The sequence below is a fragment of the Monodon monoceros genome, unplaced genomic scaffold, assembly GCF_005190385.1.
Source record: "Monodon monoceros isolate NGI ecotype Baffin Bay Population unplaced genomic scaffold, NGI_Narwhal_1 Super_Scaffold_3, whole genome shotgun sequence".
NCBI classification, from domain to species: Eukaryota; Metazoa; Chordata; class Mammalia; order Artiodactyla; family Monodontidae; genus Monodon; species Monodon monoceros.
This window is the reverse complement of record NW_021703780.1, coordinates 16,867,674-17,011,852: the sequence shown is the minus strand read 5'-3', so window position 1 is coordinate 17,011,852 and position 144,179 is coordinate 16,867,674. Positions and strand designations below refer to the sequence as shown.

At 40.5% G+C, this 144,179-nt stretch overlaps 2 protein-coding genes across 6 annotated transcripts in view; both read right to left on the bottom strand.

Annotated features, from left to right (window-relative positions):
- Positions 1-28,725, bottom strand: part of CDKAL1 (CDK5 regulatory subunit associated protein 1 like 1) — a 649,567-nt gene extending 620,842 nt beyond the window's left edge. For 2 of the 5 annotated variants that reach the window (XM_029243200.1, XM_029243201.1), the window contains exons 1-4: positions 28,643-28,725; positions 27,764-27,807; positions 15,828-16,002; positions 14,230-14,342 (exon numbers count right to left, since the gene is read on the bottom strand). In XM_029243200.1, the coding sequence (XP_029099033.1) occupies positions 14,230-14,342; positions 15,828-16,002; positions 27,764-27,807; positions 28,643-28,695 (385 nt within the window). In that variant the 5' untranslated portion in view covers positions 28,696-28,725. Of the gene's footprint in view, positions 1-14,229; positions 14,343-15,827; positions 16,003-20,536; positions 22,459-22,641; positions 23,996-27,763; positions 27,822-28,642 lie in introns of those variants that run through there. The other 3 variants (XM_029243202.1, XM_029243203.1, XM_029243204.1) reach the window with 3 other exon arrangements.
- A 36,651-nt stretch (positions 28,726-65,376) lies between these two features.
- On the bottom strand, positions 65,377-143,695 carry E2F3 (E2F transcription factor 3). The gene is made up of 7 exons (XM_029243909.1): positions 143,649-143,695; positions 77,586-77,697; positions 76,136-76,355; positions 74,658-74,816; positions 71,476-71,590; positions 70,027-70,162; positions 65,377-68,858 (listed from the first exon to the last, which is right to left on the bottom strand). Exons 1-7 carry the CDS (start codon positions 143,664-143,666, stop codon positions 68,596-68,598), a joined length of 1,023 nt encoding a protein of 340 aa, XP_029099742.1. The 5' UTR covers positions 143,667-143,695; the 3' UTR covers positions 65,377-68,595.
- Positions 143,696-144,179: the final 484 nt, after the last annotated feature.

The window sequence follows — 144,179 nt, the reverse complement described above, 5'->3', positions numbered from 1 at the left end:
GATAATAAATTTCAGTTCTCCAGACTAAAGGCATAAAGCCCAAGACACTAGAGCTGACTCAAACCAAAGAGATTCCCCCCACCCCCGCCGCCCAAAAAAATTACATCTGACCTTCAACATATACAACAGTGTAACTACACCCAAAAAGCTCAAATACGTTTTTTTAAATTACTTTCCAACGTCAGGGATAAATCTTTTCCATTTATACCTGGCACACCTAAACTTAAACAAGATCATTCTCTTTCATTTCTCTCACTCCTAAGTCACCCAATTATTTCCACTAACAGATAACTCACTTCTTCATTTTAATAACCTTTTTAACGTATATAAACTATCGTCTTTACAAGTTGTTCTTTTTTCCCAAAAAAATACTGATCCATTTTGTATATAAGTAAGCAGACAGGGTCCCCAAATTTGTAATTAATCATTTCAAACTGCTTCATTTACTCATTATCCACCCAATTACTAGATAAGGGAAGAACGGGAAAAAGACAGGGGAAACAGAAGTCTTCTTACAAGGATGAGCCCGTATCTGCCTTGCTCACTGATGAATACACAGCACCACAGGCACACGATGAGTATCTAATGAATGAATGAATTTATAAAGAACCAGAGAGCACTGGAGTTCACCTCACTCATTTGAGATATAAGTAAACTGAAGGATTAAATGGCTTGGCTAAGATCACAAGGTAAGTTGGTCAGCTTTGCACAGAGTCTAACTCAACAGATGCTGCTTTAACGTTGAGTTTTTCTCGTTCTTTCTCACACCTTTAGCACTTATTCTTTAAGCTCAACACAACTCTTTCTAGACACTTATTACGTTTCCCTTTCGAGAAATATAGGTGGAAAGCAGTGCCTCCCCAATCAAGGGGCTAATAGTTCTAAGGATTTCCATAGCAGGAGAATATATTTGAGGGAATCTAAGATCTAATTGGAAGATAGAACAGGGAGACCAAAGGTAGAAAAAGAACCCATGGAAGCCCCTATCAATATCTGTAAATTTTACTACAGTCTAATAAAGACATTGCACCTTCTACAGTTTCATTCAAATGTGAGTAAACTTCTTTTGGCTTGCAGCAGATAAAATGCATTCTAAGAATGTGTCCAAACATTTGTAAGTCCAATAGATTCCTTTCTTACTGCAAAGGATTCCTATTTTGGGGGGTCCCAGGGGCCTTCCAGCACAGATCTCAGCTGCCTCCCAGCTCTCAGATACAAGATGATAAGCACTAGTGCCCCGAAGTATCCCTCTCTTCCAGGATGAAAGGTTAAAACCTCTACTTACGATCTATGAGCCATTCTTCTTCCTTTTTAATTGCCAACCCTCAATTCGTCTTTTCTAAATTATCTTAAAAAGCGGCGACTTAAATATACCTAAGGAAAAAATTCTAACAATCCTGAAAGATTATGTAAAAGTAAATATAATACAGTCTACTAGAAATTCACACAAAATAAAATCATACTGGGACTGGGGGAAAAGTCTTCAAATTTGGTGCCTAGTTTCATATTCAGATAAAGGATTTTTCCATCCTCCATAACACCTGTAGGTTTAAAAGGCAGAACACCAGAATTAAGCATTCTAGTGGCAGCCAGTCAATGCTAATTAGTATGACACGCTTAGACTTATCAGGTGGTCCATGACCTACCCCATAATGAAATCTAACTCACTCCAAACGTTCTTGACCAAAGTAAAAGCATTTCTTTGGCAGGTGGCAGAAGGAATGATGAGTCAGGAAGAAATACTCAACACAGGCCAGATGCCTTAAGGTATCACCAGTAGAAACAGGAAAATTACAAGAACCAATTGAGGAAACTAACAAAGAACAATGTGCCTATTCTGTTCAGTCACTTCAAGCAGGAAATCTGTACTTAAGGTGCCCACGAATCACAACATTTGTAAAGCACCTGACAAGGCCACTTACTATGGTCAGGCTCATAAAAGGGTCTCAAAAACTTATAAAAGACTACTTGATCTAGAAAAATGCTAAATTTAATTCTTTCAGGTGGTAAGAAATCATCGTTGGTTTACACCTAATAGTAAAGGCAACACAAATGAGAAACCGCCTCTGTACTCCATGGAATCACTCAGTAAATTTTACCTGTTTCTCATGAATGACATGAACATTGATATAAATTCATTCAATGAACACGAACCAAGTGCTTATTACAGGCCAAATATGGTAATAGGTACTAAGAATACAAGAAAAAAGGGCTCTCTCTGTACTCAAGTTCAGTCTTACAGGAGAGAAAGTTATGTAAACAAATAATTCCAGTAGAGTCTAATGAGTGCTACAAGCAGAGATAAAGATAATCTTGGTCGTAATAGTATGTTAAGGAAAAGCCTGCTTTGGAGGTGTGCTGGGGGAGATGGGATAAGGAGGAATGGAATGAGAAATGTTGGAGAAGGATTTCACACCTGATATTTCTTAACCTAATGCTGTACCTCTTTCAGAGTGAGAGAAAGGTGAAAAAACATGACCTGCCCACCCAACCCTCATATTTCTGCAACAGTCAAATGGGTTATTTCACAGGCAAGAATTAAAAAGTCAAAAAAAGATTTATGTATAACGGAATCACTTTGCTGTACATGTGAAACTAACACAATATTGTAAATCAACTCTAGTCCAATATAAAATATATTTTTTTAAAAAAGGAGAAAAGAAGCCAAAAAAGAGATAAGTAAGTTCACTAACAATCCATGTCACCTTTAAAGCAAGACCTCCAATCTTCCAACTTCTAATCCCTTATTCCTTCTATGAAATCACTCCATTCTGCCTCACTGGTTCCCCCCACCGGGGAGTATTATACATTACTTCAATATCCCATCCTCATTTCCTAATTAACAGTCACCATCAAGAAAAAGATGTGCAAGAGAGACATACATAAAACTAAAAGACATTTAAATAGATTAAAATAAATAAAACACATATTTAAATTAAATTTCATTAAGTTACCATTCATTTCAGAGACTCAAATTTAAAACATACATAATGGTGACTTTTCTTTATTAATACTTAATATAATAATAGCTAACATTTATCAACCATTTATTAATTTTCACAACAACCCTGTAACCCATTTTACAGACGAGGAATCACAGGCTCAGAGAGGTTTGAGAAATACTTACTCAGTTATGCCAAGTATGCTAATTTAAAAATTACCCCACGTTTTTCAAGCATTTGAGTTGATCAGTGTCTTTTAGATCAAGATAAGAACCAAAAATGGGGGACAACAATTTCAAGGCAAAGCTAAAGGGACATTACACTTTCAGATAAAGGGCTAAATATCAGAAGGAAAAAAAATCCCTCCAAGTATACTTTTTATAGAAAGAATAAAAATAAATTATGTCTATTTTGTAATTTCCTCCATTACTAATGCATGCTTAAAGAAACTGATTCTGAGATAAATTTTTCTTGTTCTTTTCCAGTCCTTGACATAGACGGGTGGGTGGTACTGTGGACTAACAAGCATATTCAACCAACACAGATGACTAAAATTTAAAAGCTATAACATATTAACATATCTAGGCCACACAGAAGGGTCATAAAGGTAAGATCACCAGCATAAATTAGCACATTATTATAAGGCGTCTAAACGAGCCAGACAAAATCTGCATGATAGATCTTCTTTTATACGAATATATAATGCTGATTGATTGGATTTTTTTTAATCCTAAGTATTTTAGGAAAATAATATTGCTTGTATAATATCACATTTTACTACTTCAGGTCCTACCCTGAGAAGCACATTTGCCATTATGGGGAGCCTGGGGAGGAGCAGGGGGTGGGGACCTGTTGAAAGCATTTTGGGGGCACTTAGCTGTCTTTCTCAGTTTCATGCTTTTTAAAAAAGTTATTCTGAGTGCATTTTTGCACTTTCTAATTTCCTTACAAAAATCCCTAAACACAAAGTCATTTAGGAAAATAATCTTTGTTATTTACCAAATCCCTAGAATTTTACATCTAGAAAAAGCCTAGGTTAAAAAACAGATCTGTTTCTTGCTAAATAATTAAAACACTCTATTAATCTCTACAATAAGAATATCCTAAGAGTATGGGCTCTGAAGTACTGTAGTGTCACAATGCTTTGCTTCAATTTTTCATACTATTCATAGCTCACAGAACAATTGTCAAATATTGGAAGAAAATGTCTAAGTGATAGTCTTTAGCTACTGAAACAGGTGCTGAATAATCAAATCCTCCTTTAATTATGCATTTTTAAGCAATTCAGACAAACCACATATGTATTATTATTGCTAACATCAACAAAAGCAGCAGTAAGAGTGAACATTTAAATATAAGCACATACACTCTCATGAACATAAAAGAACCCCTCTAACTGCCAATTGTGTCTTCACTTCCCCCAAACTACATACATTTAGTAACTGAGACAGTCACCTCAGAGTTATAAGGATGAGTTTTTAATGGAGGAAGACGTTAACTCTTTATTTCTAAGGATTAGTACCTTAAAAAGAGATACTTCAGAAAAAAATAACAAAAACTGAAATGTACAAGTTATGCTGACTTCAAACATTTTCTGCTTTTAAATAAAGGAAACAGTGGAAGCACACCTGAAATTATCTCAGATTTTTTTAATCTTACACCCAAAACAAGAGTCAAGCATTTTATATTAGTAACAGAAGCATTTTGTGCTGTTCTACATCCAGTAAAAATCACTGACAAATTCTGTTTATATTAAAAAACAACTACAGATAGCTTTTATTGGACATAAAAATATACTAATTGTATTATCTTCTGGGGTCATAAACTACGTTGGATGTAATATGCTCCATGAAAAAACAATCAGGGAGGTTTTCACCTAACTGTATGGGAAATGTATGCACCACATCCTTTATATAAATAATCCTCACTTCAAGTCAAATTCGTATTATCTAATTTTTGCATTCTTCACCTAGAGAAGCTATTCATAGAACCTAGATTCTCCTTTCATCTCACTACTGCCGGTAGGAAATTCAAGCAATGAAAGATTTTTTCTAAATTTTCAAAGGTACTTTTACCATAAAGTAACATTCCAGAATGGATAAACCTACGTGGTATGACCTAAAAGCCACACAAATCATTTATTTATGGCTGTTATGTTTTAATCACTGGATAGTTTTTAGAGGCTTAAAAAAATTAATGGGTTTTGCTATACAAAAGCAACTATGTTTTCCATGAAACATTAGCTGTCACATTAATACAAGGTTTTACCATTAATTATATTGGATTATACAGGAGTCTATGTCTACACGATGATTGTTAAATATCTGAATTTCCAAACCATTTCCAAAAAAAATGTAACCTGGTCCTAGTAAACCTTACATGAATTAAAAATCCATTTACAAAACAGAAAATTAAACATTAAAAAATATAACCTCAATTTAATAATACATTTGCAGATAAAACATGCAACACATTTTTCATCAAAAAGCAAAATATTATATATACGTAAACAGTGCCACCTTTTGGTACATTTAGGAAATGAGCTTCTAAATTGTACAAAAATATCTTTAAATGTGATGAGAGAGCAAAGCAAGAAATTAAAAAAACATCAGTTTACAATTTAATAAGATTAAGGTGTAATAAATGAGTTACTCATTTTAAAACATAAATATTTTCAAAAACTAAAACGTTACCTCATGTTTATATGTTTTCATTTCATTTTCATGAGGTTGGCAGAGCACCATTTCATTTCAAAGAAAACTGAGGCTCAGAAAATGTTAATGCCTGACTCAAATATCCCTCAGTTAAGAATGGTTGAATCATCAGTATCTTGAAATTGTTAGTTTTTAAATTTCAACATTAATTCTTCAATAAGATTTTACAAAATTTTATTTGTATAATGTTTTTTGTATATACTTGCAAGGAAAAGATATTTATGTTTAAATTACTACATGAAGAACATACAAACACTGACTACACTCTCACAGTTGTTTACATTTCACGAACACAAAAACTCTTCATCTAATACAGTATTCTTCCTACCTCTATGCTAAAAGAAAAAGCCTTCACTGAAAACTGCAAAGCCTTCTCTCATTTTTTTCCTCAGGAAAAAACAGCCCTTGTTTATGGCTTGCACGCAATTTGCAACTTACCTAAGACACAGATAAAAAGCTGCTACAAATGAGATGGAAATGATAAGCTTCAAATATTCTCCCTAAAGCTTCTTTGCCTTAATTTGATCTCCTATTTAGATGTCTGTATAGCATTTTCAATGTCTTCTACTTTTACCTCTTTCACTGATTTCCTGAATAGTTTTTATGAGACCATAACATAGTTATTCTAGAACACCCTCACAGCTCCCTTATTTTTGTAAGCTAGCTAATAACTCAGCTCTCACATGGAAAAAAGAAAATATTCTCAATGATTTTTGATTTATTTGTTACTATGGATTTTACTCAAAGTGCAGTCATCAAGTAGTTTTTCATGGAGCAGACTTCAAAATCAGTTAATATGTAATGAACCCATCCTAAATTACTGCACACTGCTACTCAATTAAAAAGAAAGAAAGAAGACAACAGCTGATAAGATGGTAGCTAAAATGGTTACTGAAAACACTGAAAGAGTAAAAGCAAAGAGCAAGCCAGAGGGATGGGCCAGGAGTACTACATCTTCTGTGAAACAGAACTCCACGATCAAACGCAATAATTAGACATTAACTCAGAAATGTTCATTAATTAGCCTCACCTCTTGTTCATAACATATTCAAGAAAAAGCACAGTACAAGACATAAAATTGGTAAACCTAGCCATTTCTAAAAATGATTCAGTGGGAAAGACTGAATATAAACATGCTAAGCATACATTTTTAAAGGATTCCCTTTCACCCCACAGCTCTTTTTTCATCACTGGGAGCGCTGGATGCACCCCCCTCAAGAGTAAACAACATTCTGGATCTTCTCTAGAGACTCCTGATTTCCCTCCCCTATTTCCGAATGGATGAAAATCCCACTTTGAAAGCCCTTAGTTTTAATTCTCTCTGCTTTTCTCCCTGAGCAGAAAGGGAAAAAAGAAGGAGGAAGTGCCACCCTCGTTGCCACCCTGTACTATGCCCCACCCTGTACTATGCCCCCTTACCAATCACTGCAAATAACTCATCTGAATACAAGCAATGCTCCAAGATCACTTCTCTCTCTGCAAATGCACAGGCATACACACAAATACATGGAAATATATATAACAGAATTTTATTATGTTTGAAGGAACATCAAAATTTCTAATACTGAATTCAATCCCATTAAATTGAAAGCAATTACTGCTTCCAATTTAATAAGAATGGATTAAATTAGATTTCTGATTCAATATAATTTGTAGTGTCCATGTCAGGTAAAGTGATAGTACGAGGATCTTATCTGAGACATGTCAGGACCGTGAAGACTGCACTTGACAGCCACTAAATAGGATTCTACTGAAAAACTCAAGGGACTCACACACATACCACATACCACATTTATTTAAACTTTAGAGTATACTTTAACTTGTATTCTTCTATAAAGAAAGAATAAAACGACTTCAATACATTATAGTCAAAATATTGTTTTTACTGGTTCACTAATGCACATGCAAAAAACACCTGAATTCCTATCGTGCGACAGGTACTGAGTTTGATGATGAAGATGGTAATACCAGGCACACATGGAACACGTTTGTACATAGTAATATTTAATCTTTAGAAAGGACTGCTGTAGTCATCTTCATTAAATAAATAAGGATACTGAAGCACAGAGGTATTGTCATTTGCCCAAAGTCATAAAGCTAATACATGGCAGTAGCTGGCTTTACAGTCTGGCTCAATATTAACAGCTGGCTACAGTCTGCTCTTAATCACTAAGCAACAGTGTCTCTGAGACGCCAAAGGTAAAGATGATTAAGAGAGAAGGAACTCACACACCATGGGAGAGAACATGTAAAAAGAAGATAAATTACCCTAAGACAGGAAGTAGCTGAGGTACCACCCTCTCCGTCTCTAAGCAGAGGAAGTAAGCTGAATGGCGGCAGTGCAACTGGAGATACAGCTGTACAAGCAGTTACAGCTAATGATCAGATTAGGTGATCAGAGGTATAGTCACAACACACATGCATACGCAAAAAGCCCTTAAATCACCCATATATATGACATACACGAATTTGTGTATATAACACAGTACAAGAATTCTTAGAAACTGTTAAATTTGAGAAGCACCAAGCTACAATGAAGGAATAACCAAAAGGAAAGTCTCTGCAGATGCCTGGACATTCAAATCATCCTGAATTAACCATCAAACATGTGTTTGATGCTGGTAAAGTGGGAATGAGTGGGAAATTTTAAAGTGCTGTAATTTACTCCATTCTCCTTTAATATGAAACCTCTTTAACCTTAATATATGTTCATAGATTTGGGGATTACTCAAGATGCACCTTATGTGAAGGTTAGTTTTTAGTTAAGTGTGAAAGCAATCTAATGGTAAAGGTATCAAATGTTTGTCCTCAGATTCAAAAACTCCCACTTTAGCATATGCTCTTCTGGGCAAAAGGACAATGACCGCATTCTACAACAAGCACAGTCAGGGCAACAGAGCAACGACGATGTCAAGCAGCAAGCAATGAGCGAATCATTTCACACGCAGTCTCCAGCATACGTGTGGTGGGCGGGTATCTGAGCCGGGTCATGCTGCCTCTGAAAAGGTCAATTTGTCTGACTCTTGTATAAGTACTACTAAAAAGTTTAAAGAGCAATGAATCAGAATAAAATAAAGTGTTAACTAATTTAATGACTTCTAATAATTTTATTAGAATACTATTTGTAACACAAAATTCACTTTTCATATTAAAGGCACAGATGCAGTTATCATGTAATGTAATACTGCCATCTACTGTCCAAGAGCTAAAAATACATCATGTCTTTAATCCAAACCAACTAGAATTTTAACAGCCAAAAAGAGCCAACATTATTTTACATGTTCCAGTGTCAACATCTGAAAAAAAGTTTTTTTCCTCAAAATCAGGGACAACAATGCAGAAAAACAGATTTTTAAGTGAAGCTTTCATGGTAATTACTCATCTGCCCATTTTCTTAAAAAATAAAATAAAGTTTAAACACAGGCTATTTCTAAATGAATTATCAAAAATAACTTTTACAAAATCTCAAAGGGCAATATGAATCATTAAGCAATTAAGCAAAAGTGAAGTATATGAAAATCCGTTAGTCTCTGTAAATTTGTCACTCATAAAAATTCTAAAATATTTTGAAGGGTGTACTTTAGGCAGAAAGATTCCAGATAAAGGTCTGAGGTGCAAGATGGAATGAAGAGTAAAGACAGGGACAAATATGTGGATGTGTTGAATTAAACACTGACCATATAAAATATTAGTAAGTCCTAGAAAAAAAAAATTCTAAAATATTTTTAAGTTGTTCAGTATCAGAATGCCAGCAATTTTGAAAAGACTGGTCATCTTAATACAACTGAGCACTCCAGAGCATTTATTCACAAAAATTACTGCAACTAATGTGAGTTGAAGTACTACCACTTACATGCTACAAGAAACGCAAACAAGAAGTTTAAGTGACCTGAAAAGGTCAGGCCAAAAGTGGAACAGGATGAAAAATGATCGAAAGTTCCTAGAGAAAAACGATTAAAAAAGATGAAGTTTTCCCGCATCTACCAGTGAGAAAATTGAGCTTAAAACTTTTATCAAAATAATGTGATTATCATGCAAGTTATTAACTATGACTGGGCATTCACTTTGACATAATACCAAGTTTAAAAAGTCAGGACCTGGAGCCAAAGTATTTTAGAATTCACAAGAGTGAACTAGATTTTCTCTTTATCTCTGTAAAAGGTGAAGAATCTAACGAACCATGCAAGTTCACTCTCAAACATAAGGAAAACATTGCTCAGGATTTAAGAACAAAATTAACACTACTTAATTTGTATGGATAACACACAATTTAGTACAGAATCAAAACTAGTGCCACTTAGTAGGCAGATGGTTGAAACACAGTTTTATGCTTCCTATCACAAGAGGAGATGCCTGTTGAGATGAAAAGACGAGATAAAAAAAAAAAAACAACTAAATGCTTCCATGCTCTATTTAAAGAAGAAAAAGAAAACTAGAATGTAGAGATCAGAAAAATCAGCATGTATCCTATTTTATGTCACAGTAATGAAGAGTCCCAACATATGAGTATCATACCACAATACTTGTTCATCAGATTTGGCCTCAAACGACCTGTGACCATTCAAACACTAAATATATTCTCAAGATATAAAGATCTGCCACCAATGAGGACAATGAAAATAACTGACCAACATTCAAAAAGAAATAATCCAAAAACAATAACCAAGGCAGCATTATTTGTGGGGGAGGGGGTTAGTCTATAAAAATTGCTCACTTGAAGAACACACTCATGAAATGTTTGTGTTCAAATCATACTTCTGTAAAAAGCCACTGTACCTACCAGGACAGTTTAACTGCTTTCCATAATACTAATTTAATTCTCTCATGCAAACAGGTATCTGAGTTTTAGAGAATGACATCATTTTTCCTCAGCAGGTTTCATTCTTTGAAATGAGAAGCAAGCAGGCATTATCTTATAAGTTATAAACCACCCTTTTCCTCAAAATAAAAAGGCTTTGAAAGAGGCAACGAACAAGCATTTACTTCTCTAAGTCTCTGTGAGGTCTTACTATGGAGTAATTATATTCCTAGATTCACACAGTTGGAAAAATAGCAATTTCAAGTATATATCTAATCTCTCTTCCCCAAATAGTAAAAATATCTACCATTGGTAACTGAGATTTCTGAATTTCTCTGTATACTGTTTTCAGTAACCTCTGTGTACATTATACATAATCTATTATATATCTCATTCTTATCAATTACAGAGTTAAACGAAAATATTTTTGGTCGACATGTGATTAATGAAATATTATAAACTATTAAGCAATAATAATTTTTATAAATTCCCATTATTCCACAATAACAAAAGAGACCACTGGCATAGGTATCCAGAAATCATTCATGTATCTAACCTAAATGAAAGACCTGTAGAGATTTCCTTATTAAATATTTTAACGAAGCTAATGTTTATATTTTCTGGGCCTATGGCATCTAGACAAGTAAGAAAGTGGTCCTATAGTCTACTGCATGCAAGCCAGACTAGAATTAAAACTGCTAAATTTCTGAAGTGGGTAAAATCACAGTATGTAAAATTAATACAAATACATATAAGTAATACAGGCATATAAAAGAAATAAACTACATTAACAAGAAAAATAAATTTCACATTCAAGTGATTAAGGAACCAATTTCCCTTTTTACTATTCCCAAATAAGAAATGAAAATTAGGTCTGCATAACAAAGTTTAATATTCTTGTATAAACACATCAAGACTTATTTTACATAGAAGAGTACTGTTATAATACTAAAAACCTGCTAATAGGCTAAAATGAATTAACATGTGTTAGATATTAAATATCACCTAGGATAAGTCAAGCTCTGAATTTTTTTAATATTTAGGAAGTTATCTTAAAGGCTATTTTCTTAATTTTCAAACTGTACCATCAGAATGTATTACGTACAGGCTAAATTATACAAAAATTACTAATGAACACAGAGAAGTAATTCTAAAAGCAGATTGAGTGTTTTTACCTGTTTTAAGACTGATTTTGCTGTCTAAAGAATGAGTTATCAGGACTTCCCTGGTGGCGCAGTGGTTAAGAATCCACCTGCCAATGCATGGGACACGGGTTTGAGCCCTGGTCCAGGAAGATCCCACATGCCATGGAGCAACTAAGCCCGTGCGCCACAACTACTGAGCCGGTGCTCTAGAGCCCACGAACCACAACTACCGAGCCCGCGTGCCACAACTACTGAAGCCCACGTGCCTAGAGCCCATGCTCCACAACAAAAGAAGCCACCGAAATAAGAAGCCTGCGCACCGCAAGGAAGAGCAGCCCCCGCTCACCTCAACTAGAGAAAGCCCGAGCGCAGCAACGACACCCCAATGCAACCCAAAATAAATAAATAAATAAAAATAAATTTTTTAAAAAAAGAATGAGTTATCAAAAACAGAGTTAATGACATACAATTATTTACTTATTGAAGGAAACAATGCTATGAAAGGAATAACTTTCCAATCTACCCTTCTCCTCACATCCATCTTGAAGCTAGGACGGGCCAACTACACATGCAAAGGCAATGTGCTATGTGACATAGACTAGTGGTCAAGAGCAATGTTTTGGAGCAACAGACTTTACCGCCCATGTGATTTAAAGTAAGAAACAACCTCTCCATTCTCACCTACATGAATGGATGCTAATATGTCCTTTTATCACAAGGACTAAGCATGATAACACATATAAAGCACTGGGCCATTCACTGCCTCTCACAAAGCATTCAAATTATGTTCCCATTTAATGTACATACAACAGAAACAGATACAGATGTATGTGCCAGTTCATATACATATATATTTCCTAACTCTGTCCACTGAGAGAACCTCGAAGCACTGATACTTCACAGTAGCAATAAGCACAACTAGTGCCCAGATCTCTGGTCTGGTTCTAAACACTATTCTCCTAATGAAAGGGGTCAGGATTCCTTGGAAAAGTGGTTGCTTCCAAGGCTGGGGAAGGGAAAATACAACACTAGAATATCTTGTGGTGCCAGAAAATAAGGAAGTGCTCAAGAAGGAATGGGGGCATGTTTGAAGGACACAGGAGCCAGTCTAAACAAGGTCCTATGGACAAAGTTGGAACAATACAAGAAACAAAATAAATAGGGCTTCCCTACTGGCGTAGTGGGTGAGAGTCCGCCTGCCGATGCAGGGGACATGGGTTCATGCCCTGGTCCGGGAAGATCCCACATGCCGCGGAGCAGCTGGGCCCGTGAGCCATGGCCGCTGAGCCTGCGCGTCCGGAGCCTGTGCTCCGCAACGGGAGAGGCCACAACAGTGAGAGGCCCGCGTACCGCAAAAAATAAATAAATAAGTAAATAATAAAATAAAATAAATAATGATAGCTCTGAACTATAACCTATAGAATAAAATAAGTGTCCATGAGTTCATACTGATATCAACAAATAAAATGGGGAGGAAAGGACAGCCCTTCCTTACAGAAGACTCTGATTAATAAATGTGGAAGAAAAGAAGAAAATAGAAAATCATCACTAGGCAAATATCACAGTAATAACTTGCAGACAAGATCCACCAACAGATACTAAAATTACCGAATACTAAAATTACCAGGCAAGAGGCTGAGGAGACACAGGATATTCATCAGTTACAATGAGAAAAATAGTAACTTTACTGTGGAGAAATCTGACAGACAAGGGGTAGTGTACTAACATCATGAAGCCCCCTGCCCGATGTGATGCACTGAGAAGGATATAATATCACTTCTGTGCTCGTCTTGCCAAAAATGCATAATTCCCTTACTCTAATCTAAGGTAATCATAATTACCTTACTCTATCAGACAAACCCAAGGTGAGGGACATTCTACAAAATAATCGATTTTCTTTCAGAAGTGTCAAAGTCATAAAAGATGAGAAAAAACTGAGCAATGTCACAGATTGGAGGAGACTAAGGAGACATTACAAATAAACATTAGGTGAGATCCTACATTGGATCCTGGAACATAAAAATGATGTAAATAGGAAACCTGACAAAATTCAAACAAGATTTGTAGTTTAGATAATAGTATTGTGCTAACACTAATTTCCCAATTTATTAATTATTCTACAATTATGTTAGATATTTAGATTAGGGGAACCTGGATAAAGGACATATACAAACTCTCAATTTTACTACTTTCCTGTAAGTCCGAACTTATTTCAAAATAAAATTTTTTTTTTAATATTATACATACACACACAGAGTCATCCCTAAGTATGTTCAGGGGATTGGTTCCAGGACCTGCGGCAGAGACCAAAATCCACATATCCTCAAGTGCCATAGCCAGCCCTCCATATCCGAGGGTTCCACATCCTAGGATTCAACCAACCACGGACTGTAAACATAACAGTGTATGGATTGAAAAAGGTCCCCGGATAAGTGGACCCACACAGCTCAAAGCTGTGTTGTTCAAGGGTCAGCTGTAGTTATCTAGACAACATATATTAGGTATCATTTTGTTTTCCCTTAAAATCATCAAATTATGCTAAAATGTCCTTTAGTTGCTGAAGTTAGAAAAGATATCTCTAAAAAACTTATCTCTGAAAAATTTAATCAATACATTACAGATCTCATTACCTGTAATTTTATATCCATAAGCAGCTAGTTGTCCAGCCATATATTCTCCATCTGAATTATTATGAGAACAACCCCAAGTCCGTATCCAAATTTTCTGTATGCCTGGAATAGTGCTGTTAATGAATTAAAAAAAAAAGTCTCATTAAGGGATTTTTTAAATAAAAAGCACTAGGTAATTTCTGGGCCCATTATGCAAAACTACTCACTCACTGCAATCCATTCACAGGCTATTGATTAAATGCACCAACTTAATACATAATCTGCTGTTACACCAAAAATCTAAATACAAGATAAAATGACAGCACAGGATTCTAAGTTAAGACCCTACAAAAAATATCTTTTCTCTGAGTTGTATTTTAAATTCAATACTACTAAATATTACCACTAAGTTCGACTCCTGGAAAGGTACAAACAAATAACAATAGCACAGAAAATGGTTCTAGCAGCAATGGCAAATAAAGTTTAATACATCTAAAGACTACTATATACTAGTTACAATCTTTATTTTATAACTTACAGATATAAATAACTGAATCAAAATGAAAATCTGTCACCCTACAGCACTATTCAAAGCATTCCATATATAAAAATACAGTTCTGAAAAATGTAATATTTTTACAAAGGAAATAAAAGGACTTTCAACTTGGATTGCCCTAATAATTAATAATTAAATAGACATTACCTTAACGACATGTTTAGGACAAACTTAATAAACTTCATTCATTAAAATATAAGCAAATTTTAAATTCATACATCTTATGAATCTGTTCCAAACAAAATAATCAAGTGTATTAAAACTCTCAACAATTTACTAGGTAAACAAATATAAGCATATTAAAACTATATAACTGCATATTCCTTTCTGGCTATGTTGTATTAGAATTTCACTAGAGACCTAATATAACAGTGTAAACAGCACAATAATTTGTGCCCAATGCCTTTAGATGATCCACAAGTATTTGTAAATTTGCTAAGAAAAACCAAATGCCCAAACCACCACTATCTCATAAGAATCACAAATTCCAATAAAATTTTTAATGTGGGAGTAACAATTACACACCAACTACTGTAACAGCAAAGACATCCAGCCAGGGGAGGGTGCAGGGGGGGAGCTATCTTTGTGCCAAATACTGCCCTAGGCCCTGCCTTTAAGAAACTTGCAATTTGACATCTTTTTCTTCTTTAGTCAATGACTTTGATAAATTTAAAACCATTCAAAAAACAAAACAAAACAGAAAAACACTACACATTTCCTTTCAAAATTTCAAAGTTGTTTTTGTTTTGTTTTGTTTTGTTTTTTTGTGGTACGCGGGCCTCTCACTGCTGTGGCCTCTCCCGTTGCGGAGCACAAGCTCCGGACACGCAGGCTCAGCGGCCATGGCTCACGGGCCAGCTGCTCTGCGGCATGTGGGATCCTCCCAGACCGGGGCACGAACCAGCGTCCCCTGCATCGGCAGGCGGACTCTCAACCACTGGGCCACCAGGGAAGTCCCTCAAAGGTTTTTTTAAAAGAGACATTACGTACATCATATACAGTAGTGCCAGCCTCTCCCCTGGTATGATACTGAATATAATTTCAAAAGAAAAGAAAAGCTTACCTATCACTTGGTGGACTGTTTTCATCTTGCAAATATTTTTGGGTATTTCGCCTTCGCACCTTTGGAACAACGTGCTTTCTCGCAAAATGCCTATCTTGGGGCTTTGAATCTTCTTGTGACACAATATCTTCTATGTCATCCAGGAGTGTATCACAGGATGCAGAAGGCATCTTCTCTATCACATAAAAAAGTTATAAACGATTCAAGCATGAGTCCCTCAGAAAATCTGTTCAACATAACATCACCCATGAAATATTCTCGCCAAACTTGAATCTAATAAAGCCTTTAGATTTTAACTTCAAGTTTACAGAAAATACAGGAGATACAGTAAAAGAAACACCAGATAAATCTTACTGATAGTGGGACATTCCAGGGTTCAACTGGAACTATTTCTTCAACAAATCAGTGTCATGGAGAAAAAAGCAGGAAAGAAACTGTTCAAGATTAAAGGATACTTAGAAGATAATATGAACACACTTCATGCTCTTGATCAGGTCTTACTTTGTCCAAACAACTGTAAGACATTTTGGGAACAATTAGGGAAATCAGAATATGAACTGGGTATTAGATAGTATTTGGATATTGCTAAAAATCATTAGATATAAAGTACTGTCTTTATGTTTAAAATCTTATTTTTTAGAGATGCATACTGAATATGTGGAGGTAAATATTACGTCTATAATTTATTTTACAACTCTTAAATCTAGGAAATAGACATGTTGGTGTTTATTATCCAATTCTACTTTCCTGAATGTTCAAATTTTTTATAATTAAGAAAAGAAAATGTGGACACTGCTTCCAGGAAGATGAAATAAACATATTTTCCCTATCCCTCCCACTAAGTACAACTAGAACTCCAGACATATATGTAAAGTAAACATAAGAACACTTTGAAAGATGGAGAGAAGGCAGACCGGCTAGGGACCTTGCAATCCAAGTTACACCACCATGGTGAGCTCCTTGGGTTTTGCTTTGCCTCCTATATCCCAGACTTGGAGCTGAAGAAGCCAGCAACCCAGAAATGCCAACAGGTGCAGACAATAAAAGCCCTAAACAAAACAAAAGCCTGTTCTGTTGCCAAAGAACCAGAAAAGTGGCAGCCTAACAAGACAGAAAACTTTTAGACAATAACCATTCCACTCCACACAAACACCACAAAAACACAAAACTGCAAAACACAATTCAGTGGAGGAAAGATAGCCTTTTCAATAATTTCTGCTCAAGCAACTGGACATTTATAGACAAATAAATGAACAACCACCTAAGTCTCACACCTTATACAAAACTTAATTCAAATAGATCCTGGACTAAAATGTAAAACAAAACTATAACCTTATAGAAAAAAATCGTAAGAGAAAGTCTTCTGGATCTAGAACTAAGTGAGTTGTTTTTAGACTTGACACCAAAAGCACCATCCATAAAAAGAAAAATTAACAAGCCCAGACATCACCAAAATTAAAGACTTTTACTCTGCAAAAGACCCTTTTGAGAGATGAGACGTCAAGCTGTAGACTGAGAAAAACATATTTGCAAACTACATATCTGACAAAGGACTAGTATCTAGAACTCAAAACAGAATAGTAAAAAAAAGGAAAAAGAAAGAAAAGAAAAAAATTCAGTTAGAAAATAGACAAAAGACAAAGAGATATTTCACCTAAGAGGATATCCAGAGGGAAAAATAAGCACCTGAAAAGAGACTCAACATGACCAGCCATCAGAGAAACATAAACTAAAACCACAATGAGATAGCACTGCATAGCTATCACACTAAATGCTGGCAAGGATGTGGAGAAACTGGATCACTCGTACAGCCCTGGTGGGAATATAAAATGGTACAGCTGCTCCGGAAAACAGTTTGGCATTTTCTTAAACTAATCATGAAACTACAATGCAACCCAGCAACTGTACCTCTAAGTGTTTATCCAGGAGAAATATTAAGACAGTCACATAAAAACCTAAAATAAATATTTACAGCAGCTTTCTAAGAGCTGAAACCTGAAAACAACCCAGATGCCCTTCAACGGTTGAATGGTTAAGTAAACTGAGGCACATCCAATACCATGGAATACTACTCAGCAACAGAAAGGAATGAACTATTGACACATGTAACAACCTCGATGAATCGCCAGAGAATTCTGTTCAGTGAATAGAGCCAAGTGCAAAAGGTTACCTACTGTATGATTACATTTATATAACATACTTGAGAGGTCAGTGTGCACGATCCTTGTGGTGACGGAAATGTTCTGCATCCTGACCACATCATGTCGATATCCAGGTTGTGATACGGTACATATTACAGTTTTGCAAGATGCTACCTTTGGGGGAGACCTGGGTAAAGTGTACAGCATCTCCACATAACTTTTATAGCTAAGTAAATCTACAATTATGTTAAAATAAAATACTTAAGAAAAAAAGCTACCTGAAAAATGAAACGTGCAGGCATAACTCAAAGATAACTGCAGGTTCAGCTCCAGACCACCACAATAAGGCGAATGTCATAATAAAGGGAGTCACATGAATTTTTTGATTTTCCAGTGCACATAAAAGTTATGTTTACACTATACTGTAGTCTATTAAGTGTGAAATAGCATTATATCTAAAAAATCTATGTATATGCCTTAATTTTAAAATACTTTGTTGCTAAAAAAAAGTTAACCACCATCTGAGCCTTCAGAGAATTATAATCTTTTTGCTGGTGGAGGGTCTTGCCTCCATGTTGATGGCTACTGACTGGTCAGGGTGGTGGCTGCTGAAGGGGGGTGGCTGTGGGAATTTCTTAAAATAAGAGAACAGTGACGTCTGCCTCATCAATTGACTCTTCCTTTCATGAACTGTTTCTCTATAAGCATGCAATGCTGTTTGACAGCATTTTACCCACAGTAGAGCTTCTTTTGAAATTAAAGTCGATTCTCTCAAACCTTGCCTCTGCTTTATTAACTAAGTTTACATAATATTCTAAATCCTTTGTTGTCATTTCAACAATCTTCACAGCATCTTCACCAGGAGTAGATTCCATCTCAAGAGATCACTTTCCTTGCTCATCCATAAGAAGCAACTCCTCATCCATCCACGTTTTACCATGAGATCGCAGCAATTCAGTCACATTTTCAGACTCCACTTCTAATTCTAGTTCTCTTGCTAATTCCACCACATCCGCAGTTATCTCCTCCACGAAACCTTGAACCCCTCAAAGTCATCCATGAAAGTTGGAATCGACTTGTTCCAAACTCCTGTTAATGTTGAAATTTTGACCTCCTCCTATGAATCACAAATGTCCTCAAGAGCACCTTGAATGGTGAATCCTTTCCAAAAGGTTTTCAATTTACTTTGCCCAGATCCATCAGAGGAATCACTACCTAGCAGCTTAGCCTTATGAAATACATTTCTTCAATAGTAACACTTGAAAGTCAAAATTACTACTTGACCCATGGGCTGCGGAATTAATCTCCTTGTATATCTCCATCAGAGCTCTTGGGTGACCAGGTGTACTGTCAATGAGCAGTTAATATTTTCAAAGGAATGTTTTTTCTAGGCAGTAGGTCTCAATAGTGGGCTTAAAGTATTCAGTAAACCATGTCATAAACAGGTGTGCTGTCATCCAGGCTCTGTTGTTCCATTTATAGAGCACAGGCAGGGAAGATTTAGTATAATTCTTAAGGGCCCTAGGATTTCCGGAACGGTAAATGAGCACTGGCTTCAACTTATCATTATCAGCTGTATTAGCCCCTGACAAGAGAGTCAGTCTGTGCTTTGAAGTTTTGAAATCAGGCACTGAGCCACTGTAATTATCTTAGCTGATCTTCTGGACCTTCTGGGTAACTTGCTGCAGCTTCTACATCAGCACTTGCTTCTTCACCTTGCACTTCTACGTATGGAGACGGCTTCTTTCCTTAAATCTCATGAACCAACCTCTGCTAGCTTCAAACGTTTCTTCTGTAGCTTCCTCACCTCTATCAGCCTGCACCGAATCGAACAGAGTCAGGGCCTTGCTCAGGATTAGGCTTTGGCTTAAGGGAACGTTGCAGCTGGTTTGATCTTCTATCCACACCACTCAAACTTTCTCCATATCAGCAATAAGGCTGTTTTGCTTTTTTATCATCCATGTGTTCACTGGAGGATCTGTTTTAATATCCCTCAAGAACTCTTCCTTTACATTCACAATTTGGCTAACTGGCACAAGAAGCCTAGCTTTCAGGCTATCTCGGCTTCCTCATTAAGCTTAATCACTTCTAGTTTATTTAAACTGAGAGACACACAATTCTTCCTTTCACTTGGACACTTAGAGGCCACTGCCAGGTTATTAACTGGCCTAATTTCAGTATTGGTGAGTCTCAGGGAATAAGGAGGCACGAGGAAAGGGGGAGAGATGGGGGAAGGGCCAGTTGGTTTAAGTAGGAGCACACATTTACCAATAAAGTTCGCTATCTCATACAGGCGTAGTTCAAGGCGCCCCAAAACAATTACAAGAGTAACAAAGATAAATGATTACAGATCACCATAACAAATATAACAATAATGAAAGAGTTTGAAATACTGCGAGAATTACCAAAATGTGGCACAGAGACACAGAGTAAATGCTGTTGGAAAAATGGCACCAACAGACACGCTGGATGCCAGGTTGCCACAAAGCTTCAATGTGTAAAAACAAAAAAAGGCAACATCTGCGAAGCACAGGAAAATGAGGTCTGCCGACACTTGAGGACACTTACCAGCAGACCTCCACCAATACTGTGTCCAGACAGGAAGCAAGGGCTTCACAGCATCATCTCATTAACCATTCACAACAACTCCAGGAGGTAGGTGGTGGTGTTATGCTCACTTTAAAGAGTAATCCAGGGAATTCCCTGGCTGTCCAGCGGTTAGGACTCCGCACTCTCACTGCCGAGGGCCTGGGTTCCATCCCTGGTCGGGGAACTAACATCCCATAAGCCGTGTGGCACAGCCAAATAAAAAAAAAAAATGAAGAGTGATCTAAAACACAGAGAAGCTAACTTACCCAAAGCAGCTCAAAGACTCCACGGCAGATGAGCCTGAGCCCACGTGCTGTGCGAGACTCTACGGCCTACTTAATTACCCGGAACGACCGCTTTTCATCCGGGTTGCCTAAACCAGTGTTAAGGGTCCTACACTCTCCTCTGGTCTCGAGTCTTTCTGATGAATTTTCCCTCTCTTCATTTGTCAGATACCCATCTTTCCATTAACAGAGCATTTCCAGCCAGGCTCATTTTGTGCCCTTGGCTGTAATGCACTCTTTACAAGTATGACAAACTAGGCCCTGTAAATCAGACAAATCTGTGTTCAAATCTCAGCTAGCTTTACATTGCTTAGAAGAACAAAAGATCAGAAATAGCCCAGATGGCAATCAGTCAAGAACTGTTTAAATGATAGTGAACACCCGTACCACGTGGTCAGGGTAGGACTGTCAGTCACAGGCCTCCTCCTTCCCCAGATGCAGCCATGGCACATGAGACCCATGTGCCAGAGTAATTCACCCTCTGGGCCACAACGATTGGTGCAGGTTTGGACGTGACAAGCCGAGCCAATGAGAATCATCATGAGAACTTCTATGCCAGGGCTAACAGGAGAGCTGGCTTCTCTTTCACTGAAGTGACTAAGTTAGGAGGCTCTCAACTTGAGGATACTGGGGGCCATCTTGCCTGCCACAAAGCAGAAACCTACCCAAAGCAGGAAAGCCTTCTAAGAGCTGGAGAGACAACGAGCAATACTGACATTATTTGAGCAACTGGGTCCAACCAATGCCTGCAGCCAGATGCAGCCCTGCCCTGCCCAGTCACGTGAGCTAATAAATTCCCTCTGTGGCTCAAATTCATTTGAGTTCGGGCTTCTGTTCTTGCGAACGAGAGCCCTGGCCGACTCAGCAAACTATAGGTAAGGTGAAATGAACTAGGTTAGTCTTTCCCAAATTCGTTCTATTTATTGACTATCAGTGAAGACACAGTTCTGTGGTCAAATAAATTTGGGACAGTCTGCGTCTTACAGGCTCCCAGTATGCATTAGTAGAGCAAAGACTGGGAAGCGCTGCGGTGAAGAAACTTAAACTCGCTGATCTTAGGAGTTTTCTGAAAATTAATTTCTCACAGATCTCCTCTTCATGAGGCTGCAGACGGTACTGAAAACAGAAGGCCTGAATGAAGCCAACCCTCAGATCCCCTCCCACATTCTGTACACATGGATGACTTCATTCTCTTACTGGGAAATGGGTCTTTGCCCACATATCAATCTGTTACAGTGAATGAACTGCCCACCCCCCTTAGAGCAATCCCTCTACTCTGACCTGCTCCAGCACAGAATTCCAGCCATGCTTCCTCTTCTTGCATCATCACTAATTGTCTCTTTACTGAATCATTACTATCTGGGTATAAACATACTGTTATTTCTCCCATTAGAAAAACAAAAACCTTATCCGGACCCCACTTCCTCTACCTACTAACTCCACCACATTTCTCTCCTTTAAAAGAAAACTCCTGGGCTTCCCTGGTGGTGCAGTGGTTGAGAGTCCGCCTGCTGGTGCAGGGGACACGCGTTCGTGCCCCGGTCTGGGAGGATCCCACATGCCGCGCGGAGCGGCTGGTCCCGTGAGCCATGGCCGCTGAGCCTGCGCGTCCGGAGCCTGTGTTCTTCAATGGGAGAGGCCACAACAGTGAGAGGCCCACGTACCACAAAAAAAAAAAAAAAGAAAGAAAGAAAAGTCCTTGAAAGAACTGTCTCCAATTTCCCCCTCCCATTCTCTACTAAACCGGGCTTTCACCCCGACCACTCCACCAAAACTGCTGTCCTGATTTCAGTGACTCACAACAGTGTACACGGTGGTCAATTCTCAGCCATCTCGCCTGACCCGGTCTGCAGCATCTGACACTACGGTCCATGCTTTCCCTCCTAAAGCGATCTTCTTCACTGGCTCCTGGAATCCCACACTCTGAGTTCTCCTCCTACCACGTCAACCACTCCCCAAGTCTCCTTTGCTGGTTCCTCCTCAACTCTCCCAACTTCTCAATGTCGGAATGCCCCCAGGGCTCCGTTACAGGACTTCTCTTCTCTAGTTACAGACACACCCTAGGTGATCTCATCCAGTCCCAAGGCCTTGCAATACCAACTGTATGCTTATGTAACCAGCCCCAGTGCTCCCCTGAACTTCAGGCTCAGATGTCCAACTGCCTATTCAACACCCCTGCTTGAATGTCTAATAGTTATTTCAGAATTAAAAGGTCAAAAACAAAACTCTTGATCCTCTCCCCACCTTACCCCACCTGCAACCAACAACATCACACCAGATCCTCCCAGAACTTTCCCCATCTCGCTTAAAGGCAATCCCAACCTTCCACCCACTCAGGCCAAAAATCCTGGATCCATCCCTGACTCGTCTCTTTCCTTCACCCTAAATCCAACCCACCAACAAAAGCCTGCTGGCTTGACCTTCCAAATATATTCAGAATCTACTTCTGACCGTACCCACTGTTACATTCTTGGTCCAAACCAACAGTAACTCTTGCCTGGTTTACTGTAATAGTCACCCTGCTTCTACCCTTAATTCCCAAAAGACACTTGCAGCACGTAAGCCAGGGATCCCTTTAAAACCTAAATTCTTCTCAGGCTTCTGATCAAAACCTTCCCTTGGTATTCCATCTCAGAGTAAAAAGCCCCAGAGTAAAAACTGCTACAGAGTTCTACTAGAACATAATCAGCTTCCTGTTACCTCTGGGACCCCACTTCCTACCGCTCTCCCCTCTCACTCCACTCGGCCACACTGGCATCCTGGCTAGTTCACACCCACCAGGCACACACTCATCTCAAGGTCTTCGTCTTGCCTGGAATGCCTTCAAGCCCTTTGGGACTTTGTTCAAATGTCACCAGTGAGGCCTTCCTGAGCAACTCCCACCTCACCACGTACACATGCCTCCTATCCGCCTTCCCTGCCTTGTTTCCTTACCACAGCAGTTCACCACCTGCTTAGATATTACAGGGGAGCAAACTTGCCACCCCAAAATGTCTGCTTGCCATGCAGATTATTTTGAGCTGAAAACAATCAAGGACTAAAAGATTCAGGAAGAAACTGACCTTCCCCGTAAATGCCTAAAAGAATGTAAACAGAGCACCTGTTCCAGGAAGGGAGTAATCACCACAGATAACTAGAGTATGAACTACGTGTGCAGGCAGGGAGGAACCTAGCAAAGTCTGTTTGTTAAAATTCCTCTGTTACCAAACATTTGCTTTTCCATGGCATGGCAACTGCCTTCCTCCCCTCTGAGGTCCCAAACCACTACCCACAAGATCCTCTTTTGTCTTTAGCTGAAGACAGAAGGGTTTAAGGCAACGGTTTCAACCACTTGGGAGAGTTACTGTTTGCCTGGGTCTCCCATGTATACGTTATTAAACTTTCGTTTGATTAGCCTCCTGTTAATCCGTCAGTTTAATTCTTAGACCAGCCAGAAGAACCTAGAAGGGTAGAGGAAAATTTCTTCCTCCATGAAAATATCTTCATTATTTTGTTACTATCTCTTTCTACTAGGATATATACTCTCAGGGGGAGGGGGGGGGAAGGGGGAGGTAAAGGCTTTTGGGTGCTTTGTTCACTGCTTTATCCCAGGTGGTGCCTAGAACTGTCTAGCACACTGCAGCTTCTCAATAAATACTTTTTACTGTACACTACCCAGTCTAACAAAATATGCCCCCTCTGCTACCTCCCACTCTGCCCCAACTGTAATAATCTTTCAGACATTCTCTGAGCAGGCCAAACTAGCTTCTGACTCAGGGCCTTCACACTTGCTATTCCTCTGCCTTGAATATCATCCCCAGATATTCGTATGCCTTGCTGCCTACTTCTCTACTCAAATGACACCTTGGAGAGGCCTTTTCCTAATCACCCTATCTCAAATAAGCACACACTGACTAGGCATCCCACACATTCTCACCGGCCTCTAACCCACTTTACGCTTCATTTTTCTTCATAACACTTACCTACCTGACTCCAGGTAGGTATATAAGTGCATCTGTCTTTCTCACTACAGTGTAAGCGCCATAAGAACAAGGGTGTCATCTCTTTTTCACCACTGTATCTACAACACCTGTAACAATGCCTAGCACACAGCAGGCGCAGAATATCTGTTGAATGGATGGATAAATAAACACTTGCTTAAGTTGAATTTAGCTAGCCTTTCTATAACATAGGAGGAAATTCTTACAGTAGGTGGGAAGGTGAAATAAATACCTAACCCCTACGGCTTCTTCTATAAACTATGACTCTATGAAATAACAAAGTTAAGTGAGAAAGGCTAAGACCAGGTAGTGCCTTTCAATGTTACTAAAGAACTACTGAAGGATTATAAATTGAATGACATATTTTAATTTTTTTTAATTACACAATATTTACATCCCATACACAATTGCTTATGGATCCACTGAAGGGAAACAGTATGGAAGAAGAGAGATGAGAGGGGTGCGTCCACTGCAGTAGACATACAATATCAGAGTTAGGGAAGCAAGGAACACTGCTAAGCCTCTTATTTTACAGAACTGAAGTCCAGAGGAGCTAAAAGATTTGTCCACTGATAGAGCTAAAATTAGAACCTAGGCCCTCTCTCAACACCAAGCTCTCCCCACATGGCTCTGCCTCATTGGCAAAGCACAAATAATACAAGAGTCTAAGGCAACCCTAAGAAAGAAAAACATTCCAGAAAAAAATGGGCAAAGGCAAAACCGGCAACACACTTAAGAAATGTAAATAGCCGTTAAGCATAGGAAAGAATGCTCAAACACACTAAGGGCATGTGTTTAAACAAGGAGTTATTTTCCATCTACCCCACTGATAACAAAGACTGACAAACACCCAACTGTTAGCAGAAAGCATGGTAAAACTGACATGCCCTTTCTGAAGGGCAATCTGGCAATACATATCAAACTTTAAAACATATATCCTTTTGCCCAGCAATTCCATTTCCACAAATTCACTCTAGGGAGACAAGAGAGACAAATATATAATGCAGAGGTTCCTAAACCTGGCTGCATATAATAAGCACCTGAACAAACTCACCCATCACTATTAATCAGCTTAAGCTCTTACTGCCAACAAACTGGTAACTGGAATTGTTAGCCTTCAGAAATTATTAAATAAGTGAATAATAATGAAAGTTTGAGAATAAAAGGAAAACAAGATAGTAGTTAAATGGAACAACAGGATCGTATAAAGTTTTTTCTCAAAGGTAGAGGAAATCAAGTTTAATAAAGGAAATAAAAACAGTAAGTGAAAAAAGGAGATATTGAAAATGATGAAGAGAGAATAATATAGAGTACTGGTTACTTACAGAGGTGATTTATTAGGAGACCTTTAGAACAGCAAATACCCAGGCCCCGTTCTCCAGAGTGGAATTTAAGGATGGGAAGGTAAAACCTGCCCAGGTGATTCCACTATACACCTCTGATTGAGAACCACTGTTCTCCTACAGCAAAGGTTCTCAGTCTTGAGCGTTCATTATGGTCACCTGAGGAGCTATGGAAAATTACCGACAACTGAGCCCTGCGCTAGTTGAATCAATCGCTAGAACGGAGCCTGGACATCAATATTTTTTAAAACTTTCCAGTAATTCTCATATGTGTTGCCACAGTTGTGAACCAAAGTCCTACACCAGTAGTTTTCACAGTGCGGTTCCCACACCAGCACAATTAGGGTCACTGGGGAACTTGTTAGAAATGAGAAGTCTGGGGTCCCACCCAAAATCTACTGCACCAGATACTCTGAGTAAAGCTCAGCCATCTTTAACACGCCCTCCAGGTGACTGTGATGTGCACTACAGTTTGAGAATCACTGTCCTAGAGTTATTCTTTCATAAAAATCATCCAGAATGCTTGTCAAAAATGTATTACCTGGTCAGCTGATTTTCAACAAGGGTGCCAAGAAAATTCAATGGGGAGAAGAGTAGTGTTTTCAACAAATGGTGCTGGGACAACTGGATAGCCACATGCAAAGAATGAAGTCGGATTCCTACTTCACATCACATACAAAAATTAACTCAAATTGATTGCAGACCTAAATTTAAGAACTAATGCTATAAAACTCTTAGAAGATAAGATAGGTGTAAATGTTCATAACATTAGATTAAGCACTGGTTTCTTAGTTATGACACCAAAAGAATAAGCAACAAAAGAAAAAACAGACTGGACTTACATGTAAGACTTTCATATTTAAGACTTTCATGCTTCAAAGGACACCATCAAGAAAGTGAAAAGAGACCTCATACAATTGGAGAAAATATTTGCAAATCAAATGTCTGATAAAGATCTGGTATCAGAATACATATAGAACACTTACAACTCAACAACAGAAAAATAACCCAATGAAAAAAGGATTTGAACAGACATTTCTCCAAAGAAGATATACAAATGACCAATAACATGATGAGATGTCAACATCATTAGCTATCAAGAAAATACAAATCAAAATCACAATGAGACACCACTTCACACACACTAGGATGGCTAGAATAAAAAAGACAGAGAACAACAATGTTGATGAGGTTGTGCATTAGCTCACGCAGAGAAAGAGAACAGAATTTCTTCTAATTGGAAAGAGGACAGGACCAAGCCTTAAGGAACTCCATGTTTACCTGCCATACAGAAGAGAACCAGCCTATAATGGAGATCAAGAAGAAGCCACTAGAGAAGAAGAAAATCAGTGGGTCACATAAGGAAAAGGAAGCGAGCATGTGAAAGAGGTGGACACGGTGAGCGCTGCTCAATGCAGGTAATGCAAAGTTAAGTAAAATGAATGAAAACATTTCTTGGATTTAGTGATAGGGAGATCTTGGCGTTTCCAGATAATGATGGTGGCAAAATCACTAAGAAATTAAAATTAGGTTACCTTTCTGCACGTTATAATATGTAACACGTCACTCCAACATAAAAGGCTTAAAATAAATGAGTACCTTGATTATTCGCAATTAGTCTCAAATCTTCTTGAAAGATGAGTCTGGAAAATGAAAACTGATTAGAAAAAGCAAGCTCGCAACAACTTCACAAAACCACGGTAAGGGCTCTTTAAAACTACCTAAAAGGGATTAAACTCCATAAAAGGCTACTTTATACATCAGGGTTAATGATGTTCCATATTACTCCCAATTTCTTTCTGATTAGGCCAGGTGTGTTAACATCTGCCACATTTGCTATGACTGAGATCCAGCGTCTGGCCGTAGTTAATAAATACTATCCAGCACTACAACACGTCTGCGTGATTCAAGTAATACCAAGAACTACAAAACAGAAATATGGCAATTAAGTAAGTATCCACATCACCTGACACACGAAAGACACGTATCGTCCCGAGATTCAGAAAGAGGTTTTATCAGTAAACAAGAAAGAAAAGTGAAAAATTAAGACACCTAATCTTCAGACCAACTTCAGTTTAAATTTCTGAGATACAGCTCTGTGAAAGCTAGGTAACTGTGAGAGCCTTGTACCGTCCCATAAACTCATTAACGCAGAAAGTGGTAAAACGAATGAAGTTAGATTTGACAATACGCAACGAGATCCCTTAAATACTCCTTACAACCCTGCAGCACATAAGGCCAAAGACCCGTCCTCACTTCTGGCAGCGCTACCTGCCTCCCAATTCCCCCAGCTCAGCTGGTTAAGTTCCCTTTCAACTGCGAAACAAACCAGCAAACCTCCCGAGAAAGACTAAAACTGGGGAAACAAGGCTCCGCCGTAAAAGGAACTCTGGCCAAACTCTGCCCCACACTGATCCACCCGCCACCCTTACCCAGCAGTCACGAAATAACAAGTCAGCCAAAAGTAAGAGAACCTACACGCCACTCTCCGGAAACTGCAGCGACTTTAGATGGAGCTCGCCATGACACATACGTCCCGCCACGCTTTTTTACGCATGCTCGCAGACGGTGGCCCAGAGAGATCAAATTACTGGAAGTGCGCGTTCAGGTTCAACTTGGTTTAGTAATGATTTCATTTAACGATTCTTTTGGTTGCCAGAACGAAAATAATACCTTCAAGACCTCGAGTTCTTAGAATCGTTTAATAGCTAACTTCTCCTGAGCTCTTACTACGTGTCGAGTACTGTGTTCAGAGCTTTCCATAAACATTATCTCCTCATTTATTATTATACTTATTTTACAAAAGAGGAAACTGGGAGTTTGATTACGTGCCCAAAGTGATTCTGGTAGTAGTGACTGTCCTCTGTGCTAAACCCAACTCTGCCGGACTCCCAGAGAATCTGCTCTTTTCATTACATTTTACCAGCTTCCTCGACCTTTTGTGAAAAGAGGTCATATTAAAGAAAATGGAGAAGGGTAAAAAGATAACGGTTGGCTTAAACTTAATATAGATCATTTAACACCAAGCAAGGTTTTTTGTTGTTTTTTCTTTGTTGGTTGGTTGGTTTTAATGCTTAGAAGACAGTCTAGGAGCAGCAGTTTAGCAGAGAAAGACAACTTTCATGGAGTATATACAGATTCTGACCTGGTTACCTTACATGAGTTATCTCACCTTATTATTCTTTACCCCAGACACTGACCTTGTTTACCAGAAAAGCATTTCCACTTTAGAAAGTGAAGACAATAGCCATGAAAGGAAGTCGAAATTATGCGTGACTCTGGGTTTCACAGTGATTTGGGGCAATTGACTTATTTTGTAAATGACTTTCCTAGTGCATTTCCCTCTAGCTAAAATGGCACGCTTTGCTCATCCAAAAAAAAAAATCTGAACTGTGACCTAAGGTCCACAGCAGTCTTCACGCAGCTGAATTAGAATTGTGTGTTTATGTTGCCCCATCTCTTTCACTAGACCAAAAGTAGGCCCTGGGTCACCTTCTTCTTGGTGGTCATCCCACTGCCTAGCTCATAATCTTGCACTTAATAGCCTCTCAATAAACATTTTGAATCAATGAATGATTGTACCCCTTCTCCCCAAGATCTGGTTAAGTTCAAACAAATTTCATTGAGTGCATACCATATGATATGCACTTGCTGGATGCTGGAGCTAGAAAAGAAGAAAGACACTCCCTACCACCCTTTCAGGCTACTGCAAGGATATAGCTTCAGTAGAGAATAGCAATCCCTATGGAAGATGAACGCAAGAGGCCTGTGGAGCACAACAGAGAGATCAGGACTTCCCCCAGGGGTGAAGTGAGGGAAATGGACAAAGGTATTCCACGCTGGGGAGACAGTGAGGGCCAATGCATGGGGGCCTGAAACTATAAACTATTGTACATTATAAAAGCAAAAAAGAGTAAAGTTGGATGATAGCAGAGAAGGCTGGAAAGGAAAGTGCAGGGATCAGATTAAGGTGAGCCTTGTTTGCTAAAATAAAGACATTAGACCTAATCCTGGATGTATTGGGTAGCATGAAAATGTCTGAGCAGAATATTCTCTCAGGAGGATGGGTTTGAGGACAACATTTCACACATGAAAAAAATAGTGAAAAGCCTAAATCAAGTTGTTGGCTGTGAGCAATGGGAAAATGAAAAGGGAGGACAGAAGAGACTGAGGAGGTAAAATCAGCAGGAGTTAGAGATTGATAGGTGTAGATGAGGATACAAGGAAGTTTCCAAGTTTGGGGATAAAGCAACTGACACCAGTACTTCTTTGGTGAAATCTGTCTCTTTAGGCAGTTTTAATCTGAATTATTTGAAAAGCCAGTGACACTACCTCTAGGAATTTAACTTATGGAAATGCTCACAGTTATACAAAATGACATATGTGCCAGATTATTCTTTGAAAGATTGCTTGCAATAGCAAAAGACTGAAAACTCTCTCTGGCTTCTCAGTAGGGAATTGGTTAAATATCTTTATGGTGCCTACAGCTCCTGAAAAAGAAAAAGGTTGCATTTAATGCACTATCTATTCTTAAGTGGAAAAAGAAATTTGCAACATAGTGCATAGAGTGTATGACTATAGTTATAACTACAGTTTTAGACATGTATAAAATCTGTGGCAGAATATATAAATAATTGGTAATGGAGTCATGTCTCTGGGAAAAGGAACTGAGTGGCTAAAGGAAGATTTGCTTTTCCCTGTATATCATTTTGTACCTTTTATTTTTGGACCATGAAGATGTATTATTTATTCAAAAAATAAGTGGATGCATTTTATAAATAAAATGACATTTGATAATTTATAATTTAGTGGTTTATCTGTTACACTGTAATATTTTATTTCATATGAATATTTAAATTTTAAATCTTTTTATTATAAGATATACATAACATAAAATTTACCATTTTAACCGTTTTTAAGTGTACAGTTCAGTAGCACTGAGTACATTCACATTTTTGTGCAGCCATCCATCTCCAGAACATTTTCATCTCCCCAAACTTAAACCCTCAACCTGTTAAACAGTAAGTCCCTAATCCCCCTTTTCCCCAGCCCCTGATGACCACCATTCTACTTTCTGTCTGTATGAATCTGACTACTATAGGTTCCTCATATAAGGGGAATCATACAGTATTTGTCCTTTTGTTACTGGCTTAATTCACTTAGTATAATGTCTTTGAGGTTCATCCGTGTTGTAGCATGTCAAATATCCTTTCTTTTTAAGGCTAAATGATATTCCATGGTATGTATATACCAAATTTTGTTTACAAATTTTAAATATTTATGCCTTGTTTCTCAAATTAGATTGTAAACTTCATAAGAATAGACGCTCCATATTGTTATTGTTTTTTCAGCCAACAATATAATATTAAATGCTTTATAAATGTTGGTGGTAGACAAACCAATTCGTGTATACAAAGACATGCTAAAAATGCAAGTGAGTCTATAAAATAATAGTAAAACCTAACATTTTTTGAGAACTTATATGTGTGTGCCAGTGACCATCCTAAGCCCTCCATGTGAATTATCAAATGTTTTCATCACAGTGACTCTGTAAGTAACCCTATAAATTAGGAGTATTATTATTACCCTCATTATCCCCTTTTTACAGAGGAGAAAACTGAAGCTCAAACAGTCTGACTTCAGGGACTTTTTTTTTTTTTTACTCTATACTTCAGAAGAAAGAAACGGTATACTTTCATTAAAAATGTGAAATTTCAAATAAAGAAAAACATTGGAGAGAAAAAAGAAAAGAATGATAAGGGAAATGTGCAATAAAATCTATAAACCTTCAGAGTAATTAACTCAATCTTTTAATATTCTTTACAGTGAAAATCGAAGAGAAAATGTGGGCAGTAATGAAGTTAGAGAATTCTTACCATCTCAGCCACTAATCAAGAAAGAATAAAATAAAGTTATAAAAATTTAGGAGCACAGGGACTTCCCTGGTGGCGCAGTGGTTAAGAATCCGCCTGCCAGTGCAGGGGACACAGGTTCGAGCCCCGGTCCGGGAAGATCCCACATGCCACAGAGCAACTAAACCTGTGCTCCACAACTACTGAGCCTTTGTGCCACAACTACTGAAGCCCGTGTGCCCTAGAGCCTGTGCTCTGCAACAAGAGAAGCCACCACAATGAGAAGCCTGCGCACCGCAACAAAGAACAGCCCCTGCTCGCCGCAACTAGAGAAAGCCTGCACGCAGCAATGAAGAACCAACGCAAAAATAAAAACCAAAAAATAAATTAATTAATTTTTAAAAAATTTAAGAGTACATATCTTATTTTTGTTTTTTTTTTGTTTTTAGGAGCACATATTTTAGATTTAGCTTATGATTTGAGTAATTAGCTAATGTACTTATAAATTTGTTCCAATCAGTACCTTTTTATGATAAATAAATCATGCATTTAATTCACTCTTGAAAAATGATAGTTAAGTGTATATGAAATTTTCTGTGTAGAATATTAGATAAGTTTAGTAGAATGAACTTTAAAATGGATTAATCTATTATATATGAGATAAGAAAAGTATGTGTTCTCAATTTTTAAAGTTCAGCAGGTCAACATGTATTATGCAAATATATTATTTATGTTAGCTTCCCACAGCATGTGGTGGAAAGCTAACTGGAATTTCTTAGTTACAAAAGGATGAGGGGACACATGAAAATTAATGCTAGACCCAGGGATTTTTATTGGATCTGATAAATTGTCAGAATAAATTCCCCAGCTGGACACCATACAACTAAAGCAGTTTTTAAGCAAGGCTTTTCAGGTGTTTGTTTTCATAAAGGATTAAAAATAAGGAAATAAGTTTGGAGATTATCACAGTGGTCTAAATATGAAACCAAGAAGAAAGATGGTGATTGTAGACATAGAGAAAAAAGAAAGGATACAAGAACGGTCAAAAGAAAATTTGCCCCAAAGAGGTGAATGCTTCAATGTAGAGGATAAAAGGGAAGGACACTGATGTTCTTAAATAAACTGAGAAAAGATTATATAAAACATGATGTGAAATAAATTAACCTGCTGTTGTCTTTGGGCTAATGCTGAATTTTCTCCATGTAATCTAACCACTAGAGGTCAGAGTGCTATACTTCTAATGTCAACTATTCTATCAATTTACACAAATTGGTTTGGCTCATTTCTGTAATTAATTGTATCTTTTCCTTCTCCCACTCTCACTATGGGTGGTTTGGGGGCTGTTTCTGTGGCCCAGGCCAAAGCCACGAGATCACCACATTCCCTTGCCTCAGGACAGGTAACCCATGCCAAGCCAGAGTGAATTCTGGGCTCTCAGTCAAGTGGGAGAATCTGTGGTTGGAGCTTCCAGGACCACCACGTGGAGAACACCTGCCTGAGACCCAGGCTATTTCGGAGGAAAGTAGAGCTGAGCGATGTAGGGAGAAATCAATAAGTTCTGAGGACAGCTGTAAGCCTCCTACATCCACATGCCTGGAGCTAGATTTACTTCTGAGCTCTTCAGTTCTGTGAACAAGTAAATCCCCCCTTTTTATCCCTGAAGCTAATTTGAGTGGGTTTCTTTCACTTACAACCAAGAGTCCTGGCTCATCTTATTTTTACATATTCTCTTAACTTTTAAACAATTTATAACAGTTGTCTAACTCCCTGATTGGGAAAGAGACATATGATGTTTTCTCTGTCCTTCAGTAATATATGACTCAAATAACAAACTTACTGAGTTATATAATAATGTATTTATTGAGTATATACAGTGCACCAAGGACGGTTTTAACACTCGGGGAAAAAAAAAAAAAAAAACAGACCAAGATCTCAGCCCTCTTAACAGTTCATATGACAGCAGGTAGAGATAGATAATACATAATAAATATGATATAAATAAAAATTATATATTGTGTTCAGAGGTGATAAAATGGCCAAAAATTTGCTGCAGATTAAGGAGAACCAAGAGTGAGGATTGCAATTTTTAAGATGGACTTGAAATTTTTAAGCCTACATTGGTAGGCTCATTGAGAAAAAGACCTTTAGGCAAAAGCTTGAAAAAGATGAGAAGGTTAGCAAAGGAATGTGTGGGGAAAGAGCATTCAAGTAAAAGGCACCAGCCAGTGGAAAGCCTCTAAGGGAAGAGCACACCTGCCATGTTCAAGAGATGGCAGGGTCCATCAACAGATGAATGGATAAAGATGTGATATATATATATATATGATGGAATACAACTCAGCCATAAAAAAGAATGAAATTTTGCCATTTGCAACAACATGGATGGACCTGGAGAGTATTATTATGCTTAGTGAAATAAGTCAGACAGAGAAAGACAAATACTCTATATGATACCACTTATACGTGGACTCTAAAAAATAAAACTAGTTAATATAACAAAAAAGAAACAGACTCAGGTATTAGAGAACAAACTAGTGGTTACCAGTGGGGAGAGGGAAGTGGGGGAGGGGCAAGACAAGGGCAGGGGATTAAGAGGAACAAACTACTCTGTATAAAATAAATAAGCTATGAGGATATATCATACAACACAGGGAATACAGCCCATATTTTATAACTATAAGTGGAGTATAACCTTTAAAAATTGTGAATCAAAATTCTTGTATGTTGTACACCTGAAACTTACATAGTATTGTAAATCAACTATACCACAAGAAAAATAAATACATAAATAATTTTTTTAAAAAGAGAGAGAGAGAGCAGGAAGGTCAGAGTGGTTGGAATGGAGTAAGAAATAGGAAAAGATGTCACAGAGTGAACAAAACCAGATCATGTGTGGCCTCATGGGCCACAGTCAGAACTCTGGCTTTTACTCTGGAAGAAATGGGAGGCTTCAGAAGGTTTTGAGAGGAGGGGTGGATCGAGGATGTCAGTTAGAAAGCTGTTGCAATAATCCAGGCAGGTACCGACGGCATCCTGGACTAGGGAGGCAAGAGGAGGAAGTGATAAGAAGTGGTTAGATTCTGGACATATTTGAGGACGCAACCCATAGAATTTCCTGTAGACTGGATTTAGGGTATAAGAGAAAAAAAGAGAAATAAAGGATGCTGACTTCCAAGTTTTGGGCCTGGACTATAAGAAGAATGAAATTGCTATCAATGGAGATGGAATAGATTGCAGAAGGGGAAAATCAGGTTTCAGTATATTCTTAATTTGTTTGCCTTTTATTATTTTTTTCTTTTGAAATAACTTTAGATTTTTTTAAGTTGCAAAATTATTACAATTAATTCATGTATAACCTTCGCCCAGCTTCCCCAGATGATAACATTTTACATAACCAAAGAATAATTATCAACACCAGGAAATTAACATTGATATGATACTATTAACATTGATATGATACCCAATCTAGGACAGTTCTTCATTCTTCCTTTGTCTTTCCTGACTTTGACACTTTTGAAGAATACAGATCAGTTATTTTGTAAAATGTCCCTCAAGTTGAGTTGGTCTGATGTTTGCTGATGACTAAATTCAGGTTACGAATTTTTGGCAATACTACTACAGAAGTGATGCTGTGCCCCTCTCAGCCCATCATATCAGGGAGGTACATGATGTTTATAGGTCTCATTTACCAGTGATGTACTTTGAACATGGCCTCTGCAATGTAACGTTACTATTTTTCCCATTATTATTAGTAAGTGTCTCGTGGGAAGATACTTTGAGAGTATATAAGTATCCTGTTTCCCAGAGTGTATTTGCCCACCATTTTAGCATCCCTTAATGATTCTGGTAGACAAGAATTATTACTGTGCTATTTGACAAATGGTAATTTTCCATTTCCATTACTCCTTCTACTTTTATTATTAAGTGAGCTTGGCCAAACCATTGGCCTTCAGGTTAGCATCTGTGTTCTTTTGACATGTCTGCTTTTTTGTTTTTTGGCTGCACCATGCGGCTTGTGGGATGTTAGTTCCCCGACCAGGGATTGAACCTGGGCCCTTGGCAGTGAGAGTGCGGAGTCCTAACCACTGGACTGCCAGGGAATTCCTGCTTTTTTTTTTTTGCAATTCTTTATTTTCTGGCTCCACAAGATGCCCTAGGCTCATTTTGCACTTTCTCTGCCCTACCCCTGGAATCAGCCAGCTCTCCAAGGAGTAGTTGGTTCCTTTTAGTGGGAAATGGTATTTAGGAACTGGACATGAGCTCATTGCTGTTGGGTGGCATTACTTCAGGAGCTCAGTTTTAAACCTATTAAACTTGAGATAACTATGAGGCATCGAACTGGACAGTTAACTTGGCAGTTATAATTATGATTCTGAAGTTTAGGTGAGAAAGTTAGGCTGAAGATATAAATTTGGGAGTTACTGGCATATAGATGATATATAAAGCCAAAACACTAAATGAGATTAGAATTGATATAAAAAGTGAAGAGGATCAAAGACTGAGACCTGGGGGCACTCCAATACTAAGATAAGGGAGAAGGAGAATCAGCAAAGAAAACTGAGAAGGAACAACTAGTGAGGTAGGAAGAAAACTAAGAGTGTTGTATCCCAGAAGCCAAATGATAAAAGTATGTCACGGAGGAAGGAATGATCAACTGTCAAATTATGATGATAGGTCAAGTAAGATGAAGACTGAGAATAAATCACTGAATGGAGCAACCTGGAAGGGTAGTTTTGGTGGAGCGGAATGAGTAAAAGTTGAATAAGTGGATTCAAGGGGGAGGAAGGGAAGAGAACTGGAGATAGGACTTACAAACAATTTTAAAGATTTACTGCAGAGCGGAGTGAAAATATAGGACTGTAGCAGTGGAGAAAATGGGTTCAAAAGGAAGGAAAAAATGCTTTTAGGATAGGAAAAACAAGAGCACGATGATATGCTAAATGTGAACAATCCCTTGGAGATGGGGAAATCCACGGTATTGTACAGAGAGGGGGAAACTGCTGAAGTCATATTCCTGAGAAAGGACAGTGACTATTTTCTAAGCATTATATCATAGTAACTGAGATATAAATATTTGGAAAATAAATAAAGGCTGTTCACCTAGTTTAAAAAAATCAAATACATTTGGCTGATGTTATTTTAAAAAACACATTTAAAGAAATGTGACTTTTGGGCTTCCCTGCTGGTGCAGTGGTTGAGAGTCCGCCTGCCGATGCAGGGGACACAGGTTCGTGCCCCGGTCCGGGAAGATCCCACATGCCTCGGAGAGGCTGGGCCCCGTGAGCCATGGCCGCTGAGCCTACGCGTCCGGAGCCTGTGCTCCGCGATGGGAGAGGCCACAGCAGTGAGAGGCCCGCGTACCACAAAAAAAAAAGAAATGTGACTTTTTAAAAACTAGAGCTTTCTAATAAGACATTAGTAGTGACCAAGAGTCAACTAAAATATTATACTGGAGATATATTTCACTGGCAAGCATCAGAATGTTGTCACTGCCAGGAAAATGTGGAAACAGAAAATCCTTTTCTTTTTTTTTCTTTTTAACCATAGATACTCATGGCTTTTGTTTTTTAAAATGCATTCATTAAATGCTCTCTATTAGTCATATCTCTCACTGGCTTCTTTCCAAATACTTTCTTACAAGTGATAAATCTGTAGAGGAAATTCAGAGACTTGTAATTCCACGGAGAGAAAATCTCTTTGAGAGTGAGCGATGGGAATAATAAAGGCCACGGAGGGCTTTACTAGTCAGAAACTCTCTGCCAGAGAACAGAACAACTCTTGCGGTAGCTGATTTCATGAGAATATACTCCCTGAAGCTACAGAGAAACCAGGTTTAAACTGCAACAGCTAGGAGGGGAGGAAGAAGACGGAGTGTCCAGTTTTGGATTATTTGGTTATTCTAAATTTCTCAAAGACCCCCTTGGGGTTGTTGTCCATTCAGTTGGAGAGTAATAGCAGAGATCAAAAGGAAAAGCAAGCCAGGAAAAAAATAAGGGAAACAAGACTTTTTGTCTTCTTTGTTGTGTTCTTATACTTAACCTTTAATTTCTCAATAAATGATTTGTAAGGAGGCAGAAAAAAATGTTTAGAAAAAAGGCACTCACTGAATAATTACAGCATTTATTTTCAAAGCATATATTTAATTATGTTATACGTAAACATGGGCAGAATTCATATCCTAAATGAATTTGCTCAGAACAAAACTGTATTCCCTGAAGTTGGCTTGTTTTGACAAACTAGTTTATTTAGTTGATTGCTGATTATCTCGGCTAATGGAGGGAAACAATGGTGTGGCTAATCCAAAATAATCTAAAGTCATTTATATTTGACTTTGAAAAAAAATTGATATTTGGCAATGAATGTGGATGTTTTTAACATTCTAAGATTTTTTTTTTATAGATTTATTTATGGCTGCTTTGGGTCTTTGTTGCTGCGCGCGGGCTTTCTCTAGTTGTGGTGAGTGGGGGCTACTCTTCGTACGGTGCGCCGTCTTCTCATTGGTTGCGGCGCGCCGTCTTCTCATTGCAGTGGCTTCTCTTGCTGCAGAGCACAGGCTCTAGGCGCGCGGGCTTCAGTAGTTGCAGCACGCGGGCTCTAGAACGCAGGCTCAGTAGTTGTGGCACACGGGCTTAGTTGCTCCACGGCATGTGGGATCTTCCCGGACCAGGGCTCGAAAAGGTGTCCCCTGCATTGGCCGGAGGATTCTTAACCACTGTGCCACCAGGGAAGCCCAGTAAGATTTTTTTTTAACTTCAAATAAAGCAACGAAAACATACTGAGTAAAAACTTACTCAGATCATAGCCTAGCCCTGCATATGTTAAACTTTCAGTAAATAGATGCACCAGGAAGTTTCTCAGCTTCCTTATCTATCATTTAGCAACTATATCAGATAGTCATTGTTTTTCTCTATCCAGAAGAACCTACTCTAATTCTATGTGGTTCAGGTGGCCATGGACTACTTCAGCCTCTACTAATGGGAAAGTGACCAAGACCAGTTCAATCAGAATCTAGTATTCCTCTGACCACAATACGTACTGGATTCTACGAGTACATATAACTTGGGCGAGCTCCGTCACCATATCCTAATTCTGGCCGTAAATTCATGGATGAGCACATGGTAACAACTATCCCATGGTAACAACAGTCCCCAGCTGCCATTTTTATAAAACATTACCATGCCCTCTGTCCCTAATTGATCACTCTAGAGTTGACCTCTGACAAAAATTGGTCCAATCAGAGGTCTTTCCCTATGAATTCAAAATTGAGACTAAGAGAGTCCAATATCAGTTTTGACATCTAACAGAAGAGTTGTTTATAAGGGAGCTTCCATGTAACTGTGGAGAAGAGAAAGCTGTTCCAAAGAGAGAGAATAAGAGAAGAAAGAACTGTTGGGCAGAGAGAAACAGAGATGAAAATGAAGAGAGAAGTCCTGGAGTGGGTACAAATGTTAATTTGTTAATTCATGTTAATTTCCTTCCTTGAAGCTAGCTCCAGTTGGTTTCTCATTGTCAATCAAGAATCTTTACTGATTCTGCAGCCCCTGAAAGTAGCTGAATGAATGTCTTGACAGAGAAGGCAGATGAATGTATTGACCCAGGGTTGGGAATCTGTAGGACAGATATAATAGAAGGACAGGAAGGGAAAGAAATTGAAGGTACCAGTGAGAACAAAGTTGAAGTGGCTGAAAATGAGGGTCAAATTGGATTGAGAAGAATGAGAATCCAAAATGGGAAAAATCCAACTGGAAGAAGGAAAAGAGCTGAGAGACTACAAAGCATGGTTAGATGAGTTTGTTGCTTTGTGGGAGCCTGGAATCAAGGGGAAGGATGTGGTCTGAGAGTGAGATGTCAAAGGTAGAGGAGCCCCAAACTGTAACAAGATCCAGGATGTGGCCAGGAGGGTGGTCTGTTGAAAGGAAGTAAGAGTTGGAGTAGAGATTAAGGAACGCTGACACTAAGAAATAGAATGTATAATTTACCTGGAAAAGTGGCAGAAATTAGGTAGAGAAAGTGAACCAAGTGTCAAAGCCCTGGTGTATATGCATTTGTTAGAAATACAGGCAATTGACAGAATCAAAATTATACTGGAGATTTTAATTCTCCATTGTCAATACGAGAGACTGAGTGGATGAAGTATTGTATAAAAGGTCCTGACATCTTCAAATACAGAATTAATTGATGTTTGTAATAAATTAAATGAGGTGCAGGAATTCTATTTATAGTGCATACATAATGTTCTCCAGGCCATCAGTTGTGATAAGAACAGAAATTAATAACAAAAATATAAAACCAAAAAACCCTAATTACATGAAAAAATTTAATTCTCCTAAACAATAGACTTATCAAGGAGATAAGTAAGAATGCAATAAAAATCTATTTTAAAAAATAATAAAGTACTTCTCAAAAACTGTGAAATGCAGGTAAACTCTTCTTAGAAGAAAATATATGCTGGGAATTCTCTGGCAGTCCAGTGGTTAGGACTCCACGCTCCCACTACAGGGAGAGGGGGTTGGGGGGTGTCCAGGTTTAATCTCTGGTTGGGGAACTAAGATCCTGCAAGCTGTGCAGTGTGGCACAAAAAAAAAAGTTAAAAGAAAAAGAAAATATATGCTTTAAAATTATTTTATTACTAAAAAAATTTTTTATTACTAATAGTTAATTAAATAAACATTAAATTTAAGGTCTTAGAAATTTTTTAAGCACTGGGTGAAAAAATATTAAAAGCATAGTAAAGAAAATTAGAAATTAAAAACACACGACAGGGGCTTCCCTGGTGGTGCAGTGGTTGAGAATCCACCTGCTAGTGCAGGGGACAAGGGTTCAAGCCCTGGTCCGGGAAGTTCCCACATGCCGCGGGCGGAGCAACGAAGCCCACGCGCCACAACTACTGAGCCTGCACTCTAGAGCCCTCAAACCATAACTACAGAAGCCCGCGTGCCTAGAGCCCATGCTCCACAACAAGAAAAGCCACTGCAATGAGAAGCCCATGCACCGCAACGAAGAGTAGACCCCGATCGCCGCAACTAGAGAAAGCACGCATGCAGCAAGGAAGACCCAACGCAGCCAAAAGTAAATAAATTAAATAAATAAATAAAATTTTAAAAATCATATTTAAAAAAACACACAAGTAAAATCAACAGCTGATTTTTTAAAAAGACTACTATAACAAATGACAGATATAACACAATAAAGAGAAAAAACAATAACTAGAAACAAGAACACAGACATGGCAAGCAAATAAAAAGGAACATAAAATTATAAAGGAAAGAAATTAGTATCATAAAAGAATTTTTGTAGAAATCAGGAAATGTGTATAAAATTCATTTTTTTAAATACCAGAAAACCCAATGTCTTTCAAGTAGTAAACAGTTGAACTTTGGTACATACATTTAATGGAATATTATTCAGCAAGAAAAATGAATGAACTCCTCAACATACACACAAATATGCTGCATGAAAAAAGACATAAATGGCTACATACTACATGATTCTATTTGTATGACATTCTGGAAAAGGTTAAACTATAGAAACAGAAAACAGATCATCAACCGACAGGAACTGGGGGTAAAGGAAGGGCTGACTATAAACGGGCATGAGGGAACATTTTAAGGTGTTAAAAATGTTCAATATCTTAACAGTGGTTGTTGTTATACGGTTTTGTGCATTTGTCAAAATTCTTAGAATTGTACACACTAAAAATGGTGAATTTTATTGTACGCATATTATACCTCAATAAACCTGGATTTAAAAATTTTTAATGGACAAAATATTAAAGAATAATGCTAAAAAGAACTGGTGAAAAGTGTCCTTATAAAAGAATATTCCATAGACTAAAATTAAAATGATATGTTAATAGTATGAAAACAGAAATCTAGATCAAAAGAAAAAAATTAAAGAAACCAGACATAGACTTAAATATAGGTGGTAGTTTACAACTATCTCTTCCTTTTCCTCTTTTCCTTCCCTTCCCTTGTCTTCCTCCCTTGCCCTGCCCTTCTTGAACAATGTGGTGAAAAAGCCATTAGACTATGAGAATGGAAAGTGGTAGAGCCACTCTGGAAAAGAGTTTGGTGGTTTCTTAAAAAACTAAACATGCTCTTACACAACGATTGCATTCCTAGGCATTTATTCCAGAGAAACGAAGACCTATGTTAACACAAAAACATGTCCACAACTGTTCACAGCAGCTTTATTTGTAATACCCCACAGTGGAAATAACTACCATGTCCTTCAATAGGTAAATGGCTAAACAAACAATGGTACATCCATACTGTGGATACTATCCAGCAGGGGGGACCCAACTTAGGATGTCAGAGTTGGAGTTGGGTGAAGAGGATATCCGTATAGGACAGCACCGGTACCAGCCTGGCACAAAGTATCAGAGCCCTGGCAGCGTAAGAGTAGTGTCTGCCAAGGCTGGGGGTGGGGTGTCGGATTCCAAGTGGAGTGAGGAGGGTGTCTATGACAGGGGAAGAGGCATGGTGGCCACAGTGGGAGATTGGTGACATATAAGAGCATCAAGCAAATAATATATTGAGGACAGTGGGAGCCAAGTTTCTCGCTAACAAGAGAATTAGAAATAGGAAAACAGAGAAAATAAGGAAGAACGCTGTGGTACTGGATTTGAATTAGAGATGTCAGTGTGAACTCATTTTTAATATATAGCAGTAGATATAGAAGAAAATAGAAATGGAACAGCATGTGTATATACATGTGTATATACATAATACATGTGTGGGCGTGATGTGTGTGTGTATACACACTATCTAGATTTTCTTAAGTAAAACAGAATGTTTAAATCTTAGGATGGTTCATGCTTCAGGCAAAAATGGATTTAGAGCCTCAAATAATTTCACCCAGGACCAATTTCTCCCTCCACATCTTGACTCTGTCATTCATCTTGACCTCATTTTCATTCTCAGACTCTATCATTAGTTTCCAGGCCAATTTCCAGATTCAAATCCAGAAGAAAAGAAAAATTACTTTTCACTCAACAATCTCAAAAAAAAAAAAAAAGTCTCATTGCATATCATTGGCTCTGACTGGGTCCTGTGCCTCTCCTTAGAATCCCTCTGGCAGGGGGAATGCAGTGCACTGGTCGAGCCACACCCACCCCTGGAGGCAAGGGTGGAATAAGTTCTCTCTAAAGCACCTGGACTGGTGTGGGACAGGGTGGTCCCATAGAGGAAAACTGGAATGATGAATGGGTGCTGGGTAGAAAAACAGATTTTCACTACTCAGTTCACTCCTTTCAGCAGCTCAACATTCCCACACACCCTTCTTTCCATACATATAGCTTAAAACGTGCCCACACTTCTATACAGGAATATCATATGCAGTCAAAATACAGCCACTCCATCCTTAAAATAAGACAACTCAAAGTCCTGTCTAGTTGCTCCATTGAAATACATGTCTAAGTTCTCTGGGTGACTCCATATAATCTAGCAAAGCCCAACTAAAATGATAAAAATAACACAAGCACACACACACACACACACACACACACACACACACACACCAACATACCCAATATATAATAGTATTCACGGTAATGAGAGAACCAAACTGCCAGGATAGTCAAATCAACCGGTCATCACCCTGTGGCAGCCATGGAAGAGCAACCAGCAGGTCTGCTCTCAAGAAAGTACCTGCTGCTCAGCTGGGACGAGTGCAATTAGCTACCAGCTTCCTCAGCAGCACCTTCAGAACCCACCCCAGCTTCTCAGCTGAGGGGAGGCTCTTTCTTAGCAACTCCCCCAGGCAATAATTAAGCATGACAGGCTTATTCATATGTAGCCATTTCAGTCCAGCGCAGACGACTCTAACTGCAGTTTTTGCTACAGAGCTGTCCATGGCACCGACCCAGATTTTGCATGATGGGTGTTGTCAACTGAAGGCTTTCACTACCCAGCTTGCTCTCCCTTCATCTTTTACAGACATTAGTCTGATAAACTAGAACCAACACAACACTCTATACCCAGGACCAAAGTACCTGGAGAAGAGGATCAGAAATAAAAGTGAAGTCATGATCTGTCAGTCATCTTCTGTCTTGGTGACCAAGCTTCCACCAACCTTTCTTTGGAAAAGGGAATAGCAGGAAAAAACCGCCCAGTGGTCTCCAGTCCATTTACATCATACACTACTGGACAGGAACAGCTAGGTCTCGGTCTCCAATCCTGGCAATGGAGTGAAATTCTTAATAGGCCAAAATGGTCCCTTTTCCTCCATGGCCACATTTGAGGTGGACATTGGGGAGGATTTCCCTTCCTGAGGTCACATCTCTTTAGCAACTAAGAGTGTGGCAAGAGATTTAGACGTGAAATAGTCACTAGTTTTTGTTTGCCAGACTTGGAGTTTAGTTAGCTTTTGCTTCCATGCAATTCTCTGGGCTAATAAAAAGCCAGGCAGCTAGTTGAGTCTAGAACTGGATCTATGGACTTCTGTTCCTTAGCAGCAGATTCCAGTGCTCTGTTGTTCTTCTACAGGCCTTAGCTTAGGGGTCTTCCTCTCCAAATGTCTTGAAGAGTTCAAAACGATGTTCTGGGGTAGGTAGGTGAGGCTATTCTGCTCCAGGCCTACATTCCAGCCACTTTTTTTGTAAATGGCTAATTGCCCACTTTCTCAGGCAGAAGAAGTACATTAAGGGAGGTGGTTGGATAGAATCTGTGGGGTCAGGAGTGTTTTAAAAACATTGATGCTGGCTCTTCGATTTCACATGAACCATTTTCAACCTAAGCCCTCCTTTTTGGAGCATAAGAACATAGGCCACAAGAAATAGCCAACACACTCTAAAATTCTGACATTGTTCTGCTGTGTTCTCTAATGTTCCATCCTTTGTCAATAAACAGTCTGAGTCCCAAGATAAAATACACGACAGTCATTCAACCAGCTGTTTCCTACTTCACATGAAAGGTTAAGAGCTACCAACTTTCCAGCCCAGGAAAGAGGATCCTTCACTCTTCTTGAAACTACCCTTAACCTAGACGTTTCTACAGTTTAGTGTCCTTTACACCCCAATTCTGGTATAAAATTCTTCATCATTTAGAACTTCTTTTTAATTGCAAATAATAGAAAGCATAATCCAGATTGGCTTACATAAAGAAAGATAAGTTATTGGCTTATGTTAGTGAAGTCTTGATTAAGATATCGCTTCAGTCAAGGCTGGACTGGGAGGAAGGTTAAACAAAATGTCATCAGGAAAAGCCATTTCAATTTCTTGTCTCAAAAAGGTTGGGCTTATTCTCTGGCTCCATGGGGGTAACAAGATGGCTGCCTGTAGAAACATCTTCCCATATTCAATTCAAATAAAATAAAAAAAAAGATTTAAAGGTGTGCCTTTCAACGATCCCAGCAAAAGTCTCATTTCTTTTTATTAGCTTGATTAGATTATGTAACTGTCCCTGAACAAATTCACGGTAGCCAGGAGAATGTAATACTCTAATTAGCCAGACTAAGTCGCATGAATTCTATCTTTTAAATTACAGCTTTACTGAGAAAAAATTCACATGCCATAAAGTCCATCCCACATGAACTCTCTGGAAGTAGGACATGGAATGAATGCCTCCTGCAGCATCTGGACTGAAGGCTGGGGAGACAGGAATAAAACGAGCACTCTAAAAAGAAGGGTAAATGGATGCTGTCCATCAAAAGCTGAGTTTAGGGGGTACGAACTGATTTTCTAAGGCTCTCACCTGATATATTGACACTCTGTCCAGTTAACAATTATCCTCTGGGTTGCCCCCAAGATGAAACACTCTGTGAGACTTGCCCTAAAACAACTCAATCATTGCTTTTCTACAAATGTTGAAAAGGTCTTAGTCCTGGTTTATATTCACAGCCCCATCTGGCTCTGTGTTTTGCACAAAACTGACACAAGAGAAAAGTTTTCTGAATTTCCTTATTTAAAACACTTTATTTGTTTGAGTTGTAGTGTTAATTCTGTAATTCTCCAGCAACATCCTGGGAAGGCAGTGGGACTGATTGAGACACAACTCTCTCAGTGCTTCCCAGCTAGGGCCTGACAACACAGCATGGTTCACAGGTGCACAAAATGTAAGGCAGAGATCAAGAGCCCAGACAAGGAACCAGACAGCCCTAACTTCAAATCCTGGTTATTCCACTTCCTAACTCAGTGAATTTGGGAAAGTCGCCTAAAGTCCCTGAACTTCAATTTCCTAATTGGAAAATTGAGATAATAATATCCCAAATGACAGCCATGGGGATTGTAAATGAGATGACCTACGTATAAGGAGAGAGAGGAGATGACATTCCCTTGAATTTCTCTTATGATCTAGTACATGAGTTTGGAAGAAATATTTTGATGACTAAGATCCCATGAGTCATGCTCTGCCAACAAAACATACTGCCTTCTAGGGAGGGTGAATCCTACGGACGGGAGGCCCTTTGTCTTTCTGAATGTTGAAGAGGGTTTGGATACACAATGTTTGATGGTTAGGAGCTGAGAGATGGGGTAAATCTGTGAGGAAGAAGAAAAAAATCAATGTGGTTGGTACTGATGGGGTATTAGCGTGCTGGAGCTGGCTCCTATTGGCTCCCAAGGGCTGATTGTTGGCATTTATTCCTAACTGCGTGTTCAGTGACATCATGTTCATAGTGTAAAAGCAACCATGGTGGGAATATTTACATCACAGCAGTTGGCAACTCTACAGATAAGTCCTTCCCACCCCCGAAAGATCTGGCTGGTAAAAACACAACATTGGATAAAATATATCAGTTGCTTTGGAACAGAGATATCTAAGAGAGATTTATTTGCAGATTGTTTTCTTCTCATTCTTCCCTTGACATCTTCAATAAAGTCACTTTTATTCACTCTTTTTTTAATGAATTCTTGAAGGAGATGGGGACAAGGGTACAACTGCTCTCTAAGTACTGACAAATGGTAGCAATAATTGTCTTTATCATCCTTCATAATAACAAGAAAAATAGCGCCTTTTCTTCCCCATGTGGGTGCTAATGGAGCTACCTTCCTCATGCAGAGTAGATTTCTTTTCAACTGCTTCATGGCAGGATGTGGTTCAGGGCCGCCAGTTATGAGAGGCCATTTCTCCGTCTGAATCCCACATGAGCAGGAAAGTTCTCTCTGTGGTAGTGACGTGTAAACTGAAGCCTAGAGTAAGAAGTCAGAGGAGAGGGAGAGTGTGAGGAAGCACGGGAAAGAATTCTAGGCAGAGAGAGCTGCAAATTCAAAGGCTCCAAGGTGGGGAAAAGGGCCAGTGAAACTGGAATGTATGAATGGGAAGAGAGTGGCCTGAGAGGAGGTGGGCAGAGATCAGCTATGCTAGCCCTTCTATACCGTTAGCCACCAAGAGAGGTTCATTGGCCTCAAGGAACCTGTCAGCGATTACAGTGTCAAATTTCCTGATGCTCAACATTGACTAAAGCTTGGTTGACAGATTCAATATTAATAAAGGATTGCCTTAAGGGTATGGAGTGCATGCTTGTCTCTAAAAATCTATCTGTGGGTTAAGTCAGATGAGCTGAGAGCGGAATTGCACTGCTGAAAGGTACGATGACATAATGCCACAAGGCCAGGTTAAGAACATATGGCAGCCAGTGTCCAAGATGACCCCCATGAGGCTCAGCTTTATATATTTCCCCCTCACATTGAAGCCAGCTGATCTGTATAACCACTAGGATATTAAGGAAATGACTGTGTGTGATTTCTAAGGCTTGGACATATAAAAACAGTGTAGCTTCCATCTTTTTCTTTCTTGCATCATTCACCCTGGGGAGGTCAGTGGCCATGTGATAAGGACACTCAAGCAAACCTATGAAGAGGTTCACATGGGAAGGACTGAGGCCTCCTGCCAAAAGCCAGCACCAACATACTGACCATGAGTGACCTAACTTGAGGTGAATCTTCTGGTCTCAGTCCAGCCTTCAGACGACTGCCGCCCTGGCTGACATCTTTACTGCAGCCTCATGAGACCCCTGAAGCCAGATCCACCTAACAAAGTTGCTCCCCACTTCCTGATCCACAGAAACTGTATGAGATAATAAATGTTTATTGTTGTTTTCAGCCAATAGGTTTTGGTATTTGGTTATGTGGCAATAGATTAAAGCAGACATTAAAAGAAACAACCCTAATAAACTAGTTGCTACAATAACAGTAACACTGTTTATTAAGGGTATTCTCTGTGAGTTTTGGCAAGTTACTTAATCTTCCTACCCCTCAGTTTCCTCATCTGTCAAAGGGGACTAATTAATAGTGTCCACCTTTCAGACTGTCTGTAGCATTAACTCTAATAATAGATGTAGATATTTTAAAGAATAAAATGGAATCATAGAGACATAGTAGAAACTCATTAAATGTCATCCATCTTTATTATTATTTGCTGTTATTGTTATGACTATTATTTTTTAAATTTTACTTTTAACCAAATCTGTTTCTCCTGTTTTTTCTGAATCAGTTAGTAACATAATGATCCAGACAGTCAAAATACCAGAAAACTGGATATTACCCTTGACTGATTTTATTCTTACTCTTTATCCAGTCAGTCATTATGTTCGAATGATTATATATATTAAGTACTTTCAGACAATTTTCTTTTATTTTTACTCCCACTGCCTTAGTTCAGGCTTCCATCAACTCCCATCTGGACTATTAACAAGTTTCCTGCCTCTAATCTTATTCCTCTCTAACCTGTTTTTCACACGGCAGCCCGTGACCTGTCTACAACAAGAACATGAGAAGCCCTTCCCTGGTGAAACTTCCACTGGCCCCCTGACAGCTACATAGAGTCCAGTGTCCTTAGCATGACCAGCACGGCCTGTCAGGATCTGGCTGTCGCCTGTCTCTCCTCTAATGAACACAGTGTAACCTAGTGTTAATTCCCTTATTTGTTGCCTTTGGTGCCTGTCTTTCAAAGTGTTGATTTTCCTCAGATGTTTGGTGGTTCTTGCTTTGTTTTACTTTTTTCTTTCCTGTTAATATTTGCTGTGTGGACCTAGGTTAAACATCTTATGTCCACGCCCAAATAACAGTCTCTGGTTACCTATCAGTGGGTTCAAGTTTTGATCACAGAAAACTATTTTTGATGATGGCAGGTGAGAGCTGGGTCATGTGGCAAAAGGAGCATTCACACTCTGACACTTGGGCATAAAAGACTCTGCACAAACGTAAATTATTAAAGAAAATACAGGTGCCTTTCCCACTCGGGCTGGCACTCAGTCCTGGCCCAGCAACGTCTGCACCTCTAAACATCGGCTGTCATGCTAACACTGTTCAAGCCCCAGAAAAACACCTTTCCTCGTGTCCGTGACCTTGAAAAAAAGGGCAATCCTGTCCAAATGTCCTGAATGTTTGTGAGTTGTGCCCTACCGATTTTGGAAATGGGTATTGTTTCAGCAGGGAGAATTTCAGAGGCAGAAACACTGAAGAAAGAGAAGATACAAATTAGTAATTGTGACAAATCCTTCCTCTCAAGATGAATGCAGTAGATTCTTGCATAATGAAGGATTATTCTCTACGAGGGCTCAGCATCCATTTTCTTGCTTGCCTTTGTGAATCTGAATGTTCTCTTAAATTAGCTCAACATTTGAAACAATTGTACACGACAGGTGAATAAAATTTCCCAATATTAAATAATTCATATTACTCTTAAATTTGCATATACACGCATGTTTAGGCATGTTGCATGATGCTGATTCTTTCTATTGGCAACCAGATGGACCGTGAAAACTAAATATGTGACTAGCTTTCAGTGTATTTTATTTTAAAACTAATAACATTAAATAAATTTTAAAAATTATATTTAAATTTCAGCTTTAAAAATAATTTGATTTTAAAATTCAATATTCATTAACTTTAATTTGTAGTTTGTCATTTAATTTTAATAATTTAAAACATTTTAGAAAAAAATAACATTTGGGCTTCCCTGGTGGCACAGTGGTTAAGAATCTGCCTGCCAATGCAGGGGACACGGGTTCGAGCCCTGGTCTGGGAAGATCCCACATGCCGCGGGGCAACTAAGCCCGTGCGCCACAGCTAGTGATCCTGTGCTCTAGAACCCATTAGGCACAACTACTGAGCCCGCGCGTCACAACTACTGCAGCCCGTGCGCCTAGAGCCTGTGTTCCACAGCAAGAGAAGCCACCACAATGAGAAGCCCACGTAGAGCAACGAAGAGCAGCCCCCGCTCACCGCGACTAGAAGAAAGCCCACGTGCAGCAATGAAGACCCAACACAGCCAAAAAGAAATTTTAAAACTAATAAAAAAAGAAGAAAAAATAACATTTGAAACCTTATATAAAAATTAATTTTCATATTTACTTTAATTTACACACTTTCATTAAAATAATTGAAATTTTGTACATTTCAAATATAATTATATTTTATTTTTAACCCCTCAGATAATAACTGTCAATAGAACAAAAATTATGTGAAAATATTGATTATAATCTGAAATGGTCAAGAAAAAGAAATGTTATGGGATAAATACATAATCATTTATGAATTACAGATTTTTTTACACATTTAAGCATGATTGGTCCATCAACTGAGTATCCAGACAGATGCAATACTATTAAAGTCAGACACCTTTGATATTTTGCAAAACCATGGCTTTGCATACTTTAAAAAGTTTTGTTATGAAGGAGTATTTGTCGTTTAGAAAGATAATACATACATAATATATATGCACGTATGTATGTATTTGTTTATATACAAAGAGAGAGAGAGAGAGAGATTGAGGGTGACTTGTGGTTTTGGAGATACCTTCCTCTTACCTGGTGCCTTCTACCTATCTTTTGAAATACAATTCTCTCTTTAGAGAGCCGTGCTCATGACCTTAATTTGGAATCTTTCACCCTCTATAGTCTTGGCCAAAGTCTAGAGTTACCTCTGGCGCCTTCTTGCTTTGCTCTCTGACCCAAATAGCATGATAATTCTAACTCTAACCCTAACCCTTCCTTGCCATGCTTTGAGAAAAACATTCTCAGGCCTTTATTCTGGGAACAAACTTTGCTAGAATATAGGGAGGGGAGGGAGATCCAACAGATACTGCTGTCCCAAGTCAGATCTTTCAGTAATTGTCATTATGATGTGTCCAGGCTCTATTTTTCTATTTATGGACAACAAACTTGGGGTTTCCCTAGGAAAATCCATTCTCACCCTTGAAATGTCCCTGAAGTGACTTTCTCCTCTTTGTGTTTTGGCTACGGCTTCTCCATTTTGTTGCTTTGCTAATGTGATGCTATAAATGTTCTGTTTTCCAGGAATTCCTCAACTCTTTTATCTGCTGCCTACAGCCCTTCTACATTTCTAGTGTCATTATGAATTACTGTTTTTAAAATATCTTTCCTGACATTCCAATAGGCGTATGCATGGGATGGAAAATCATCGTGTTAGTGTACCATCTGAATCCCTAAACATTTCCTGACATTTTAAATCTCACTGCCTGTACTGGTGAGCCCTGGTGATGCCAAAATGCTTGAGTTCCCTTCTCGTACACTGCTGTGTCATGCTTCTGTGCCTTTAGTCCTCTTGTTTTTCTTTTTCACTCAAATACTCTTCCTGCCTTTCTTCCCCTGGTGAACTCCTACATATCCTTCCAAACTCAACCCAAGCATTCTTTCTCCAGAAAAAAACTAACCAGGTAGGTAAATAAGTAAATAAAACAAGATTTCTGAGACACCCTAGTTTGGGTTAAGCGCCCCCCTTCTCTAACATCTGTCTACGGTCTACCTCTGAGGTTGCCGGATAAAATATCTGGGAAACACTTACACTAAAATGTGTTCATTGTTTATCTGAAGTTCAAATTTCACCAGGCATTCCTGCTTTTGTTTTTGTTTTCTAAATCTGGTAACACAAAGTATCTCCTCACTTACTATACCGTGTAGACTTTATCTGCTTACGTGTGTACCTCTCCCCTGGGTACTGGAGGTTCCATGCAGGAAGGGACTTGTTTTTTGGTGGGGAGTTGTGCAGTGGTGGGATGAGAACCATACCATTTTTTTTTTTTTTAAATCTCTATATCCCTAGTGGCTGACAAACTGTCTGACATGCTAGGTTACTATATTAGTTAAGATCTTCTGGTTGCAAGTAATACAAACAAACTGAAGCCCAATTAAGCAATGAAGAATTTATTACAAGGAGAATTTCAGGGCCAGAGTGCTGCTGGCTTCAGGAAGCATGTGGAACTCACTGCTCTCTGTCTCTTATCTTCGTTTCTCTTAACACTTGGAGTTCCTTTTTCTTTAATTGCCATGGCTTCCTCTGCTACTCAATTCATGTAGAAGATGGCTACACAACACTTCTGAGTGGTTACATCTCTTCCATTCAAGAAATAAACATGAATTCCTCTTAACCCCAATTCCAATTCCTGGAGAAGAGACTGCATTCAGCCAGCTGAGTCTAGCAAATGAGGGGTCACGTACTAATAATCACAGGACCCACCTGTGACCCTATGGTTTGATATTGGAGGAAGCACAGACATGATTTCTACTACACAGATGCTACGTTAGTCGAGTTCTCCAGAAAACAGAACCCATAGGACGTGTATATGTATATATATACACAGACCACTCTTTTATAAAAGTCATCGTATGATCTGATTCCCACATCTCGTCCATTCCGGCCTTCCTGTTTACAGTTTCAAAAGAAACTCAGCACTTATCATCAATCTCTTACCACTCACAGCATAACGAAAGCCAAGTGCTCAACACTGCAATGTGTTGTCAAAACACCTCCAGGCATTTTTTTTTTAACCAGCTTAAACTGCTCTTCTCCAATCATTTTAAAATGTAGACTGTCTCAGATCTACAAATATGTTGATTTCTAGAAGAAGCCCTTTGTTTAGTGGTGCTAGAGCTAAAAAGTGAGGTAAAAGTAAGAGAGTTGCTGAGATCGAGAACCAAGAGAAGGGAATTATAGCTGAAGCTGTTCAATAACCATGGCTGATGTTAGAATTTTCCTGAACCATCTGGAAAGTCTCCTTAATTACACCGCTATATAATTAAGTTTGGGAGGTTACATTGAAACCACTATATTTTTGATAACTGAAGCAATAGGAACTTTATTATGTCCTTAATGCTAAGAGTTGAGGCTTTCTTTCTTTTTAAAATTTTTTGTTGTGAACCATTTTTTTAAAGTCTTTACTGAATTTGTTACAATATTGCTTCTGTTTTATGTTTTGGTTTTTTTGGCTGCAAAGCATGTGGGGCCTTAGCTCCCCAACCAGGGATCGAACCTTCACCCCCCTGCACTGGAAGGTGCGGGGATCGAACCTTCACCCCACCCCCCACCCCACACTGGAAGGTGAAGTCTTAACCACTGGACCGCCAGGGAAGTCCCAAGAGTTGAGGCTTTCTATGTGATGTTCATTCAGTATCCCTCAAGCAGTCCTGAGCATGGCAGCTCTAAGTGGTACAGACCACTTAGAAGAGGGAAGAGGCCAGAGTGGTCTCCATTTCCTTTTCTATTGTCATGTCACCTTCTTGCCCTGGTAAGACAAACAGTCATCCTAAAACAAAAGCTTTCATAAATGACATAGCGTTAGTACTATCTATTTCAGTTATGTCAAATAATCGCCAAAAGAAATATAAGAAGACAAAACTGGTGATTTCACCAGGAAGAGAATACCTTTGTAATTTTTTGAAGCTAAACAGCTGGGGCATTGAAGGAGCCTGGCGAGTCTGGGTTTCAAGCCAGAGCTGAACTTTCCCCATCCTTGTTCCCAGGCCGTGGGGCGCTGCAAAGGGCGGGGAGTCAGCTCAGCGGAAACCTGGATTTCACTTAAGAGCCGCGGGGTTGAGAAAGGGCGACCGGAAGTGATCTTGGGATGACCGGAAGCAAGGCCTGGAGGGGAGCAGGAGAACGGACCCGGGAAGGAGGGGGCTTCCAGCAGAAGGGGGCAGGGAAAGGTGCGAAAGCGGCCTGGGAGCGCCGCGTAGGCGGCGGGTCGCTGCCCTGGTCTGTTTGGAAAGCAGCGAGTGACCACCACGATGTCAAGCGGGGAGCCCAGCGAGTGGGATATGCGGGGAGCCCGGAGGGCTTCCGGGCGGTCGGGAAGACTTAAGCCAAAGGGGCGTCGCGCGGCTGCGGAGAACTGGGGAGACGGATTTTGGAAGTCAGGGCAGCCAAGAGCAAGGACCCAAGGGTGCAGGCAGTGAGGGTCGGCCTCGGGGTGGCTGGCTGGTGGGTACTGCGTGGGAGATCTTGGTTTACAGTTTTCTAGTCTTGGTCCCATTGGGTAGAATCACAGTACTTGCCTTTGTACAAGAAACGCTGTCTCGGGGGTATGGAAGGAGCCAGGATGGCCTGGGCTCTGCAGCTGCCTCTGGTGAATGAGGTGACTGAATACGGCCGGTGCAGGACTTTGATGCTCTTCTGCCCTGGGTTCATCAGTAGCTGGTGCTGGTACGTATAGCATGAGGTGAGTGAGATTTTACGAGGCCCTGTGCTTTCTGAATAATAAAGGCAGGGTACAGGATAAGCGGGGGCGAGGGCTAGGATGGAATAGAGTTAAAGAAGCTGTTTCGTCTGAGGTTAGGGAAAAGTAACTTGTTTCTTTTGTTGTTTTGAGCAGTGAGTATTGTGGGAGAAGTGGAAAAAGAGATAGTAGGCAGTGTTAAGAAGAATGGCCCTTGATTAGCAACGAGATGAATGTTGAGAGGGTGTTGTGCATTGTGGCTGACTTGGAGACTTGGTGTGTGTGTTATGTGTGGATTGGTTGCACTGGACTTGTGTGTATAAGGGGCCACATTGAACATGTGAGAGATGGCTAGGGAATTGGGGCTTAATGATGAATATTGGTTGACTGCTTGGGAGGAAATGTGAGACCTTAGTGAAGAAATCCACACACCTGTATCTTAACCTGCTTTAAGGCTTTACTCAATTATAGTAGGGTTTCTGATTTTTGAAAGGTAATCACTGAAATGAAAAGTCAAAAATAACTTTTGGTTTCTTCTAGACCTTCATGTATCAAGCCAAATGTTGATAATAAATAAAAATCTCTTTTGAAAGCAAAAAAACAAAAAAAGCTAAACAAAGGATGAAAAGAGTATGTATAGATTATGTAGCATTTCCCCCAAAGTACAATAAATGGGGAAAAAAGAAAAGAGGAGAGGCCCAAAGAAGATTGTAAACTGAGTTGAATGGTTATTTCCAGAAAATAATGAATACAATATTGTTTGATTGTCTCTGCTCTTCCACTAATGCATGCTGTGATAGCCAGAATTGGAATAGTAAGGTCTAAGATGCCAAATACAAGCCCTAGGTGGCAGGAGGGGATTTGGGCTTAGGGGTAGGAGGTCAATGCTGGGCAGGTGCATCGAAGTCAAGTTCACACTGATTGTGATGGCCTGACAAACAGCGGGCCCGAGGGAGGAAAGAAGTAAGAGAAAGCAAAGATGATACGATAGAAGCTGTGGAATTTGGAGGTGAGAAAGGCAAGAAAGAATAAATCAGCAAGAGTGGCTCAGAGGGCCTTTCTTACTCTGTTTTTTTGCCTACTGTTTTCATGAAATTACTATGAAAGGGGTGGGCACACAACACAGTATCAGTGGTGCTTCCTGCCCCTCAGCTCTGCCTGCTCTCACCGGCCTCTACCTGTGCTCACCGGCCTCTACCCTGTTGGCACCTATCCACAAGCAAGTTGTGGCTGGGGCCTTTGAGAAGGTAACTGAACTCAGCTGGACAAGGGGCCTGGAGGAAAAGCAGTTTCTATAAAGGGCAGTTCCTGGCACTCTGTACACATCAGCACTTTAAAGAAGGGCTAAGCAAAGCACGCCATAGTCCTGCTGAGGTAAAATTCTAGTTTTTTCTGTCTCCTTGCTTCTCTTCTAAATATTCTGTTTCTGATTTAACTCTTGGCTTTTTAAAAAAAAATAATGAATTGTAAAGCGTTGCCTTTCTCTTAATTCTGCCCAATTCCCTATTTGTATGTAACTGTCAGAAGGCTTTATTGCAGTGCACAGCACAGAAATAAAAGATGAGCTCAATCTATGGTGTGTCAGCTATATGTCAGGTAATGATCTATCACATTTGGTACTCTAAAGACCAGTTGGTTGTCACAGTTGCCAATCCCTTACCTTTATCCTTCTGACATTTTGAGGCCCAACCTCAAAATTAAAAAAAAAATTGTGTAATAATTTTACATACAAAAATATTATGTGCATGGACTTCCCTCGTGGTGCAGTAGTTAAGAATCTGCCAGCCAATGCAGGGGACACGGGTTCGAGCCCTGGTCTGGGAAGATCCCACCATGCCATGGAGCAACTAAGCTTGTGCGCCACAACTACTGAGCCTTTGCTCTGGAGCCTGCGAGACACAACTATTGAGCCCGTGTGCCACAACTACTGAAGCTCATGCGCCTAGAGCCTGTGCTCTGCAACAAGAGAAGCCACTGCTCTGAGAAGCCCGCACACCACAATAAAGAGTAGCCCCCACTCACTGCAACTAGAGAAAGCCTGTGTGCAGCAACAAAGACCCAATGCAGAAATAAATAAATAACTAAATAAATAAAGTCATTTTAAAAAAAATTATGTGCAGCATGAATGTAAGTTTTGATGCTTAATAATAAAATGAGTACCTGTGAATTCACTACATAATTTTAAGAATAAGGCACCAGTACCATTATATCAAACTGTGTCCAACTTATCAATATTGTTTTCACAGATCACGCTTTTGGTGTCGTATCTCAAAGTCATCACCAAACCAAAGGGGACCTAGATTTTCTTCTCTTCTATCTTGCAGAAGTTTTATGGATTTGTGTTTTACATTTAGACCTATAATTAATTTGGAGTTAATTTTTGTGAGAGAGGTAAAGGCTGTGTCTAGATTCTTTTTTTTTTTGCATGTGGACGTCCAATTGTCCTAGCACCATTTGTTGAAAAGACTATCCTTTCTCCATCGAATTGTCTTTGTTACTTTCTCAACGATCAGTTGACTATATTTTTGTGGGTCTATTTCTGGACTCTCTTTTCTGTTCCACAGGTCAATTTGTCTATTCTTTTACCAGTGTCATACTGACTTGGTCACTATAGCTTTGTAGTAAGTCTTCAAGTTGGGTAGTGTCTTCCAACTTTGTTCTTCAGTTTTATGTTGGCTGTGCTGGGGATTTTTCCTTTCCATATAAAATTTACAACCTCTTTGTTGATATCCACAAAATAACTTGCTGGGATTTTAATTAGGACTGGGTTGAATCTGTAGGTCAAATTGGAGAGAACTGATATCTTAACAATTTTTAGTCTTCCTATCTATGGACATGAAATAGCTTTCCATTTATACAGATCTTTGATTTCTTTCATCAGAGCTTCATAGTTTTCCTCATGTAGATCTCACACATATTTTATTAGGTTTATGCCTAAGTGTTTGCTTTTTTTAGCACTAATGCAAATGGTATTGCTCTGTCTGAAATTAATATAGCGACTCCACTTTGTTTTGGTTAGTATTTGCATGGTATATCTCCATTCCTTTACTTTTTCTCTAGCTGTCTTTATATTTAAAGTGGATTTCTTATAAATAACACAGTTGGCTCCTATTTTTTATTTCACTCTGACAGTTTCTGCCTTCAACTGGTATATTTACACCATTGATATTTAAAGTGATTATTGAAAACAGTTGGATCAATATCTACCGTATTTGTTACTGTTGTCTATTTGTTGCCCCCCTTTTTTTGTCTTCCACTTTTTTTCTCTCTTCTCTGGTTTTAAGTGAGTATTCTGTAAGATTCTATTTTTCTCCTCTCTTACATATCAATTATACTTTATAAAAAATTCTTAGTTGTTGCCATAGAATTTTCAGTAATCTGAGTCCATTTTCAAGTAGCACTATTCTGCTTCACATGTAGTACAGGTATCTCCTAACAGTATCTCAATTCCTCTCTTCCATGCCTTATAACATTTCTGTCATTCATTTCACTTATCCATAAGCTATGATCATCTAACATATTGTTGCCATTGTTATTTTGAATAAACAACATATTTTCTGTTAGCTCAGTTATGAGTAAGAAAAATAAAATATTTTATTTTACCTTCATTTGTTACTTCTCTAACAAATCCCCTTTCTTTAGGTAGATCTGAGTTTCTGACCTCTGTCATGTTCCATCTCTCTGAATAACTTGTTTTAACATATCTTGCAAGGCAGGTCTGCTGGAAACAAATCCCCTTAATGTTTATTTTTTCTGAGAAAGTTTTTATTTCTCTTTGATTTTTGAAGGATAATTTCTCTGGATATAGAATTATAGATTGGTCTTTTTTTTTTCTTTTAGCACTTTAAATATTTCACTCCACTCTCATCTTGCTTACGTGGTTTTTCTGAGAAGTCCAATGTAATCCTTATCCTTGCTCCTTTATAGATAAGGTGTCCTCCCCACCCCTAGCTTCTTTCAAGGTTTCTTCTTTGTCTTTGACTTTCTGCAGTTTGAATATGATATGCCTAGTTCTAGACCTTTTATCCTCCTTGGTTTCTGGTGAGCTTCCTGGATCTGTGTTTTGGTGTTTGTCATTACTTTTGGAAAATTCTCAGCCATTATTATGTAAATGTTTTTTTTCTGTTTCATTCTTTCTTTCTTCTCCTTCTGGTATTCCCATTAAGTGCATATTACACCTTTTGTAATTTCCCCACTGTTCTAGGATAGTCTGTTATTTTTTTCATTCTCTTTTCTCTTTGTTTTTCAGTTTAGGAAGTTTCTAGTGACATATCTTCAAGCTTATTGATTCTTTCCTTGGCCATGTCCAATCTACTAATGAGTCCATCAAAGATGGTCTTCATTTCTGTTTCTGTGTTTTTAAGTTCTAGTATTTTCCTTTTGATTCTCTCTTAGAGTGTTCCACCTGTCTGCCTACGTTGCCCATCTATTCTTGCAGGAAGTCAACTTTTTCCATTAGAGCCCTTAGTATCTTCATCACAGTTATTTTAAATTCTCAGTCTCATAGTTCTCAAACCTCTACCATACCTGAGTCCGGTTCTGTTGCTTGCTTTGTCTCCTCACTTTGTTTTTGCCTTTTAGTGTGCCTTGTAATTTCTTTCTTTCTTTCTTTCTTTTCTTTGGCTGCACCTCGCAGCACTCAGGACCTTAGTTCCCCAACCAGGGATCAAACCCAGGCCCCCACAGCAAAAGTGCCAAGTCCTAACCACTGGACCGCCAGGGAATTCCCAGCTTTGTAATTTCTGGCTAGAATTCAGACATTATATATTGGGTAAAAGGAGCTATGGTAGATAGCCCTTTAGTGTGAGGTTTAAGTTTATCTGGCTAGGAGGTAGGCTGTGTGTACTATTTGCTATAGCTGTTGTGTCAGTGGCTAAAATTTTCTCTAGCGTCATTGTTTTGCCTTTCCTGTTGTCTTTGGGTTTTACTAGAAACTCCTTTTTATTTTATTTATTATTATTATTTTTTTTGCGGTACGCGGGCCCCTCACTGTTGCGGCCTCCCCCGTTGGGGAGCACAGGCTCCAGACACACAGGCTCAGCGGCCACGGCTCACGGGCCCAGCCACTCCGCGGCACATGGGATCTTCCCAGACTGGGGCACGAACCCGTATCCCCTGCACCGGCAGGCGGACTCTCAACCACTGTGCCACCAGGGAAGCTCTAGAAACTTCTTTTTAAAAAGAGTCTGAGGCTTGCATTTCTTTCCACTGTAGTCCCCTATGATTATACACAGCCCTATTAATGTGGTGGTAAGGTGTGGACAATGGTAAGCGTTCTGTAATCCCATGATTAGATCTCAGTCTTTTATTGCCTCTGGCTGTGACCTTCACAAGCTTCTCAGCTTTTTTTTCCCCCCTTAGATGGGACAGGAAGGCTAGAAAGGGCTGGAATTGGGTATTTCCTTTCCCCCACATCAGGAAGACTCTGGCAAAATCCACATGGGGTAGGCTCTGGCAAAATGGTTTTCCTTGAAGACAGGCCTTTATTAAGGAGAACAGAATGGTCTGAGCATATTTCAGAATAGTTACTTGCCCCTCCCCCTACCAGAAACATGAGGGAGATTTTCTCAGATCTTCACCCTGAGGTCCTTCTCCTGATGGCCCACAATGCCTAAAACATTTATTATCTGGCTCTTTACAGAAAAAAAAAAAAAAATCCAATCGTTGCTCCCCATCTCTGTTTCCCTATTTCCCACCTGGAGGGAGAACTAGTGAAGGTGTGAGGAATCCTAAGAATGGGTCCTCCGGAGATTCCATTTCTCAAGCTAGTCTACACCCAGACCCCAATAACTAGTCAGATACCCTTGAGGATTTCATACCAGTTGCTGGTTCCAGTGGCCGTTTCTGCTCTGGGTAGCTCTGGTTCTCTGGATTTGCCGTTTCTCCAGTTTTCAGGGTGGTAGTTTGTCCTGGACCTCAATTCTCTCATAGATCTAAGGAGAGTTGTTGATTTTCACATTGTTCAGCTTTTTTCTTTGTTGTGAGGACAGGCGTGACAACTTCCACCCTCCACATGTTGGACCAGAAACTGCTCACCACCTCTTTTTGTACCACCTGTGAGCTAAAGAACAATTTTTACTCTTAAAATGGTTGGGGAAAGTCAAAAGAAGAATATTATTTCATGACAAGTGAAAATTACATGAAAAACAAATTTTAGCATCCATAATTTTTATTGGAACACAGACACGCTCATTTATTTGCTGAGTGGTTATGGCTGCTTTCACACTACAGAGGCAGAGTTAAGTATATAGTTTTGACAGAGACCTTATGGCCACAATGCCTAAAATATTTATTATCTGGATTTTTTACAGAAAAAAATTATTTTTTCAGTCCCTGCTCCCTCTTTCTTAAAATTTATTTGTATTTTCCATCTCCTTTTCTTTCTGTGCTACATTCTGTGTAATTTTGTCAGATTTACCACACCAGTTTATTATGATCTTTTTAGCTGTATCTAATCTGCTGGTTTAGCCATCATTTTTTTCTTTTCTTCAACAATTTTATTTTTAATTTCTAACATTTTATTTTATTCTGTTTCTAATCTGTGCAGCAGGTTTTGATCATCTCTTCTTGACCACTCGTTTTGTGTTACCATCTTTTATTTCTTTAAGCATTTCATACGTATTTATTTTATATACTGTATCTGATAGTTCCATTATTTGAATTCTTTGAGGTCTAAATCTGATGTTTCCTGCTTCTGCTATTAATGCTGGTTTGTTTCTTTATATATTTGTTGATCTGTGACTGTGATCTTGTATTTGGTAGTTACAGTCTGTGGTCCTACGTTAAGGAGGTCTTGTCCAGAAAGGATATGTGTTTGCTCTGCTGAACGCCAGATGACTCTGACCTGGAGCACTAGCACCGTCTTCCAGTTTCTCTGGTTTAATCTGAGTCTTAGGTTCAGTACTTCATTCTTTCTTTTTTGGCCTAAGACTTTTTTTTCTCAATTCCGGTAACAGTATTAGAAATGAAATTGGTTTCAACCTAAGGTTTACCTGTGTTTCCCATTTACAGGCTCTTCAACCTTTCTTTTCAGCTCGGTTTTCTTTTTTATTCTTCTGGCCCTCAGGAATTCCCTTTAATCTCAGCAATACAATAAAGATTAAAAAGTTTTTTTTTCCTCTGTGCAATCTAGGTTTTTTGTAACAAGAGGGTTTCCTGGCCATCTAATCAGCCGTATTGCCAGAGCTGGAGTCTTATCTAATTCTTTCTTCTTCACTTATAACTAATTTTTCCCCCCAGTTGCTGGTTTATCTCCTTCCCAGGACCAGGTAAGGGAATTATTTCCACACTTTCTATTGTCTCCTTTCCTTCATTACACCCCTATGCCTGCCCCTGTCTTTAGCACCCACTTTATTCCCTTGATAGATAACCAAACTTTGAATCAATGGTGATGGTACCTTCTCTTTGATGAAAGGAACAGTCGTTCTTTGGTTTCTTGCCAAGGATAGGATTTAGCTGTGGCTCTTTTCAAGCATCTTGGGTCTTGTTCTGTCTCCTCCCATTTCTAAGCACATACAACCTCTATTCCCATCTCTAACCCATTTAAACATGCTCTCTTTATTGACATGGTTTAATTTTTATTTACTGATGTCATTATTTCAGGTCTCTCCTGTAGAATTTCAGTGTTCTTTCTTGCTCCTTGGTCTCCAGAGTATGGCTTAAAGCTAAATGCTTTTCATCCTTTGTTTATATCACTGCCCACATACTGTTTGTCATTTTTCAATTGATTAGCTACTTCTGCAGCTGTTGCCATCAGTTACAGATGGCTTTAGATGCAGAGGCAAGACAAACAAAAATACTTTGTAAACTGTAAAGCCTTGTACAATGCTAAGGGCTGTTCAAGGATGAGAGAGAGACAGTATAGTTTAGGCTTCAGCTGAGGCAACTGCCCCTGAATTTGATGATGCAGAAAAACTGTCTTTAAAGGCTTCTAAAGCTGAAAAGTAGCCTGTACAGGAAGAGAAGTCTGAGTCTTTCAAGGCAGAGACGGAACATCCTATTTATGAGCTGTTGCCAATTTGATTCTTCCTCTGTTTAAACAGAGCAAATCCATTTTTATCAAAGACTGAGGACAAAAGAACCACTGAGAAGTCCTCCAACTTGGCCTTCCAATGGTTTCCATCTCTCCCAATTTGTTACTGTGCACAGAGACACAGAGAATAATGATAGCATCCACCCATGAAACATGGGGATGAGTAGAAATACCACTGCAATGAGAAGTCCACGCACCGCAATGGTATTTCTTTTAACTTCTGATTGACTCCTAGCTGATCAATTCTAAGTAGCCAGGGCAGGGATTCTCATTCTTATCCCAAGGCATGACCTACCATTTAATCTCGTCATTTTCCTTCACGGTATCCGGGTTGTAGTCGAGATTGGATTGAGGCTCTCCAGCTCCCTAGATCCTAGAAAATGATTGGCTTATTCACGTTTGAGTTGTGCCTACCTGGGCAGTCTTCTGCAAAAGCCCTCCTGCATCCTGGATCAGAAGCTTTCCTGCTTTGTAAAGCTCTCCAGCAGAAAGTCTACACCTTCATTTCCATTTCTGCCTCTAACCATCTATCCTTCCAAGTCTTCCAAATGTGGCTTTGGAAGGAAAAATCACTTAAGACCTGGCCCTCAGAACTTACTTCTCCTAGCTAAAACTCATTCCTCTCCCCACTAGACTATAAGCTTCCTCTTGCTAATAGGATCTATGTCTTTTTCCATTTGCGCTCCAGCACCTACAACAGTGTCTGGCATATAGTAATCACTTTATGCTCATTCAAAGAGTGACCGAATAAATGAATAACTATTGATATTTCTCTTAATGGACATTAAATGAGTGAATACAATTAACTTTTTAATAATGGTTTTATTTTCTATTTCAATATTACAGACTGATTTCTAAATTCTCCCCAGAGTAGAGTGAGCCCATTTTAAAACAATACTCAGGTAAGTTTCTGAATTATAAACTGTTTACACATCCTAGTCATATATTCACCTTTTGAAAAGATGCAGCTCTACACAATTGATTCAAATTCATCTTCTCTACATTTTTCAACTGTGTATGGACAATTCTTGTTTTATTTGCTAGCTCCTACCCCCACCCCCCCCACCTTCAGTAGTCTACCCGGAAGAAGGGATCCATTTTTGTATCACTTTGTTCAACTTCCATCACTGGCTTGACTATAGAATACCTGCTGACCAAAGGTGCACACCCCTGGATATGACAGCGGCTATGCTGGATGACAGAAGTCAGGTGCTCCAACTCTGGGAAAACAGGACTCCAAGCAGAACTAAAAATAAAACGCAAAAATGTGAAAAAAAAAAGTCCCGTATAAGGTACAAAATGAGGTGAGAAAGCCTTTGAGCTCATTATATCACTGTGTTGCCTTTTAATTAACATTCTTAAACCTCAGACTCATCTGCTAAATACAAATAATTCATTTAGATATGTATTAGGTGCTTATTATGTGCCAGGCACTATTTTAGGGACTGGGGGCACAACAGTGAGTAATACAAAGTACCTCTCCTCATTGAGCTCACATTCTAGAAGAGGAGCGATAACGTATATAGGATTAGCTAGTGATGGGTGCCGTGAAAAACCACAGAGCACTCACATGAAGCACTTAAAATAGTACCTGGCGTTCCAGTAGCCAAAAAGTGGAAACAACCCAAATGTCTATCAGCTGATGGACAGATAATGGAAATGTGGTATATCCATGCAACGGGATATTATTCAGGCATAAAAAGGAAGGAGGTACTGATACGTGCTTCCACATGAATGAACCTTGAGGACATAATGCTAAGTGAAAAAAAAGCAGAAAGGTCACATATTGTATGATTCCATTTATAGGAAATAACCAAAACAGGCAAATCCATAGGGACAGAAAACGGATTAGTGGTTGTCAGGGGCTGGGACTAGAAGAGGATGGGGGGGTGGCTGCTTAATGGGCGTGCGGTTTCCTTTTTGGATGATGAAAATGTTCTGGAACCAGAGCGGTGATCATTGCACAACATGGTGCATGTATTAAATGTCACTAATGGTAAATTTTATGCTATGTGTATTTTACCATATAAAAAAAAAAATAGTACCTGGCATAATATAAGCATTCAATAAAACATATTTTCTATTTCAAAAATATCTTCAAACAGGAAATTAGGTAAATAAATTATTAAATAAAATTTTAATCACTGGAACGCTATGCAGCCTTTGAAGGGAATGAACATAATCTCTAAGTACAAACATGGAAAGATGTCCAAGATGCTATTTAGTGGGGAAAAAAAAAAGCTAAACATCAACATATATGTATTAAGTACGATTTATGTTAAAAACTATATAAACACGTGTTTATATATGCCTAGAAAACACCTAGACCAGAAGGATACACACAGGAAAAAGGAAAATAGTGGTTACCTCTGGGGTGAATAGACGGGGGCGGGGGGGCGGCAGGGGATGTTTCTTTTTTGTACATTAACTCTTGTGTATTGATTGTGTGTCTGTGTGTGTATACGATATACATTTTGAAGCTTTTACATGATGAGCTCTGAGTTAGGAGTGACATAGCAGTCAAAAAAAATCCGAAGTTGTTCACAGGTGGCATTATAAGAAATACAGAATCTAGAACGAGGAAGGTAATTACCAATCTTGAGAAATAGAATCTACTGGCTTCATACTCCTTATGAGGAATAAGACTTGACTTGTCACTTTCTCAGTGTAAAAATCCTCCATACCTGGTAGTGGTTTCTGCCAAGTGATCAGAGACGTGGCAAGTTCTTCTGCTTCCCAGAGTGGCAAGCATAACACAGGTGCTCAAAAAATTTTTTGCTTAATGTTCCCCAAATCCCAACTAAATGGTAAGACATACGATGTTTTGAGTTTTTGTTCAAACGTTCCCCTTAACTTGCTAAGCGTGTCTTTAAAAATAAAATTAATGTAGGAGCATAAGACAATAGTAAGAAAATCCATCCACAAGTCTAAGCTCTTTAAAAAAAAATCATTTTATTGATCCTTTACCATACAAAATTTATTCAAATTACACCCATTTGAAGTGGTAAGATCACAGCTAGAGAACAGGTTACCCTGTAACAAATCTATTTACAAAATCCATCATAAAAGCTTTTTTTTTTACATTATATTACATATTTTCTCCTTTTAACTATAGCTACAACACAAAGCTAAACTGATTAGTAGTTTGCCTGCTCCCAATTTTGGGAGAAATACTTACTTTTGACAAAATCACGTACCCCATAGGAAAAGAAATTCCCACAATCTGACAGTTGCCACCCGACTCACTCTGCAAGGCATCTTCCTTCAAATCCCTCCTCTTGTACACACGAGTTGTCATGCACACGCTGAGTTCTTACTTTTCTTTGTCCTGAAAGCTGAAGCTTTAAATACTGCAATTGTATTTACAGATCTACACTTACAACAGAAATGAACACAAGAACGCAACAACAACAACAAAAACAAAACAACACTCTTAAAAAATTACAAACCAGCTAGAAAATATTCTGGCAGTGTTTACAAATTAATTGCTATTTTTGTACAAAATTGCTAGATAATGAAAATATGAGTAGGCTGCGTATCAACTTAAATAAAACGATTGCTACGCACAGATCTGTACATATAAACACACACCTAACACTGTTTGACAGCTCATGTGTTGCTCTTTATACAGTTTACTTTCTAAGGCTCACGCAGTCATAATACGCACACGTGTAACTTTTAGCCATTTCATGTGTGAGCTTTAATAGCAGCAACTCAATGGTACCAGGAAACCTGCATACTCAGTACTTAAAGTAACGCAAATACTGTAGTACTAACCCACTTTGTGTGCCAGATACTATGTAAAAAATAAAATGACTAATAATGCAAACAGAATACAGTATGGACGTCTAATTAACGTACACCAGTTAAGCCCATTAACTGGGAAAACCTTATGCATGAAGGAACTTGCAAGACTTATTAGGATTCCTTTCATTTTTAAAACAATAAATACGGCATCACGTTACGAAAAGGTTTAACGAGAAATTCAACCAGACACACAAACACCTAGTCAGGTGAGCTCAGTCTTTAGACTTTGGGAAAAAATCAGCTTTTGTGCAGCTGGCAAAGAGAATTACACAAAGCTGGAAGCGGAGGCAGCTAACCAGATGAGATAAATATGGGAAATGGGGAAAAGCTTGGCATAAATGGTTTCCCATACAGGAAAACACCCCACAGTGCATTTCCAGTAGGCACTTGACACAAAGCTCCCCCTTCCCCCCCCACCCCCCCAATGCTTCATCTCGGACCAAGTCCAGTGTGTGTATGAGGGGACGACGGGGGTGGGGATGGAGGCAGAAGAAAAGGGAGGATGATCTGCACCTTTGTTTTTCTTCTCAAACATACACCCATGCATACCTACACAAATAGTTTAAAGTGCTGGTGTCATTGTTTTGACCCGACCACCACTTTGCATATTGTGGAAATCTACCTAGACTAACCCGGCTAGGGCTTTCGCGGTTTTGTTTTGTGTTTTTCCTAAGGGATATATTTGCCATTCAATTGAACACGTGAATCGAGTGCCTTACTATGTGCCTACCGCTGTGTTGGGCACATAGCATTTCAATTTAACTGTTCTTTGTGTTGAGGTTTGTTTTTTAGATGACTCCCTCATTCCCACAGTCTTTAGCATCCAAGGAATGGATGTGAGGTACTCTGCCACATTCCCAGCGGGAGAGGGCCATCTCCCCCTGGCCAATGGGAAAGCCATTCTTGGACAGAACTGGTAGGATTTGCAGCTGTCACGAAGCCTCCAACTTGGGACACCATTCCTGAAGAGTTAAGGGGAAGATGCCCTGGCATCCCGTCCTGCTTTTTCTACATCCCTGACTTCCCTTGGTCCAGCTCACTCCTTCGTAGCGGGAGGGGAATGGGAGCTGTTCTCACCAGCGGAAGTAAATGCCACTGATAGAACCCTACTCACAACGGGGGATGTCTTTCTCCCCAGAGGCCTCTCCATCTGACCCCATCCTGAGAAGTGGTCTCCCTGAGTGCAGTATAAGAGAGCCCTTTCCCCGGTCACGGGGGCCCGGGAAGCCCAAGGACGGAGGGATCCACACCTGCTGCTCCTTGGGGCTGCTGTGTCATCTGATCTGGTTCTCCTTCCAGATGGGCCGCCCCTGTCAGCGAGCTCCACTGGCTCCAAGCGCCCCCTCCTGGGAAAGGAAGCAAGATGGGGCAAAGCTTCTTGCAGAGGCTGTTAAACCTTAGATCACACACGTTTAGATGCTCTGATCAATAGAGGTTCTCTACCTCTGCTTAAATAATTTGAATTAGCAAAAACTGCTTCAAAGTAAACAATTAAATTGAAATGGTGATGGGTGCCACAGGAATGCTTAAATGGCAGCTTAAAAAAAAAAATCTAAAATAATCCACAAAGAACTCCAAAGTAGGCATTTGCTACAAATCAACTTCAAACTTACGAATACATTGGGGGCAGGGGAGTGGAAGTGGTTTATGGAGACAGGAAAAATCCACAACAGCTCAGAGGGGCAGAACTCAACTATTCTTCTGTATCTGCGACAAATACTTGAAAACAGTTTCTTCATCTGAAAGGCTGTGGAGGATCTCTTGACCTCCTAGTGGGACATGCGGTCCATAGTTTAAACTGAATTATGACAGTAATTTAAATATTCCTAAGAAGAGCTGAAGAAATCCATTTCATACTTTCGCATGACTTCAAGTTTACAGTTCCTGCAGTTCCATTCCAAATTAGCAGACCCCAAAGACATGCATTCTGCGAAGAAGGCACGGCTTGAAATGCTATTAAGGAAGATTGCTGTTTGCGAGTGGGCCAGGTGGCCAGACCCCAGTCTACAGCCCATCCGTCAGGCACAGCAAGCCAGTCCAGGAGGGAGGGAGGAAAAGGACGGGTGAGAGACACCTGATTGCACATTTTCTCACTTGCTGACTCATCCAGGAGATTTTGGAGCCTGGGGCGAGGCAGGGCTTTCCCAAGGGCGCCTGCAACTGTGCGTTTAGACATTTTTTTTCTTTTTTTTTAATTCATTAAAATGTCAGCTTTGTTCTGAAGTTTGTAGTTTACTTCATGATACTATCTTGGAGGAAGAAGGTAGGAAGGGACAACACTGCATGACAGATGTTCGGTTTCATAATAAAAAAATATGGGTTTATAAGGGAAGTCCACACAAAGCATAATCAGCTACACATGAAGTCTTCCACCAGCGGGAGCTTTTCCAGATCGTAAGCATCAAAGAGATCGCTGATGCCTTCCTCCTCCCCAAGGCTTAGGAGATAGTCTTCTTGGAGCAGGGGGGGCAGTAAGTTCACAAATGGTCCTTCTAGGTTGGAAGGAATTTGGTCCTCAGTCTGCTGTAAAAGGTTGGCTGGGGAGGCCAAAGGAGAAAGGTTTGCCATAGAAATCGAGCAATCACTATGTCCTGAGTTGGTTGAAGCCAAGTCTGAAAGGAAAAAGTTGGAGGAAACAAGAAAATAAGTTAGGCAACAATCAAATTAATTTTGGGGAAGCATGTACGTGTTGCTGTTATAAAAGCCTGTACACTCTTTGCTAAGGACAATTAGATGACATTACAGTATAGATCACCTCATGCTAACAGGCTCTGTGAGCAGTGACTCTGGTAAGCCTTTCTGTGTTCTTGTCTACTCACTCATCTTTTAAAATACCTACAGTTAGCAAACAAGAATACACGTAGCTTCAAAGATTAGAGGCTAACAAGCTAAAAAATGTCCTGCTATCAGTTAGTCATTCTGTAAAGAAAAACAAAAGAAAACAAAACCTACAGGCTGAAAAGTTGGCTCCTTAGTAGAGATCACCGATTTTAACTTAGTCTTTTTTTGAACAACTAGCTTATTAAAGATACTTCTAAAAATACAAATAAAAAGACACATCCACTTTGAAGTTCTAGGGTGGAAAAAAAAAAGTGGTCTTTTGTTTTACCATTTGAGGTAGCATTTTTTTCTCCCCCTCAATATTAAGTCAGACCTGATCACTTAAATCATTCCTATTCTTGCTCCTATATTGGGAGGTAGTAGAAGAAAATTAAATGCATATCTCCAATCTGAAAAAAAATAAAAAGACTGCAAAAAGCTTCCCTTGCTGTGTGGACAGTGGAGGGATGCATTAGATTTATTTTCCTGGGGTTTCCCTCCCTTATTCTCTCCCCATCACATTGCGGGGGAAATTAGGATAAAACTTCTTTGGCAAAAGGCTCTTCTCTCCTAACTTTTTTCAGTTCCCTCTCCAATGATCTCTGCGGTATCACTCAGAGGTGTGCGTCCAAGTATAGCTGGTGATTCACCCAGACAGCTTACAGCTTCACTCCTCACTTCCGCTGGTTTTCCAAAACACTGTAAAGAAATGGTTTCTGCTGATGGCAAAAGCCTGTAGGGGCTGCATTAAGTGGGTGGAGGAGCCATTTGCCCTGAAGAAGATCATTACTTTCTTCTGCAAACTATTCAGAATGACTTTTTTTTAAAAAAAATGTTACCTTAATAACATTAATAACAGAAATTTTTGTTTCTTGCCTAGACTTGTGATTCTGATACAGGATCCTTCTAGCCACATTCATTTTTAACATAGTTTCCAGATGACAAAAGTGGAATTTTTACCTTTGGAAGTGGGTTTAGAGATATTCCCATTGTGGTCTTGGTTGTTTGTTTTCATTGGACTGTGTGTTTCAGTCTCTTCTGGACACAAATAAACCTCAATGGGTCCTTGGGTACTTGCCAAATGTATTTGTAGGCTCTATGAACAGAAGAAGTGAGATAAGTTCAAACAGAAGGTTCTTTTGGAAATGAGAGCTATAGTAATCTTCATCAAAAAATGGAAAGTAAGGGTGATTTTCATTGTTCCTTTTGTTTCTCTACTGGTAGTCCACCTCAATCAATGACTGTCATCCTCTAGAGCAGGGGTCCGCAAACTGCAGCCCAAGGGTCAATCCTGTCCACTAACTGGCTTTGCAAATAAAGTTTTATTGGCAGAGTCACGCCCATTCCCATTGTTTGTGTGTAGCCTCTGGCTGATATTTGGTTTTTTTTTTTTTTTTCTTTTCTTTTTTTTCATGCTATGATGGCAGAGCTGGGCAGTTGAATAGTCCCAACAGACTGTAGGGCTCACACAGCCGAAAACATTTACTGTCTGGCTCTTTAAAGAAAAAGTTTGCTGACCCTTGCCAAGAGGAGGTGAATTTAAAAAATATATATATATTCCTTTTATGCAAACTGTTAGAAGGTCTTTTAAGTGTTCCAAATACAGTATTCCCATGTTATTATTCCTTAACAGTAGGGTTTTTTTTATGTTGAACTTTAATAGCCACTGGAGGAATAGTACTCTTAAGTGCTAGGAACTGAGTTTAATGAAAGAATGCAGTACACTAATATTTAAAATTCTTCTTTATCTAGGTCATAGAGCTATTATTATCATTTAAGGTGAGAACTCTACCCTAGATGGGAGCTTGCAAATTTCATTCTCTTTTTATTTTCTACACATTCTTTTACTACATTTCTGTATCTTTTATAGTCTAGGCCTATGTTATCAAAGTATATCTGAAAGCAATCACAAAGCTATGCTCCTTATTTTCTTACAATATTCTAGTCTATCAATTAACCCGAAGTCCCATTTGATTTCTTAAAAGTCCATGTTCTATAAATGATAAATTCTTAAAATGTCCTAAGATAAGTTAGGGAACTACTTTAAAACATTTATATCTCTGTCCATGGTGGGGACCACATCCAGGGTAATCAACGTAAAATTCCCCACCGGTTCAAATGGATCAGAACTACCATATAACAAATTATGAAAAAGAGAAAATACAAGAGGGACAGGGCCCCATATACCACTTTGAGTTGAATGCCCTGCTATGTTAAAATTAGAATTTTTGGACACTCAATACATATCAAGCTGTTGAAATGTTTTTAAAGTTAGGATTAAGTAAAACAGATGGGGAAGAACTATCAAGCTTTTAGGAGAATACAGACTTTAACCAGGAGTCAATGATTCTTTAACACCAGGCATTCCAAAAAGATCTCTACAGATGAACAAAGACGTTATCTCCTTACCTCTATTGGGTCAGGCACTTCAAGTCTTGTTTCTGGAGGGGCTTTCACAACTATAACAGTTTGGTCTTTAAGGCCACTAATTTTTCGAATATCTTGATATGTAACATAAGCTAACGTAATGAGTGTTAAGGAAATCTTCCAACTAATCGTCTCGGATGTAACCATTATGAAGATAACAAAATAGATGCATGGAAAAATTTTTTAAGTATTTTATTTCTTAGAAGAATATATCTGTCTCTCCTCCTAGATCTTTAAATATATGGGATCTTCCATGAATCTTCTTTTCTGGTTGTTATTCTAAACAACAAAAGAAGTGTCTAGCTTTTTTCTTTCCATTTCTAAGTTCATGGCTACTTAAGATATTAACATAAACACAGAAACAGAATAGTTAAAATAAACTCTTAAAAGAAAACTGAAACCCAATTTCGTCAGGGATTTTCAAACCAGGTTCCTCTGGAGCACAGGTATTGCATGAACTCCAATGAAGTACTCTGTCACTCAAATTGAATGATGGCAGATCCCAATTCACAGAAAAAATTTAAGCCCTATTAACCCTAATTTTGTTGAAACACCGGTAACTTCTATCTGCTACTTGATTATTAAAAAGTGTCAGCAGCCACCCAAATGAATGAATGAAATCTATGTATCAGTGGAAGAACTCCGAGTACTGCTCAGGCAGAGAGCTTGTTTTCTTAAGTGTACCTGGGCTGGTTGTGATTATATATTGCCTACTCATAAGAGTGTCATTACTTCTCTGTTAGAAAGATTACCCTTTGTATGATATTATTAACTACAATATTTCAGTGTTCACAAGGAGGAAAGCAGCTTCCAGATGATCTGCAACCTAAATGATTTAGGAAAAGAGAGTAAAATAATATTTCAGTACTCTTGGTAGTTACTTCCGAGCACTGAACAATTCTTTAAAGTGCCCTGACAGTTAAACCTAAGAGAATATTACGAAAGAACATGGTACTTATTTTATGATAAAGTATTCATGCTAGCTTGCTTAGAGAGACAGGCTTTGACTTGGTACTACAAGAGAATAGGTTGCATAGCTTTCTTTTATAAGGGGCATGGAGTACCATAATTAACATACAATGTCTTTAGCCAGTTGCTTTTCATATTAACTTACAAAAAATGCCTAGGGTAAAACAGCAAATCACAACCCAACAAAGGCATTTCCGGAGGTAATATAATGTAGTGAATAGAGTCTGTGATCTAACATGTTAAATACAGAAATAGGACTTAGAAAGCCTAGAGGAAATGATGTCCCTTAGATTAGTAGCTTTTTATTAGAAACTGAAGGAAGCTATGAACCTGCTGTCCAGAAAAAAGCACATTCACCCAAAATCTGCATGTACGTTTAGGGCCGTCTATCACAGACTATCATCTTGAAGTCTCAGTAGTTCAGACAACAGCTATTTCAGTGTTGACCTTGACAGGACAGCTCACGCAGGATTCTGGGTTTTAGGTCATCATCTGTTTCATCAAGGAAGCCAATTGCTGTCTTTACAGAAGACCTGACAGTTACAGATTTTTACTGAGAACAGTGGGGAAACTGATAACTAGGTACTTACTCCACAGCCCACTGTCAAAAAGCTATTCGACAACCATTTATTAAAATAAAACCTCATCTACAATTACCCAACATGCCGCAGGAAGGAAAATTTCAACACATTTGTGGGCAAGCTGTACCAAATTCGGAACTGGATGGCAAATGGAAATAAATTGTGCAAACGTATTCTCTAATGTCACAAACTTAAAAGTGCTTCCATTGGGGCTCCCTCCTTCTTGGGTTAGCAGCCCCCTGCAAGGAAGCTTTCGTTTTCTGCAACAAAGGCACCAGAGAAAGCTAATGTAGGTGACAAGGCTGTAAGCTGCCCATCACATGGAACAGCCACGTCTCCTCCCCGAAGGGGCTCCCGAGTAAACAATGTAGGAAGCAGCCCAACTAGAGCTACTCTCATTTCTTCCAGTGTAAGCCCACTCTGGCCACCACGGGGAGGGGGGAGGGGGCGGTGTCCAATCAGCACGCCTCTTCCCCAGCTCACTAAGCGTCAGCTGACAAGGTTAATCCTTTGGCCAACAGGAAATGAACAATCAGAGTTTCAAAAAAGACTGCTTAAATTGGAAAATAAATGTCCCCATAACTCCAAGGGAAAGCCTACTAGAGATGAGACACTAGAAGAAACCGGGCAGGTCACATTTTATTTTCTGTCTAACGAAGATAAATGGGGAACTAAAATCAGAGATGGGATTATTTAAAATACTGGTTTTGTTTCCTACTAATAAGTGAGAAAATTGCAAAATCTTCTCGTCAGCATGATGAAGTAATCTCTCTCCTCTATGGTCTGAAGTGAGGTGATGAACAGTAAGTTCTCCTCAGGTGGTCAGCAGATTGTCAGCCAGTTAAGAACAAGAGTTGGCTTTTTATATTTTTACTTCCAAGGACTAATGTTTGTGGATGAATGGATAAGCTGAGATTTCTTAGGCCTTGAGGTGTTTCTGAAATCAGTTTTTGGTGCTGTGATTCAGCATAACGTGCTTTAAAAATTATAGAACGATTCTTCTATACTCTTTCAATTCCTTCAACTAGAGTTCAATTACAGATTCAACAAATTCCAATTGCCCCCAATATCTGATGAAAAGAAAACAGAATATGAGAACCCCAACAGTGACAGCTAACACCCACCTAAAACCTGGGAAGCCCAAGATGAATCTGCTGTTATCATTAATATGAATACTGACACCTTACATATCTCATTAATAGTGTTGCCTGGGCTTCCCTGGTGGCGCAGTGGTTGAGAGTCCGCCTGCCGATGCAGGGGACACGGGTTCGTGCCCCGGTCCGGGAAGATCCCACATGCCGCGGAGCGGCTGGGCCCGTGAGCCATGGCCGCTGAGCCTGCGCGTCCGGAGCCTGTGCTCCGCAACGGGAAAGGCCGCAACAGTGAGAGGACCGCGTACCGCAAAAAAAAAAAACCAAAAAAAAAAGAGGTACGATGGGATGCAGTCTAATGACTATCATTCCATAAATACTGAACACACACCTACACACACACACACACGCTTACTTGTATGAAACGAGTAAAATTCTACCTTGTGCATAAAAGTCAGATCATCAACTCTGGAAATAGTCTAGAAGGCAGTAACCCCCGCCAAACAGGTGGCACAAAGGATATCTTTGATTCTCTGAATCCTCGGTTAACAGTTTGAGGTCCAGGGTGCAGCTTTGGATCAGTTCATCTAATTTCTTCTCTTCCTGACTGAGCTCGGTCACTTCTTTAGACAGGCCTTGACACTGGGCCAGCATGCCCCCGTCCTCAGACAGACTGCAGCCCCTGGAAACCCAAACACAGACTCTGCATGTCTGCTCGACAGGCCAAAGGGGAGAGGGCGAAAGGGAGGGCTGGGAGAAACGGTCCTTTGGGTAAATGTCCCCTCTTGATGCAGGAGGTCACACTGTTCGTTAGCCAGGTGTTAAAATTAGAATTTTTATACATATTTTTCCGTACATAAAGTCCTTCACTTTTCACACCATAGAAATTAAGTGAAAAAACACTGCTATTTTCAGTGTTTCTTTCCTCCAGAGGAGGCTGTTTCTTCAGAAGACTCAAATTCAAAGGGCAAAAGGAGGTGGCTCCTTCCTGCCACATGCCTCCCAGCGGGGGGAAAAGAAACAGGGGAAAAAGGATAGAAAGACATAGCAAGATAGAAAAATTTGAAGAAAAAGATGGAATGGTTCAAATTTCAACCAAACGTCATCCAAAAAAAAAGCATGAAAGACCTAGGTAATTTCTGAGGGTCTTATACCAACAACTAAAAAGGAAAAGGAGGTGAAGAAAACAGGTATATGTGCTGGATGCAAGAACAAAACCCAGTTCCCACAGGTTTGTCTCAACCACAGGCTAAAATGGGTCACTGAATTGTCATAAAATTCCAAAAAAGTACATGTTCATTTTATCATGTTTGAAGTAATATTTTTTTCAAAGCCAACCCATAACAGATTTATTCCTTCCAATAATGCTTTCATAGTTCCTTCTGATACACTGGGTGTTCAGATGCTCTGTCCATAATTCACAAATGACATTATCATACATTTAATCATACATGTGGGTGTGTAGATGACAAGTATTATCATCCCGGTTTTCCAGAAGGAACCTTGACTTAATTTACACAGAAAGTGAGTTAATCGGTAATGAGAACCATCAATAAAGATACCTGACAACTGTGCGTACACACAGATGTGTTGATACACAGCCACAGATAGTTTCTAAACTCCTATTAGAGACAAGCCACAGGCCTGTGTAAGCATCTATTAGATTACACATGTGAGCACACACGTAGATATCACGGTGACAGATGAACAGCGTTTTACTTTACAGATGCAGGGCTCCATTTAATCCCAGGATCCCCTTGCTTGAGGTTAATTGAATATAAACCCTTTTATCTCTGACAGCATCTAAACAGAAGGTCTCTTTGTAAAGAGACTTTGAACTTCTGGCTAAGGAGTTGAGGAGGGAAGAGAGAAGGAGAGAAGTAGGAGAGAAAAGGAATGAAGTGTGGGCATGCGCGTGAAAGTTGGGCCTGGGAGAAACCCCTCTGCAGTTTGCAAGGACCCCAGAGCCAGTGAATTGCGGGCCCCGTGACTCATACTCACATCCACTGCACGTTGTTTTTAGACTTCTTCTTAATGAGGTGGATGCCTTCCAGTACATTGGTGATGTCATAAATCCTTCTCTTTTGCACCTTCAGCACCTCTGCTGCCTTGTTCAAATCCAAGACCCCATCAGGTGATTGGCTCAGTAGCTGAATGAACTTCTTGGTGAGCAGACCAAGTGATGTATCATACCGTGTTTTTTCTGAGGGAGATTTTGGAGCTTAAAGAAAAACAAAAGCCGAGCGGGTGGGGGGATAGGGGGAAAGGTAAAGAAATGAAGGGTTTCTTTGCAGTCAAGCAAGCCCCCATTCCCCCAGCTGCCCAGGTATTAGTGTTGGAAGCAAAGCTGTTGTCGCTGATGTTTGTGGTGAGTTATGGAAAGCTATGAAATTGCTTTATTAGAAAAGGAAGGGACAGTAAAAACTCCTGTTTGATTAAAGCGTTTTACTGTGAATTTCTCAGTAGTTTCTACTTTGGCTTACCCTACTCCCTGGGGTCTAGTGAAGTATCTCACACATAGTAGGTGCTCAAAAATGTCTGTTGAATGAATGAAAAAGTGCTGTAGCCTCATGGGATCAGCACATGTGGAGCCTAATTTGATGGGGTCCGGCTATGAATCTCTCCAGCGTTTGACGATGGGACCCAGACAGACCCATCCTAACTGCCCTTTCATACTCCAGTGTCTCTGTGTGTATATAACTTGTTCACCAACTTTTCAAAGAATGTAGATGAAGAATACCTGGAAAGGTCGTTCAGTCCAGTCTCCCCATCCCTCTGGAATGAACTGTCCTCATTTAATATTGCATTTATTCTCTTACAAGTGCACAGGTCAAGGGTTTAACTGAGTACGACACACAATTTGTGGATTGCCTAATTCATACACTACGGGACAGGAGAGGACAAAGTCTAAATTAATTTAGCCTTTGCATTAAATGCCAAAGATGTAAAGGACTATTTAGCTATTTCCAACCTACTTTTCTCTCTCTCCCAAAAGAAACAACGATTGTGCTTGATGGAAATGGAAACTAGCTGCAATTTACTGGTCTCAATCAACCCTTACGCTGCCATACGCTGAACTCGAGATTTAGGCTGGCATAGACATCACCTACACCCAGCTAGCCCTGGTCCCTGAAGTAAGGTCCATGAAGGAAAGTTAAAGTTAGATTTGACTATGGAACAGTGCCAAAGAGCTTGTATTCTGAGTTGAAAAATGAAACTGCACACATCAAAAGAGGCCTCCCCTGCAGTCAGTATTCAGGTATCGGAGGGACTCTGTAAACCTCTCCCTGGGTGTCTGCAGACATCATATTTATTTTTTGGATAGGCACAGGCAGAAATGAAAAAGAACCAAACATGCCAAAATTATCCACACCTTGGCATCCCTTCAGCCACAAGCTCTGAAAGTTGGGAAGCTCACACCCAAGACAGGAAGAGATCACGGAATCCTTACTTTTTGGACTATCTGGACTTCGGAGCGCAGCTCTTCCTTTGCCCTTGGGGGTTTTTAAACCATCTGAGAGGTACTGCTGACCGCTTTCTCCTAGCTCCAGCCTGCGCTTTGCCTGGAATAAGAGAGTACAGTCGTTGGTCGCTGGTCATGTGGACGATCGCAAGTGAAGCCGAACGCCACAGGCTCGCGCCAGCCCCCGCTGGCCCCCTCCACTTCACTCAGGGTCTCGGTTCCCTCCAGCCGGGGCTCCGGCTCCGGAGGCGGAGCTCTCGCCACCTGGGCTCAGATGGACAAATCCAACCATCCTTCAGGGTTAGGCTCTGGAGTCACTTTGTTCATTTACTCATTGATTCAACAGACATGCCAGGCATGGGGCTGGAGACTAAGAATACTGCAGGCATCACGGGACTTAAATTCACTTTTCCCCAGCAAACCTCTGCTTCTGTCTCCATCTCTGACCTGGGTTGAACCCCCTTCCTTGTGCTCCCCAAACACTCTGTGTTTATTGGTATCATAACACTTGCTGGATGTAAGAGTTATTTTATTTATCTGTTTCTCATTTCCTTTAAGGCAGGGACTGCTTCCCATTTATCTTTGTATACGCAGGGCTTGGTACAGAGCCTGGGTTTCTGTAGGTATACAGTCTCACACACACACACACACACTCTCTCTCTCTCTCTCTCTCTATATATATATATATATATTCAATGAAAGAAAGGGTGATTGAATAGTAACACAACTGGTCACAGACTACAAATGCTCATTCATCAGAATAACAAACACCGCAAACACTCAATCCTGGGTTTCAACTAGGATTACTTTCCCCATTTGGTCATCAAACTGGGCAAACGAGAAGCTCTCACCCAAGTTTTTAATCTGATTTTTCATATAAAAATATGCACTTCATGTCTTTTATGTACTGGGCTCTGGGCGAAGGGAACAGAGGTAAGCAAGGCAGATAAGAGTCCCTTGGTTCCTAGTGCGTAGAGTCCAGGAGAGAAGCCAGGTAATTATTAAATAAGTAACTGTTGAGTACTGACTGCATGAGTGTGAAGGGTGTTCAGACAGGGGTGGTACCAACTAGACACCCACATGACAATGTGCATTTAGGCTCATTTCAGGGCGGATGCTTCTAATGAGGAGATTCACAATTTCAAAATAACTCCCCATGACATAGAAACTAAAGTAACAACTTATCAGCTGAACGTGTCCTGTTCACAAGCCACAGGCAGCTCATCCGATCTGACACGTGCTGTCCGTGTAAAACACACACTGGATTTCAAAACTTAGCACGAAAAAGGCTGAAAGAGCTCATGAATAATTTTTATGTTGATTACATGTTAAAATGATGCTGTTTCGGCTTTATAAAATATTACTAAATAAGATGCTATTAAAGTTATCATTTCACCTCTTTCCGTATATATATACGGAAAATATATGTATCTTTTTACTACGTGGCTTGCATTTGTGGCACACATTACCTTCCTGCTGAGCAGTGCATCACCACTCCAAAGGCCTAGGAATGACGATTAGCAAATTAAATTTCTTAATTTCATCGTCTGCTCCCAAACACTCTTGTCAAATCCTTGTGTGGGCCTGTTGCTTTGGTTGGCCCAGGGAACATTCCTGCTTCATCAGGCAAAACTCCCTGCTTGTTCTTCGGGGAGCATCCCTTCCCTCTCACAGACTAAGAGTGGCCTGCTGCACACAGGTGACCCAGGCCGGGCTGGTCTTTATGCTCCATCCTCCCCCTCGCCCACAGTGATTGCAGTCCTTCTGGCACAGGACCAAAGCTGGGTGAACGAAGGCAACCCCAGGAATTTTTCTGGAACTACTGGTAGGAAGGGGTGCGCCTTCTTAGTAAGGTTGATATGCTGGTAGCAGGAAGCCACCTGGAAATGAGGCCTCCCCAGGGGAAAGCAGAGTGGAGAAACAGAGAGAAAGGGGTCTGAGGCCATCATTCAAAACTCTGGGTCAGGTCATGCAGTTGGCCTCCCCCAGACTTTTCAGTTACATCAGTTACATTAGCCAATAAAGTCTCCTTTTAGCTCAAAGCACTTTGAGTTGGGCTCCTGAAAGTGTGGGGAATATGTGACAACCTGTGGAAATGGCTGAGTCAAGACGGGCTCCAGTGAAATGGGGAGCTGGCATGCCTTGCTAATGACAAGGGGCCAGGTGTGTTGGTCACTTCTTTCCTGTGGCCTGCAGTAAATTACTACTGATAAGAGTCAAGCTTTGTAGAGGCTCACCTAAAAGTAGAGAAGGAGAAAACAGCTTTGTTTTGGAGGCTTTTTCTCAGTAGAAAGCAATCCAAGAAGATATACAGCTGTACTCTCTGCCCCTGCTAAAGTCCACAGAAGGAAGGCAAAATGGGAAAAGGGCTTGGGCCCCTGAGCTCCTGGCCCCTTAAGGCCTGCACTCTCCCTGCACCCTCAGTAAAGAACCACCCACTGGCCAGCAGCCTGGGGGCATGTCCTTTGTGCCTCCCCATGCTCAGCTACTGTTTCAAATTGCTTTGAGGTTAAGGCCTGTGGAAGCAGTATGCTGTAGGCTGGGGAAATTCCAAGATCTGTTGCTAAGAAACTGCGATCTAACTTCAAGGACCAGAACTAGTCAGGTTGTGTGACTTTGGTAACCAAGCACCAAACCATAGAGTTGACAAATCTCAATACTGGATAGAAAATCTACTACATTTGAAAGGCACCAGAGGAAGCAAAGGCCTATGAGACCTCAGTCTTTAAGTGAATCAATCCCTAAACCTATAAGACTCACACCGAAAAGAAATGAGCTGTGAAAGAAAGGCAGCCCCAGAAAATCCTCCCAGAGAGTAGAAATCGGGGTGACCATCTTGGAGCCACGAACAAGCCACATCTCCAGCAAGTCTCCAAGTGCCTGCTATTCCTGTTGGGGGGGACATGACATGCTCCAGGAGGTGACCACCATGTGTGATTTCCTCTTTTCCAAATGGATGTTTCTGTTGGGTTATCCTGTTACCTTTCCTCCACTGCTGAGTGAGTGGGGACTAAACTGGAACACATAGTACTTGTAGGTCCTAGATCTGACGATGGGCACTGTAACTGGACTTCCTTTTGGGGAAGTGCTATGATGAAGCAGCATTACCTTGATGCTTACCTTAGCGAGTTCGCGCACACATGCTTGTTAAAACAAACAAGAAGCCAGAAGGGAGGATTTAAACAGGGCAGGTAGGTACACCCCCTTGCCCTGGACAGAGCGCCAGCGCAGATAAAGATCTCCTCTTGGAATTCAAATTTTCTGCTGTTCTTTGTTGGCTCCTGAAGATATGTGTAATCCCCTGGTGTCATTTTTCCTCCGCCTGAAGAATGTCCTACAGCATTTATTTTAGTGTATGTCTGCTGGTGACAAATAATCTTAGTTTTATTTTTTCTGAAAACATTTCATCTTCATCTGTGAAGGATATTTTCAATGGATACAGAATTCTGGGTTGACTTTTTTTTTCCTGTCAGCACTTTCTAGAGAATGTTCCATGTACACTTAAAACTAATAATAATATTGTAAGTCAAACACAATAAAAAAATCAAATCAAAAAAAAAAATCTCCTCTCGGTCATCTCAATTTTTGTTTGCTTTTAGTGTGAACGTCTTGCTGAACGGAGTGCTGTCCTGTTTATAAACAGACCTTCATATTACATGGCCCCTACCAGTAAAGCAACTAATATATCTGGTGCTTAACAGGAGGCCCAGCCATTTGGTCCTAAGCAGGAGTAAAGGCCGAACATGAGTGATGCTATATAGATCACCCACAGGGCATCTGCCTGAGCTATTATCAAGGGTGGCTTTTACTAGAAAGGAAGTATGTGCTAACTATAGGACCTCAGCCCCAACTATGACAACATGCCTCTGCAAGGAACAGTTGCACTGTTACGCATTTCAGAAAATGTACGTATGAAAACATTAGGAGTAACTGTCAGGCAGCCAAGCAGTGGGCCGAGGGGAACATCCATGGTTTCCGTCTACCTGGCATTTGTTGCCCTAATTTTTCATTTGGGGAACTTCTCCACAGTTCTTAGTTCAGGTGGTTTCTCTTGAAAACAAACAGGCTTGAAAACAAAAGGCCTGACACTGTTCAACATCTTAGGCTGGCCCTTACTATCTAGGTTACAGAGGTGAGCACCTTAATCTGGGCCCACCAATCAGTGTAGTCCAGTCAGCTGGCGAATGTGACTGGTTTACGGGTGGTTTACCCATGACCAAAGCAGGATGAATCACTCAATGATGGGATTTTTGTTGGAAAGTACAGGGTTCTTTTCACTGGGAGTTATCAGGCTGGTAGGATGTAAGCCCGGAGCTACCTGGGAACTGAGCCCACAGAGAAGAAAGCAGAGTTAAGAGCTAGAGAGAGACTGCGTCCCAGTGCCTTCAAGGGAGGTACGAGATCTTACCAGTCCCAAAGACAGATCTACTAGACTTTCATTTGTGTGAGGTGAAGAATTCCCTTTTTTGGTAGGAGAAAACTGTTAGATTACTACCACTTGCAACCAAGAGTCCTAGATATAGGCTTTTAGTATGAACCATAATGCACTCAACATTTGAGTGCTTACAATAGGTCATACGCCAGGTTAATTGCTTTCCACTTGACTGTGTTATCTTATTTTTACAACAACCCCATAAGATAGCTGTTATTATTATTTCCTATTTTACAGGAGAAAATGGAGGTTTAGAGCTCTTAAATAACTTTTCCAAGATCCCCACAGCCAGTAAACAAGCCTACTCCAAAGTCCGTGCTTATAACCACTCCATAAAATGATTGTGAAAGACTGCCATATAAAAATAGTTGAAAAGTTATATTAAATTGATACCATCTTACTTTATGATCAACTTTTTATTTTATTCATAATTTTAAAAAAATCCTTTCCTTTACATAAAATGCACATGGTAATTCAAACAGCACAGATGGATATACATGGGTAGCAAACTTTTCTCCCAGGGACTTCCCTGGTGGCGCAGTGGTTAAGAATTCACCTGCCAATGCAGGGGACACGGGTTCGATCCCTGGTCCGGGAAGATCCCACATGCCGCAGAGCAACTAAGCCCGTGCACCACAACTACCGAGCCTGTGCTCTAGAGCCCGCGAGCCACAACTACTGAGTCCCCGTGCCACAACTACCGAAGCCCACAGGCCTAGAGCCCGTGCTCTGCAACTAGAGAAGCCACCGCAATGAGAAGCTCGCGCACCACAACGAAGAGTAGCCCCCCATCTCTGCAACTAGAGAAAGCCCGTAAGCAGCAACGAAGAACCAGCGCAGCCAAAAATAAATAAAATAAATAAATAACATAAAAATAAAAAACCAGACTGTGTGTTTCATAACCATTAAAAAAAAAAAAAACTTTCTCCCACTCTTTTTAAAATTTTTATTGGAGTATAGTTGATTTACAAAGTGTCTTTCTCCCACTCATGATCCCCAGTTCCTTTCCTCAAAGGCAAGCACTACTAAGTTACTTAGATATCCTTTTAGATGGTCTAGGTAAATACAAGTATATATATATACAGTTTTATACCACCACACCTTATAAAATGTTTTTTACACAGATGGTAGCAAACCGCACTCTATTCATAGCATGTCTCAGTTGGGTCCCTATCCGTGCACACAGAATGACCTTATTCTTTAGAGCTTCATAATACTGTATTCATTAATATACCATGATTTGTTTACTTAGCCAGATACCTACTAATGGACACTCAACGCTCCTCTGCTATAACCACTTTCCCAATAAATATTCATGACGGCACTGTGGGGTAGGCATTCCTATACCCATCTTGCACTGAGGCAGAGAAGTTAAGGATTTACCTGAAGTCTCAGTTAATAAGTCACAGATACCAGGATTGAACCCAGGTCTGTTCAAATAATTTGTCAGTGACCACGACTTCCCTGGACTGATTGAGATGTCCCTCCTTTGCTGCCATAGCAATTTCTTGGCTGCTGGGGCATGATTTCACCATCATAACACATATATACTCCAGGTTTCTGCACTGGACCTGAGTGCAATCTCAGGTCTTAAGTAATTTAGTTTCCCCAGAGCCTTACATATGGCATGCACTCAGTCAAATTGACTTATTTATTTTGAATGAACCAAGGAATAAATTCCCGAAGTCTCTTGGCAGGTAAATCACAAAGCTCCAACATTACCAACCTGTAAAGGGGATACTTAAATATATATATATATATTTACACACGCTGGAGATTAATCTACATGTTTGGAAAGATTTTCAAGAAATATAAAGGGGGAAAAATTAAGGCTGCAGAAGGCTATGTATAATATGATCTCATAGGGGTAAAAAAACTATAAAACTATATAGATCTCAATATGAAATTTTCCATGTATCCATGAGGAAAAAGGTCTGGAAAGATCCACATCAAATGTTAATGGAGATTATCTCTGAGAAGTAAAATTAAATATGAGGTAATGATTTCATGTTTATAGCTGTATAATATTTGGTTGGGTTTTACAAAGTGATATGTCTATATACATATTAAATTTATATCTTTCAAACTAACACTTCCACTTTTTGGAATACATTCTGAGAACATTTATGTTGCTTCTAGGGTTTGTCTATTAAAAACAGCACAGCCAGTTTCTTGAATATTTATACTTTTCTACTTATGTCCAACATAAATGCCCAATCTCAGAAGAAAAATTCAGTTAAGTTATTGTACATTTATATAATGGAATGTTATGCAATTAATAATGATGTACTTCTATATATGTAAGTCTTTTTTAAAAAAGTGTGAATAGTAAAATTTTATTTCTGTGGGGAAACTATATGCATAGAAAGAAAGTCAGTCAGGATATATAACAAACAGTTTAAGAGTATTAATCTTTGGGTGGTAGGATTATGGTGACTTTATTTCTTCTTCTTAACTTTTAATATTACTAAATCACTTTAAAGTGAGTGTGGGTTTCTTGCATAACAAGAAAAACAAAAATCTTTTCCATTTGGAGTTCAACAAAAGAGGTCTGGTGGTTTATACCCATTCAATGTGTACAGATATGGGTTCAAAACATAAATGGGGTATGCTACCAGAATGCGCATCCTATTTTCACGGTGGGAAAGAAAGTGGTGCTCTTATCTGCCATTCAACTGAGTCACAGGAAAAAATTAAATCAAGAAAAAGGCATGCTGGCTGTAGGTTAACAAATTGTGAACACTAAAATAAACTCCCTTTACCCCAGTTAATAGATCTGCGCAAGGGAAAGAACTAGATATACGATACATTTTGTCTCAAAGCCAAGGGTGAGACAGGGTATTTTGAACAGAGGAAGAAGGGAAATAGAGGAAAATGGAGATTAAATCAGTAGCATGAGGACCAGATTAAATACAATACTGAAATAACCCAAAGGAGGGGACCTCCAGCTTGAGACTAGACCACAGTTGAGACCCACTTGGATTCTGGCCATTAGGTCAGTGGCTTAGGGCATGAGGATTTTAAGAAAAGAATACTTAGTTTCCAGCTGTGACTATATATTAACTCAATCTGGTTAACCATTTAAAAAGGGAGTGGGACTTAGGGGCCTTAAGCAGGCTGTCCAAGCACAACCAGAAGCACGGAGACTTGGAAGGGCCCCAGTTTAGAGGTGCTGGTGGCAGGGAGGGGGGCTCTGATGCAGAGGATAAAGAAAGGGCCAAATCATGGTCCCTTACATGCCAGGCGAATAACCACACTCCCAGCATCAACCTTTCATTGATATAAGGTTACCTAAGATGAAGAGCTCTGAGGTCTCCTCTGGAGTTGCTATTGTTGTTGTTTTCCCCCCAGCAATAGGTAAGTTCAGAACCTATCAAGAGCAGCGTCTCTATGAGCTGTTAGGTGGGGAGCTTAATCAGAAACCAATATATCTCAGAGAACTGATGAACTGAAGAGCACGCCGGAAGCTCAGACGGAGGTAACCGGGCACCAGGAGTAGCTAGTATGCATTTTATCTTGGTGGAGATTTCCCCTTACATTCCACATCCCAGCCACCAGCAGTTGGTGGGCTGAATATTCTCCTTTCTCAGAGGTGTCCCTCTCCATGCCTGCCCCACTGTCCCAGCCAGATCCCCCCATCATTTCTCACTGGATTACTAGAACGGATCCCAAACTTGACCATTTTTCTCCTTTTGATTTTTAAACTACAGATCTAGGTGTTTTTAACTTCACTCTAACTTGTATTTGTGGACTGGTTGGGGAATCTAACCACATACATATGAATGTTTCTAAAGGAAAAGGAATCTCAAACTGATGTCTAACTTTGGAATAGAAGCCATTTACTTATGAACTGGTGACTGCCTTCCTTTTTATATCACTTAAAAAAATAATTTAAAAATAAATAGATGCACATGATTTTTTTAAAAATCCACGAGTTCAGGGATCTACCTCGCCAAGGGAACACATTTTACTATTTTTCCTGGAGGTCACCTCCCTATTTCTAAGTAAAATAAGCTTACACAGACATTTCTAGTTATTATGAAGACTTCCTTCAATGATAAGACAGCCACCTTTCTTCCACCCTTTCTCCCAATAGTGACATCAGTATTTTTGTTTAAATTAAAAGCCAGTGCTGTGCATTTTGACTATATAAATATTGTTCCCTCAGAGTCAAACAGGATACTGAGAATGCATTTCCTTTTTGTAAAGTTCGTTTGTTTTCTTTGGAGTTCCCGATTGTCTTTCCCGCTTGTTGGCACCATCTGCCTTCACCACATCTTCAACTTTTTCCAACTCGCCATCATATCAGATATTCTATCAAGTCCCCACTTTTTCTCCCTGAAGCTCTTGGACCTCCTGCTGTCTAGACCCTGCACGGTTCTCCAGGTCATTGCATCGCTGTCATTCTGCAGTTTTCCCTCACCACATACAGTGTTGAAGCCTGAGGTGGACATTTGTCATTTTATTTGACTGCCCAGCCTCTGAACCTTCCCTGCCCTCCTGTGGGTTAGGAAATTCCCCACTTTGTCAGTCTTGATGGAAGGCACAGCCACCTTCTTACCGTTGGTCCCAGGGCAGGCCACCCCAAATATGCCTCAATAACACAATGATTATTTTGAATTAAATTTGAGAAACAGCTGGAAAAAAAAAACAAAATACTTTGACTCCCCGTCCCCCATGAAAGTGGGAAATAAATCTCCCATGTGAAGGTATAAAAAGCATCCTTATCACCGGAATTAGGGAATTCAAGGCTAAGGGAGCCGTATAAACAAACTTTGTTACTTCTTCATTAGTCTGCTACCCCAAGTACAAGCCCCTTGGTTTTGTTAAATCTTCACAAGTAATTGTTTCTTCGTCTAAAAATGATATATAAACAGTCTGCTTTGGTCACTTTGGGGGTCCCATTTCTCTGAGACGTCTGTGCCTATGAATTATTGGTTTTTTTCCCTCCTCTGTTAATCTGTCTTGTGTCAATTTAATCATCAGACTAGCCAAAAGAACTCAGGAGGGGTGGGGGAAGAATTCCCCCCTCTTGAATCAACCACAGAAATTGAAGACCCCCAATCCTCTCTCCCAGCCTCCCTGGAACCTGGGCTAGGGCTACCTAGGCTGGGACAGGCAGTCACACCCACCCTAGATTTGGAGTCTGGAGTTGCTCCTGCAAAACAGCAGACTGGAGGTGATGGCTGTGGTTGGATGTCTTAGCTGTGGTTCTGGCTAGGGATACTTCCTTGTTCCTGCCTGTTTGCCAAGCCTAGTTCTCTAATCTTCCTGACAATTCAGCGAGTTATCCAATATCCTTTCAATAAACATCTTTTCTGCTTCAGTTGGCCAGAGTTGTGTTCAATTGCTTGCAACAGAGTCAGTTCCCCGATCCCACTGTTAATCCATTGTTTTCCTGGAACATATCCGAACAGTAGTATGGAAGAGAAAATTTGAGCCCTTATACGTCTGAAATGCGTATTTCACCCTCACATTTGATAGTCTGTCTAAGAATTTAAGGCTGAACATCTGTCGCCCTCAGAACTCTGAAGGCACTGCTCCTGGGGTTTTGATATCCAGTGTTGATGATGAGAAACCTGCAGCCGCAGATTCTCATTCCTTTGAAGCTATTCGATTTTTAACCTCCCTGAAAGCTTCCAGGCCTGTCTTAACATTTATTGTAAAATTTCATAACACGTATTCAGGTGTGCATCGTTTTCTCACTCACTGCGTGAGGAAATCATGGACTTCTAGAAACTACGTGCTTGGCCTTCAGCTGTGAGAAACATGTATGTTGTAAACCATTCCCTCTCATTGTCTTGGTCTAAGCTTTCTGGAATTCCTATTCCTCTTGGATTGATCCTCTAAAGCTTTTATTTTCCATGTCTTTTTTGTTGTTGTTCTACTTACTGACATCAAATTTACTTACTTGCTTACATCAAATTTAGCTTTTACTTGACTTAAAAAAAAATGGCAAACTAGATTTTTAGTTTCCAAGAACATTTGTTTTGCTCCCTGATCAACCTATTTTTATAGCATCTTGTTTTATGAATAGCATAGCCTCTCCAACACCACTAATTATTTCTTTTAAAGTCTTCTTTTGTTTCCTGTTTCATTTGTTTTCTTCATAGTCATAACTACCTACCCCCCCTCCAAAAAAAAAAATCTTGGTCTCACTCTATAGTGTAGTCTTTTCTCAAATGTCTCACCAAGCTTTGTGTCTTTAAGACACATATTTGAGAATAAAACAGTACAGTGACAACTGGGAGCTGTATGATTCAAGTTGGGGTGATGCCTTTAAGTGCCAGAATGGAGCCAATCAATTTATTTTGAGATTTCTCAAAAAATTATTTGTCTGGGGAAAACTCTTCTGGTTTCTGGACGTTAATTCTGCATGAAGACCTTGATGAGAATCCCCTTTTATCTCTGGTTTTGTCACACGAGCTTCTGTGACTCTCCAGAGCCGACCGATACCCTCTTTGGTCATGGCTTCCTCTGTTCTACTTAATGATCGCCGCTCCTCTACCAGTTCTCTGTGTTCCAGAGATCTGTTGGATTATCTTGGCCACGAAAAGCCCCCCTTTCATTTTCTTTTATTTCTTAAATTAATTTTTATTGGAGTATAGTTGCTTTACAATGTTGTGTTAGTTTCTACTGTACAGCAAAGTGAATCAGCTATACATATACATATATCCCCTCTTTTTTGGATTTCCTTCCCATTTAGGTCACCACAGATCATTGAGTAGAGTTCTCTGTGCTATACAGTAGGTTCTCATTAGTTGCCCCCCTCTTATTTTCAATGACTAAAAAAATTGTTTACTATTGGTTTCACAGAGTTTCAAGAGAAAGAAGATAAATACGTGTGACAATCTGCCTTTCTAAACCGTAAGTGTCCCTCTATGTGTTTAATTCTCATTCATCAGCAAGTGGTATTGATGGGTCTCTAAGTATAAGGCACTGTGCCTGGCACTTTGTATCAGTAAATGAACTCAAATAATAGAGGCAATTGTTTCTTTTGCAAATGCTGAAGCCCTAATATCTTTCCTACCTAAGTCTCTACCCCAACAATTAGATGTTGATCTTAAAAAGCCAAGACCTCTGAAAACCTTTTACAGATTAATTCTCTATCTATCTATCTATCTATCTATTTTTACCAAACTAAAAGTAAATGGGTAAGAAGCTTAAGAGAAAGGCCTGATTAATAAATTACATAGACCTAACGTTACTCAGATGAAATAAGAAAAAATGAGTAACACTTTTAATAATAAGAAACACTATGATGACCCTTTTTATCTGTGAGTCATAGAGGTCTCTAAATCAGAGTGGGCAAAAGGTTTTTATCCCCCATGCAATGCTTAAGCTTTATTATTCCCTTCATTATTCCCTTCGAAGTCTGAATTTTCTATGCTTTTACAGAAAAATAAACGGCAGGGAAAATGGTGCAATTAAATCGCTAACTTAAAAGACAGTTTTACATTTATTCGTATGTTCATAATGTGTTCTTCTGTAATTTAAATGATTGCTAGCCTTAAATATGTAGCTATTGTCCATAAAATGGAATTTAAGAATTCTTCTCTTCAGACATCTGAATTTCCAATTTGGAGGTTGGCAAAAGTACTTAAAATATATTCAGGGATGGGCAGTTAGGAAGCTTAGGCTCTCATTCTGCTGCTCAGATGTCTCCCTGCAATAGTGTACTTGAATCTCCCACTCGAGTACTATTTAATCTCTACATCCCTCTTCAATTCCTAGTTTTGGTCTTAAGATTTTACCTCACTTCAACAGCAGTGCAATAAACCAGGAAGCTGGCAAACGTTTCCTGTAGAAGAACAGGTAGTAAATATTTTAGACCTTGTGGGACACAGCTCTGTTGTAGCCTCTCAACTCTGCTATTGTAACAAGAAAGGAGCCAGAACCCACACATGAATGGGTTTGGCTGTATTCCAATAAAACTTTATTTAAAAACAGGCAGTGGACAAGATATGGCCCGCAGGCCACAGTTTGTGGACTCATGGGATAAATCATTATCTTCTTAAAAATTTTCATTATGTTTTATCAAAGGACATCTATGTTGCTCATACCAAACACTAAAATTTTATGAAGTGAGAAAGCCAATCATCTTTTGGGTTAATGAAATTACATCTCTGTCATGCTTTGTGTTATATGTGAGTACTTGAAACAAGTAATAAAAATAAAAGCAAATTTGAGCTATCCATCTGAATAGTTGGACCTAATACCATCCATGGAAAACAATGATAATTAAACCCACGAAGATACTCTTTTTTATGTCCTCAACCATTCATCACTAAAAAGATAGTTTATGTGTGCAATAAAGGGCTATAAATAAATTCTTACTATGGGTTTGACAGATCAATTTTAGAGAGTATTAATTCAATTGCTTCATAACTAGCACCAATAAAATCTGTCCGTAAACTCTCTCCCACTGAGTTACTGTTAACACATGAGGGTAACTGTTCTGAATCTAAACTGGTTGAGTTCACAGAAGCTTACTTCAGAGCGCAGCTGCTAAAATGGCTTGCAGCACAGCAGCTGGTACCTTAAATCTCAGAAAAAGAGCATGTGTTTATCACTCAGGCTCCAAAGGACAGGGCACTTGGCTCTGGAGGACACAGTTTCACAAACTATCTCCTGGTCCAGGAGCATGATAAATGGACTTCAAGAAGTAAGAATGGTTTTGGAAGACTTATGACCCTAAGAACCAATTGAAGAACTCCCTCTTAAAGTAGTAAAATATTACTTTTAGAAATACAAAGAACAGGGCTTCCCTGGTGGCGCAGCGGTTGAGAGTCAGCCTGCCGATGCGGGGGACACGGGTTCGTGCCCCAGTCCGGGAAGATCCCACATGCCGCGGAGCGGCTGGGCCCGTGAGCCATGGCCGCTGAGCCTGCGCGTCCGGAGCCTGTGCTCCACAACGGGAGAGGCCACAGCGGTGAGAGGCCCGCATACCGGAAAAAAAAAAAAAAAAAAAAAAAAGAAATACAAAGAACTGAAAGCTGACATCTGCTAGTGTCATATCACGTCAGGAATATCCAATACTTGTACAATTGACCTGATGGCCAAAAAGTGCTGCTTTCCTGCTCACTCAACTTTCATTTAGTGGCAAACTCTAATCCTGTATTTGAGGTCTGGGAGTTTCCAGGCTGTAGTACAGTAAGGAGGAGCCCAGGTAGAGGCTGATACACTCCCTGAGTTTAGAAGATTTTGCTGAGAGTCTGGGGAGATCAAAATAGCTAGAATTTGGACGGAGGACCAAAAAGGAAAGAATATTCAGAGACAGAAACTTGGAAATCCGCAGAAGGCACCTTGGATTCAGTAGACCCCTGATCAGTGCATGCATGTGAAGAAACTACCCAAGGCTAGGAAAAACAAACTCCTGAAAGGAATAGAAAACAGTGCCTAGAGCTCCCACAGGGCCTGAAACTGCAGGCACATTGTTCTTACGATTGTTCTCAGACTGAAAAAAAAAAAATCCTCATAATTCATGAGGCATAGGGTAGAATACTCAGAAGGGTGTTGTCTCATTGGTGAGGCAAAATTAGCCCTTGAATAAACACTGCTCTGGTCCCACCCAACAAAGCAAGACCTGAAAGATCAAACTGTTTCTAAGAAACTTAACTGCATCTCAGAATAAAATTCAAGAATATTTACAGAAGTACAAAAATGTCTAGCACCCAACAATGATTATCATCTAACCAGAGATTACCAAGGTTCCAAGGAAGCATGAAAATCCCACCCATATTCAGGAGAAAAAAAAAAAAAATCCATCAACAGAAACTGACCTAGAACTAACACAAATATTAGAATTAGTAGATAGATAAAAGTTAATGCAACTATATTCCATATGTTCAAAACGTTATGTAGGGACATGAATGACATAAACCTACAGATTCAAGCTCAATAAATCTCAAACACAAGAAATATAAAGAAAACTATACCGAGGCACATCACAATCGAATTGCTCAAAATCAGTGACAAAGAGAGAAAATCTTAAAAGCAGTCAGAGGGGTAAAAAAAAAAAAAAAAAAAAAAAAGACATGTTACAAACAAATAAATGGAAGGGAGGTTTCTCATTTGTAACCATGTAGTCAGAAGATAGTGGAGCAACATCTTTAAAAGCATTGAAAGAAACTGTCAAACCAGAATTCCATACCCAGCAAAAATATGTTTCAAAATCCACAGGCAAAACAGAGACCTTTTCAGAGACACAAAAGCCAAAAAAAATTTTCACCAGTAGGCTTGCACTAAAAGAAATATTAAAAGAAGTCCCTTGAACAGAAGGAAATTATGCCAGATGGAAATATGGATCTATACAAAGCAATTAAGAGTATCAGAAATGGTAACTACATGGGTAAATATAGGAGGTTTTCCCTCCATTATATTATATTTAGATCCCTTTAAAAGACAATTGAGTGTCTAAACAAAAATAGTAAATTGTATCATGTATATGTATAATACATGACAATACTAGCATAAAGGCCAGGAGGGAAGAAATGGAAGTATATTATCATAAGGTACCTGGTATAATTTTAAGGAGAACTAAAGAATGAGTAGGGGTAAGTGCAGAGAGCGAAGAATAAAAAAAGACTATTGGAGAGGGAAACAAAAGAGTATTCAACTGCATTGTTAATGTCAGTATATGGGGCTATTCTTTCTGCCCTTTGTATCTGAAACATTCTATAATAAATTTTGAAAAATTAAAACAATGAATAGGAGTCAGCTAGTGAGGGAAGAGTAGGTATGTGACCAACAATCTGGAGGGTAATCTGGCAGTATGATCAACATTTGAAACATACGCATCCTTTTGATGCTACAATTGTACTTCTGGGGACCAATTTAGAAATACTAAAAACATGTACACAGAGAGGCAAGTACAATCATTTTGTTACAGCATTATATTTAACAGGGGGAAGTTAAACCTAAATGTCCGTTGTCCATTAATTGGGGAATGGTTAAGTAAACCACTCAATATTATACACCCACATTATAGAACATCACATAGCTGCATTATTTTACGGTGAGGTCCACCTTTGGCTTTACCTAGTTGGAAAAAAAACCAACTCAGAACGGTATTTGCCCTATGATCTCCTATTGTAAAGGCAAAAATAACCACTGTCGAAAATACACAGAAAAGGCCTCAAAGGAAGCCCATCAATGAGGAGAAAGGTGAAGGGTTCAGGAGGTGATACACTCCATAGACTTCTGCTAGAAGGTGTGTGAGAATACACTAGCTCTGTGACTCATCTCAAAAACTGGTGAAAATAGGGTATTAACAGAGGAAACATGTTGTAAACAAAAATGCCTAGGGGCCAGGGATTGGCCAAATGACAAATCTGAGGAACCAGAAGTTAAAGGTGAGAAGAGTGGGGGCCAGCGAACGTGAGGAGTTCAGAGATGGCTGGGCTTCTGGGAGATGGGGTGCACAGAAGCCTCCGTGAAGAATGACAAAGGACAAGGTGTAATGAAAGAACGGACCGATGAGAGGGAGGAAGGCCGGAAGGAAAGAAGGAAGGAAGGGGGGATGGGAGACTTCAGGTTTTAGGATTACTGACCATTTCTACAATATCACCTTTCCACTTCCCTAGTTAGGTAACTAACTCCGAAATTTCCAGAAAGGAAACTAACATTTATCCAGTGCCTACCATGTACTTTCAAACAGATTATTTTAATGAAGGAAAGGTGGGTCCTCTAACACACTTAATTCGTTAAGATGAAAATTTCTTTGTATTTAAAGAAAATCAATGTAAACATAGTGATATCAATTCTCAGATACACTGCCTATTCAGAAGCACAATATTAAACATATTGCAACAGGAGAACTTCAGAATACCATTGTCTCTTAGCATCCACAGGGGATTGGTTCCAGGACCACCCCCACCCCCAACTAGGGTACCCGAATCAGAGGATGCTCAAGTCCCTTATATAAAATGGCATAGTATTTGCATATAATCTATGCACATCCTCCGGTATACTTCAAATAATCTCAGATTACTTATAATATCTAATATGCTATGTAAATAGTTGTAAATACAATGTAAATGCTATGTAAATAGTTGCTGGTGCACATGGCAAATTCCAGCTTTGCTTTTGGGAACTTTCTGGAATTTTTTTCCCTGCATATTTTCAATCTGAGGTTGGCTGAATCTGCGAACACGGAAGCTGCAGGTAGAAAAGGGCAGACTGTGGTCTCCTCATCTAATGGTATACGGGAGCCTTGGTTTTTATAGGTTATCCTGGGATTAATAAATCTCTTCAGATAATCCCTGTAAAGTTCATTCCTCCCACTGGTGCTCTTCCTGGCTAGATCACTAAAGAGCAAACAACTGTGGGAAATACAACATAGATCCCAATTCATATGATCCCCAACAAAGTAGACATGGTATTAAACAACTTTTGAGATGGGAGAATCGCCCTAAAACACCCAGATGGGGGGCAGCTGATGGAAGAGCCTCCATTATTCTAATTATCTCTTCCCCAGTAACTTCCACAGAAGCTTCTTGTTTCTGTGGAATGGATTATTTAAAATGCACTACCCACACACAAAAAAGGCAAGTTTACCCCCTTTGTAATGACAATTTTACCAACAGGCCTACCTATTTTTGAGAAATCTCCTAGAGTTTAAAAGATAGAATGGATTCTTTGGAAAGTAAATAAAGTAATACTGATAAGACATGTATTGGCTCTGAGATGAGAAGTCAACATTTTTTTTTTCTATCACAGAAGCTTTATTTATTTTAACATCTTTCTTAGAGTATAATTGCTTTACACAATGGTGTGTTAGTTTCTGCTTTATAACAAAGTGAATCAGCTATACATATACATATATCCCCATATCACCTCCCACTCTCCCTATCCCACCCCTCTAGGTGGTCACAAAGCACTGAGCTGATCTCCCTGTGCTATGTGGCTGCTTTGCACTAGCTATCTATTTTATTTATTTATTTATTTAAATTTATTGGAGTATAGTTGATTTACAATGTTGTGTTAGTTTCAGGTGTACAGCAAAGTGAATCAGTTATAGACATACATGTATCCAACATTTTTGGCAAATTAAAAAAATGATGATGTTAGGAGAAATTGGGGGCTTCCTCCTTTTTCTTTCTTTTTTTTTTTTTTTACTTTTGAAGAAGAATATTCTTTTATTATCTCTTCTTGTGCCAATGCTCTTCTCTTTTTTTAATTTAATTTTTAAATTTAATTTTATTTTTTTATATAGCAGGTGAGAATTCAACATTCTTAAAAGAAACAATAAAGAACAGAAATTTCTCACCAAATAGGACCACTAGTGAGCTTTCTAAGGCTGAGGAAATGGAGAAATGGTCTGGGAGGGGGGGTTCCAGAGGAGCCCCGCTGGGTGAGCAGGGGTTCCCCTAATGTGCTACTTTAGCAGCAGAGCGATTCCTGCTATTAGGTACCGCCTGACCTAGGATTCAAAGACCCCTCAATTTGGAGAACACAAAGTATGGATCCTCTCCTTTTAGATCTACAGGGCAAAACAATACAGCCATCAAAATAGAAAAAATACAACTCTTTGAAAGGAGTCAAATTCTTCCACTCATTTTCGCAGTTTTGACTCCCCAGGTTCTAACACACGAAATGGACTTTAACTCCCCGTTACACTAATGTGGGCAAACATTTTGATAGAGATCATGATTCAGAAGCCTCTCACTTACCCAATAAAGGTTCAGAACAAGGTCTTAGCTTTTTTCTACCTCATAATGAGCCACTACCATTGAGGTACAGAAGAAAAATCAAAAGAAAGGCCCACGGCAGTGAGTGCCAATGAATACATATGAAATCATGTTCATTCCCCAAATGCACATAAAAAGATCTTGAAAACATACTAGGAAAAAATACTATGAAAAATGTGGGATGGGGACTTCCCTGGTCGTCCAGTGGTTGAGCATCCACCTTCCAGTGCAGGGGACATGGGTCCCTGGTCGGGGAACTAAGATCCCACACGCGCCGGGGCAACTAAGCCCATGGGCCGCAACTACTGAGCTCGAGCGCTCCGTAGCCCGCGTGCGGCAACAAAGATCCTGCGTGCCACAACTAAGACCCGACACAGCCAAATAAATAATAAATAAATAAATTTTTTAAAAAACGAAAAATGTGGGATGGAATAGGGGTGATACAATAGCTCTAAAACTGTACAAACTTGATAATACTGAATTCAAAGAACATGCAAAGAAAAATGTTTTTCATCTAAACGAGTTTTGAAAAAAAGAATACTAGTGTCTTGTATAGGAGATGACGATAAATGCTAACCTTTATTAATGATGAAAATCAATAACAAACTATAAAGTTTAGCAAGGCCCTAGCTCTATTCAGCAGCTTGGTAATTACAGGAAAAGCAGCGATTTATCTGAACAGGGCTTAAGCTCAGGTGGAACAAATCAGGCTTTCTTTAGGGGGCAATATAGCTTGTCTCCTTTTTTTACAAGTGAGTTTTTTTCTAACCCATTTATCTTTTCACTACCTCTAGCCTATATACCTTACAACAGTTCTAGGCACTGGATGTTACCTCAATAGATGTTATGTTAATTGGGAGACTAAAGAGAGATTACAAAAATTACTCGTTGAACCTGACAATTTGGAGAACAATTTCTCCCCCAGTCTAGGTACAGTACGCCCTCCAGCCCTCCGTCTCAGTGGGTTCCGCGTCCACGGATTTTCGTATCCGCGTGGGTCCTGGACCCAATCCCCCCAGGAAATCGAGGAACGACTGAACTTACTTCCAGATGTAGGCACGAAGCACAAACACGCTCTTCATCTCTGAAGCTGTACCTGTATCACATCCTCCCACTGCCCCTCCTCCCGCTGCTTCTCAGCCTGGAAATCTCGCGGTGGCGAAGTGAGTTCACAAACCTGAAATGCATTGCTTTTCTTGATGGGCGACCCCAAGCGGAACGTCAAAGAACCGCCTGAGGTCTCACCCTGGGAATTCATCCAGAGATTCCTATTACCTGTGTTAACTTTTTTACAATTGGTCATTACAAATGCAAAATAAGTACCTGATTATTAAAAATAATAACAAACAACTTATCTATGTGGTAAATAAAACTTCCTGATCTCTACAAATCGGTTAAAGTTTACCGATCTGGGGATGTTAAAGAGTCTTATAGAGTAAAACGAACCAATCCAAAAAACCCTGATAGTGTTATTAAACATATGATTAATGAATCTTGTAATTACTTTGATACTTTTCTCAACTCCTGGACTGATGACATTAATTTTCACAAAATCTTTTTCTATTCGCACTCACACATTGCATTTGCTCACTAAAAGACGTGTGGGTGTAGGCAGTTGCTTCATAAAAAGTAGGGAGGAAAAGAGACAGGGCTATTTGAATCACATTCCAATTTAGGAGAACACTCTTTGTGATGATATTCTCGGAGCGGTTTATAAAGGTGAATAAAATAAGAAACTACAAGAACCGATACATTACAGTGAGTGTTATTTCCACCATGTTACTATATCATTCTTTTTGTCAGTTTGCAAAATATAACTTAAAAAAATTTTTTTTAACTGTGAGACTGTGGAGGGACAGCAAGAACGTTGGCCAAGTTGCAGAGCCTCCGTTTCTACATAGTAAAGAGAGGACTGGAAAAATCCCTGGAGTACTTTCCAGAGCCTCAAGGCCTGTGAGCATCTCTGAAACCTCTCTACTAACAAAGTTCACCTCTTTTTCTTTTCTTTTTTTTTTTTTTTCCAGTACGCGGGCCTCTCACTGTTGTGGCCTCTCCCGTTGCGGAGCACAGGCTCCAGACGCACAGGCTCAGCAGCCATGGCTCACGGGCCCAGCTGCTCTGCGGCACGGTGGGATCTTCCCGGACCGGGGCACGAACCTGCGTCCCCTGCATCGGCAGGCGGACTCTCAACCACTGTGCCACTAGGGAAGCCCAAGTTCACCTCTTTTGTTCACTTGCATTTACATTTCTGAGCAAGAGCCCTTGTGTGTGAGTGTTCTAACCAGAACCTGGCAAGGGCTAAATTCACCAGAAATTTTTACTAGATTAGTTACGAACATAAGGTAAAGAAAATATAATTCAAAAACCATCCTAGAACCTAAGCAGAAATTTAAGAATACCAAAAGTCTCTTGATTGTGACTTAGTTCGTAGCCAAACACACAAGGCTTGCTCTCTCCCCAGCTCCTTCAACCGTTAAACTTGAGGAGTGGCCAAGGGGTGTGTGTGTGTGTGTGTGTGTGTGCGTGTGTCTGTGAGAGAGAGAGAGGCTGAGGGACGTCTCTCAGACATCAGAACCAATGGGAAAGTCCAAAGTGACCCACCTGGCACTTTGTCACTGCCAACAAAATCAGCAAGGCTATTACAACAAAATACAGGGGATTCAGAGAGAAACACATGCTACAACCTGGAATCTTTGAAAGATGAGAAAGTCATCCAAAAAGCAGGTGATTTGGACTTCCCTGGTGGCACAATGGTTAAGAATCCGCCTGCCAATGCAGGGGACATGGGTTTGAGCCCTGGTCCAGGAAGATCCCACATGACGCGGAGCAACTAAGCACATGAGCCACAACTACTGAGCCTGTGCTCTAGAGCCCGCGAGCCACAACTACTGAAGCCTACGAGCCACAACTACTGAAGCCTGCACACACAGAGCCTGTGCTCCGCAACAAGAGAAGCCACCACAATGAGAAGTCCGTGCACTGCAATGAAGAGTAGCCCCTGCTCGCCGCAACTAGAGAAAGACCGGGTGAAGCAATGAAGACCCAACGCAGTCAAAACAAAAAAAAAAAACCCCAACCCCCCCCCAAAAAGCAGGTGATTTAAGTTTCAAGCAAGTTGCTCTTTCTTGTTCAGATTGTATTTGATATTTTCTGGATGATTTTCTTGCATGTGATATCTGGTCACTGTTACAGTCCTTGTGGTACCGAAATCACTATAAAATAAATGCACAAATCCTTGTTCCCAAACTTGGATATACATTGGAATCAACTGGAACATTCAAAATTTTCTGATGCCTGGGTCCCACCTGAGATACTGATTAGGTATATATGGGTGTGGTCTGGGTGGCAAGATTTTTTAAAATTTTAATATTTGTTTATTTAAACCTGTTTTAAAAAACTGAAGTATAGTTAATTTACAATGCTGTGTTAGTCTCAGGTGTACAGCAAAGTGATTCAGATATACATATATGTGTGTATATATAATCCTTTTCAGATTCTTTTCCATGATAAGTTATTATAAGATATTGAATACAGTTCCCTGTGCTATACAGTAGGTCCTTGTTGTTTATCTATTTTATATATATTAGTGTGTGTATGTTAATCCCAAACTCCTAATTTAGCCCCACCCCCTCACCCCCCGCCATCCCCTTGGGTAACTATAAGTTTGCTACGTCTGAGTCTATTTCTGTTTTGTAAATGAGCTCATTTGCATCATTTTTTAGATCCCACATATAAGTGATATCATATTATATCTGCCTTTCTCTGTCTGATTTACTTCACTTAATATGATCATCTCTAGGTCCACCCATGTTGCTGCACGGGTGGCAAGATTTTTAAAAGCCACGCAAGTGAGTCTAATGTCTAGCAAAGTTTTAGAACTATGGCTCCACGGTAAACCCTGGTTGGCAATTAGGCTCAGAAGTTACTGCCGTTTATGGGAAGTCTGCCTTACCTTGCCAAATACAAGCACAATTATGGTGTGGTGAACACTCATCGGGGGAAATATGTATTCTGTTCTGACACCAAATTATTTTCAAAGGCAGAAGGGCAAGAGACAAGAAGGAACAATGATGCTTTTGTAGCAGTAAGACAAGTCTTCAGTGCTACAAAACTTCCTAGCATATTATGGAAACCAGTTTTGCTGGTTTTTTATTATATGACAAAGGGAAGCACTTTGTCTGAATTTTGGATGTAAGATGTACTAGTCCAAAGCACTACTGACATATCTCTATGACTTCCGGAAAAAATCCAGAGAAGCTTTCTACTCTAAGAATATCACTGTCAAAGAACCAGATGTTGTCATTTCCTACCAGTCTTTACATTTTTCTATGGCAAGAAGATAAGGACCAAACCTGTCCACCTAAAAGGCAGTGCCATAAGGTTGCAATTTTCCATTAAGAGATTAAATATAACTTCTAAGGCCATGGGTCCCAAACTTGACCATGCTCAGAATCACCCAGGGGGCTTGTTAAATGCAGATAGATGGTTGGGCCCCACGGCACAGGTCTGTGATTCTGTAGGTCGAGGGTGGGAATCTGCATTTCCGACAAGTTCCCAGGTGGTGCTGATGCTGCTGGTGTGAGGACCACATGTTGAGGACCCCTGTTCCAGGTGCTCACAAATGGTACTCCTGGAGTAACAAATGTTCACAAATGGTACTCCTGGAGTAACAAATGTTCCTGTCTTGCTTCAGGCTTTGTGATAAAGAGAAAACTCACTTTGAGTGAAACGAGACATTGTCTTAAGATAAATCTTGAGATTTATGCCAAGAGGTAAAATCTTATCATTCCCTTAGAGAGGAACAGACGGGTTCAGTTAACTTCATTCATTCACTTGTGAGCAAATGATACCCTTGGAGGAGAAGATGAAAGAGCTGTCTTAAGTTAAAAGAGAAAGACCTTAACATTTCCCCCCCCAAAAAACGTTGACCCATGGTTTCTTGTTTCAGAAAGGAATATTGGCTATTTTTCATTTACAAAATGTTTATTTCATAATGTGGCATTTAAGTGGGTGTAAAGGTGGGCTTTTTAACTAAGCGGTCAGGGCCATACAGTAACATCTGGAAAAAAAATTGACTCTGTACTTTGTAGAAGAGCAAGATAAACCTCAAATGGAGCAAATATTGAGATGTAAAACAAACAAAAAATATCTACATAATTCTGCAAAAAAATATGGGTCAATTTCGTACATGTGTGTGGAAGGTAGATAGAGGAGGATGCTTTCTGTGACTCAAAATCTGGAAGCCACAGAGGAAAGAATGGAAAAAAATATGCTTTATAAAAATTAACTTCTGTATGTGGCAAACCAAAACCTCAAAGACTAAAGAAAATGATAAACTGAGGAAAATATTTGGAGATCATATCATGGTCTCAGAGCTAATTAATCTCCCTATTACATAAAGTGCTCTGTAAATCAATAAGACAAAGACCAAAAACCCAGTAGAAGAATAAGTCAAGTACAGGAAGATACAGTTTGCAAAAACAAGAAATACAAATGGCCTTTAAACAGATAAGATGTCTGACCTCACACTCTTTAAAAAAGACATGCAAATATAAACCATATTGAGATATAGTTTGCGTATCAGATTGGCAAAAATTCCAAACTGTGGAAACTTACTCTGTTGGTGAAGCTCTCATAAGTTCTTGGTAAGAGAGCAAAATGAAACAATCCGGTGGAAGGGCAATCAACACCATCGCCAGTAAGTAGGAACTTATCCTCTGCAGTTACAGTTGCACGTGCATAAAGCTGATACCCGTGCAACTTTGTTTGTAACAGCAGAAGATTGACAGAACCTATGAGACTATTCATAGGAGACTGGTTTAATAACTGACACGTCCATACAATGGAATATTATTTAGCTCTAAAAATCATGACGTGGCTCTGTATGTTCTGACACGGAAGGCTCGAAGTATATCATTAAATGTGAAAACAAGGTGCAGAATAACATAACAGTTGCCCTCTATTCTAAGAAAAGGAGGAAAATAAAAATATTTAATCTTTTGAGTTTGCACAAACAATGGAAGAATTCACAAGAAACTAAGGGAAATAGGAGGTTAGGGTGGATGGGAACAGGCCTTAGAGCAAGATTTTCAAGTAAGCCTTCTTATAAAAGTTCCTTTATAAGAGTGATTGAAATCAAATGGTAGTATTATTTAAAACATGAGAAAACTTTGGTGTCTGAATATTTCTTCTTCACATGTTTTCAGCACCATTAAAAGCCCCGCCCCTGCACTCCCCTCAAAAAAAGTACTTAGTAAATACAAGTCAAGTGATAGGGCTAGGCCAAAATTACTGACCTCTAGAAGGCCAGATGTTACATGGCAAAGTCCACTTTGCAGGCAAGTGCTTTTCGGAAGAGCATTTACTACAACAGGTCTCTGAAGATGAAAGAAGCCAGGCTTTTACTTTTACCGTATCATTCAATTTCTATAAATACTCTCCTCCAATTAAGCCAATGAATTTATGTTTCTTTGCAGCCCATACTTTTAAGCCACGCTCAGATGTTTGCCATAGAATATTTTTCACTCAGTGGCACTCTCCCCACTTTTGTTTTAATAAATAAACAACCAACAGAAGCACCTAATTATAGACTTCAGGAACATGAAATTCCCCAGATCAGACAGGAACTACACTCTACCCTCCCCCCAGCCCTCAAACCTGTCCTTTCTCTAACGCAAAACCAGGAAGCACCTTTAGATACTGTACAAAGTACACCACATAGAGTATTCAAACGAGGCAAAGTAACCAAATGTTTAGCACCTCCACGTCTCCCTGAAGAGATGCCAGTTTTTACATAGTCCCTAAAATATCATATTTTAAAATCATCCTCTATGTTCAGACTGCTGCTACATAAAATTTGTAAAGTTAATGTAAACCTTATATAAATGTTATATAAAATTTTTTAAAAAATAAAGACAAACACATTTAACTTATTCTGGGCACATGTCAAGACACCAGAGTTATGGTTCTATGACTTTCTGTCATGATTCAATGAAAGAAAGCAAGTCAGCTGACCTTTCCTGTACCGGCTCTCAGCAGCAGGAACTTACTGGACGGTATATGCCAGCAGGCACGAACCTGCCATCGCACTAGCACTTGCTGGAGAGCCGGTTATCCTTTCTCTGGAGATGTTTCTAGGCTATGCACGGAGAGCACTCATGACAACCAAATCAACCAAAAAAAAAAAAAAAAAAAAAGCCCACCCCACAAACTAGCTTTCCAGCATCCCTTGCTCAGTTTCTAAAATTACCACCTGTAATCTACCTGGAAAAAGAGAATGGGTTTGGACAAGTGAAAATCCTTTCACATCAACCCCCAGGAATGAAATTTGAGTAAAATCCTAGCCACTGTGTCACCAGGAAGTGGAGAAGAAAGATCCAAGGACAAAGTACCAAGAATCGCCTGTTTTCTAGTCCTCGATAGGGCCTTAACTCACTGTGTGACCCTGGGCAAGTCACTGTCCCTCTCTGGGCCTCCATTTACTCATCTGAATGCGGTGGTGATACCTGAGGTCTCACAGAGGTCTTTCCCAGCACTCATGAACAGAGACTGGAACTCCAGGTTGCTTAATTCCGCTAGCTTACTCTGTCACTAGAACACCCAATTTACTGGCAAGAATAAATTATGGGGACGACAGTGGCTTCTTCTGTTGGTGACTGCTTACAATGAATGAATGCGTTGTAACCCAACTCGTGGGCAAAATGACTTCACAGTCTAATCCTTTCGATTTCTGACTCCTGATTATGTAGCAGTCTCTGCACGAGATGACATAATATAAATATAAATTCTCTATTTCATTCTGTCCCTTCCCCTTGGAGTCTGGATCAGTGCAAATCACTGACATTCGGAAAAAAAAGAATCCCAGAAGATCACTGTGGGTCTCCGTCTGGGGCAGTGGGGAACTGCCTTGTTGAGAGGCCCAAGCAGAGAAGGCAGTGGCTTGGCTTATCAGATGTAAAGCAAAATGGCCAAGACTTATCAGCTCTGCCAGTGTGCGGTTCTCTCTCTCCCACACGCACACGCACACACACACACAACCAATAATGCAGTACTGCTTAACTCATTTGTCCCTTGGGCAAAAGAAAAAAAAAAAAAAAACACCTCACAAGAGAGGCCAGGCCCTTTCCCTAAGTCTGTCAAAAGCTGTAGAACACGAGGCAGTGGCTGGTCCTATTCCCCTTCCAAACGACATTCAACAAGATAACGTGGCGGTTCCTCTCTCCGCTGTGCTCTGAGGACCTACCTATTTTCCCTGACAAGAAGCCACAGCTAATATATTACGTTCATCTAACTTATTACGTTGCATCCCGATATTATCCAAGGAAGACCTTTAAAAAAACTAACATCTTCTGGGTCCAAGGTGGCTGCATTGCTTTATAAAGATGCAGTAAAACAGTGACATTTTATGAAGCTGCTTTGTTGCCGTTGAGATTTATTTGTTCTTACTTTTAACTTTTTAGGTTCCCTCTAAGTGTATATGTTGCGTCTCCTGTCAAAAGTAAGACAGAGGGTAGATTTCAAATCTCACTTTTCATTTCCTAATTCAGAAACAGATATTTTACATCAGGGGTCAGCAAAGCTTCCAACCTTAAGCGCTGCCCATGGTGTTACCCAACCCCTGTATGTGTCAAGTAGGCACTCCTCGTGCTTTAAAGGGTAAGTTCCTAGCCTTTTGGTGAAATAATTAGAGTTAACATGCACTGAGCCTCTGTTGAAAGTTGGATTTCGGTGCTCAAAATAATCATTTTATTCTCCTTGAACTCCTACGTCACAGATAAGGAAGGAATGTCAGCTAGAAAGTGGCAAAGTAGCCACTTGAACCCGTCTTTCTAATACCCAATTTCCCTCCAAGAGTGGGTGAGAAAACAAGTCCTCGGCTCTAAGACGCTCCCGATTGCAAGATGTATCACTGTTTCATAAACAAATGGAGAGATCGATGGCAGATGACATCTGCCAAAAAATGTTATGTCTAAGAAAATGGAGAAAATACACTCATTCTCACACAAAAGAAACAACTCACTATGACCTGCTCCCCACTCCCCACCCCGACTGAGGAGGAACCTGAGGCTCAGAAGGCTGTGATCTGTCCAAGGGCCCAAGGAGTGGCAGGGCCAATGCAGTTCAGTTCCAAAAACATGCACCTATTATGTGGCAAACTGTGCTGGGCCTGGATCCCCTTGTGATGCCTGCCTTCGGGGAACTTAGCATCAGAATGAAAGCCCAGAGGTCCTGATGCCATATCCCAGCCCTTAGCTACACCCATTCATGACTCAGGGCGACTTTCCAAGGCCTTTGGATTGACTCTGCAACATTTCCTAAGACTTAATATAAAGTCTTGAATTGAATGATTAAGAAAGAAAATGTGTCTTCTCTGTTTTTGATTTTTGTTTTTTCTTTTGACATAACATTTCATTTCCAAGGATCTTGCTTCTGGGTGAGGATGTAAACAAGTCGGGCAGAACTGCCAGGACAGCACTCACACTGCTTTCCTGCCTCTTCTTCTGGAATCAGCTGCAGTAAGGAACTCACATGCAATGGGACAGAGAGAAATAGACCTACAAGTTGAGTTAAGGTGGAGGTGGAAACTAATATTTTTTGAGGGGCCACTACGGAACATACTAGATACCAGGTGTTCTTGTTTTGTGAAAGGATGAACTAAGAAATGGATAAACCTTTAATCTATTCAAGGTGTCAACTACGTAGCTCTACTGCAAAACGCACTGGCCATCTCAAGGATCTGATGAAGCTTATTTCACAGAGGCTGAACCTGTGATGAATCGTGAGTAGCTAATATTAAAAATCTCTTTGTGGGACTTCCCTGGAGGTCCAGTGGTTTGGACTCCACGCTCCCAACGCACGGGGCACGGGTTCAATCCCTGATCGGGGAACCAAGATCCCGCAAGCTGCACGATGCAGCCCCCCCCCCCAAAAAAATCTCTCTTTTTTGAAAGCACCATATCAAATCATAAGTATGTGGTACAGACACCATGGGGCCACTAATATGGAACTTTTATCGAAAAAGCTTACAAGCTAAACAGTGATCAAACAGTTGATAGGAAATTAAAGTAAAATAAATAAAATAAAATAACCAACTTTTAACTTATGGAAGACATGCAGTATCAGTACACACAATTAAACTGTCAAATAAGTTCCATAGGCAATAAAGCCATGGGAATTCACACAGGCCGACACAGCATCTGAAGCACTACAGTTTTCAAAAAAAGAAAAAAAAAACATTATTAATAACACCACACTGGGGATTCCAGATTAAGAAAGTGTGTATTTTGTAAAGTGTGAGGGTATGGGGAAATGATGAGTTGGGATGTGGGATAATTATGTCCATATCCAACATAATAATTCCGTGAAGAGAAAAAGAACGAGGACCCGAGAAGGACACAGCTACAGAGAAAAGAGTCACAGAAATGAAAGCAGACATCTCTACCCCCACTCGTGCCTATCCACCTCCTATCGCAGGCAGTGGTACCCAGCCTACACCGGCCTCTCCCCCATTGCACCCCCATGGGAATTTTTGGGCAGGTCCAGCTTTCCTTGTTGACAGACATGCTCCCTTCCTCTTCTGCCAAAAGAATTGTGCTCGAGAGCCACCTACTTCACGCAAATGTTTCAAAGGTTACATTAAATTAAAAAAAACAGATCTGAGATTTCCATAAAAGTGATTATCTGAGAAACCTAAATGTTCACTAAAGGCTTTACCTGCATTGATCAAGGAAAAGAATCATGTCCAGATATAAGTACACACACACACACACACACACACACACACACACACCACACACACACAATTGAAGGTGTTACAGCATTTCAAATAATTCTAAAGGTTGCTTAATTTACTGTTACTACCTGATGATAATAAAAAGGTGTAAAAAGTTGAAGGTTACGGGGACTCAAATAATTCTCACCTTTGCTTGAAGAAATTAAAAGTACAGAAGTTACCGAGGTAATTGGTAAAATAACATCTGGCAGGTGAGGAGCCTTTCCTTTGGGCAAGCCGCACAAGATAAATTTTTCATTTAGAGGAACCGGCAGCACTTAAGAGGATGGTTAGTGGGCGTATGAAAAGACTCCAGGGCAGGCTGTTTCTGGAGGCACAGTGAGCCCTCACCCAACCGGCTCCCTTTACAGGAGACAGGACCCAGAGCCAAGGCTCAGGAAGTCTTCCTACCCTGCATAAAGATGTGGTTGTGGCCATACCCAACCAGGTAGTAACAAAACAAAAACGCTCTTTCCCCCAGCCAAAGCTAACTCACCAGGCAGCAAAAACAGTTCCTCCTGGGAAACCCAGTGAGGAATGAGGCCTGGTGAGCATATGCGAGTTACGTGACATTAAGAGGGGTCAAAACAAGGATTCCCCCCTTGGGCAAGGCTGGTGGGAATATGAAATGGTGTGGCCGCTGTGGAAAACAGTTTGGAGCTTCCTCTAAAAGTTAAACATGGAAATACCATATGATCCAGCAACCCCACTTCTGGGTATACACACAAAGGAATCGAAAGCAGGAACTCAGATGCTTCTACACAGTATTATTCACAATAGCCCAAAGGTGGAAACAACCCAAGAGTCCAGCAACAGATGAACAGATAAACAAACTGGGGTACACACACAAAACACACACACACACACACACACACACACACACAGGAATATTATACAGCCATAAAAAGGAGTAAAATTATGATATATGCTAAAACATGGATGAACCTCAAAGACATTATGCAAAGTGAAATAAGGCAGACACAAAAGGACAAATATTCTACAGTTCCACTTATATGAGGCACTTAGAGCAGTCAAGTTCAGAGACAGTACTAGTACAACAGTGGTTATGAGGGACTGGCGGGTGGAGGGGCAAGGGGAGTTACTGTTTGGTGGGTACAGAGTTTCTATTAGGGATGGTGAAAAAAATTCTGGAAATAGTGGTGATGGTTGTACAACATTATAAATGTACTTAATGTCACTGAATTATACACCTAAAAATGATAAATGTTATGTTTTATATATATATTTTACCACACTAAAACAAACAAAACAAGGATTCCCAAAGGATACCTTCACCCCTGCGGGTCCTTCCCTGGTGTGTCCTCACTGGATTGCAGGATCTCCCCACCCCTACCTCTGACCACTTTCCCTTTCCTTGACCATCTGTACACTGTGAGATGTCCGTTGAAATTACTCCCGGCAGAAGTAGGCTCAAATAAATCTGGGAACCAGAGTTAAAGCAGGAGGCTTGTGATCCTCGGTTCTGATGTTCCACTGTGAGCTCCAGCATGTGACCTCCCCTTCCAAAGGAAAAGAACTCATTCTTTTTACGCGGGCCTCTCACTGCTGTGGCCTCTCCCGCTGCGGAGCACAGGCTCCGGACGCGCAGGCTCAGCAGCCATGGCTCACAGGCCCAGCCGCTCCGCGGCATGTGGGATCTTCCAGGACCGGGGCACGAACCCGTGTCCCCTGCATCGGCAGGCGGACTCTCAACCACTGAGCCACCAGGGAAGCCCAGAACTCATTCTTAATGAGTTTTCACTGAGACGGTAACTACCAACATTTAAGATCATTATGGAAAGAAAACTTCAGTGTCTCCGGTGGGTTCCAGAGAGCAGACCAAATCCTAAGAAAAATGGGCTTTTGTACTGGTATCACTGACTTCCTACTAAAAAGCCCAAGACACAGAAAAGGGGCTGAGCCTTCCATGTGTGGATGGGTGAATCATTCACTCTCCCTGACATGAAGGCTGAATTTTCTCCTCTCTTCTTTGGACTGATGGATATATTTCTCTTTATAACTGTCTTAAGTTATAAAGTAAGCTGGGGCAACGATAAAAATTCACAGCAACCATTTGTTTCCATTGAGTAATTCTGAAAGAATGCTCAATGTAAGATAATGGTGACAATATTAACCTAGGTTATTATAATTTTCCTGGATAACCGAATTAAATAATTGTTACCATTTCTTTGGCAGTAATAGCCCTGTCACCAAATATGCATCGGGTAAGTTGTGGAATGAAGAACACAAGAAAAATGACTCTCCAAAACAAAGATGAGTTCAAAATACGTGAAGCCTATAGTTCAATAATGTGAGTATGTCCTTGACGTACAGTGATGGGAGTTTTCGAGAAAGTACGACAAAGGGTCCAGACGGCACATAACGTTTTGATAAGGAGATTTCACAGCAGGAGATGAAGTACTGGGTAGAGCACCCTGGCTGGGCTGATGATGGGTCACTGCTTTCTCCACTGGAGTTTATAAACAAAACACAAACATACAGAAAGGAAAGTATCAGTACTGATCATAAATTTAGGTATTTTCTTTACATATGCTTAAGTAGGATGAGGTTTGTGAGGTCAGTGAAATGTGAGTTTTCCTTTTCCTTTTTTTTTTTTTAAGAAAAAATGCGAGGAAAAAAAGATGGGTGCAGAGGGACACATCACTGCACTCGTAATCAGTTAAAAGTATGAGGAAAGAACTGCAGGATTAAAGTCAGATCCAACAGAGAAATGGGCAAATAAGAATGAACATACACACAAACAAAAAGAAACATCTGAGTAAGCCTCTTCCTCCCTCTTGAAAGGGCAGCTTGCTTTGTCAACCCATGTGGAAGGGTGGTGTCTACATTCTAGAACTCAGTTCAAAATTTGAGCGATTTTACATTTTGTTTCCCATTGACAAAGTAGTTCTTTGCTGCTACTTATTTATAATCTAATTCCCCTGATGGTTCTAAAAACAAGGGAAGAAATATTTTCAAATAAAAATCATTATTTATACAGCTGCGGTTTTCATTTAGTTAGGAAAATTAGTAGAAAAATGTTTGGTCAGAATTTGAGATAAGTTTTGAATATTTCACAAAATCTCATAGCATCAACTTCCAAATCTCTTTCACTATATTTAAGGCTTTCCCAGACTCAACCAGGGAAGCCCCCAAATCAACTAAATTAGTGGGTTCTCATCTGGGCAACTCCTTTGGCAAGGGGTGGGGGACATTTGAATCAGCCGGAAAAATAGCTCAATTAAAATACCATTCTAATATGTAGTTCCTTTTTGTTTGAAAATGGAAACCAGCAACTTGCTTGCCCGAGTAAACAGAAGACAATTATTCAGGCCGGGATCTACAGAGCAGAGAGCAAAGGAGACAGCTGGCAATTATATGGCTAACTTAACCAGATAATTCGTGCCTAAAAATTCACTCTGGTGCCCAAATTGCCCAGACCGGCTATATTCGTAGAAGAACGAAAGAGTGTCATTACCAAATCTCCTTCCAATCTGTGTTGCCTAGGTGGGTTGTTTAAGGTGATGCTCTTATCACAAACCATACTCAATTCTCCATTTCCCCAGTGAAGAGCATGCTAGGATTTTCACAATATAAGCCTGAACATTTGCTAAAGTGTCCTATGGCCTTGTAAGATGCAGTTCATATACTGAACAAAGAATCAAAAATTTCAAATAGGCCAAAGAGCTGACAAATTGCCCTGGAGGCACTGCTTTGAATGTATATACCTTAAGACAAAGGCCAGATCAAGAGAGACGCTATCATTCTGCGCGTCTAGAAATTCTAAAGGAAAAAGATACTCAGAGTAAAAATAGAGAAAGAATGTATATGATTATGCAATTAGAGTAAGCAAAATTTGAAAATATGTCTTTTTAGCCTAACACCCAAAACGTGAGATTAATACCCTTATGCCTATATATGGTACTTTATACTCTACAAAGCCCTTCACATTAATTAATCCTCACAACTGTGGAGGGTAGATTGGGTGAGTATTATTATTCCCATTTTACGGATTAAGAAAACAGGGCTCTCAGAATTGCTGAAGCAAAAAGCTAAGGTCAAAGCTGAAACTTGAACCCAAGTCTTCTAGATCCAAGTTTAGTGCCCTTTCCAACACACCATGCTACAGGCTAAAGTTAACTTAAAGCAAATAAAAAAGATCACATTACCCAGTCAAATCTGAGGTATTCACCATCACAGTCTTAGAGTCAACACATGTCATTAAATAAATCTTATAACCCAGCACAGCTGGAGAACACAGTTTGTACGGGAAGGTGGTAATGAGGAAAGCAGCTTTCCCACTGGCTCTCTCTGACCCTGGGCCAGGGATTTCTCTGACTCAGTTTCCTAATCAGTAAAGCGAAAGGACTGAGTAAAGAATCTCTAAAAGGCCCTTCAACAGCAAGTTGGCTGTGAAGCTAAGTGGCTTCAGTTTTTTCTGTTCACGCCTACTCAGAATTCAGTGTTGATTTTCTTTCCCTTCTGGATACTAGATGCTTCTCCAAGTCAATTGCTCTCCACTCTCCCCAGCTAAACAAAAACAGAGTTCTAAAATGCATTTTACCAACTTTTGCCCAACCTAAGCAAAGCAATATATGAACACTACAGAACAATCGTTTCGAGAATTATTCAATGTTTTCTGTAGATCAGAGTGCCGCTTGGTCCCATTTCCAAATTGGATTTGCATCAGCCAATTTTTATACTCTTCTGATAGATCAAGGGTATCAGAAAGCCAGAATAAGAACAGTCTTGCCCTAGAGACAAAGACTGTTCCTTTTAAATTGATGCCATTTCAAAAGCTGATAAATTCTATTCAAAATTACCAGTCACCTGTAGTTCACAATGACTGAGGTTTTACTTTCCATAGCAGCTAGGTCCAGCCAAGAGACTTCGTTTTCTCGGTAGCACATCCCACTTGGGAATGTTGATTTTTGATGTTTTAAAAGGTATGAAAGATTTTCCTGCTCCCTAATTCGACTTATTTGTTACACTTTTATATAAGTCTGTATCAGAACTTTACTGGAATTCAAGGGATTGAATTACAGTCACTGTGTTCCCTTTGCCTTCATGCTTTCCTACTCCTGCCTGGTACTTTTGTTTAAGGGAGGAGAGGAGGGAAAGGGCTGCTAATGAGAGAAAGCTTCTAATGTACAGAGAGAGGAAGAAAATCTAGAATCTCCATTCTACCGTAAATGTTCTAAGAGAAAACCCAAACATTCTTCTTTTACAAAGACAATTCTTTAGTGTACTATCTTAGTTTTGGTAAAGTTCTCTTTTTCCCCGGGGGCGGTTGAGAGGAACAAGAAAGCAAGCAAAGAAAGAGCTGTAATAACAATTGCTATTACTATTATTATTACTGTTCTATAATAACAAAAGGAGCCCATTCTTCTTACCTCTGGTATTCCTTTAATTACGGTATTCAGCAGTTCAGTGAATTTTAGTAACGTTCATTGTTCCCTCTCTCTTTTTATTTAAGTTAACAAATTGACTTTGTAAACTTCTACAGCTTTTATTATGCTAAAGTGGTCTGGTCTCGCTATCAAATCAAAAGGCCAAGCAATATTCAAGTCGCCACACATTCAGGGTTGACTTAATTTTTTACATGACTTTGGGCAAGTTACAACCAACCTAGGTCTCAAGTCCTTCCTCTGTAAACTGGATCCACCTACTTCAAAGAGCTGTTGCTGGGAAGAACACATAAAAACCATCATGAAATATTCTGAAATAATCCAGCAGGACCTCACTCATCCATGGCCACACCCAGCGGCCCATCAGTGCTGTACAGAGCACTTGGGGCTGGTGCCAACTGTTCTGGCTCCGGCGCCATATTCCAGGGCCCTCGTCCATTGCTTATGCCCGGAACTGGTCACCCTCTAGATTCCCCACCCCCTCTCCATCTGCCATGCTCTGATTATGTGCGTGTGCCTTTGCTAACTTTGAAAAGTAGAAGTCACTGGCTCTGCTCAGTATTATCAGTGGCTGGTCCCCAGTGCTCTCTCATTCCAAGGATGCCCACAAGCATTATAAAGTTTGCAGCAGTGAATGGGTGTCCGGGCAGGGAAGGGATATTCAGCTACCTGGCCCCCTTCTGATCCTAAATGAGACAAAGAAGTGAAGCTGCCAGGTATGACAGTTAAATTTAATAAAGGCATTTTGGAAGAAACCTGCATTTCTCTATGTACTTTCTGGAGAAAGAACAAGCAGAACACTTTTGGTAATACTGAAAAATCCACTGATGCATTGAGATGCTTTTAGTGGGTCTAAGGTCTAAGTGGCTTCTCCCATGAGAAGCAAAACTGAGATGTATTACTTGTAAATTTTTCTTCTGACATCTTGATATCACAGTTAAACTATACCTAAATATACCACAAATCATAGTGTCTTCAGGTTCAGAGACTCTTAGATCTTAGTGACCATCCCATCCCCTAATTATATGGATCACAAACTGTTAAGTGACCAGTCCGAGGTTTCTTGGCTACCCTGCACCGAGTTCACCAGAATTCAAGCCTCCTGACCCCCACTGGATCGCTCCTTTCTTTAGACCACAACAGGGATTTACTCATGGTTATTTTCCTTTAATAAATTCTTGCCACGAGTGAATTTAGGCTGTTTTTAATTAAGGTCTTAAACCAAAAGATCATTTGGAAAGCTCTGTCCCTCCCACAAGGCAGGACAAGCTTGTTTTGACCAGCTGTCCTAAGATTTTTCTGCTCAATCATCAAAGCTTGAAATATCCTCTTACAGTCCTGTCAAGGTGAGTACATCTCCCAATCAAACTATGAGAAAAAGAATCTTTCACAAAAAGGTCCATTTCAAAATTATACAAGCTCCTGGGGGAGGGAAGAAGAAGACTCAAAAAGAATCAGTAAGCCCAGAGCAGGGGGTGGGATCATTTTTGATAGGAATTACTATCATAATTTAAGATAAAGCGATAGGACCTCTTTTTATTTATTTATTTAAACATAATTCCACTAAAGCTCTTAACTTCTTTTGTGCCGTAAGCTCCCTTGGTCTTCTGGGGAAGCCTATGAACCCCTTCTCAGACCAATGTTTTTATATACCTAAAATAAAGTACACAGGATCACAAAGGAAACACTTGTACTGAAATACAGCTATACAAAATATTAAAAAGAAACTTATGATACAGTAATCTATGTGTTTTACTAATGCATTCAATAAAAATATCCAGTTGCAGCTCCAAAATTTTGAAGTTGTGATGAGCATACACAGCATTTCAAGATACCTGCCAACGAGTGTAATGTGATATGAAAATATCTGTGATTTCTGTAGGTGACGAAGTCAAAGGCACTGCCGGTACTACTGTGGTTTATTGCCTACATTTGTAATGAAAGGAAATGCTAACTTCCAGTTACAGGGTAGTAAAAAGAAAGAAGGAAACTCTAGAATTCTATTCCGGGACCCAGGTTAAGAACCATACCCTGGCTTGTGATGTCCTTAAGGTCTTATTCATTCCGTGATTCCTGATACCTAATAAGCATAATGCACGGCACGAGACAGGCACTCAGTAAATGTCTGAACTGAACTGAGTAAATGTGACCTTAAAAAAAAAAAAATTAGGAAAGAGTCAAGGAAACTGAGTGACCTTCCCACCTCCCAAATCTCAGTGAGTCCCCTTACTGCCAGCCATTGAAAATAAACGTATACTTGTTAACATATTGGGTTTTAATACACTGCAATAGACCGCACAACTCGGGGCACAGGAACCGAAAGCCAAGCCTGTGGGACAGCTAGTCGATCCCAACGGCCAGGGTCCCGGAGCCCAATCAAGTTCTTCCTTCATTAGCAAGTATTCACGGAGCACCTGGTAACTGTCCGGCCACATTCTAGGTACTGGGTGAAGATCCTAACTTCAGACAGAGATTAGTGTGAAGAAAATAAAACACGAAAAGAGGATAAAGAGTGGCTGGGAGGGGCATTTTAGACTGGATGATGACAGGGGCCTTTCTGGAGTGTCAGTGGTGACCAGGAGCCAAGGTCACGTGGGAAGATGTGGGCCGAGGCCATTCCAGGCAGAGGGAACAGCAAATGCAAAGGCTCTGAGGCAGGAAGAAGCTTGGCTCGGGCCTTTCTCACTTCCTATCTTACCCTAAAATGCTGCTCTCCTCCCTGGACCCATCTTCCCTCCCACACAGCACTGCCCAGTACACCTTCCTTTGTGCTGTGGGGCCCTTGCTCAAACATATAAAAACATTTCCCTCTTCTTTGACACACCTGACCTCACCGTAACCTGTCAACGTTTCCTCCCACTCTCTCACACAGACCCTCTGGTCTCTTTCAAGACCCCGGAGGAAGCAGAAGAGGCTCTGTTCATTTCTACTGTAACCTCCCTTCTTCCTTACATCTATCACATGTTCACACGCTCCAGGCCACACTGATCTCTCAATCAGAGAATTTCAGGGCAGGAGTTCCAAAGATCACCTAAGTCAAACATTACCTATCATAATCTGATCATTCCTCCAGGGACAAGAAACTCAGCCCCACTGAAGCAGCATGTCTCCCCTCAACTTCCAAGTTTATGGTCTGTATCATATAGCTTGTCTCAAACAAACAAACTGCACTCTGCTGATGTGTGTCTAATGGTCCCTTTTTCTTCTTTAGACTTTAAGCTCCTTCAGGCTGAGGCAGCAGCCTTGCCTGGCACGTCTTCTCCAGAATGTATGGGGCAGAAGCGGACACGTACAGGCTGCTCGTTACATTTAAAGCAAGATAGCCAACTAATGTAGTTTTTTCCACTCCAAATTCACAGACCCACCTCTCTAAGGTCCTAGGGTAGACAAGACAGAAAAGTTTGTGAAAACAACCACAAACTTGAGACCAAATAATTATGGTGGGGTAGCCTATATTCTAGATAGAGTTTTTCTCCTTCACAGGTGTTATGGGTTGAATTGTGTCCACCTCAAAATTCACATGTTGAAGTCCTAGTGGCCAGTACCTCAGAATGTGCCTGAATTTAGAGACGGCATCTTTACAGAGGTGACTAAGTTAAAATGAGGCCATTAGTGTGAGCCCTAATCCAATGACTGGTGTCCCTATAAGAAGAGGAGATTTGGGCTTCCCTGGTGGCGCAGTGGTTGAGAGTCCGCCTGCCGATGCAGGGGACACGGGTTCGTGCCCCGGTCTGGGAAGATCCCACATGCTGCGGAGCGGCTGGGCCTGTGAGCCATGGCCACTGAGCCTGCGCGTCCGGAGCCTGTGCTCTGCAACGGAAGAGGCCACAAGAGTGAGAGGCCCGCGTACCGCAAAAAAAAAAAAAAAAAAAGAAGAGGAGATTTGCACACACAGAGAGACACCAGGATCCACACACACAGGGTCCATGAGAAGAGGCAGCAAGAGGGCAGCCACCTGCAAGCCAAGGAGAGAGACCTTAGAAGAAACCAATCCTGCTGATCTTAATTGAACCCAAACTTGATCTTGGACTTCCCACACTCCAAACTCTGAAAAATAAACTTCTGTTGTTAAAGCCACCCAGTCGGTGGTATTTTGTTATGGTAGCCCTAGCAAACTAATACAACAGGTGTCTACAGTTAGACATTTCCAAAAACGAAAACCGAGACAAGGACCTGGGTGCAGGTGGTTTTTTTGGAAGTGGTCCCAGGAAGCAGGAGTAGACAGCAGGGGACATGAGGCAGGTGTATGATTTAAGAGTGTGTGAACCAGCTCATGGCCATGGGTGACAGAGGCTTAATTCTGTTGGGGTCTCCCAGGAAGCATCTGTCAATAGAATGCTTCCAGAACTGTTCTGAGAGGCAGGGACATTTACCCCCTGGTCCCCTTCCTTTCCCAAGGGGTGGAGGGTTGCCTCAGGGATGTTAGCGCCCTTGACATGTAAGCTGCAGTGCGTGTGGCCAGGGCACTAGAGAAGCTACTTGGGAGAAAGCAAAAAGCAGTACTGCATGCACCAGAGGTGGCCCAAAACAGGGTGGGCCACGGGGATGTGATGTGGGCCCAGAGGAAACATGAAGTTAGTTGACGACAGTTGACACAGCTGGTTCTTCCTCCAGAGGCAAAAACATCCTTAAAACAGCTGAAGGCAGCAAGATCCTGCGATGCACCCATTTCGAGGCCACAAGGATGTAAAGATGCTGGCTTCCATGACAGGTGCTTTCCTCCCAAGAGGTAAATATGGGTGTCAGTAGATAATGGAGAGAACGTTAAAGAAGACTCACTTGGGCATGCCCGCTTTCAGCAGACTCTTGCAAATTCTGTCTTTTAGATGAGAATTTTGGCTGGGCTTTTTTTGCTGTTTTCCAAAGCCAATCTAAGTCTTTTACAATACACCTGTTTCATTTGATGTAACTGGCCTTTCAGCTCTAAAAGGAATTAATTCTACCACTTATGAAGAGCAGCAGAGTTTAGATTTTGTATAATCACCTCATTTAAGTCCTACGTAATCCCTGGAAGCCAAACCCTAGAAAGGATTCTCTCCCATCCAGCTTTCACCTCTGAAATTGAGTTTTAAGGTCCAATATATGGCACTTCTGAACATCAGGTGAGAGATTTCTTCTAGTTTATTCAAGCTACCCTTAAAGACCAATGAATGTGACTGCAGAGCAAATTTTCCAAATTGCCTTCAGAAAATTATTTCCATCTTTTTGGCAAATAATTGTCTGAGACTTATTATTTAACAGTTTTGTAAAGTACAACATCCAAGATGAAGTTATGCAGGGAGATGCCAGACATTAGTGGTATTTCCTGGTATTTTCCGATACTCTGTGTTCTATCATTAGAGTTGCCAGATTTAGCAAATAAAAATGCAGAACACTCAGTTGAATTACAATGTCAAACAAACAGCAAATAATTTTTTATTATTATAGGTATATCCTAAATACTGCACGGCACATACTTATACCAAAAGTACTTGTTTATCTGGCATTCAAATTGAATGTGGCATCTTATATTCTATATGGCAATCCTACCTACCTTAATATTCCAGAATGGGAAATTATCAAAATTAGAATTTAAAAGTAAAATTTCTTCTTAAAATTTAAAGCTCCTGTTTTAACCTCAATAAACCACATGCTCAAAGCATAACTAGTTAGGGCTTCCCTGGTGGCGCAGTGGTTGAGAGTCCACCTGCCGATGCAGGAGACGCGGATTCGTGCCCCGGTTGGGGAGGATCTCACATGCCGCGGAGCGGCTGGGCCTGTGAGCCATGGCCGCTGAGCCTGCGCGTCCGGAGCCTGCTCCGCAACGGGAGAGGCCACAACGGTGAGAGTCCCGCGAACCGCAAAAAAAAAAAAAAAAAAAGCATAACTAGTTAGAACAAGCTGCTATTCTAACAAACAAGATGCATTTTAGAACTGATGGCTCATTCTAACAATTAGGGTAGTTCAACTTGAGAGAAATAAAATAGTTTAAAAATAAATACTAAAATTGCCCTGAAATCAATGTGTAGGAACCAAAAGCCATAAATTATTTGTATAAAAAAGAGCAATTAAAATGTAGTAAGAACACATTTTATTTGTATAGCTTGCCACTGTTTACCTAGTGCTTACAAAGACTAAAGCATTAACGTAGGTTATGTGATCCTGGGGGTGCAGGGGGAACACAAAAAAGAAAGTTGTTGAGAAAATTTCTGATTGAATTTGAAAGCTTTACACACCTTGAGAACGATCTGAACAATTTCCTCTCCAACCTCCTCCTCCCCTTACAGTTTGAGAAATGGTCCTAGATTTTCAGGACTTTGAAGATTTTTCACATGGAAAACGAATATACCGTAGAAAATGTGTATGCCTTGTTTGAAAAGACTTATATGACTTTGCAATAAGGGAAGGAAGTTTGACTGCAATAGGAATGGGATTACCTGAGAGCACAGCCTCTAAACCGCAGCACTACTGACATTTGGGGCCTGATAATCCTTTGCTGTGGGGAGGGCTGCCTCCTGTGTGTTGTGCAATGCTTAACAACATCCCTGGCTTCTACCCACTAGATGTCCCCCAACCCCAGTTATGACAACCCAAAATGTCTCCAGACATTGCCAAGTGTCCATTCCCAGGAGGGCAGAATTGTCTCCAATTGAGAACCACTGGCCTAGGAGAACATTTAGTGTCTTGGTTCTCTCTAGTCCTGAGCTCCCAGCAATTTTTAAAAATATCATTTCAGGGCAGCTTAGAATAACAGACAGAGGTCGGGGGGAGAGAGAGAGAAACAAAAACAAAAAACAACTATAACAAAATTTGCACCAAATCCATGCTGATCAAAATTGTTCTCAATATATTTACAGTATAATTAAATGAAATAGGTCTATCTATCTAAAGATGCCTCTAACTCTCTTTATGCACAGGAAGTTGTGTGCTAACACAAGGTTTAGGCCGGAGACCTGTTTTCAGTCCCATCTCTCTCACTTGCTCACCATATCTAGGAAGAACTAAACTTCTGGTCACTTTCTATGTTCTGGTCACTTACTATGACATGCCTTTTCATTCAGTCTCTCCATCCACCCAGAGAGGCAGCCCATTAATTGTCCTACGTTACGGATGAGTAAACTGAGGTCTAGAACAGTGAAATAACTTGCCCGAGTTCCCACAGCTCGTGAGATTTTAAACCCAAGTAATTGCAAAGTCTAACCCCTTAACCACCTCTCTCACCTTAGGGGAAAAACAAGTCACTAAATGTCTCTGACCTTCATTCCGTTTCCTCACCTGTAACCCGGAAATAACGTTTCTCAGTATTTCTCAGAATCGCGGCGAGAACTTAAAGGCAGTTGAGTGAGTTGTTGGAGGGCAGGGCCCAAAGTCCTGGCCACTGGCGCGCAGCGATATTCAGCGATTTCTGAATGACTGTAACATTCCCCTAGGCCTGCTGTACTTGAACTCTGCCCATCTCATAGGCCAGAAGAAACACACCCTGATTCTGAGATCTACGTAGACTAGAAAATGAACTGGAGCCAACTCACTGTGAAAAAGCACTATCAGGAATGCAAATGTAAATAGTAAACATCATAATTAACCCTTAGGACTTTAAAAGAGGAGAAGTGAGAGACTTCAAGTCTGGCTGGGAAGGGGTGTGGCGAGTGGTGGGAAGATCCCGCCCTCGGTGGCTTTCCCTTCTTGCTAAGGTCCCAGTCACCTCCAGTGGAACTCCCAATGCATGGTTGCAGCTGAGTGGCTCCGCTGAGCTTCCAAACCTCCCCGAGGACCCCTGTAGCTTCATGGACAAAATCACAGGAGATCTGAGCAGAAGGGTCCATAAAGATCACTCACATTTGACAGAGAACAAATGAGCCTAGATGCGAGAGAACTGATCCAGCCCATTCAGGCTGTGAGCTCTGCCAGACCCCAGGTCCCCCTGAGAAGTCTGACCACATGGTAAGCCCCTGTGCTGTCCAGGCCCCAGCTAATCCTTCTTTCCTAAGCGGTCTCCCGTTCCATGTAAGAAATCACCGCGTAGTCTGGCCCACCTCCAACATAAACAGTCATATTTGTCACGCACCTATTTTGCAGGAGTAGTTTCAGGACCCAATTATTGTTTTGAACTTCTAAAAGAAAAAGGCCCAAATACAAAGTGTTTGGGTAACTCATTCCCTAAAGCACACTGAAACGTTTAAGCTTTGAGTTACAAAGTCTCATTAGGGCAAGAAGCAGCTGTAGGAACAAACAAAGGGAAGGTTCTTGATTCCTATTACAAGATAGGAAACGCAGTTAGGTTGAAGTCCATTCAGTATGCTTGCGGGGGTGGGCAAGCAGGCAGCAATGGCGGCCAACAGCCCTCGGCTTCACTGTAGATGCAGAAACAGCTAACACAGTGCCTTATACAGAATTTTCAATTCTAAATCACTTTCCCTATTTTCCCCCCAATATCACAGTGGAGAAGGTGCAGGTACGTGGTTTGGGGTGCCAGTAGATCACAGACTACTCAAAGAGAAAAATGTCTCACCTATCGTTTCATGAAGCCACATTTAGATTCTAGGTCTAATTTCAACAGATATCAGCACAGCGGAGCTACAGTTACAGTGGACAGATCATTTGTCAAGAATGGAAAAAGCCAGGAGGCCAGGGTAGTGAGTCGTATTGGGGGGGGGGGGAAAGGGAAGGAAGACGTGAAAGTATATTTTAAAGGAAAGGTGGAGAACGACAGCTAACAGAGTCGGCAGAGTTAAAGCTTCAGCCCTCAGAGTGAGAGAAAGCCGGGGTCAGCAGAAGCGAAGCCAGGATAGCAGCGTTACCGGCACCGGCGTAGTCACCACCGGTGCTGCCCCAGGAGCCCCACCTGTGGTCATAATCCCGGAGCGACACTAGGTGGTGACCGCAGAGACACTAGCAACGGGGAGGCGGGGAATGGACGTACCAGCCATAACTGCAGACCTAAGAAACAAGGTCGGGCAGCAAGTGCTAAATACATAAAAAAAGAATTATACGTTTACCTTTCAATCTGGAAGGAAACCTTGCAAGCTTTCACAAAATTAAGAGTGTACTCATACAATAAAAAGAAGAATTCTTTGATGAAATGCCTTCTATTTTATTGTACAAGATTGGGTAAAGTGGGCTAATTAAACAAGGAAGCAAAACTATGTATTTTTATAAAGGTCTCTAAGATTTAATAGCTATGCCTCTATCCTTACACCAGTGATTGCTGAAGAAAAGGTAAATTAAAGGATTTAGGACACGAAAACAAAACTTGACCTACCAATTGCCAATTTAATTATTGCACACGAGAAATTCACTAAGCATCTCATCATTTACATTCTGGGCTGGTACTTCTGCCCAGCTATTCTGTTAGATATTTTAAGTTATAATTTCAAACGGACTCATTGTCACAGGCCTCTGGGTCCATTTTACACACAAAATCAATATACTACTACTACTAAATAGGATTACTTTCCCAAGGCTCCCGATGGGAGCTCAGCTGGACTTCTGTTTGGGAGGCAAAGTTCTCCAAAGAAAATTACTTTCCTGATGTTCACCCGTAAGAATCCACAGAAGGCACCTGAGAGAAATTGAATCAAGAGGCAACCACCAGAGGGAAGAGGAAGCTTAGACTGGTAGGTAGATGGATTAGACACAGAGGAAAATTGCCCCCATTTAAAAGCCCCTCTCAGGATCACCGCAGACCTTTGTTTCTCCACTAGGGAGTCAACACGTGTTGCCTTTTCTTGTGTCTGCGGCCTCTCCCACTAGAATGCCCCTTACTTTAATGTCAAGGGCTGTGTCCTCTTCACCTTTGTACAAACCACGCCCTGACCCACTGCTCTACCACCGTCTGGAAGTGTAGCCGTGGACAAATTGCTTAACCACTGAGCCTCACTTTCTTCCTCTACAGATGAGGGAGGGTTGCTTTATCAGATGGAACAACAAGTGTAAAATGCTCATTGCCATTCCCAGTGTACAAAACTATTCAACAAGGTAGGCAAGTATTATCTTTCTTATGACCTCAAATTGACAGTGAATGGGGGAGACAGAACCCCAATCTGTACAATTGCAAGAATGTGTAAAAAAAATGTAATAATGAAAACTATAATTTTAATGAAAAAAACCAAGTATAAGATGAAAGGGAGCGGGATTTTCCCTATTTGTAGCAAAACATACCATAAAGCTACTGTATTTAAAGAAGGATGCTATTTCCTTAGAAAGAGACAAAGATATCAACAGAGCACGTCAGAAGGTCCAGGTACAGATCAACACAGACCCATGCATGAGCCTGCACATGTACACACACACACACACATGCACACACACACAACAAAATTGGCATTTCAAATTCATGGGTAAATGCTGAACCATTCAATGATGGCACTAGTATAACTGGCTATCCATATGGGAAAAATATAAAGTCAGATCTTTAACACATACACATAACCCCTTCCAAAGAGGTTAAATATCAAAATAATAAAATTATAAGGTCAGAAGAAGGAAATAAAGAATACAGTTATAATTTGGGGATTAGGAAAGGCTTTCCCAAAACAAGCCACCAAAGTCATCAACTAAAGACTGTAGTTTTCTATGTTAAAAAATGAGCAAAACTTCTGTACAGAGAAATACATCTCATAGATAAAATTTAAAGAAAAGTAACAAACTGGTAGGAAATATTTACCACACGTGTGCGCACACACACACACCAGAGAAAGTCCAATATCTGGAAAGTTCCAATAAGTCATGAAAAGTCCCAATAAATCAGTAAGAAAACTATAAACAGCCTTAAAAACAAAAATGATAAAGGATTCAAAGAGGCAATTCACAGAAATACCAACTGAGCAGAGATGCTCAAATTTACTAATTCATCTCTCTTTTATCGTCTGTAAAATGACAACAATAATCATACCAATTCACAGGGATGTTAAACTTTAAATTAGTAAATTTCATGTCAAGTGCTTAAAACAATCCTGTCACATAAAACATTCAATAAATATTAACCAGCAGCAGTCATAATAGCAGCAGTGCTGGTGATAACAGTAGTATAATTAAGGAAACACAAAATAAAAACAGGAGATAGTATCTAGCTTCACTAGCTAGCAAAACCATCATGAGCAAAACTGCAAAAGACTAATGTAATCCAGCCTTGGAAAGAGTATGAGAAAATAGAGGAAGATCAATCGGTTTGGCCTTTTTGGGGGGATAATTTGGCTTTATCTGTCCAGCATTTTACTATATGTGCCCTGTGATCAAAACTCAATATACATATAGAAATTTAGCCTACCTAATAACTTTTTTTATATTTGAATTTTATTTTATTTTTTTATACAGCAGGTTATTAGTTATCAATTTTTCACATATTGGTGTACATATGTCAATCCCAATCTCCCAATTCATCCCCACCCCACTTTCCCCCCTTGGTGTTCATACGTTTGTTCTCTACATCTGTGTCTCTATTTCTGCCTTGCAAACCAGTTCATCTGTATCATTTTTCTAGATTCCACATATATGCGGTAATATATGATATTTGTTTTTTTCTTTCTGACTTAATTCACTCTGTGTGACAGTCTCTGGGCCCATCCATGTCTCTACAAATGACTCAATTTTGTTCCTTTTTATGGCTGAGTAATATTCCATTGTATACATGTACCACATCTTCTTTATCCATTCGTCTGTCGATGGGCATTTAGGTTGCTTCCATGACCTGGCTATTGTAAATAGTGCTGCAATGAACATTGGGGTGCATTTGTCTTTTTGAATTATGGTTTTCTCTGGGTATATGTCCAGTAGGGGGACTGCTGGGTCATATGGTAATTCTATTTTTAGTTTTCTAAGGAAAATTCTATTTTTAGTTTTCTAAGGAACCTCCATACTGTTCTCCATAGTGGCTGTACCAATTTACATTCCCACCAACAGTGCAAGAGGGTTCCCTTTTCTCCACACCCTCTCCAGCATTCGTTGTTTGTAGATTTTCTCATGATGCCATAATAACTTTAAATGTAGTATAATCTATAAAAATTTTGAATCACTGTATTGTACACTTTAAACTAACATAATATTGTAAATCAACTATACTTCAATTTAAAAACAATCTAGCCTTCAGAAATACACACATGCACAAAAACAAATGTACAAGGATATACAATGTAGCTCTGTTTATAAAATTAGGAATAACAATCAAATGGGAAGAGTTAACTACATTCTGGCATATCCATATAACGGGTGGCAATGCAAGGTGTAATTAATACCAAAATGGAAATGTGTCTAACACCTTGTTAAGTACAAACTGCAAGCCACAATTCGCAGCTTTATATAAAATATATATTTTCAAATGGATATAAAAGGGACAAACCAAGTTGTTGTGATTACCTCTGGAAAGTGAAGCAGGAGGGAGTGAAGAGTGTATTTCAGATTTTAGTCCGTTGACTTATACCATCTTTGATTTCTTTAAATAACAAAGTTGTACTAAAAGCAAGTATTTTTCTTAAAAAAAAAAAAAAGGAAGGGGCAACAAAGTCAGTGTTTCATAACAGTCATCACTGGACACCTGAGTAAATGACAGTGTCCATTATGTTCCTTAAACAGCCAGCAGGACTCCCACCCCTGCAGGTGAGCTCCAGAGAGGAGCGAGCACAGTGGGAGGGTACTAAAAGGATAATTCAACCCCTTTATTCTGAGTCAGCTAATAGCCTTCTGATCGGAAACCCAAGGCAATACCAATTTCTACAACTGTCCACTTGGCAGTTACATTTCTCATGGTAAATTAATAAGTTTGCATTCTAGTTTATCAGCTTTCAGAACTCCGATTTACACAAAATTGTCCCCAGAGCAATAAATCTGAGTCCCTAATCATGCAAAGTTGGGGTCTATATCTAGTCCTTTTGAGAGCACTTCTCCAAGGTGCTAATAAAAGAGCCGGAGACCTACCTTACCTGAAACGGGCAGCCAATAAGCTGACTACTGTACCATTATTCTTACCTTACAGCAAAGGGAAAGCAAGACTCAAAAGAGCCCAACACTCATCAACCTGTTACTGTCAAATGTAACAATCTATCTAAAAAATATTTATAGAACTCAACTGTGTAGATGGCATGGCTCTAGTCTAGTCTAATTTCCTTTACTCTCTCTGCAAGGCGGAGGGGAGGCCCACACCCTGGTTCCCAGACCTGGTTTTGGAAAGGATGGCAGGCGCTGAGTCATGTTAGACCTTCAGAGGTGGTGGCATGTAAGGGCCACACCTCGGCCACCCGTACCATATAGAGCAGCGAACTTTGAAAGTCAAGGACTTAGAAAAGCTGATCCTCACTCTCGAGCAAGGCAGGAAGCAAGAAATGAGTACTGCTCGCCTTATTTTCCCAACTTCTATAATATAATCAACCACAAATGGCAAACTTAAAACCGTCACTGTAACCAGAAGTTGTTTTGGCTGAAGGTGGAGGGAAAGGGGGTGGCAATGCCCACTGATGGCCAGAGAGACATTTTTAGAAGAGAACACCAGGACAAAGCTGGGCCATAGTAAAGCCTTATAATCTTCCACATGCATTTTCAAGACACAGCTTTTTATCAAAAGGAACTATCAATCCACCCCAAACATTCCTTTTAACATAATCAACGTTATAGTAATTCATTACCATTTGTAAACTGAAGATGACTCTTCAATTGATAGATTCAATTAAGAATCTATCAATTTAGTAGACAAGATGAAAAGGCAGAGGGCTATGTAACAGATGAAGGAACAAGATAAAACCCCAGAAAAACAACTAAATGAAGTGGAGATAGGCAACCTTTCAGAAAAAAATTCAGAATAATGATAGTGAAGATGATCCAGGACCTCAGAAAAAGAATGGAGGCAAAGATCGAGAAGATGCAAGAAATGTTTAACAAAGACCTAGAAGAATTAAAGAACAAACAAACAGAGATGGACAATACAATAACTGAAATGAAAACTACAATAGAAGGAATCGATAGCAGAATAACTGAGGCAGAAGAACGGATAAGTGACCTGGAAGACAGAATGGTGGAATTCACTGCTGCAGAACAGAATAAAGAAAAAAGAATGAAAAGAAATGAAGACAGCCTAAGAGACCTCTAGGACAACATTAAACGCAACAACATTCGCATTATAGGGGTCCCAGAAGGAGAAGAGAGAGAGAAAGGACCAGAGAAAATATGTGAAGAGATTATAGTCGAAAGCTTCCCTCACAGGGGAAAGGAAAGCCACCCAAGTCCAGGAAGCGCAGAGAGTCCCATACAGGATAACCCCAAGGAGAAACATGCCAAGACACATAGTAATCAAATTGGCAAAAATTAAAGACAAAGAAAAATTATTGAAAGCAGCAAGGGAAAAACGACAAATAACAGACAAGGGAACTCGCATAAGGTTAACAGCTGATTTCTCAGCAGAAACTCTACAGGCCAGAAGAGAGTGGCATGACATACTTAAAGTGATGAAAGGGAAGAACCTACAACCAAGATTACTCTACCCAGCAAGGATCTCATTCAGATTCGATGGAGAAATCAAAAGCTTGACAGACAAACAAAAGCTAAGAGAATTCAGCACCACCAAACCAGCTCTACAACAAATGCTAAAGGAACTTCTCTAAGTGGGAAACACAAGAGAAGAAAAGGACCTACAAAAACAAACCCAAAACAATTAAGAAAATGGTCATAGGAACATACAAATCAATAATTACCTTAAACGTGAATGGATTAAATGCTCCAACCAAAAGACACAGGCTTGCTGAATGGATACAAAAACAAGACCCATCTATATGCTGTCTACAAGAGACCCACTTCAGACCTAGGGACACATTCAGACTGAAAGTGAGGGAATGGAAAAAGATACTCCATGCAAATGGAAATCAAAACAAAGCTGGAGTAGCAATACTCATATCAGATAAAATAGACTTTAAAATAAAGAAAGTTACAAGAGACAAGGAAGGACACTACATAATGATCAAGGGATCAATCCAAGAAGAAGATATAACAATTAAAAATATATATACACCCAACATAGGAGCACCTCAATACATAAAGTAACTGCTAACAGCTATAAAAGAGGAAATCGACAGTAACACAATAATAGTGTGGAACTTTAACACCTCACCTACAACAATGGACAGATCATCCAAACAGAAAATTAATAAAGAAACACAAGCTTTGAATGACACAATAACCAGATAGATTTAATTGATATTTATAGGACATTCCATCCAAAAACAGCAGATTACACTTTCTTCTCAAGTGCACATGGAACATTCTCCAGGAGAGATGACATCTTGGGTCACAAATCAAGCCTCAGTAAATTTAAGAAAATTGAAATCATATCAAGCATCTTTTCTGACCACAACGCTATGAGATCAGAAATCAATTACAGGGGAAAAAATGCAAACACATGGAAGCTAAACAATACGTTCCTAAATAACCAAGAGATCACTGAAGAAATCAAAGAGGAAATAAAAAAATACCTACAGACAAATGACAACAAAAACACGACGTTCCAAAACCTATGGGATGCAGCAAAAGCAATTCTAAGAGGGAAGTTTATAGCTACACAAGCCTACCTCAAGAAACAAGAAAAATCTCAAATAAACAATCTAACCTCACACCTAAAGGAACTAGAGAAAGAACAAACAAAACCCAAAGTTAGTAGAAGGAAAGAAATCATAAAGATCAGAGCAGAAATAAATGAAACAGAAACAAAGAAAACAATAGCAAAGATCAATAAAACTAAAAGCTGGTTCTTTGAGAAGATAAACAAAATTGATAAACCATTAGCCAGACTCATCAAGAAAAAGAGGGAAAGGACTCAAATCAATACAATTACAAATGATAAAGGATAAGTTACAACAGACACCACAGAAATACAAAGCATCCTAAGAGACTACTACAAGAAACTCTATGCCAATAAAATGGACAACCTGGAAGGAATGGACAAATTCTTAGAAAGATATAACCTTCCAGGACTGAACCAGGAAGAAATAGAAAACATGAACAGACCAATCACAAGTAATGAAATTGAAACTGTGATTAAAAATCTTCCAACAAACAAAAGTCCAGGACCAGATGGCCTCACAGGTCAATTCCATCAAACATTTAGAGAATAGCTAACACCCATCCTGCTCAAACTCTTCCAAAAAATTGCAGAGGAAGGAACACTCCCAAACTCATTCTATGAGGCCACCATCTTCCTGATACCAAAACCAGACAAAGATACTACAAAAAAAGAAAATTACAGACCAATATCACTGATGAATATAGACGCAAAAATCCTCAACAAAATACTAGCAAACAGAATCCAACAACACATTAAAAGGATCATACACCATGATCAAGTGGGATTTATCCCAGAGATGCAAGGATTCTTCAACATACGCAAATCAATCAATGTGATACACCATATTAACAAACTGAAGAATAAAAACCATATGATCATCTCAATAGATGCAGAAAAAGCTTTTGACAAAATTCAACACCCATTTATGATAAAAACTCTCCGGAAAGTGGGTATGGGGGAACCTACATCAACATAATAAAGGCCATATATGACAAACCCAAAGCAAACATCATTCTGAATGGAGAAAAACTGAAAGCATTTCCTCTAAGATCAGGAACAAGACAAGGATGTCCACTCTCACCACTATTACTCAACATAGTTTTGGAAGTCCTAGCCACGGCAATCAGAGAAGAAAAAGAAATAAAAGGAATACACATTGGAAAAGAAGAAGTAAAACTGTCACCGTTTGCAGATGACATGATACTACACATAGAGAATCCTAAAGATGCCACCAGAAAACTACTAGAGCTCATCAATGAATTTGGTAAAGTTGCAGGATACAAAATTAATGCACAGAAATCTCTTGTATTCCTACACACTAATGATGACAAATCTGAAAGAGAAATTAAGGAAACACTCCCATTTACCACTGCAACAAAAAGAATAAAATACCTAGGAATAAACCTACCTAGGGAGACAAAAGACCTGTATGCATTAAACTAAAAGACACTGATGAAAGAAATTAAAGATGATACCAACAGATGGAGAGATATACCATGTTCTTGGGCTGGAAGAATCAATATTGTGAAAATGACTATACTACCCAAAGTAATCTACAGATTCAATGCAATCCCTATCAAATTACCAATGGCATTTTTTACGGAACTAGAACAAAAAATCTTAAAATTTGTATGGAGACACAAAAGACCCCGAATGGCCAAAGCAGTCTTGAGGGAAAAAAACGGAGCTGGAGGAATCAGACTCCCTGACTTCAGACTATACTACAAAGCTACAGGAATCAAGACAATATGGTACTGGCACAGAAACAGAAACATAGATCAATGGCACAAGATAGAAAGCCCAGAGGTAAACCCACACACCTATGGTCAACTAATCTATGACAAAGGAGGCAAGGATATACAATGGAGAAAAGACAGTCTCTTCAATAAGTGGTGCTGGGAAAACTGGACAGCTACATGTAAAAGAATGAAATTAGAACACTCTCTTACACCATACACAAAAATAAACTCAAAATGGATTAGAGACCTAAATATAAGACCGGAAACTATAAAACTCTTAGAGGAAAACATAGGAAGAACACTCTTTGACATAAATCACAGCAAGATCTTTTTTGATCCACCTCCTAGAGTAATGGGAATAAAAACAAAAATAAACAAATGGGGCCTAATGAAACTTAAAAGCTTTAGCACAGCAAAGGAAACCATAAACAAGACGAAAAGACAACCCTCAGAATGGAAGAAAATATTTGGAAACGAATCGATGGACAAAGAATTAATCTCCAAAATATATGAACAGCTCATGCAGCTCAATATTGAAAAAACAAACAACCCAATCCAAAAATGGGCAGAAGACCTAAATAGACATTTCTCCAAAGAAGACATACAGATGGCCAAGAGGCACATGAAAAGCTGCTCAACATCACTAATTATTAGAGAAATGCAAATCAAAACTACAGTAGGGTATCACCTCACACCAGTTAGAATGGGCATCATCAGAAAATCTACAAACAACAAATGCTGGACAGGGTGTGGAGAAAAGGGAACCCTCTTGTACTGTTGGTGGGAATGTAAATTGATACAGCCACTATGGAGAATAGTATGGAGGTGTCTTAAAAAACTAAAAATAGAATTACCATATGATCCAGCAATCCCACTACTGGGCATATACCCAGAGAAAACCATAATTCAAAAAGACACATGCGGGCTTCCCTGGTGGCGCAGTGGTTGAGAGTCCGCCTGCCGATGTGGGGGACATGGGTTCATGTCCCAGTCCGGGAAGATCCCACATGCCGCAGAGCAGCTAGGCCCGTGGGCCATGGCCGCTGAGCCTGCGCATCCGGAGCCTGTGCTCTGCAATGGGAGAGGCCACAACAGTGAGAGGCCCGCATAACGAAAAAAAAGAAACATGCACCCCAATACTCAATGCGGCACTATTTACAATAGCCAGGTGATGGAAGCAACGTAAATGCCCATCGACAGATGAATGGATAAAGAAGATATGGTACATATATACAATGGAACATTACTCGGCCATAAAAAGGAATGAAATTGGGTCATTTGTTGAGATGTGGATGGATCTAGAGACTGTCATACAGAATGAAGTAAGTCAGAAAGAGAAAAACAAATATCGTATATTAACGCATATATGTGGAACCTAGAAAAATGGTATAGATGAACCAGTTTGCAGGGCAGAAATAGAGACACAGATGTAGAGAACAAACGTATGGACACCAAAGCGGGGAAAGCCGCGGGGGGGTGGTGTGATGAATTGTGCGATTGGGATTGACATGCATACACTGATGTGTATAAAATTGATGACTAATAAGAACCTGCTGTATAAAAAAAAAAAAAGAACCAAAACAGCCAAGACAATTATGAAGAGGAAGAAGATGTGGTAGTGATAAGGTGTGGAGACTTATCTATGCAATAACAAGACTTTTAAAATAAAACTAGTGTAATGTTGGCATGGGAGTGGGCAAGTACTGTATGTCAATGTAACAGTTCAGAGTGTTCAGGAAATGACACACATATAATGAGAACTTGGTGTTATTATAAATTGGCATTATATTGATTAATCAATATATTGTGCTAGATATTTTTGCATGAAAAGAATCAACTTAATTCTATATGTAGGACTCTTCTTGGTGTTTCAGACTCATACTCAAACAGTGTATCCCAAACTGAACTGATTGTAACTTGTGAAACTATTCCTTTTGTATTCTGTGTATCACTAGCAAAGAAATTTGAGAGCCAGTATTTATTCTTCTGCCTCCTAAATTTATCTCGCACATCCAAGCAATGAAATATTTTGTAGAGTTAAAAAAAAAATCTATCAGTTTAGATGTATAACCAGAATCTTGGGCTAGTGCAGAAGTAAAGAATTTCTGTCAATCTGATTAGGGCTTTAAAAAAAATCCATCTTCATGAAAAAAAAATCAGGTAACATCTATTTCTTTTAAGTTTCTAAGTTTATTTAATTACATATATATTTAAGTTTTAACTGATCAGAACTTCTGATTCCATGATTTTGGTTATAATTTATATGACGATTATTCATACCCATTCAAACTATGGGTAGTCGAAAGCTTTTCACATAAAGAACTGTGGTATCTACTTATTGCCTTTACTGGTTTTCATAATGGGTTGGGAACTAGGGGTGGGAATTTATCAAGTGGCCGGACACTCTGTGCCCAGCTCCAGGCTGGACGCTGGCCCAGGGTCTCTCATTTCATTTACTCTTCACGATATATTTAAATACCCAAATTACCAGACATGTAAGGAGAGCAACCATTTCATTTCCAGAGAAGCCTGGTACATCTGGCTGGCAATTCGGTTATATATATAAGGATTTTTACTGGTGCTAGATAAAAGGACGATTAAACGAGAAGGAATTAAAAGGAGGAACACAATTGTCAAACAAACACATCAAAAGCCTCTGGAGAAAAGGGAGGGAAGCAGTTTTTCCTGTTCACGGGATGATGCTGAAAAGCCCAAAGAAGGCTAAGAATGTCTGTTACTGAGTTCTGTGCTGTGGCTCACAGGATCCTCCCAGAGTCCTCCCATTTCAAAAAGGGATGCCAGGCCCAGAAGAGATCAAAGGGCACTGCCAGTTTTGAACTGTCTTGATACACCTAAGATCTTTTGTAAGCGCTGCTGTTTTTGGAAATGCACTGTACGGGCAACACCCTCTTTGTCGCATAACATGACAACCCAATCCAGGCCTTGGCTTCCCCTAGTCCTTTCTTGTTGAGAGGTATCTTTTCCCAAACTGTGCCTCTCAAACCTGGGCATCAGAAAGACCTCGGGGGGGGCCTGTCAAACCCCAAGCTGCTGGTCACACCCAGAATTTCTGACTCAGTAGGTTTCGGGTGTGAACCCCAAATTTGCATTTCTAAAAAGCTCCCAGGTGCTGTTGCTGGTCCCGGACTACACATTTAAGAGCCACTGTTGTGAAAAAAACAGAACAGGATCCATCAAAGACAGGAAGGGGGGTGGTGGTGGGGTTATTTGTTACACGGCCATATCTGCATCACTCACGATCCAAGCCACACAAGGCAGGCGATTTTGTCTTTGTCGACCCTGCTGCATCCCCAGCACTTAGGACAGGGGTTGGCATACACTAGGTGCCCTATACACATAACTGCTAAGTAAGTCAAATGAATCAGTATGCCCCATGCTGGAAACTGGGGCCAGCGTGGGGATGGAGGCGCAAGGGAAGTGGTTGTGGAAACACCAGCAACAAAGGGAATGGCTTTTAACAGCTAACTTGCCCTGAAAGGGAAGCTCAACTTGCTAACAATGATGGCAACAACAACAACAGCAGTAATAATATACATGATGCTAACAAACACGTCGGAGTGTTTAGTATATGGCCGGAGCAAGAGCCAGCACTTTACATGCTTCGGGGCGTTCAGTTTTCACAACCTATGAGATGAGAACCTTGATTCTCCTCATTTAACAGGTGAGGAAACAGGTTAGAAAGGAAGTGATGCTCCCAAACCAGCTAACTATCTATGGACAAGCTGGTCCCAAGCAGAAGGTCTCTCTTAATTACCCAGTTGAGTAAATGATAAATGCAAAACTTCTCTGTCCTTCTCTGAACTGCAGACTTTGATCCTTTCTTCTCCAAGTTACGGAGAGGCTTCACGTGGTCCATTCCTAGTATGCCTGATCGTAAAACAGGCACGGCTTCGGCTGGCTACACAGAGTATGTTTTCTCTGTATCATCTCTCAAGAGTGGGACACTGAATCACAGCGCTGGGGTTCCATGTGGGGGTTAGGCATGCCCCATAAAGGGCTAGTTCAGTGGTTCATCAACAGGGCAGGGAAGGGGGCGGGGGAGACATGTGGGCCGACTTTGCACTTGGGGGACATTGGACAGATGTGTCCAATGTCTCTGTGTCCAGAGACGATTTTGACTGTCATAACTGGAGGGTGCTACTGGCATCTGGTGAGGAGTCCTCACTACTCACTAGAGTAGTGAGTAGCCAACAGGGCACAGGACAGCCTCCCCCCACAAAGAGGTATCTGGCCAAAATATCAATGGTGCTGAAACTCTGCTCCAATTTCAAACCCTTCTCTGTCCCACCCCTCCCACCCCCGCCCCAGGTTGGATGCCTAAGAAACTTCATCGATATTCTCTAACAGCCTTCACTGTCTTTTATCTTGTGTTAGTTATTGGAGAACTTGCTTCATCTCCCCTACCTCCCTTGAGGGCCAGAAGAACATCTTAGTCATTGAAACACCAAGAATACTGGGAACCGATTCAGCTCAGAGTGGGTGTTCAGTAAGTGTCCTGTACTTTGTTTTCCCTCAAATGGGTAAAAATGCTGAGAACTCACTCCTAACCATGGAGGAGGGGCAGCGGGGTGAACACACTAAGTTAGGAACACACAGTAGACTTCCTATAAACTTATCTCATTTAATCCTTCCAACCACTGAAGGAGACAGGAACACTATTTTAGGTAACTACAGCTCATAGAATTTGTGAAAGGTCACACACTGCTAAGCGACAGAGCATGTTTCTGGAGCCAGATGTCAAGCCCTAGGCTCCTTCCGTACCCCACGACCGTGCTATGGGTCCCCAGAGCTGAAAACCTCCCTCCTAAAGACCAGTCCCAGGATTAGAGTGTCTGAGATGCTAGCAAGGAAAACAGTAACAGAAAAGGTTGAAAACTTGACCACATTATTAGTGTGATCACAAGTCTTGCTACCAAACATAGCAACAAAGTTGGTCAATTCAAGGGTTACTGCAAATAGGCTTAAATACAAGTTACATATTTAAAAATCAATGATAAAGATACTTAGAATTTACATGGCTCTTTCATTTTTAAACTTTAATATGCTAGGGCTTAAGAAAATATATCCAAGATATATATTTTTTTAATCTGCAAAATCAGAGAGCATAGGAAACAATGGTCAAAAAAGCCATCTTAGTTCAAGACATAATTATGTGACCTTTCCTTATGCACAGCACTCTCCAGCTGGCTCTCTGCTTTCTCAGAGCAGCTAGGAGCCAGGCCCAGACCTGGGAAAGTACGCCATAAATAACATCTGATGGCTCGTCTCTGGGAGCCCTGACAGTATTGATCCCCCAAATCAACCTGATGAATCTGTCTCGTTTTCATATTATAGAAGGAGAAGTGAAAATGATGAAAGGTTTTTGTAGCACCACGTTAATTCTTTGTTTTTTTAAGCTAAGGAGGCCAGTCTTGGCTGGCTGCTGTTCATCAAGCCCTCCACTCCAACCTCTGTTGCCAAAACCACATTCCCAGGGCTGGGTCCTAGCGTCTTAGAAAGCTGGGTGGCCCACGGCTTCCCTCACAGCCAGCTCATTCCAAACTCACCATTCCCTCCACAGGGTACAAACGGAGGAAAAGCTCAGCCTTGTCCGTTCTTTCAGCCCCAGGAGCTAACCATCTTGGGAGTCAAGGTCTTGTATGTCTTTTCTCCCTTAGCCTGTCTTTCACTTCCATCTTGCCTTTCACACCATCACTGTTGCTGTCCTCCTTCCAGACTCACCAGCTCTGTAGCACCCATGCTCTAAATGGTATGCCCTACTTTTCTTCCCAGGGGAACTTCTGCCTTTCTGTCCAGTTGGTAACCTGTTCCAGGCAGGCCCAGACCCGACAGAATGGAAAGTCTTCCTGCTATAGGGTAAAGTAAATCCCTTGAGGGCCGGGTGTCCAGCGTATCACCCTGGTTCCCAGTGGTGTTGGTGCCAGGCAACAGTGCTTGCTTGGACCCCCTAAGTTCTCAGCTCCTTGGGAGTGCTTTTGGTTTCACCTCCTTTGGCTTTTGGGTCACTTGTCTTTGGATGGTTTGCCTTGGCAATGACCTGGAAGTCCAGAAGCTGGTACAAGGGTCGGCATGGGGTACCAGTGCACCTGGCCCAGGTTTCTGGGGTCTGCAGACTTTGGAGCCAGGCTCCTCGGGTTCAATTCCACTTGCCTCTCTCATCAGTGGAGCCCTGAGCCAGCCTCTTAAGCCCTCATTGTCTGCGTCTTCCTGTGCAGGACAAGCATGGTAATAATACCCACTTCATAGGTTATGTGGATAATGTGTTAATGCGCATAAAGCACTTACTTTAGTGCCCTCCATGAGCATGGGCACTTGATAAACATTAGCTATTATTATCCCATAGACCAGAGACTGCTGAGTGGCAGCCCCGAAGCCAAATCTGGCCCAGAGACCTATTTTGTTTGGCTTGCACATTTTCCTTTTTAATTGAGCCTGCATTTTAAAGCTGGTAGATTTCTGGCATTTTAAGAAAATTGAAGATCTGGAAACAAATGGGACCCGCTTTCCTCTCTGGAAGCCATCACCTGGGGCGGGGTCCCTCCTCGGCTGCCTTCTGACAGGGCATTTCTTCTTTGTTCAAGCCCAACTCCCATACTACTTATCCCCACCTTTCCATATCCCCCAGTTAATTCCCTGCCCGGCCCTTGTAGGAAGGCAATCTCTATTCCAGACCAACTTTACCAATGTATCCAGTGTTAGGTTCTATTATTCCCCCATATTGACACCAGTCCAACTGGTCTCCTTATGCTAGACCACTTCCTGCCTTCCTACCTTGGCCTCATGACGTTCCCCCAGCCATGAACAGCCTCCCAAACCTTCCCCGTCCACCTAGTCCAGCAGTTCCAATTGAGTGCACGTCAAAATGACATGGGACACTTTCAAAACATACTCAGGTCTGGATGGGGGTATTTCTCGAAAGTGCCAAGATGATTCAAATATGCACCCAAATGTGCTCTAAGGTCGGTGACCATGGGAGCCATGGCCTGCCCATTCCCACGGTCCAGCTGGCACATCCTGTCGACACTGTACAACCGAGGACAAGATGAGTCTTGTTTGACTCCTGTTTAGTCCTGCTTGCGACTCAACTTGTGTTTAAAGCCTGTCTCCCCAAACAGACCATAAAACTCAAGAGTGGGTGGATCACACTTCATACTTCTTTTGCATCCTCAACAGGAAGACTGGGGTGCCAAGCACACTGTGGGTGCCTGATGACAACGCCTCTTGTCAAATATTTGAGCGTCCACAACGGAGAAGGCATTGCAAGGACGACGTGATGCGAAAACCACAGCCTGGTTTCCTGAAGCTTGTGGGTTTGGAGGAAGAGTAAGTCAAGGGCACCACTGATGAGGATATAAGGTGGACGAAGGTGTCCTATGGGAAGGGAGGGGCCCAAGGCCTGGGGAATCAGGGAAGGCTCTGTGCAGGGGGTGTCCTTGATAGGCTGGTGGGAAGGACGGCAGCAGCGAGGGGAACAAGCGAATAAATGCCCTGGAGGTAAAGCAGCAGCCTCCGTAAGTGCCAGGATCCCAGTGGGGAGGAATGGGAGCAGAACGGGAAGGGTGAGATTTCACTGGACCTCAAACGCTAGGGAAAGGGTTGTAATTAATTGGATAATTCACGGAAGCAGCCCGTGAAGGCTGTGATTCTGGCCTCCTTCTAAAAGCCAGGCAGAGGGAGAGGTGAGGGCTAAGTGGGAGGAACTTAGGTATAACACACTGAACAACTAGACACTGCGAGAGGGAGGAGAGAAGGGGCCAGGGAGGCCCGGAGGTAGCTCCCCTCCGCACACGGAGTGGTGCCTCCAGTCCCGCAGGGCCCCACACGCCTCAGACACCCTGATCTCCACCATTCAGTCTTAAGCCCTAGGTGACTGTACAGAAGTGAAATCATGTTAAGAGTGCCACTCCATTAACGCAGATCATCACAGAAATAAAGATTTTCGTCATGACACTACTACTGCCAAAAGGACTACTATAAGGCGACACTTATCTTTCTGCTCATTCTCCCGAGTCCATGCACAGCTTATGAAGAGGTACAAAGGTCCTAAAGAGTATGTTGGGAGAAAACCGCCCTGTGGTTCACCCCTCTGCTTCATCACCGCCATTTTTAGAGGTGTAACCTGGGTCTGGATGAACACAAGGGCTGGTTCAGAAACTAAACCACCAAAGGGTGGGCCCCAGAGACAGCCACGGAAGAAAAGGGCAATTCCACCACGTATCTACCGAATCCTTCTCATGGGTCAGGGACCGGCCTAGGCACCTTACAAATATGAACTCCTTTAATCGTCCCGGTCCCCATGAGGTAGCTACTAGGATTTGCCCATTTTACAGGTGAGGAAATTAAGACGCACAGGTTAAGCAGAGTTGCCCAAAGTCACACAGAATAAGAACCCAGACACTCTGGCTTCAGGCCCCATCGTCTGACTCTTATGCTTGGCTGCCCTTCAGTTTGCCTTTTAGGTGGAGGGTGTGGGTTAGGTCCATATAAGCCTTCACCTCTCCTAAGGGCTGCCAGGCCCAGAAAGGCTCAGAAGGTATGGGGTCACAGGGCTGCTGCTCTGGTTATATATTTCTGGAGCCTCAAAGCATCAGACGTGGAAAAAGGGCAAGGGAGGGGTGAAATCTATAGGCTCTGAGCTGACCTCCTGTGACCCCCAGCGTCCCGAGCTGCAACTTTCAGGATCCTGAAGACCAGAGCTTGGGGAGCCCTTCTCAGCAGTCAGGTGCGTGCTGCAGAAGCCAGCAGGGTCTCCTGGGGAGCCAGGCACGAGCTGACTGGGAGGACCAAGGGCGTTCAGTTCCTCTGCTCCCGGAGATGGACTCCATCCGCCATAAAGTCCTCCAGGGGGATCAGCTTCACTGATAACTACAGGTCTCACCAGCAGTTGCTCCCTGATCTAAGACGGCACCTACACATGGCACCTTTCTGGTTTGTGGTTTATAGACAAGCCATATATCCCCGCCCCTAACGCGTTGGTGAACTACAGCGACATTGGATTATGTTTCACTTTTAGGCTTCAGGGCTTGAAGTGATTCGATTTTTAAGCTTTCTCAATTCCACAAGTAAAAAGACGTTTTAAGGAAATTAGTTCTGGTTTTTAGGGGATGAGGACTTCTTCCCCTGAAAGAGTTAAACTTTGTTAAACCAGCAATCTTCCTGAAGGAAGGGCACCTGGTCTAATGTCACTGGGCAAGGGCCCCAGAACCTCTGAAAACCACAACAGTCACCCAGGATGTGGACAGCCCAGGACAAACCTCCAACACCAGAGCTATACTGTGCCCTTCTCCTGAAGAGAGTGGCAAAAATCCTTTCAGGTTCTATTCTCAGTGAAGTATGTTTCACCGTTTCAGCACCGGAAGTGTCATATCCACAAAAGTTTGCAAATAACAAATAAAGCTTTAAAAAGGCTACTATCATGTTTCTATAAGAGTCTGTCATTCCTTCAATTTTTTAAAATTCCCTTTCATTGAACATCTAAAGGAGCGTGGCTTATTTTGTACCTTTGAGAATGAGGTGTTACTCTAAAGCCAACTGTTCAAAGGACACTTCTTTATGTGTCTATTTTAAAAATGTAACCATTCCTGAAGGCAATCTTAAATGTATTCTACACATCCCAATTTTCCCATATAGGGCACATGAGACTTAGTTAACTTTCTCTTGGCAAATGGGGCTGCTTCTAAGAATTCCAGTCTCCAGTTTCAGTTCTGGCTTTGCCACTAGTTAGCCTGTGACCTTGGGTAAGTAAAAACTGCATTGGGTCTTAATTTCCTCCCCTGCAAAATGAAGGGGATCGGGTCAGATGATGACTCTTGCTTTACAGCTCTCACATGTTACGATTCAAAGACCATTGGGGGGCTTCCCTGGTGGCGCAATGGTTGAGAGTCCACCTGCCGATGCAGGGGACACGGGTTCGTGTCCCGGTCCGGGAAGGTCCCACATGCCGCAAGCGGCTGGGCCCGTGAGCCATGGCCGCTGAGCCTGCATGGCCGGAGCCTGTGCTCCGCAACGGGAGAGGCCACAGCAGTGAGAGGCCCGCGTACCGGGGAAAAAAAAAAAAAAACTAATCAAAGACCATTGGGAATATCAATTATTGCCTATGCTATTTAGAAGAATTAGTTATAAGAATGTTGTCTGGACACTAGAAATAGCCCCAGACGGTTGGGCTACAGTAATAGAAAGCAGACTAAAGTCAATTACTTTTATTCTTACTTCCTCCTATCGCCTCTCTATTCCATCAGCTGTCCATTCTCACTGCTATCAACCTCCGCTGACATAAACCCCGGCCTTAGTTTACAAAGCTAAGCAGTGGTCTGTTTCACCCAGGTTCTCCAGCAAAGCAAGGGGTCCAGGCTTTGTGATTGCAACCTGGCAACCAGTGGGCTTTACCTCTTCCCCTTCAAAGTTATATTGTAGATGATCGTGGCCGCCACAGCAACAAGATTGACCCCCAGTTAAGGTTGGAGGTGGACTGAGAATGCATCCTTGTAACTTACACATTCTTTGAGTTCTAAAAACGCATTGCTTTGGGAGGAGAGCATTTGAAGCAAAAGCGACAACAGAAAATAAACCGATTTCCTTCTTACTGGCCCCAAAGCTATATGTATTATCCCTCTATATTAACCCTACTCCTGCCCTCCAGGATTCCTTACCCCCATCCCAGTTGTTATCTTTTTGTCCCTTTTGTTGTATAACTTTTCCTTGTGTAAGATACATTTTCCAAGCCACTCTTGGAAGCCAAAGAGAAGGTCAGGGTAGGAGGAAGGAGATACCATTAGTGGTTTCCTATACTTACTGCTTTCCCAGTTAGCTTCCCTTCTTAGTCCCATGAAAAATGATTAGCAGAAAAAATGCTTCTTAGCAATTGTAAATAGTCCCCGAAACACTTTTAAGCTGCTAACAAGCACGAAAAATATGCATTAAACCACATGCTTAGTACCTCAAAGAATTCAGGGAAGTCCCTCTCTTTAAAAACCAAAATGAAACAGAGCATCTGATAAGACTTGCAATCTACCTTCTTTGCCTTGCACTATTTGGGGCGGTTTCATGGGCATCTAGGAGGGATGTGATTTAATCAGCACAGGCAGTGGCTGATTTTTCACTCTTCCTAGTTTAAAATGCTAGTAGAAAGTAGGTGATTAAAAAGGAATTGGAGTCAGTCGGCCTGGGAAAGTGGATGTAAACTAGACATACAAATGGAATATATGTTAAGTCATGTTAAATTAGAAAACTAGCCAGAAAAATCAACTATGAATATCTGAAGCGTTGCCAAGTGGGTCCAGGTCCTTTGGAAAAAGGCTAAAGGTATGGATGGTGTGTCTTTGGGGATGGCAGTGAAAGACCACTATGGATTATACCTATGAGAAATGAGAATAAAAGCCACTTTTCCCTACAACCTTTCAATCTCCAGGTGCTATCATCTATTCATGACTAAGCTTAGAGTATTATTTTCTGTTTTCATGTTAGCTTTACACAGCACAACATTAATCTCAGAATCTACTCTTCCAAGTATTACATAAGGTGACGATTTATAGAAAAACGACAACAAAAACAATCCTTTCCTGTTCACAAGCTCGGGTTCCTTAGCTCACAGAGCCACGTTTAAGGGTGCTTTGTTTCAGAAGACGGTTAGAGTGGTGCCCTGGGTACTGATTATAGTGGAGCTATTTGCACTGCCTGAGTCTGGGCACTGCATTATATTAAAACTTCCATTCTGGGGTATGTAGTGACTAAAAATTCTCTCCTAGCTTAAACTTGGCACCAACCATCTATCTCAGCAGAAGCAAGATTATTGACTACAGAACCACAGGAACCCAGCATTTTTCTTCTTTTATATTTATACAGGAAAGAAAGAGACTCAGCTGTAGCACCTATGGTTTCTCCATTCTTACAGGGAAATTTCAAACATTGTGGGTGCCTTCCCAAAGTCTAATAAGTGGGATGCTATGACTGGATTAAATTAAATCAGATGTGACAGGCCATTGTCTCTTGCATTAACAGATCCCAAACTTTCTAGAAGCGTAATGAAATCATTTCAGCTTCTTTTTAGCAGAGGCAGAAAATGATAAATCCCTTTCAGTTCCAGAAAATATACAGCACTTGTGACTCCGGTTTCTCTAGACTCCTTCCATGTCCAACAGTTCACCATCTAGAGCTGAATTTATCTCGTGCATGTCTCTGACATGGTGATGATTAAGAGTTCAGTTCCACAAAAGCCACTAAGCACGGGCTGCACGCAAAAGATGGCCGGTCCATGCAGTCAAGGGAGGAGCGAGGCAAAAAAGTGAGGATGAGTTGATCTAAATTTGTCACAACTCAAGGCACAAGCTCATACTGGGGCAGTTCATCACCACCATCTCTAACACAGGCCTGTGGTACTGACGTGTCCCTATTTTATCCATTCTTAGGAGAGCCATGATTTATGGGTTTAAAAACTCAAGTTAACTAGGTATAAATAGTTGATTACATATCATTTTTAAAAACTTTTAACCATTTTACTCATATATGTCAACAAAGGGGCAGTGTGCACATGGTCTTACATTATTTCTCTAAGTTCCAAAAAAATATAAATTTCTGAATATTCATTTTATTGGGCATCTACTATTTACCTGGCACTGTGCTAAGTGTTTTACATGCATTATCATATTTAACCCTTAAATAGAACTTTCAAGTTCGTACTGTTATTGTCCCTATTTTACAAGAGAGGAAACTGTGTTGTGAGAGTTTATTTGCCTAAGATCCAACGACTTGTAAATGACAGAGGCAATTACAGCTAGTAAGGTAGTACTGAGATACATATATATATATTTTTTTCACGTTAAAAAAAAGGTGAAGAATATGCTCCTGGTTGTTCTAGAGACAGAACATGGAATCAGAGCCAGGTGAGTCTGTAACTGTGGCCACTTGAACAGGAGTTCTCAACCTCTTCTTTGATGGAAAGTGTTTAAATGATCTCTTTGCTCAGCCAATCACTTAGCTATCCCCATGCTGTCCCTCCTGCTTAGGGAAAGAATATCAACAAAAGTTCAAGACTTCAATAGAAGTCTAATATAATTTTGATAAGAAAAAAAAAGAAACCAAACTTTATATACAGTGCTCATGATTTTGGAATAATAATCTCGTGGCAAGGAGGATAAAGTTTTGAAGTAGGTTGGAAGGTGGTGAGGGTAATTTTTTATACTTTAAATACTTAAATACAATGAATTACATAGAAGTTTGGCTAGGCAGTTTCAGAGACCTGGCCCAGGTGGGCTAAAATTCAAAAGGAAAAAAAAAAAGCAAACTGGTCGTCTCACAATTTCCCATTGTCAAAACTACCCTCCCATAAATCTGAATCAAGTCCCAGAAGTATGTCAATAGCTGGTTGTTTCAGATTAGGTTTATGATATAGTGACAGAACCCTGAGGGAGCAAATATGCTTAAAATATATCCAAGCACGTTTAGGTCAAGTCAGTAATAGTATTTAATGCTAATAAAAGCGTGCCATATTCTCTTGTCTGAGAATCCGGCACACTGGATACTGTTATGTGTAAGCAGGTACTGTACTCTTTCCCCCCTGCTGGCAGACCCTAGTCACTAAAACACCATGAGCTTCTTTGACTGAGACGGTATCACACATCCCTAGCAAGTATCTCTGGGGCTGCAAAGCAGTTAAGATCCAACTCGAGGAGAAATTGGGAAGAGTCATGAATTAAAATTTTTCATTATTCCAAAACCCATCTCATCCCCCAAAGTGTTGCCTGGTTGCCGACTCTCTTAAAGACCTCTGCAAAATCTTGATTCTTCAAAATTTCAGCCCATTCGGAGCCGAGACAAGGTGAGGTCAACGACTGATATTATCAGCCAACCATTAATCTAACTGGGTTTGGTTCGTTTCTAGCCTCGTGGGGGCCGAGCCTCACCACGAGGGTGAAGACAGGAGGCATGGAGGAAGGGAATGAAGGAGAGAAAAGGAGAAAGGAGGAAGACCTCCGGGCCACACTTCTTTCTAGTATCAACAAAAAGAGAAGCCGCATACTGACCTAAATCATCTCTCAAAGGCGCTTTATAAATTACAGGGACAAAGGGAGGGGGTGGCGAGTGGCCTGGGAATCCTACAGACACCCTACCCTCTGACCCGCCCCCCTCCCCCTCCAGCACAAGGGAAGGAAGATAGAAAGCAGAGCTCAACTCGGCCATTGGCGAGAAGCCCCCCCTCCGGTTTTCGATCGCCCATCCCTCGGCCCCCTAGAAAAACACACACGTAAACACCATACCCACCCCCTGGGGCGGACACTCCTGCCCCGAGGTTCCTAGAACCGGAGGCCGGGCATTTACTTAGTTAGATTTTTCTTGCTTACTCATTTCCCTCGAGCACCCAACCCCCCGTTCCCACTCCAAAACCCCGCTCAACCGCCTACCCTCACGGCTCCAACCCCCAACAGAATCCGGTGCCCCCGCGGCGGCGGCGGCCCCCGAGCCGTCCCGGTCACTAACCTGCTGCTGTAAGGGCATTTCCGAAACCAGCCTGGCTCCGGGGGGAGGTGGGGGGGGGCCGGCTGGAGAGGGGGCCCGGAGGGCCGAACGGACCGGCGGCGCCGGGCGAGGGCGGGCGCCCGTGGAGGGGGTTGGGGAGAGGAGAGGGAGGGTGGCCGCTCCGGGGGCGGGTGCGAGGGCGCCGGGACCGTCCCAGGCCAGGGAGCCGGCGAGCAGGAGGAAGTGGGTGCCCCCTCTCCCCCTCCAGCGCCCCCTCCCGCCGCCGCCTCCTCCCCAGTCACAGGCGCGTCCTCCGCGCACGTGTGCGAAACGTCACCGGCGGGTCCCGGGGAGAGGGACAGACCCAGGCGGCGGGACGGGAACACGGCTGCCCCCGCCCTCCGTCGCCGGAGGGCGGAGAGGGGGGACAGGGCGGGGAAGGAAGGGGCAAGGGGAGAGGCGGGTCAAGGGCAGGCCCGGGGCCCGGCGAGGCAGGCCCGGGCGCTCGGGCCACGCGGGCGCCGCCGCTACCACCGGGATGCGCCCAGGCCG

Coding starts and splice junctions, on each gene's coding strand:
- E2F3 (XM_029243909.1), bottom strand. Junction 76,356..77,585: donor AAGTCCAGATAGTCCAAAAA/GTAAGGATTCCG, acceptor TTTTTCTTTAAG/CTCCAAAATCTCCCTCAGAA. Junction 68,859..70,026: donor CTCTAAACCCACTTCCAAAG/GTAAAAATTCCA, acceptor TTTTCCTTTCAG/ACTTGGCTTCAACCAACTCA.